The 144179-nt window shown below is 46.1% G+C and overlaps 1 protein-coding gene across 1 annotated transcript; it reads left to right on the top strand.

Annotated features, from left to right (window-relative positions):
- Window positions 1-44035: 44035 nt before the first annotated feature.
- On the top strand, window positions 44036-141974 carry EGFL8 (EGF like domain multiple 8). The gene is made up of 9 exons (XM_069237264.1): window positions 44036-45637; window positions 116838-117018; window positions 122454-122573; window positions 123522-123634; window positions 125018-125113; window positions 125477-125641; window positions 130155-130231; window positions 136544-136706; window positions 138020-141974. Exons 2-9 carry the CDS (start codon window positions 116945-116947, stop codon window positions 138070-138072), a joined length of 861 nt encoding a protein of 286 aa, XP_069093365.1. The 5' UTR covers window positions 44036-45637; window positions 116838-116944; the 3' UTR covers window positions 138073-141974.
- The last annotated feature ends 2205 nt before the right edge of the window (window positions 141975-144179 follow it).

Below are 144179 nucleotides of genomic sequence, written 5' to 3'. Positions count from 1 at the left end.
GATGAGCTTACACTGACTACAGAAACCCCCCCCCCAAGAAAAGCATAGAGTAGAATAGACGACTGGCTCCCCCTTGGACCGCCTCAGGCCTCTGTTAACCATCTAGTGACTGGCTCCCAAATCAGTTCATCCCGACAACGCCTCCTGACCCCCTATAGCCTAAAACCTAGAACTCCACATGGAGAAGACAGGGGGCTCTGCTTTAAGCCAGTCAGTGGCAATACATAGAGGTGCCACTGCCATTGCGATGAATATCAACTGGGCATCTGTGCTTCCTACCACCAGCCCTAAAAGTTGCATTTGGGCATCTAACTGTAATTGTTGCCTGAGCACATCACTCAGGAACTCTGCAATGGACCGCATAAAGGGGTCAAGCTTGAAACAGGCTGTAGGAAGTTGGCTCTGTATGCACTATTTCAAAGTAAGGAATAGTATGCACAGAGTCCAAGGGTTCCCCTTAGAGGTAAGATAGTGGCAAAAAGAGATAATACTAATGCTCTATTTTGTGGTAGTGTGGTCGAGCAGTAGGCTTATCCAAGGAGTAGTGTTAAGCATTTGTTGTACATACACATAGACAATAAATGAGGTACACACACTCAGAGACAAATCCAGCCAATAGGTTTTTATATAGAAAAATATATTTTCTTAGTTTATTTTAAGAACCACAGGTTCAAATTCTACATGTAATATCTCATTCGAAAGGTATTGCAGGTAAGTACTTTGGGAACTTCAAATCATCAAAATTGCATGTATACTTTTCAAGTTATTCACAAATAGCTGTTTTAAAAGTGGACACAGTGCAATTTTCACAGTTCCTAGGGGAGGTAAGTATTTGTTAGGTTAACCAGGTAAGTAAGACACTTACAGGGCTTAGTTCTTGGTCCAAGGTAGCCCACCGTTGGGGGTTCAGAGCAACCCCAAAGTCACCACACCAGCAGCTCAGGGCCGGTCAGGTGCAGAGTTCAAAGTGGTGCCCAAAACACATAGGCTAGAATGGAGAGAAGGGGGTGCCCCGGTTCCGGTCTGCTTGCAGGTAAGTACCCGCGTCTTCGGAGGGCAGACCAGGGGGGTTTTGTAGGGCACCGGGGGGGACACAAGCCCACACAGAAATTTCACCCTCAGCGGCGCGGGGGCGGCCGGGTGCAGTGTAGAAACAAGCGTTGGGTTCGCAATGTTAGTCTATGAGAGATCTCAGGATCTCTTCAGCGCTGCAGGCAGGCAAGGGGGGGATTGCTCGGGGAAACCTCCACTTGGGCAAGGGAGAGGGACTCCTGGGGGTCACTTCTCCAGTGAAAGTCCGGTCCTTCCGGTCCTGGGGGCTGCGGGTGCAGGGTCTCTCCCAGGTGTCGGGACTTAGGATTCAAAGAGTCGCGGTCAGGGGAAGCCTCGGGATTCCCTCTGCAGGCGGCGCTGTGGGGGCTCAGGGGGGACAGGTTTTTGTACTCACAGTCTTAGAGTAGTCCTGGGGTCCCTCCTGAGGTGTTGGATCGCCACCAGCCGAGTCGGGGTCGCCGGGTGCAGTGTTGCAGGTCTCACGCCTTTTGCGGGGAGCTTGCAGGGTTCTTTAAAGCTGCTGGAAACAAAGTTGCAGCTTTTCTTGGAGCAGGTCCGCTGTCCTCGGGAGTTTCTTGTCTTTTCGAAGCAGGGGCAGTCCTCAGAGGATGTCGAGGTCGCTGGTCCCTTTGGAAGGCGTCGCTGGAGCAGGATCTTTGGAAGGCAGGAGACAGGCCGGTGAGTTTCTGGAGCCAAGGCAGTTGTCGTCTTCTGGTCTTCCTCTGCAGGGGTTTTTCAGCTAGGCAGTCCTTCTTCTTGTAGTTGCAGGAATCTAGTTTTCTAGGGTTCAGGGTAGCCCTTAAATACTAAATTTAAGGGCGTGTTTAGGTCTGGGGGGTTAGTAGCCAATGGCTACTAGCCCTGAGGGTGGGTACACCCTCTTTGTGCCTCCTCCCAAGGGGAGGGGGACACAATCCTAACCCTATTGGGGGAATCCTCCATCTGCAAGATGGAGGATTTCTAAAAGTTAGAGTCACCTCAGCTCAGGACACCTTAGGGGCTGTCCTGACTGGCCAGTGACTCCTCCTTGTTGCTTTCTTTGTTCCCTCCAGCCTTGCCGCCAAAAGTGGGGGCCGTGGCCGGAGGGGGCGGGCAACTCCACTAAGCTGGAGTGCCCTGCTGGGCTGTGACAAAGGGGTGAGCCTTTGAGGCTCACCGCCAGGTGTCACAGCTCCTGCCTGGGGGAGGTGTTAGCATCTCCACCCAGTGCAGGCTTTGTTACTGGCCTCAGAGTGACAAAGGCACTCTCCCCATGGGGCCAGCAACATGTCTCTAGTGTGGCAGGCTGCTGGAACTAGTCAGCCTACACAGATAGTCGGTTAAGTTTTAGGGGGCACCTCTAAGGTGCCCTCTGTGGTGTATTTTACAATAAAATGTACACTGGCATCAGTGTGCATTTATTGTGCTGAGAAGTTTGATACCAAACTTCCCAGTTTTCAGTGTAGCCATTATGGTGCTGTGGAGTTCGTGTTTGACAGACTCCCAGACCATATACTCTTATGGCTACCCTGCACTTACAATGTCTAAGGTTTTGTTTAGACACTGTAGGGGTACCATGCTCATGCACTGGTACCCTCACCTATGGTATAGTGCACCCTGCCTTAGGGCTGTAAGGCCTGCTAGAGGGGTGTCTTACCTATACTGCATAGGCAGTGAGAGGCTGGCATGGCACCCTGAGGGGAGTGCCATGTCGACTTACTCGTTTTGTCCTCACTAGCACACACAAGCTGGCAAGCAGTGTGTCTGTGCTGAGTGAGAGGTCTCCAGGGTGGCATAAGACATGCTGCAGCCCTTAGAGACCTTCCTTGGCATCAGGGCCCTTGGTACTAGAAGTACCAGTTACAAGGGACTTATCTGGATGCCAGGGTCTGCCAATTGTGGATACAAAAGTACAGGTTAGGGAAAGAACACTGGTGCTGGGGCCTGGTTAGCAGGCCTCAGCACACTTTCAATTGTAAACATAGCATCAGCAAAGGCAAAAAGTCAGGGGGCAACCATGCCAAGGAGGCATTTCCTTACACAACCCCCCCCCAAACGAAAGAGGATGAGACTAACCTTTCCCAAGAGAGTCTTCATTTTCTAAGTGGAAGAACCTGGAAAGGCCATCTGCATTGGCATGGGCAGTCCCAGGTCTGTGTTCCACTATAAAGTCCATTCCCTGTAGGGAGATGGACCACCTCAACAGTTTAGGATTTTCACCTTTCATTTGCATCAGCCATTTGAGAGGTCTGTGGTCAGTTTGAACTAGAAAGTGAGTCCCAAAGAGGTATGGTCTCAGCTTCTTCAGGGACCAAACCACAGCAAAGGCCTCCCTCTCAATGGCACTCCAACGCTGCTCCCTGGGGAGTAACCTCCTGCTAATGAAAGCAACAGGCTGGTCAAGGCCATCATCATTTGTTTGGGACAAAACTGCCCCTATCCCATGTTCAGAGGCATCAGTCTGCACAATGAACTGCTTAGAATAATCTGGAGCTTTTAGAACTGGTGCTGAGCACATTGCTTGTTTCAGGGTGTCAAAGGCCTGTTGGCATTCCACAGTCCAGTTCACTTTCTTGGGCATTTTCTTGGAGGTGAGTTCAGTGAGGGCTGTCACAATGGATCCATATCCCTTCACAAACCTCCTGTAATACCCAGTCAAGCCAAGGAATGCCCTGACTTGAGTCTGGGTTTTTGGAGCTACCCAGTCCAGAATAGTCTGGATCTTGGGTTGGAGTGGCTGAACTTGGCCTCCACCTACAAGGTGGCCCAAGTAAACCACAGTCCCCTGCCCTATCTGGCATTTGGATGCCTTGATAGAGAGGCCTGCCGATTGCAGAGCCTTCAAAACCTTCTTCAGGTGGACCAGGTGATCCTGCCAGGTGGAGCTAAAGACAGCAATATCATCAGGATAAGCTGTGCTAAAGGACTCCAAGCCAGCAAGGACTTGATTCACCAACCTTTGGAAGGTGGCAGGGGCATTCTTTAAACCAAAGGGCATAACAGTAAACTGATAATGCCCATCAGGTGTGGAGAATGCTGTTTTCTCTTTTGCTCCAGGTGCCATTTTTATTTGCCAGTACCCTGCTGTCAAGTCAAAGGTACTTAAGAATTTGGCAGCACCTAATTTATCTATGAGCTCATCAGCTCTTGGAATTGGATGAGCATCTGTCTTGGTGACAGAATTGAGCCCTCTGTAGTCCACACAAAACCTCATCTCTTTCTTTCCATCTTTGGTGTGAGGTTTGGGGACTAAGACCACTGGGCTAGCCCAGGGGCTGTCAGAGCGCTCAATTACTCCCAATTCCAGCATCTTGTGGACTTCCACCTTGATGCTTTCCTTAACATGGTCAGACTGTCTAAAGATTTTGTTTTTGACAGGCATGCTGTCTCCTGTGTCCACATCATGGGTACACAGGTGTGTCTGACCAGGGGTTAGGGAGAAAAGCTCAGGAAACTGTTGTAGGACTCTCCTACAATCAGCCTGCTGTTGGCCAGAGAGGGTGTCTGAGTAGATCACTCCATCTACTGTGCCATCTTTTGGGTCTGATGACAGAAGATCAGGGAGAGGTTCACTCTCTGCCTCCTGATCCTCATCTGTTACCATCAACAGATTCACATCAGCCCTGTCATGGAAGAGCTTAAGGCGGTTCACATGGATCACCCTCTTGGGGCTCCTGCTTGTGCCCAGGTCCACCAGGTAGGTGACCTGACTCTTCCTCTCTAGCACTGGGTAAGGGCCACTCCATCTGTCCTGGAGTGCCCTGGGAGCCACAGGCTCCAGAACCCAGACTTTCTGCCCTGGTTGGAACTCAACCAGTGCAGCCTTTTGGTCATACCAAAACTTCTGGAGTTGTTGGCTGGCCTCAAGGTTTTTGGTTGCCTTTTCCATGTACTCTGCCATTCTAGAGCGAAGGCCAAGTACATAGTCCACTATGTCCTGTTTAGGCTCATGGAGAGGTCTCTCCCAGCCTTCTTTAACAAGGGCAAGTGGTCCCCTTACAGGATGACCAAACAGAAGTTCAAAGGGTGAGAATCCTACTCCCTTCTGTGGCACCTCTCTGTAAGCGAAAAGCAGACATGGCAAGAGGACATCCCATCTCCTTTTGAGTTTTTCTGGGAGCCCCATGATCATGCCTTTTAATGTCTTGTTGAATCTCTCAACTAAGCCATTAGTTTGTGGATGGTAGGGTGTAGTGAATTTATAAGTCACTCCACACTCATTCCACATGTGCTTTAGGTATGCTGACATGAAGTTGGTACCTCTGTCAGACACCACCTCCTTAGGGAAACCCACTCTGGTAAAAATACCAATGAGGGCCTTGGCTACTGCAGGGGCAGTAGTCGACCTAAGGGGAATAGCTTCAGGATACCTGGTAGCATGATCCACTACTACCAGGATATACAGATTTCCTGAGGCTGTGGGAGGTTCTAGTGGACCAACTATGTCCACACCCACTCTTTCAAAGGGAACCCCCACCACTGGAAGTGGAATGAGGGGGGCCTTTGGATGCCCACCTGTCTTACCACTGGCTTGACAGGTGGGGCAGGAGAGGCAAAACTCCTTAACCATGTTGGACATATTGGGCCAGTAGAAGTGGTTGACTAACCTCTCCCACGTCTTGGTTTGTCCCAAATGTCCAGCAAGGGGAATGTCATGGGCCAATGTTAGGATGAACTCTCTGAACAGCTGAGGCACTACCACTCTCCTAGTGGCACCAGGTTTGGGGTCTCTGGCCTCAGTGTACAGGAGTCCATCTTCCCAATAGACCCTATGCGTTCCATTTTTCTTGCCTTTGGACTCTTCAGCAGCTTGCTGCCTAAGGCCTTCAAGAGAGGGACAGGTTTCTTGTCCCTTACACAGCTCCTCCCTTGAGGGTCCCCCTGGGCCTAAGAGCTCAACCTGATAAGGTTCAAGCTCCAAAGGCTCAGTTCCCTCAGAGGGCAGAACTTCTTCCTGAGAAGAGAGGTTCCCTTTCTTTTGCTGTGTTGCAGTTGGTTTCCCAACTGACTTTCCTTTCCTCTTGGTAGGCTGGGCCATTCTTCCAGACTCCAGCTCTACTTGTTCACCCTGTGCCTTGCATTGTGCTCTTGTTTTCACACACACCAGTTCAGGGATACCCAGCATTGCTGCATGGGTTTTTAGTTCTACCCCAGCCCATGCTGAGGACTCCAGGTCATTTCCAAGCAGACAGTCCACTGGGATATTTGAGGAGACCACCACCTGTTTCAGGCCCTTGACCCCTCCCCATTCTAAAGTAACCATTGCCATGGGATGTACTTTTCTCTGATTGTCAGCGTTGGTGACTGTGTAAGTTTTTCCAGTCAGGTATTGGCCAGGGGAAACCAGTTTCTCTGTCACCATGGTGACACTGGCACCTGTATCCCTCAGGCCTTCTATTCTAGTCCCATTAATTAAGAGTTGCTGTCTGTATTTTTGCATGTTAGGCGGCCAGACAGCTAGTGTGGCTAAATCCACCCCACCCTCAGAAACTAGAGTAGCCTCAGTGTGGACCCTGATTTGCTCTGGGCACACTGTTGATCCCACTTGGAGACTAGCCATACCAGTGTTACCTGGATGGGAGTTTGGAGTGGAACCTTTCTTGGGACAGGCCTTGTCTCCAGTTTGGTGTCCATGCTGTTTACAGCTATGACACCAGGCCTTTTTGGGATCAAAGTTTTTACCCTTGTACCCATTGTTTTGTGAAGAGGCTCTGGGCCCACCCTCCTGTGCAGGTTTTTGGGGGCCTGTAGAAGACTCTTTACTATTTTTAGTTTTGGTTGTCTCATCACCCTTCCCCTGGGGAGTCTTTGTGACCCCTTTCTTTTGGTCACCCCCTGTTGAAGTCTTGGACACCCTTGTCTTGACCCAATGGTCCGCCTTCTTTCCCAATTCTTGGGGAGAAATTGGTCCTAGGTCTACCAGATGTTGATGCAGTTTATCATTGAAACAATTACTCAATAGGTGTTCTTTCACAAATAAATTGTACAGCCCATCATAATTACTTACACCACTGCCTTGAATCCAACCATCTAGTGTTTTCACTGAGTAGTCAACAAAGTCAACCCAGGTCTGGCTCGAGGATTTTTGAGCCCCCCTGAACCTAATCCTGTACTCCTCAGTGGAGAATCCAAAGCCCTCAATCAGGGTACCCTTCATGAGGTCATAAGATTCTGCATCTTTTCCAGAGAGTGTGAGGAGTCTATCCCTACACTTTCCAGTGAACATTTCCCAAAGGAGAGCACCCCAGTGAGATCTGTTCACTTTTCTGGTTACACAAGCCCTCTCAAAAGCTGTGAACCACTTGGTGATGTCATCACCATCTTCAAATTTTGTCACAATCCCTTTGGGGATTTTTAACATGTCAGGAGAATCTCTGACCCTATTTATATTGCTGCCACCATTGATGGGTCCTAGGCCCATCTCTTGTCTTTCCCTTTCTATGGCTAGGAGCTGTCTCTCTAAAGCCAATCTTTTGGCCATCCTGGCTAACAGGAGGTCATCTTCACTGAGAGCATCCTCAGTGATTTCAGAAATGTGGGACCCTCCTGTGAGGGACTCACTATTTCTGACTAACACAGTTGGAGACAGGACTTGAGGGGTCCTGTTCTCCCTATTTAGGACTGGAGGAGGGACATTGGCCTCCAAGTCACTAATTTCTTCCTCTGTGAGGTCATCATCAGAGGGGTTGGCTTTTTTAAACTCTGCCAACAGCTCCTGGAGCTGAATTTTGGTAGGTCTGGAGCCAATGGTTATTTTTTTGATATTACAGAGAGACCTTAGCTCCCTCATCTTAAGATGGAGGTAAGGTGTGGTGTCGAGTTCCACCACATTCATCTCTGTATCAGACATTATTTTGCTAAAAGTTGGAAGACTTTTTAAAGAATCTAAAACTGTTTCTAGAATCTAATTTCAAACTTTTAACAAACTTTTAAACTCTAAAAGACAATGCTAAACAGGGACTTAACACACAAGGCCCTAGCAGGACTTTTAAGAATTTAGAAAAATTTCAAATTGCAAAAATGAATTTCTAATGACAATTTTGGAATTTGTCGTGTGATCAGGTATTGGCTGAGTAGTCCAGCAAATGCAAAGTCTTGTACCCCACCGCTGATCCACCAATGTAGGAAGTTGGCTCTGTATGCACTATTTCAAAGTAAGGAATAGTATGCACAGAGTCCAAGGGTTCCCCTTAGAGGTAAGATAGTGGCAAAAAGAGATAATACTAATGCTCTATTTTGTGGTAGTGTGGTCGAGCAGTAGGCTTATCCAAGGAGTAGTGTTAAGCATTTGTTGTACATACACATAGACAATAAATGAGGTACACACACTCAGAGACAAATCCAGCCAATAGGTTTTTATATAGAAAAATATATTTTCTTAGTTTATTTTAAGAACCACAGGTTCAAATTCTACATGTAATATCTCATTCGAAAGGTATTGCAGGTAAGTACTTTAGGAACTTCAAATCATCAAAATTGCATGTATACTTTTCAAGTTATTCACAAATAGCTGTTTTAAAAGTGGACACTTAGTGCAATTTTCACAGTTCCTAGGGGAGGTAAGTATTTGTTAGGTTAACCAGGTAAGTAAGACACTTACAGGGCTTAGTTCTTGGTCCAAGGTAGCCCACCGTTGGGGGTTCAGAGCAACCCCAAAGTCACCACACCAGCAGCTCAGGGCCGGTCAGGTGCAGAGTTCAAAGTGGTGCCCAAAACACATAGGCTAGAATGGAGAGAAGGGGGTGCCCCGGTTCCGGTCTGCTTGCAGGTAAGTACCCGCGTCTTCGGAGGGCAGACCAGGGGGGTTTTGTAGGGCACCGGGGGGGACACAAGCCCACACAGAAATTTCACCCTCAGCGGCGCGGGGGCGGCCGGGTGCAGTGTAGAAACAAGCGTCGGGTTCGCAATGTTAGTCTATGAGAGATCTCGGGATCTCTTCAGCGCTGCAGGCAGGCAAGGGGGGGATTCCTCGGGGAAACCTCCACTTGGGCAAGGGAGAGGGACTCCTGGGGGTCACTTCTCCAGTGAAAGTCCGGTCCTTCCGGTCCTGGGGGCTGCGGGTGCAGGGTCTCTCCCAGGTGTCGGGACTTAGGATTCAAAGAGTCGCGGTCAGGGGAAGCCTCGGGATTCCCTCTGCAGGCGGTGCTGTGGGGGCTCAGGGGGGACAGGTTTTTGTACTCACAGTCTTAGAGTAGTCCTGGGGTCCCTCCTGAGGTGTTGGATCGCCACCAGCCGAGTCGGGGTCGCCGGGTGCAGTGTTGCAGGTCTCACGCCTTTTGCGGGGAGCTTGCAGGGTTCTTTAAAGCTGCTGGAAACAAAGTTGCAGCTTTTCTTGGAGCAGGTCCGCTGTCCTCGGGAGTTTCTTGTCTTTTCGAAGCAGGGGCAGTCCTCAGAGGATGTCGAGGTCGCTGGTCCCTTTGGAAGGCGTCGCTGGAGCAGGATCTTTGGAAGGCAGGAGACAGGCCGGTGAGTTTCTGGAGCCAAGGCAGTTGTCGTCTTCTGGTCTTCCTCTGCAGGGGTTTTTCAGCTAGGCAGTCCTTCTTCTTGTAGTTGCAGGAATCTAGTTTTCTAGGGTTCAGGGTAGCCCTTAAATACTAAATTTAAGGGCGTGTTTAGGTCTGGGGGGTTAGTAGCCAATGGCTACTAGCCCTGAGGGTGGGTACACCCTCTTTGTGCCTCCTCCCAAGGGGAGGGGGACACAATCCTAACCCTATTGGGGGAATCCTCCATCTGCAAGATGGAGGATTTCTAAAAGTTAGAGTCACCTCAGCTCAGGACACCTTAGGGGCTGTCCTGACTGGCCAGTGACTCCTCCTTGTTGCTTTCTTTGTTCCCTCCAGCCTTGCCGCCAAAAGTGGGGGCCGTGGCCGGAGGGGGCGGGCAACTCCACTAAGCTGGAGTGCCCTGCTGGGCTGTGACAAAGGGGTGAGCCTTTGAGGCTCACCGCCAGGTGTCACAGCTCCTGCCTGGGGGAGGTGTTAGCATCTCCACCCAGTGCAGGCTTTGTTACTGGCCTCAGAGTGACAAAGGCACTCTCCCCATGGGGCCAGCAACATGTCTCTAGTGTGGCAGGCTGCTGGAACTAGTCAGCCTACACAGATAGTCGGTTAAGTTTTAGGGGGCACCTCTAAGGTGCCCTCTGTGGTGTATTTTACAATAAAATGTACACTGGCATCAGTGTGCATTTATTGTGCTGAGAAGTTTGATACCAAACTTCCCAGTTTTCAGTGTAGCCATTATGGTGCTGTGGAGTTCGTGTTTGACAGACTCCCAGACCATATACTCTTATGGCTACCCTGCACTTACAATGTCTAAGGTTTTGTTTAGACACTGTAGGGGTACCATGCTCATGCACTGGTACCCTCACCTATGGTATAGTGCACCCTGCCTTAGGGCTGTAAGGCCTGCTAGAGGGGTGTCTTACCTATACTGCATAGGCAGTGAGAGGCTGGCATGGCACCCTGAGGGGAGTGCCATGTCGACTTACTCGTTTTGTCCTCACTAGCACACACAAGCTGGCAAGCAGTGTATCTGTGCTGAGTGAGAGGTCTCCAGGGTGGCATAAGACATGCTGCAGCCCTTAGAGACCTTCCTTGGCATCAGGGCCCTTGGTACTAGAAGTACCAGTTACAAGGGACTTATCTGGATGCCAGGGTCTGCCAATTGTGGATACAAAAGTACAGGTTAGGGAAAGAACACTGGTGCTGGGGCCTGGTTAGCAGGCCTCAGCACACTTTCAATTGTAAACATAGCATCAGCAAAGGCAAAAAGTCAGGGGGCAACCATGCCAAGGAGGCATTTCCTTACACAGGCAAAACTAATTTGGACAATATCAGCCATTCGCGCAGCACAATTTCTACATCTGCCCTCAGCGTCCCCTCCCCATTTGACCAGCTTATCATTGCCGAGTCTAGCACCCCGCTTAATATTCTGTGCTTCTAGATTGTCCTCCTGCAGCAACAACCATAAATACATCCAGTCTTCTGCTTAAGCCGAATCGACTCGATGAGCGGAATCTTGCGCATTTCCTTTAACATTCTGCTATTAGTCGAATTTGCAAGTATTTGAAAAAATCCTCTTTCGGGAGGTCATACAATTCCTGCATTTCTAACAAGGAATGGAGTTGAGCATCCTGATAAAGATCTTTCTGCTACACTTCATCATCAAAGAACCTTGAACGATACAGGGCAATACATTCGATGCAGAGGTAGGTGTATATTAGTTAACCTTCCAGAGAGCCAACTTCCGTCTCAGCTGACTCCGTACTTTATGCGCAGCCTTCAGAACCTTAAAATGTGTTTTTTTTTATAATAACTGGGTTCCAGGATCCTCAAAAAGCTTGCCCTTGATTCCTCTCCCAACAACATTTTGTAAATAGTTGGAGCCTCTGCCGTACTTAGCCCACCGGTGTCTCCTGTTACCAATATAGCCATGTGTTGCAGCATACAGGCCCAATAATACAAAGTAAAGTTTGGGACTGCCCATCCCCCACGCTCCCTTGGCAAGTTCATATATAACGACTCCAATTTGGTGAGCCACACCTTACCAATCTCTAGAGGGATGGCCCGAAATATATAAGGTACCTTTGGCAGTACAGACATCTTGATCACATTGGTCCTACCTACTAAAGAAAGATGTAGGTGATATATTCTATTAAGTTCCCACCTCACTTTATATAGTATAGGGGTCATGTTAACCTCTACTAGACTATCAATAGTGGCTGTGATTCTTATTCCCCAAATAGACTGCTTCAGGATTGACCCGCTGATCTCTAAATCCCACACTCTCTGTTCAAATGACCTGTGTCTTAGCTGCATTTAATTTATACCCTGAATACACCCCAAACTGTTTAGCAAGGCTCTCAATTTCAGTTACGGCCACCCCCGGATCAGTGGAGACCACCGCCACATCATCAGCATATGCAAATACTTTTTAACCTATAGAATGCTGGGTTACAGGCTTTATATCCGAGTTCTGTTCTAACTTAGCAATAAAAGGGTCAATATAGAGAGCAAAGAGCAGGGGTGAGCAGGGACACCCTTGTCTTGTTTCTCATACAATAAATATCTCTCCTGACTCCAAGCTTGTGATGCGTAGCCTGGCCACCATATTCTTATATAACATCCTAATGGCCCATATAAATCCTTCCCCAAAACCTTTATGTTCCATCACTGCCCATAGAAACTGCGATCAAATGCTTTCTCAGCATCCAATAAAATCAAGCCCAGGTGGTATCTTGAACTGTAGCAGTATCAAATAGTGTGATCACCCTCGTAATATGATCAACAGTCCCTCTACAGGGATGAACCCATGCTGCCTATCTGAAAGTAATGGTGGTATCACTCTGGCCAATCTAGATGCAAGAACCTTTGCATAGATCTTTCTGTCGACATTTAATAAGGATATAGGTCTATAGGACCCAGGCAGCAGAGGGGATTTATCTTCTTAATAATGACTATGGCCCTCATTTCAACCTTGGCGGGCGGCGGTTGCCGCCCACCAAGTTGAAACCGCCGGGCAGCTGCCAATGAAGCCACACTCCCGCGGGGTCTATTTGGAGATCCGCGCTGGGCCGGCGGGCGGAAACCTGATTTCCGCCCGCCGACCCAGCTGGGATCTCGGCCACAACACGGGAGCCGGCTCCAAATGGAGCCGGCAGAGTTGCAGCTGTGTGACGGGTGCAGTTGCAGGATGCAGACAGTGAAAAGTTGCATGCGCTACCCTGGGGGATTTAAACCGTCGGGACAAAAGTGGCGGGAAAACGCCGGTACCGCCGGTGAAGCGCTGCGGTCGTGATTCCCAGGGAAGCACCGCCAGCCTGTTGGCGGTGCTTCTGACAAAACAGCCCTAGCGGTCAAAGACCGCCAGGGTTGTAATGAGGGCCTATGTTTGCACACCTCAGGGAGGCCGGAGCCTCACCCTGCTGTGCTGATCGAAACAGTTGCAGCATATCTTGTTGTAGCTCCACAAGAAAGGTTTTATAAAATTCCAGTGGTAGGGAATCCAGCCGGCTGCTTTCCCCACCGCCAATGAATCTGTTGCCACCAAGATCTCTTCAGATGTGATGGTCGAGCCCAACCGCCTCGATCTTCCTCAGATACCCTATCCCTATCTGTCCCCTGGAGATACTCCCCAACTCTAGCCCCTAGTCGGTCTATTACCTCTGAATAGAGTGCTTGATAGTACTCTTGAAAGCACTAATAGTCCCTGGCAAATCTTCTACCACATTGCCTGGAGTCCTTTATTGCTTGTATCAGACCCCTTGCCTTCTTCTGCCTAATTTGTAATGTCAATAGCCTGCCGGGTGGATTCCCCATATTCATACATTGAGTCCTATATACTTGGTACTTTTGTGCAGTTCCACTTTAAAGCATTGATTAATTTTGGCCATACATTTCGCTATCTGTGACTGTGTTTCACAAGTAATACGCCTATCTGTCACCTCCTTCGTCAGCTCTTCCTTGGCTCGGGCCAGTTCCCTATAGAAACTCTGCAAAGCCCTTTGTTTTCTATTTGAATATACAGACCCAGGCTCAGAGTCTCTCCCCTTATCCCCGCCTTCAGGGCATCCCACATAACATTCAGAGAGGTTGTGCCCCTATTAATCATCAAGAACTCTCTCAGCCAAGAGCGCATGTGTTCAATATATAACTTATCCATCAAGAGTTTTTTGTCAAAAGTAAACAAGCCCTGTGGTCGACAAAGTCCTACTATTGGGATTTTAAGAACTAAGGGGTTATTGTCTGACAATAATTGGGGGAATTTTTCTATGTCAGTTCCCACCGACCCTGAAATGGATACCAACAAATAGTCCAGACGAACCAGATTGTTGCGTGGTACTGAATTCAAAATAAAACCCGGGTCCAGAGCCTTGTGCTTAGCCCAGATGTCCAAAAGTCCCTCATCAGCCACCAGTCGCTCTACAGCTTTAAACGTTTCTGGCTTATGCACCACATAGTCCTGACCTCCCGCAAGATCACCATTAACCTTCATATGAATTTTAAAATCCCCACATACCACCACCGATAAGGGCAATTGGTAGAGCAGTTAAGTGTGTCAAAAACCGTGAGTTTGTCAACATTGTAGGTGGTGTGTGGTGAGCACCTATGGTGTTATCACCTTATACCATGTCCAGGCATCCCCTATTAGTGTGGTGTAGGCAGTGTCTAGGAAACCAGGGCTCTCTAGAGGTAACTGTGGATGAGCAGCCAAGACATATCCAGGAGACATGTAGAGCTTATGCAATACCACTATAGTCACACAGCACTTACACACATGAAAGAACCACAGAGGTTTACAAAAATAAAGGTACTTTATTATGGTAACACAAATACTAAAATATTGTATAGGCAATACCCCAACTGGAGGTGAGTAAACACACTATTATATACATATTAGCAATCAGGAAATAGCATAGAAAGCAATAGGCACTTGTAAAAGCAATAGCAAATAGTGAGGGCCCTAGGGGAGGGCCAAACCATATACTAAAAAAATGGAATGTGAAAGGCAGTCCATCACCCAAGGAAGTTGAATCAGTAGAGGGGAGCTGGAGGAACTAGGAACACCAAAATGTGAGTACCAGGGTACCCCCCAGTGACCGGGAGAGAAGCAGGAAGTAGCTGGTTTTCCCCAAAAATAACAGGAAGACTTTGGAAAAGGACTGTGCAAGACCCAGACAAGACTGGAAGAAACCAAAGGTGGATCCTGACAGAAGTGGACTTGCAAAAGAAGGGGACCAAGTCCCCAAGTCCAGTTCGAGTTGGAGTGTCCGGCTGTTGCACCAGCCACTACCCACCTTTCTGTGGATGCAGGTCCAGATCGACAGTGGAATGAAGAAAGTTAGCAGTGCAGCACAGGAGCAGAAGAGGAGTTCCAGAAGTGATGCAAGTGATGTCCTACGTCGGCAGTCGCGGTGCAGTCCATCAGTGGTGCTGGAAATCACCAACAAGCCTTGGCAAATGCAAGAGTCAGTGAAGAAGGTTTTGCAAGGCTGAAGAAGACCAGCAAGGTCCAGGCACTCGATCCAAGGAGGGGAGTCCGAGGTGACTCTCAGCAACTGGGAGAATTACAAGACGAGGAGGCAGCCCCCACAGGCGGCCTACGGGCGGCAGCCACAGGACTCGCAGTGAAGCCCACTCAGCACACCTGAAGAGGAGTCCCACGTCGCTGGAGCAGCAGGCAGGAGACTGTGCTCTGCAGGAAGGAGTGCTGGGGGCCGGGCTACACAGAGTCTGAAGATCCCTTGAAGGGGGAAGAAACAAGCCTTGGTAGCTGCACAAGTCACAGTAAAAAAGGGTACTGTCCTGCAAGGAGAGGCGAGGGCTTACCAGCTCTCAAGTTGGAAAGCTGGCAGAGATGACCAAGGGGACCACTCCAGACCACCGTCTGTAGGCAGGATCCATGCAGTTCTGGAGGAGGGAGGATCCACGCAACACGTCGTCATTGTAGTTGGTGCCTGCAGCTGCAGGGGAGTGAATCCTTCACTCCGAGGGAGATGCCTTCTTACTTCTCGTGCTGGTTGAAGACTCGCCACCCTCAGAGGATGCACAGTCAGGGAAATGTTGCAGTTGCTGAAAGGAGCCGGAGAAACAATGTTGCAAAGCGGAATCGTCGCTGGAGTTGCAGATTGTCGGTTCATGGAGGGTTCATTTTCAGTCCCGGTAGCCAGAAGATGAAGTAAACGATGCAGAGGAGACCTGCTGGAATCTTGCACGTCAAATCTGAGGACCCACCCAAAAGGAAGACCCTAAATAGCCCAGAAAGAGGGATTGGTCACCTACCAGGGTGACCACCTATTAGGAGGAGGCTGTGACATCACCAGCCTAACCTGGCCACTCAGATGCTCCCAGGGGCCTCTGCCACCTCGGATAGGTAGTACCTGTAGGACCTGTATCCAGTACATGGGTAAAATGGCTTTCCTGCAATTACGAAGTCCAGGGTAATGGAGCTGGAGTTCGTAGGGGCACCTATGCTCATGCAGGGGTGCCCTCAATACAGGTACCTGCACCCTGCCCTCTGGGGTAGAAGGGCCTACCATAGAAGTGATTTACAGTTGCAGTGACCAGTAGTAAAGGGGTGCATGCACCTTTTCACGCAAGCTGCAGGCCTGCAGACTCATTTTGCAAGTGCTGCCATGGATGGCACAATACATGCTGCAGCCCATGGGGAACCCGTGGTGCCCCAATGCCCTGGGTACCTAAGTACCATATACTCAGGACTTATATGGGCCACCAGTATGCCAATTGTGGGGTGTGCTAAGTCCTAAGCAACCAAATTTAGAGGGAGAGAGCACAGTCGCAGGGGTCCTGGTTAGCAGAATCCTAGTGAATACAGCCAAAACATACTAACATCAGGCAAAAAGTGGGGGTAACCATGCCAAAAAGAGGGTACTTTCCTACAAACATTAGAGCTATAAACCGCATACAGCGTAAAGTGGGCTGAGCCCATTTTACACTCCACAATAGCCCCCCGACCCAACTTACCTGCTAATGAGCGTCCAGAAATACCAAGAGAGTTTTTGGCAAGAATTGCTACCCCTCTAGATGTAATCCCCTGCTCAGAACAGCCTCATACTGAGAAACCCAGATCCTTAAACACCTGATGCTTCCCCCAAGGAATATGTGTGTCCTGCATACAAACCATATGTGAGCGCATAACTTTAAGCCCTAGCCCAGTTCTCTGCCTTTTCTCTTTGTCATTGAGCCTGCAGATGTTGATGGAACTAATACGAAACTTACCCCCCCATCATTGTGTTCCTTAATGCATTCACTCATTATCATACCCTTGTAAGTTTGGAACATCAGTTTCTGACTGCCACAGGTGCTAAAAACCACCCTAAGTCTCCAAAAGGCGCTGACTTGTTTGAAAAATAATTCTGAGCTAGCATATTCACCCTACTTCACCCCCACATAAAACCTTTGCCCCAGAGTGATCCCGCTTCCCTCTCCCTCCAATCCCTGGTCCCAAGGCCCCCACCCTCCCTTCCCACCAAACCCAAAGGGCATATGGATCAAAAGGATCCATTTGTGATGGAATGGGGGCTCCCTAACCCAGTCCCCTATATAGCTATTAATAACTTCATTATTTAGTGTCATAAATTCACTCATTGTACCCCTCTTGACACTAGATGGACTCCTCCCCTCTTACAACCACAAACTGCAGCATTTAGTCAAGCTTGACACAACTCAGCCATACTCCCGGTTCAGCTTCAAGCTCTCCAAGAATTCCTTGGCCTTATTTTCAGAAGTAAAAAAGTAAGAAATATTTTTAACTATAACTTTAAGTTTGGCTGGATCCAGCAAGAATGCTTGGGTGCTCTTGTCCTGCAAAGGTGAGATCAGCTGCCGCAGACGCCACCTCTTCTCCAGCGTTAGTGGACAGTAATCAGGCCTAACAAAAATTTCCTGTCCCTTGACTGATCTCTTTCGATCTGGTCGAGCCAAATCATACAAGGATTGTCGCAGAAAGAAGTTGCACAAGTAAATAAGTATAGCTCTTGGTCTATTGTTTTCATGACCTCATCTAGACCTTTGAACGAACAGAAACCTGTGTGCTCTTTGGACTTCAACCTCCCAAGATCATTACAAGAGTTCCGGGAAGGCTTCTTTAAACAATTCCACCACAAGCCGCCGAATGTCAGATCCCTCAGTCCCTTCTGCAACATCTAGTGCATGAAGGTTATTGCATCTCAGTCTGTTTTCAAAATCTTCATGTTTTCATTCCATGTCTTCTATTTGAGCTTTTAATAGGCTAGAGGCTTCCTTCTGGGCTGTGAAATCATCCTCCACTGCAGAGATATGATTTTCAACCTCCCCAATCCGTTCTGCAAATTCAGAACTAGATTTGGCCATCCATCAGTACCTCCTTGCTGCTGATTTCACCCTTGAGCCCATTTTGCTGCTGCTCATCCCACAACCCAGCATGCGTCCGATCAGAATGTGATATTTGTAATGTCCAGTTCCCATCCTGCCCCACTAAGGCTCCCCCGAATGACCTGAAAATGTGTCCTGTACTGCCTCCTCCGCACTCACCTCTGCGCTCCGGGCAGCATTATTGTTGGCAGCAGTCTTGACATGCAAGCCCTTTGCAGAGTCTCTCCCCCAGGGGGCCCGCAAGCAATTTTGACATTATCGACTTTCTAGCCCCGCTCGTCATGCTTCTTGGTTCCTGGTGCTGAGACGGAGTACAGCATCCCAGCATTCTCCGAAGCCGCTGGGCCATGTGTCTTCGTTTCTATGTCAGGACCAGAGGCTTTTGATTATGCTTCTCTTTCTTTTACTGTAAACACAGAGCAGCCAATAATATTTCCCATGAGACGACAGCCTCAACATTTCCCCCAATCAGGGTCTGCCCTCTCATATATATGTCCTAATCCACTAAGTCCGTCCTCTTTCTTTGCTGCTTCATGCAAAGAGCTAAGTACTTCATTTCCCGATCGATCTGTTTTTGTTTATGCAAATATTGTTCGGATATTTCAGCACGGGCTCATGCCTTCATGCGCGGCATGCCGATTGCTTTAACCTATTTGCAGTGTGTTTCTACAACGTTTATTTTCAGTTAAAATAACATGCTCGCGTGCAACTATAATGCGATTTGCCCTGTCGGTGAGGAGGCCTGAAGGGCACGTCTTGGTCAGTCCGCTTTCACTCTCTGAACTGGCGCATGTGCACAAATTACTTCTCTAAGTGCGAGCGTGATTTACAGTGAGTGAGGATGGATTTTTCCCTTCTGTGCTGCCGACGGAGCACATTTTACAGTGTGCCTTCAGGAATACGCCCAGATGGCTGTAATAATACAATAGTGCAAGGCTCTAGGGAAAATCTTTGTTTCTGTGCCTCTCTCCTCTGGAAATTCTGTTTGAAAACTAATTTTATGTGCAGCACTTGGGTTTTTCCCCCCAGTACTAATACCTGTGCAGCTGGGACCTCCAATATATATTGTTGTGCAGAGAGTAATCATGGCCCAATATATGGATGATGAACAATATGGGGAGTATGATGCTGGTCATTATGACCAACACATGGAAGAGCGCCTTGTGGAGGCTTTAGACTTCTACGTGCAGGACTCAGTTAAAAAAAGCCTTGGTAAAGGCACTACGTCCTTTTGCACAGCCTATATTTAATTATGGTGTTAGGCGCTTTGCGTAGGCTCTGGAACCCCACCCCGGTAGAGGTCAATGTTACTGAGCCTGGCCGGTCATCTAATGACCTTATAGATCAGACTGTTAACACGGTCCTGAATGATCATGAGTATGGGGCTTTTCAAAATCGCGCTACTCCCCCGTCCAGACTAGTCAACACTCTTCTGACTCTGATACTTCAGATTCTGACGCGTCCCAGATACAGGATAAACCAAAGGGTAAGTACAAACGCAAGGCTCATCACGCCGAAGATCCCGTGATGCCATCACCTGGTAAAAATTTACAATTTGACTCTGACGCTATTATACATCCTAGATCCACTGAATGGATGCCATGTCAAGAAGTGGCAGATTAAGTGCAGTCTAGACTGCGAAAAGGCTTTGAAAAAGACGTTCGCAATTCTCTTCAGTCCGAGTGCCCTCGACCAGCTCTACCTTGTAAGGTTGCGAAAACTCTGGAGCTTGATCCACATATGGTGACTTTTCTCAAAAAAAGTACGCTCAAGAACCCAAGAAGGCTATCAATAGAGCCTGGAGAGGTTTTCAGGATAAATTGTTAGATATTCCTGGACCTTTTATGAAGATTTTAGACTTGGCTGTTCACGCTAAAGAGACTCAAAAAGCTATAGATCCTGAGAGTCTATTGGAATGGTCCCAAACTGCCGTTTGTCTATTAGGAAATGCCAACTGCTCCATTTCCACAGAACGTTGGAAATCTCTCCTACTTCACATAAATCCAAAATTGGCAGATTTGGCCCCTTCAGATGCAGGCCCTTCAGCGAATGGACTTTTTTTGGGGGACAGATTTGTTAAAGATTTGGCCAAATATGTGGCCACCTTCTCGGCCCTGGATGAAGCTCAAACCTCGATCAAAAAGGTGTTCAATAGTGGCCTTTTTCGCAGGGCTGGACATTTTGGAGGTCGAACGGGAGGCCGTTCCATTCCTCAGGCTTCCAGAGCATATTACATAGGCAGAGGCTCCTCAGGCTTCCAACCTAATCCCAACTTCTATCCTGCAAGAGGACGAGGATACAGAGGTTGCAACCCCAGAGGTCCCAACAGAGGAGGACAGTACAACCAAAGCCCCGCTCAAGCAGGTAACTCTTCTTCTTTCTGGGGAAGTCATTCTGGGGGGCAGAGTGAGTTTGTTTGTACACAATTGGTCTATAATCACACAAGATGTTTGGGTGTTAGAAACAATTCAAGGTTATCATCTGGTCTTCCATTCCCCCTCCTCTCTGTTTTTCCCAACAAGAGAGTTTCTTTATGGATCAGGAAATAGAAACTTTGCTTCAGAAAGGAGCAATAGTTCCTTCTCTCCTGCACCCCAGGGGGTTCATCAGCACAATCGTTTTGGTTCAAAAGAAGGATGGAGGTTCCCGGTTAGTGCTCAATCTTCGCCTCTTCAGCTCGTGGATTGTCTATTGACATTTCAAAATGGAGGGCATTCATCTCCTTCGAGACCTTTTGTTGGAAAGAGATTGGATGCTACGTCTAGATCTCAAAGACGTCTATTTGACCATTTCCATTTTTGCACCTCATTGTCGTTTTCTTCTGCTCTTCTGGAGAACAATTGTTACGAGTTCTCAGCTCTTCCCTTCGGCCTGTCCTCAGCTCCTTGGTGTTTCACCAAGATTATGCGCCCAGTTATGCAATGGCTCAGAGAAAAAAGTGTTCATCTTATAACTTATTTCGACGACTTTCCCATCATGGCGCAGGAGAAGGGTCTGGTTCTTCTCCATCTTTCATGGACAATTCAGCTACTCCAGGATCTGGGGTTTATCATAAACAAGGAAAAATCCAAATTGATTCCATCCCAACAGATAGACTACTTGGGGTTCAAGATAAACTCAATTTCAGCGCAATTGAAACTACCTTTGACCAAGAGATTAGCCATCAAGAAGGAATTGAAGAGAGCATTGTCTGTTCCTTCGATTTCCTTAAGGGTTCTTGCCCGATTGGTGGGCCTCCTTACCTCATCTATTTAGACCATTTTTTCAGGCCCCCTCCATTATTGAGCCCTTCAGAGAATGAAGATCTTGCATCTGCGCAAGGGTCTTTCCTATTTGGAGCAGGTCATCTTGTCTCAAGAAGCCCGCACAGCAATTCAGTGGTGGTTGACTCATATGGATGCCTGGAACGGCAGAGCAATCTTTGTCTCTGTTCCAGAGATTGTCATAGAGTCAGATGCCAGCAGATGGGGCTGGAGAGCCAGATGTGGACAGATGGAGACGGGTGGACGGTGGTCCCCGGAGGAACTTCAAATGCAGATCAACTGTCTAGAACTTCTAGCAGGCTCCTTTGCAGTGAAGACTCTGGCGGTCATTCCGACCCTGGCGGTCATTGACCGCCAGGGCCGGGGACCGCGGGAGCACCGCCAACAGGCTGGCAGTGCTCCCAAGGGCATTCTGACTGCGGCGGTACAGCCGCGGTCAGAAACGGAAAACCGGCGGTCTCCCGCCGGTTTTCCGCTGCCCTGAGGAATCCTCTGCGCCGCCATGGGGATTCCGACCCCCTCACCGCCACGACCGCCAGGAACAGGATGGCGGTGAGGGGTGTCCTGGGGCCCCTGGGGGCCCCTGCAGTGCCCATGCCAATGGCATGGGCACTGCAGGGGCCCCCGTAAGAGGGCCCCTAAATGATTTTCAGTGTCTGCATTGCAGACACTGAAAATCGCGACGGGTGCTACTGCACCCGTCGCACCCTTCCCACTCCGCCGGCTCCATTCGGAGCCGGCTTCCTCGTGGGAAGGGGTTTCCCGCTGGGCTGGCGGGCGGCCTTCTGGCGGTCGCCCGCCAGCCCAGCGGGAAACACAGAATAACCGCGGCGGTCTTCTGACCGCGTAGCAGTATTCTGTTGGGGGAACTTTGGCGGGCGGCCTCCGCCGCCCGCCAAAGTTAGAATCACCCCCTCTTCTGTCTCCAATCAAAGCACAATGTTGTATCCTCTTGAAAATTGACATTTCCGCCGTCAGATACATAAACAAACTGGGGGGAACCCATTCCAAGATGCTAGCAGAAATTGCGAAGGATTTTTGGCACTTCTGTCTAGCTCACCAGATATCTGTCACAGCGGATTATATTCCGGGCAAAACTAATGTGTTAGCAGATTGGAATTCCAGATATCTTCGGGATGTCAGTGACTGGAGGTTGAATCCCAGAGTGTTTAAATTTCTCAATCTTCTGTGGGGTCCTTTTTTGATAGACGTGTTTGCGACACGTCTGAATACGCAGCTTCCGTGTTTTTACAGTTGGAGGCCAGACCCACAAGCTCTCAGTTCGGACGCCTTCCTTCAGTCCTGGACGGAGGAGTTGGCATATGTGTTTCCCCCTTTTTCGATGATTCCTTGAGTTCTCTCCCAGGTCCTTCGACAAAAGGCGGAGGTGGTCTTAGTGACTCCTTGCTGGAACGCACAATCCTGGCTCCCAGTGGTGTTGGCCCTTTGTTACACACCTCCAGTGCGGATTTAGAGATCGGAGGATCTCTTTTGGATCCAAAAGGCCTTCCACATCCTCTCATTATGGAAGGGCAGTTATCGCTCATGGCATAGAGGATCTCAGGAGATCGGAGCAAATCTCTCAGGTTTCGGAGAGCACTAATTTCTTTCTCGCCCAATCCTTGGCCCCCAGCACACACAAACAATATGCTTCCGCTTGGAAGTGATGGTTGGATTGGTGCGGTCAGAGGGATGTGGATCCCGTGGGGGCCTCTGTGCAAATGATTAAAGATTTCTTGTCACATTTGGCTTCTCAATGCTTAGCCTATAGAAAGGTTAACAATTATAGATCAGCTATTTCTGCTAAACATCCTAGAATTGATTGTAAACCGGTTGGTGAACACCCGCTGATTTGTAAGCTCCTACGTGGTATTCGTTTAGTTCGTCCCCCTCAACCTAAATATTCGGTTTTGTGGGACGTTAATATAGTTTTCAAATTTTTGGTAGCATGGCCAGCTAATGAAGGTCTATCGTGAAAACAATTGTCAGCGAAATTAGCTATGTTATTGTGCCTTATTTCATGCAGGAGAGTGTCAGACGTTAATGCACTCGACATTGCAGGTAGAGTATTTACTCCTACGGGAGTTTCTTTTTGAATTTCAAAACATACAAAATCAAATTCTACATCTATTTCTTACCCAAGTTTTTAGAGATAATTCAAAATTATGTGTAGTTAAATGTCTAAAGGTGTATGAGGATGTCACTCATGAATTTCGTAGGAATCCAACTGGACAGTTATTGATCTCTCTGCAGAAACCTTTTGGCCCTGTTTCTTTGGTGACTCTGGCCAGATGGGTTAGATGGTTACTTCAAGAAGCAGGAATTGACAGTTCAATCTTTGGGGCCCATTCTGTTAGAGGGGCTATGGCATCGAAAGCTTTTAATTCAGGGTCCAGACTGGAAGATATTATGTTGTCAGCTGATTGGTCTTCCAATTCCACCTTTAAACTTTTTTATCATAAACCTATTGTGGATGTTGCTTCTGGGATTGTAGATCAACTTTAAACTAGCATAATCAGAAGCCTCCGGTCCTGACATAGAATAGAAAAGAATCTAGTTTACGCGACAAGACTTTTCAGTTCTATTAAGGACACGAAAGTGAGGATTATCCCACCCGTAACTTGAATGTTTAAGAATCTTTATACATGATGTATTAAGGTATAAAATGTCCCTCCCGATTTGTTATGGTATTATGACGTTCTCCTCAGACGTAGATATTATGGTGCTACTTTCCTTTTTTCAGATGACAAGACTACCTGAACGGTTTCCAGGGAGTGGTTCCTGAGGTTCTCGGACGTATGTTGCACCGGTTGTGCTGTTCCCTCAATCTGAAGAGGACATGGTTGGAGTTCATTCATTGGAGTTTGTTATCCTCTTGATGAGCAAAGAAAGAGGACGGACTTAGTGGATTAGGACATATATATGAGAGGGTAGACACTGATTGGGGGTGATGTTGAGGCTGTGGTCTCATGGGAAATGTAGTTCAAGTTTTTATTGGCTGCTGTGTGTTTACAGTAAAAGACAGAGAAGCATAATCCTCGCCTCCGTGTCCTTAATAGAATTGAAAATTCTTGTTGTGTAAGTTAGAAAATGTTTGATCCTCTCGTGAGTTTAGGAGGCATCGCGCTTGGCCGAGAAGTAGATCGCTGAGCCTCATTTCTAGTGAACCAACAGACGGCTCTCAAGCATAGCGTAAGGAGGGAAGCTCCATAAACGCCAGTAGCTCTCTGAACAAATCCTTACAGGTACCACTGACTTGGACTCAGAAACATGAACACCAGTGTCTCCATACTTCATCCATCACACTCCCATGTTGTATCACCTCAGGGTGGACCCTCCGTGCCACAACGAAGCAGGGGGTCGAGCTAGGGAGCCGCAACAGCCATGATCACATGGCTGCCATCTTGCCCTTACCAAACGATAGAGGGCCCTCAACTGCTGCCAAATTAGAAGCAAGCAAACAAGAGCGGCAACGGCGGCAATCAGTGGTAAGTAATGGGCGGCGTCTATGCCCACTGTAAGCTAACAATACGTCTTGAAGAGATAGCACATGCACCGTCTAGCCGAAACCTAAAAATATAGCAAAAACCCTGCTCTTGCAGGACTACATGCTCTTCCCTCTGAAAGCTCTTATATGACCGATATTTAGAAGTTCAAAACTATTATTTCAATTCACAAATTGTTACCACAAAAAAGTGTCCTTAAAAAGGTAAAGTTCTTCGAAGCATTTGCCAATTCGACATCAAACAGTTTCTCTCTCCACATCAAGAATGCTTTAAAGTTGTGGGTTTGTTTTCTGATTAAATCACCCAGATCAGATTATAATTACACCATCTCGTAATGTTTGTAGCAGTGCATTATACCTATCTTGAAAGAAGCATTGTCAAAGCCAATAGATCTTGTCTTTTGGACCTATCGGTTTTGATTTTTTTTTTTCTTCTGATGGTGAGCAGCATCGGCCAAAAAATAAATAATTACCTGTCCTTATGCTATGGTGGTCTAGCATGATCTAGTATGTGTGCGCATGCGTCGCCATACACGCACACACCTACGGCATGACGCGAGCGACATTTTAATTGTAATTATTTTTTATTTACCGATCCAAGCTGTAATGCTAAAGATAAAAAAAAAAATTTACAAGTGTGTGGAAGCACTTTTGAAAAATGGAGCGTCAATGACAGCTGCCAAGTCCTCGAAAAAAGTGAAAAAAAAAAAATATATATATATATATATATACATATATATATATATATATATGTTTTTTAAGACTGGAAAGGAGGGGTTTGGAGCAATTAAGGAGCTGGTGTGGGCAGCTTGGGGGCAGTGATGAATGCAGGAGAAGCAGTGGGGAGTGTGCAGAACAGCAAGGGAAGAGATTGAGGCAGGAAAATAAACAAGCGAAAAATAGGATGGTGACACAATGGAAAGAAAGCAATGAGCAAACTGGGCATGGGGAAAAGGGAGTAACAATTAGCACGTGGAGTGGCGTGTGGTATTTGAGGGGGAGCAGCATGCGAGAGAGACAGCAAGAAAACACATACATTCTCATGGTGTGCTAAAATAAAAAAATAAAAACGTTCCCTGAATATGAGCAGTGGAAGGATACATGGTCCTCTTTAGATCTCTATCCATCCAATCCTCTGGGCTTTTTAATATCTCCTCTGCTGCAGTTTTTCAGTAAACAAATAATCACCAAGGCAGAGCCAGCAAATGGCAAGTTGAAGCCAGCGAGCATCAATGTGGAGGGCAAGTGTCACGTGAAGTCAATTCTTCACCTCTAGATTCTTATATTCTGCTCCATATTCACAAAGTGGCACTAACATCAAAACCATAGCACTATGAATGGATCAGCTTATTGCACCCCTTATGGTTCATACATGGCAGCCACAAAGTTCGACCCAAAAAAGAGAAACATCAAACATGGTCCTGTTGCAGGGGAGTCAGGTAGGCAAATGTCACTTTGCCTATTGCATTAACATCCTTGCACTGGTCCTCCTAAGATGCAGCCAGCAATTGTCAACACGAAGCCAACAGTTCCTGGGATATAAGAACGACTAGAGCATATTCCAATGATCACAGCTTCCAATGACCATAGTCTAGTATCACCCAACTAAAGTCAACTTTTTCTAAATGGAGTCAGCAATCCCTTAGTTGACACCATGAATCACCGTGATGGGGCTAATATTCAGCAAGGTTGGCCCAGCAACCACAAAGATGGAGCCAAAAATCAACACAATGGAACCAACAAGAGCCAGGCTAGACACAACAATCAGCAAGATCGATCCAGTAACCACAAGGTAGGAACCAATCTTTCCACAACAGACAACAACGATCAAGATGGAGACAGCAATCACCATGACAGAACAAGCAATCACCAAACTTGAGGCAATAACTACAAGGAAAAAGGCAATATCACCAGGAATTGGTGAGTCAGTGAACTAATTCATCCACTTCAGAAATCTGTATTTGACCACATGGCCAGAAGTTTGAATCCTAGCTTTTCTGAGATTTATAAAATGAACACCATTGAGTAAGGTAACAGTACACATCTGGTATTCAGTGAAACGATACTGTTAGAAATGGGGTTTTTGGTTGGCAGTCAGGTTGCCCTCTGTCCAAGCAAGAACCCTCACTCTAGTCAGGGTAAGTACACACAATCCAAAATCAGCCTGTGCTCACCCTCCGGTAGCTTGGCACGAGCAGTCAGGCTTAACTTAGAGGGCAATGTGTAAAGCATTTGTGCAATAAATCATACAACACCATAGCATAACACCACAAAAATACACCACACAGTATTTAGAAAAATATATAATATTTATCTGGGTATCTTCAGGTCAAAACGATCAAAGTTGCAATATGAATTTGTAAAGATATCACTGAAAAGTGATATAAAGCGTCTTAAGTCTTTAGAAAGTAAACAGAGTCTCTTTCAAACACAAAGTACCTGGTTTCTGGTGGAAAATCTCCTCAGAGGGCCACAAAGGAAGAGGTGCGTGGAAAAAGGGTGTGTGCGTCGATTTCTCCCCAGCACACACGGACTTGCGTCGTTATTTTCCACGCGGGGAAGTCGGGCGTCGTTTTCCGGCGCGCGGACAGTCTCTTTCTGTGGGTCGCGGGGATTACCAGATGTCCCGGGTCTGTGCGTGGATTTTCCTGCTTGTTTTCCGGCTGCGCGTCGTTCTGCGGGGCTGCGCGTCGAAGTTTCGATCTCACGGCAGGCGTTGCGTCGATTTCTCCTGCGGAGTCGGGCGGCGTTGTCCTTGCGAGGCCGTGCGTCAAAGTTTTGATCTCACGGCAGGCGTCGCGTCGATTTCTCCTGCGGAGTCGGGCGGCGTTGTCCTTGTGAGGCCGTGCGTCAAAGTTTTGATCTCACGGCAGGCGTCGCGTCGATTTCTCCCGGGAAGTCGGGCGGCGTTGTCCTTGCGAGGCCGTGCGTCAAAGTTTCGGTCGTCCCGAAGGCGTTGCGTTGATCAGCGTCGGTGTGCGGCGTTTTTCTTGCCGCGGAACAAGCTGTGCGTCGAAAAGTTCGGCGCACGGAGCGTCCAAGAGGAAGAGTGAAGTCTTTTTGGTCCTGAGACTTCAGGGAACAGGAGGCAAGCTCTATCCAAGCCCTTGGAGAGCACTGTTACAGCCAGGCAAGAGTTCAGCAAGGCAGCAGGCCAACAGCAAGGCAGCAGTCCTTTGTAGAAAAGCAGACAGGTGAGTCCTTTGAGCAGCCAGGCAGTTCTTCTTGGCAGGATGTAGTTTCTGGTTCAGGTTTCTTCTCCAGCAAGTGTCTGATGAGGTAGGGCAGAGGCCCTGTTTTATACTAAGTTGTGCCTTTGAAGTGGGGGTGACTTCAAAGAGTCTCTAAGAAATGCACCAAGCCCCCTTTCAGTTCAATCCTGTCTGCCAGAGTCCCAGTAGGGGGTGTGGCAGTCCTTTGTGTGAGGGCAGGCCCTCCACCCTCCCAGCCCAGGAAGACCCACTCAAAATGCAGATGTATGCAAGTGAGGCTGAGTACCCTGTGTTTGGGGTGTGTCTGAGTGAATGCACAAGGAGCTGTCAACTAAACCTAGCCAGACGTGGATTGAAGGGCACAACAAGATTTTAGTGCAAAGAAATGCTCACTTTCTAAAAGTGGCATTTCTAGAATAGTAATATTAAATCCGACTTCACCAGTCAGCAGGATTTTGTATTACCATTCTGGCCATACTAAATATGACCTTCCGGCTCCTTTCAGATCAGCAGCTGCCACTTCAACAGTGTATGAGGGCAGCCCCAATGTTAGCCTATGAAAGGAGCAGGCCTCACAGTAGTGTAAAAACGAATTTAGGAGTTTTACACTACCAGGACATATAACTACACAGGTACATGTCCTGCCTTTTACCTACACAGCACACTGCTCTAGGGGTTACCTAGGGCACACATTAGGGATGACTTATATGTAGTAAAAGGGGAGTTCTAGGCTTAGCAAGTACTTTTAAATGCCAAGTCGAAGTGGCAGTGAAACTGCACACACAGGCCTTGCAATGGCAGGCCTGAGACAGGGTTAAGGGGCTACTGAGGTGGGTGGCACAACCAGTGCTGCAGGCCCACTAGTAGCATTTAATCTACCTGCCCTAGGCACATGTAGTGCACTCTACCAGGGACTTACAAGTAAATTAAATAGTCAATCATGGATAAACCAATCAGTAGTACAATTTACACAGAGAGCATATGCACTTTAGCACTGGTAAGCAGTGGTAAAGTGCCCAGAGGTCAAAAGCCAACAACAACAGGTCAGAAAAAATAGGAGGAAGGAGGCAAAAAGTTTGGGGATGTCCCTGTCAAAAAGCCAGGTCCAACATGACCCCTTACCAGCCTAAAGCCAGGGGAGAACAATCACTATCCTGATGTACTTCCCTGTTTGAGGCGACAGAACAAGGACCCAGGCCCACAACAGCAGGGGCATGCTCCAGTTCTTCGCCTTCCTGACTCCAATTGGATCCCTCTGTCCATACTCTCAGGGCCCACTAAGCCAACCCATGGGGAACCTTTCTCCTTACCTGCGGATCCCATCTGTGCAGCACCTAACTTTACTTTGCTCACAGATGTATCCCAGGAGCAGGATAGTACCACCATGACCAACACAGTGGTGTTGCCCACTCTACCCCCGGGGTGTGACACTTGTCCCCTCCCCAGGGATAACTCTGTCCACCCGGACAGCAAGCCACAGTGATTACTGACAGCTGCCAGGGATGAGAGCCAGGCACCAGGCCTCTCAAAGCTCTCCAACCACTGTGGCCGTGGAGAGTGGGGGGCGGTAGCCCCAGGTGCTGGGCACCCTTTAACCACTCTCCCTTCCACCAGGTCAGGGATGACAGCCTGAACCTGGTCCTCCCCTCTGGGGCTCTGTACCCTCCCTCCTGGAGTGGTACTCCCAGAGTCCACCATGGTCAGGGTGCTTACAGAAGTCGCCCTGTACCATTCCTCCACCAGTGCAGGGCTGTTAACCTGCAACTGGCCCTCCAACCTGGGGCCTGTACCTTCAGGTTGGACTAGGGCCCGGGGTGAGGCTTCCCTCCCCCTGCCCTCCCTTCTGGGGTCCAGCACCCTCCAACTAGGAGTGGCCTCCTCAGAAGACAACATGGTAGGGGCACTGTTATCAGTAGCCCCTCCCTCCAGGTCTGGGGGGACACCCTGAACCTGGTCTTCCCGCCCAGGGTCTGGACCCTCAGACTGGATCACTGCCTGGCAAACCAGGACTTCCTGGGAGGCACACCTACCCCCCACCAGGTCAGAGTTTAACCTCTGCACCTGACCATTCAACTCAGAGTCACCACCCTGAAGTTGAACAATTGCCTGGCACGCCAGGACTTCCTGGAGGGCACACTGACCCTCCACCAGGTCAGAGTTTAACCTCTGAACTTGGCCATTCAACTCAGAGTCACCACCCTGAAGTTGAACAATTGCCTGGCACGCCAGGACTTCCTGGAGGGCACACTGACCCTCCACCAGGTCAGAGTTTAACCTCTGAACTGGGCCATTCAACTCAGAGTCACCACCCTGAAGTTGAACAATTGCCTGGCGCACCAGGACTTTCTGGGAGGCACACCTACCTCCCACCAGGTCAGAGTTTAACCTCTGAGCCTGGTTCCCCAACCCAGAGTCAACACCCTGAGGTTGGACAATTGCCTGGCACAGCAGGACTTCTTGGGAGGCACACCTACCTCCCACCAGGTCAGAGTTTAACCTCTGAACCTGGGTATCCAACCCAGGGTCACCACCCTGAGGTTGAACAATTGCCTGGCACGCCAGGACTTTCTGGGGGCACACCTACCCCCACCAGGTCAGAGTTTAACCTCTGAACTCGGTTATCCAACCCAGAGTCAGCACTCTGAGGTTGGACCACTGCCTGGTACACCAGGACTTTCTGGGGGGCACACCTACCCCCCAACAGGTCAGAGTTTATCCCCTGAACCTGGTTAGCCATCCCAGAGTCACCACCCTGAGGTTGAACCATTGCCTGGCAGGCCAGGACTTCCAGGGAGGCACACCTACCTCCCACCAGGTCAGAGTTTAACCTCTGAGCCTGGTTCCCCAACCCAGAGTCACCACCCTGAGGTTGGGCAATTGCCTGGCACGCCAGGACTTTCTGGGGGGCACACCTACCCCCCACCAGGTCAGAGTTTAACCTCTGAACCTGGTCATCCAACCCAGAGTCAACACCCTGAGGTTGGACAATTGCCTGGCACAGCAGGACTTCTTGGGAGGCACATCTACCTCCCACCAGGTCAGAGTTTAACCTCTGAGCTTGGTTCCCCAACCCAGGGTCACCACCCTGAGGTTGAATCTTTGCCTGGCATGCCAGGACTTCCTGGGGGGCACTCTCACCCCCCACAAGGGACACACCGTCCCCAAGGGCCACACAAGAGTCTGGTTGGCGCAGGTCTCCCGACCTCTGCCCATCCGGCAGAGTCTGGGTTTCCCCCAAACCAGAAACGGTTTCACCTGGGTCATTCCTGGGGGGCTCTGCTCTCAGAGCTGTCCCCTGACTCTCAAGGTCCTCCACTGGGGTCTGCAACCCCCTCTCAACCCTATGTCTGGACTTCTGCACCCCCTCACTAGGAGGGGTACTGCCAGACACCAGAACTGTTGGGATGCTGGCTACAGTCACCCCCCCAAGTTCTTCTGACACTGCGGGGCTTCCCTCAAAAGGTGGCCCTACGGTACAGGCTAGGCTTCCCTCCTGGTGTTCCCTCATGGAACCCTCTAGGACCTGGGACCTACCTGGGACACTACAATCCTTTCCCACCACACTCGGTTGGGAACCACCTAGACCACTCCCTTCAGGAGCACCCCCAAATGCCTCTTCAGACTCTCTGGTACTCACCCAGAAGTCTGCCTCCATTGTAAGTTCCCTGGGGTCAGAGAACTCACACTCCACCTGGTGTTGGCGTAGCTCTGGAAAATAAGGACCAGACATATGCTCTCCAGCAATTACATCACTCTGCCCTTCACATGTATTAACCACAGTACCCTTCACCCAACCACCCAGTAACTCAACCTTGGAAAAGCACTCTACTTCACCCTCCTGAGACTGGTGAGACAGTATCTGTCTGTCCCTGACACTCAACCCATACTCTTCTGGGATGTCTCTACACTCTATATCCAGGACGTCCACCAGGGGGGAACCCTTTTCTCTGTCACACTCTGCTAGAGTCAGTAAAGTGTCCCTCCCCCCAGTAGGAATATGACTCCCTGTGCCAGTCCTCCAATCCTTCTCAGGGACCCTGTGCATAACGGGAACTACCTCATACCCTTGAACCGCCTGGGGTGTGTCAACTCCCTTCTTCAAGTTGGGCACCACATCTCTGGGCTTGTGCCCTCCTTCAGCAGTACTAGATGCAAGATTTTTGCTGCCGCCATCTGAACTGGACTCAGACCTTCCGGCCTCCAGTTTCAGCTCTTTACAGCTCAGCTCTTGAGCTGCAACCTTTTCTTCTTCCAGGGCTAAGAGTCTTTTTGCCTCAACCTCTGCAAGATACTCCTCTAATTGTTGCTCCTGTCGCCTTTGACCTCGGAGCCATTCATCTATTTCTGGGTCACTGTCCAACTCTGAGTAGTCTTCCTCCTCATGTGAGAAGTCTTCCTCCTCCTGTGCGTAGTCCTCCTCCTCATCTGAGGGGTACTTAGTCATTTGGTTTCTTGCTGCCTCTCTCTCTGCCCATCTTTCCTCCCCCCAGACTATGTAGTGATGGAGCATCTCCGCCTTAGTAGATCTCCTTGCTACAGGAAGGCCCCATTTTCTGCAAAGCTTCCTTAGGTCAGCCTTAGTGAGGTGGTCAGTACGAACAAAGAATGAGTAGGTACACAATCCCATTTTGATAAGATCTGATCAGCAAAAACCAAAATCCAAAGTCCAAAATATCAATAGTATATCCAGGAGGACATCAGAGAACCAAGAGCCAAAAAAGATGAAAAATCAAGTTGACCTTCAACTGTGGGTAGGTAGTGAAATACTTAGCTACTGTATGTCACTGCACAAACACAAGTCCTATCCTCACCGCTGATCACCAATGTTAGAAATGGGGTTTTTGGTTGGCAGTCAGGTTGCCCTCTGTCCAAGCAAGAACCCTCACTCTAGTCAGGGTAAGTCACACACAGTCCAAAATCCGCCTGTGCTCACCCTCCGGTAGCTTGGCACGAGCAGTCAGGCTTAACTTAGAAGGCAATGTGTAAAACATTTGTGCAATAAATCATACAACACCATAGCATAACACCACAAAAATACACCACACAGTGTTTAGAAAAATATATAATATTTATCTGGGTATCTTCAGGTCAAACCGATCAAAGTTGCAATATGAATTTGTAAAGATATCACTGAAAAGTGATATAAAACGTCTTAAGTCTTTAGAAAGTAAACAGAGGGGGTGATTCTGACCCCGGCGGTACTAGACCGCCGGGGACAGGGTCGGCGGGAGCACCGCCAACAGGCTGGCGGTGCCCCGCAGGGCATTCTGACCGCGGCGGTTCAGCCGCGGTCAGAAGAGGAAAACCGGCGGTCTCCCGCCGGTTTTCCGCTGCCCTTCTGAATCCTCGAGCTGCGCCGCCATGGGGATTCAGACACCCCATACCGCCATCCTGTTCCTGGCGGTATGGGGTGTCGCGGGGCCCCTGGGGGCCCCTGCAGTGCCCATGCCAATGGCATGGGCACTGCAGGGGCCCCCATAAGAGGGCCCCAAAAATAATTTCAGTGTCTGCTTTGCAGACACTGAAATTCGCGACGGGTGCAACTGCACCCGTCGCACCTTCTCACTCCGCCGGCTCAATTCTGAGCCGGCGTCCTCGTGGGAAGGGTTTTTTGCACTGGGCTGGCGGGCGGCCTTTTTGCGGTCGCCCGCCAGCCCAGTGCAAAACCCAGAATACCCTCAGCGGTCTTTCGACCGCGGAGCGGTATTTTGGAGGGGGGAAGTATGGCGGGCGGCCTCCGCCTCCCGCCAGACTCAGAATGACCCCCAGAGTCTCTTTCAAACACAAAGTACCTGGTTTCTGGTGGAAAATCTCCTCAGAGGGCCACAAAGGAAGAGGTGCGTGGAAAAAGGGTGTGTGCGTCGATTTCTCCCCAGCACACACGGACTTGCGTCGTTATTTTCCACGCGGGGAAGTCGGGCTTCGTTTTCCGGCGCGCAGACAGTCTCTTTCTGTGGGTCGCGGGGATTACCAGATGTCCCGGGTCTGTGCGTGGATTTTCCTGCTTGTTTTCCGGCTGCGCGTCGTTCTGCGGGGCTGCGCGTCGAAGTTTCGATCTCACGGCAGGCGTCGCGTCGATTTCTCCTGCGGAGTCGGGCGGCGTTGTCCTTGCGAGGCCGTGCGTCAAAGTTTTGATCTCACGGCAGGCGTCGCGTCGATTTCTCCTGCGGAGTCGGGCGGCGTTGTCCTTGCGAGGCCGTGCGTCAAAGTTTTGATCTCACAGCAGGCGTTGCGTCGATTTCTCCCGGGAAGTCGGGCGGCGTTGTCCTTGCGAGGCCGTGCGTCAAAGTTTCGGTTGTGCCGAAGGCGTCGCGTTGATCAGCGTCGGTGTGCGGCGTTTTTCTTGCCGCGGAACAAGCTGTGCGTCGAAAAGTTCGGCGAACGGAGCGTCCAAGAGAAAGAGTGAAGTCTTTTTGGTCCTGAGACTTCAGGGAACAGGAGGCAAGCTCTATCCAAGCCCTTGGAGAGCACTTTTACAGCCAGGAAAGAGTTCAGCAAGGCAGCAGGCCAACAGCAAGGCAGCAGTCCTTTGTAGAAAAGCAGACAGGTGAGTCCTTTGAGCAGCCAGGCAGTTCTTCTTGGCAGGATGTAGTTTCTGGTTCAGGTTTCTTCTCCAGCAAGTGTCTGATGAGGTAGGGCAGAGGCCCTGTTTTATACTAAGTTGTGCCTTTGAAGTGGGGGTGACTTCAAAGAGTCTCTAAGAAATGCACCAAGCCCCCTTTCAGTTCAATCCTGTCTGCCAGAGTCCCAGTAGGGGGTCTGGCAGTCCTTTGTGTGAGGGCAGGCCCTCCACCCTCCCAGCCCAGGAAGACCCATTCAAAATGCAGATGTATGCAAGTGAGGCTGAGTACCCTGTGTTTGGGGTGTGTCTGAGTGAATGCACAAGGAGCTGTCAACTAAACCTAGCCAGACGTGGATTGAAGGGCACAACAAGATTTTAGTGCAAAGAAATGCTCACTTTCTAAAAGTGGCATTTCTACAATAGTAATATTAAATCCAACTTCACCAGTCAGCAGGATTTTGTATTACCATTCTGGCCATACTAAATATGACCTTCCTGCTCCTTTCAGATCAGCAGCTGCCACTTCAACAGTGTATGAGGGCAGCCCCAATGTTAGCCTATGAAGGGAGCAGGCCTCACAGTAGTGTAAAAACGAATTTAGGAGTTTTACACTACCAGGACATATAACTACACAGGTACATGTCCTGCCTTTTACCTACACAGCACCCTGCTCTAGGGGTTACCTAGGGCACACATTAGGGGTGACATATGTAGTAAAAGGGGAGTTCTAGGCTTGGCAAGTACTTTTAAATGCCAAGTCGAAGTGGCAGTGAAACTGCACACACAGGCCTTCCAATGGCAGGCCTGAGACAGGGTTAAGGGGCTACTGAGGTGGGTGGCACAACCAGTGCTGCAGGCCCACTAGTAGCATTTAATCTACCTGCCCTAGGCACATGTAGTGCACTCTACCAGGGACTTACAAGTAAATTAAATAGTCAATCATGGATAAACCAATCAGTAGTACAATTTACACAGAGAGCATATGCACTTTAGCACTGGTTAGCAGTGGTAAAGTGCCCAGAGGTCAAAAGCCAACAACAACAGGTCAGAAAAAATAGGAGGAAGGAGGCAAAAAGTTTGGGGATGTCCCTGTCAAAAAGCCAGGTCCAACAGATACCCTATAAAGTTCATGTGTCCTTTGCAAATACACGGTATGTTTTATTGAATAGAGCTAATGATTTAAAATATGGACCCAAAATAGAGCCAACAAGTAAGACGGAGTGAATGGCCAACAAGATGAAGTTCACAATCATCAATGCGGAGACAATAATCAATGAGAAGGAGCCAACGATCACCAAGAAAGAGACAATATTCACTTTGGCAATGCTAACAATGGTCCCACTGGATATTTTTTGAAGGTAGAACAGTTAAACGGAATAAACCCAGTTTATAATAAACCATAATGGGGCATCGTCAAGTCGCCAGGAGAGCCCAGGTCCTGGCCAACACTTTGGAGCACACTGTGAAACGTTACCAATGTTATTGTGTTTCCCATATAGTTTAAGGAAATGGTTTTACTTAAGCTTGATAAGAATACTATAACTTCATCCATTCATTCATTCAACTTACAAGCATTTTCTATCAAGTTTGCTTTGCCGCTGAGGCCAAGCCTTCAAAGGGGAGCCAGGACTGCAGTTGTTGAAACGTGTTTGCCTCTGAGGGATCTCCTGTTTGAGCAGTGTGTGAGCAGCCACAGGACACATCAAGACTATAGCTCCTCTCTCACACAGCCTCAATGGCAGATGTGCTACACCGAACTGAGATGAGCAAAATTACAGAATGCCCACTAAGGCAAATCTGTCAGCAAAGCTGTTCACATTTCAGGACTGCAACTGGTGAAAGAATTGTCACGAAGAAGGAGTCTTTCACTAAATGCAGTGCCGAAACCATGATAGATATGCCATGACAGGCCTTTAAATATTACAAAACTGTCTTGACTCTCTGATTTGTGAAAATGCTGGTAGGGGCTACAATGTGAGAGTATGAATGCCCCAAACTGAATTTGCATGCATTGCACCACTTTGCGACCCCTTGCATACATTATGCCTGCGTCAGGCATAATGTATGCAAGGGGGCGTTAGGAGGCCGCAAAAATGGCACAATGAAATCTACAAGATTTCTTTGTGCCATTTTTTACGTCATTTTTAACACCTGCTCAAAGCAAGCATTTAAAGGAAACTCCCATTGAAGTCAATGGGCCTCCTTGCACTTTGCTGCACTAGCCTCAATTTTTGACGCTACTGCAGCAAAGCGCCACAAAAGCGTAAAAAAGGTTCACGCTATTGGCCTAATGTGCGCCATAGTGCACTGTATTGTAAATATTGTGCACCTATGGTGTCATTAGGTGGCGGTGGGAGGGCGCAAGAAGTTTTATATATATATATATATATATATATATACAGGGAGTGCAGAATTATTAGGCAAGTTGTATTTTTGAGGATTAATTTTATTATTGAACAACAACCATGTTCTCAATGAACCCAAAAAACTCATTAATATCAAAGCTGAATATTTTTGGAAGTAGTTTTTAGTTTGTTTTTAGTTTTAGCTATGTTAGGGGGATATCTGTGTGTGCAGGTGACTATTACTGTGCATAATTATTAGGCAACTTAACAAAAAACAAATATATACCCATTTCAATTATTTATTATTACCAGTGAAACCAATATAACATCTCAACATTCACAAATATACATTTCTGACATTCAAAAACAAAACAAAAACAAATCAGTGACCAATATAGCCACCTTTCTTTGCAAGGACACTCAAAAGCCTGCCATCCATGGATTCTGTCAGTGTTTTGATCTGTTCACCATCAACATTGCGTGCAGCAGCAACCACAGCCTCCCAGACACTGTTCAGAGAGGTGTACTGTTTTCCCTCCTTGTAAATCTCACATTTGATGATGGACCACAGGTTCTCAATGGGGTTCAGATCAGGTGAACAAGGAGGCCATGTCATTAGATTTCCTTCTTTTATACCCTTTCTTGCCAGCCACGCTGTGGAGTACTTGGACGCGTGTGATGGAGCATTGTCCTGCATGAAAATCATGTTTTTCTTGAAGGATGCAGACTTCTTCCTGTACCACTGCTTGAAGAAAGTGTCTACCAGGAACTGGCAGTAGGACTGGGAGTTGAGCTTGACTCCATCCTCAACCCGAAAAGGCCCCACAAGCTCATCTTTGATGATACCAGCCCAAACCAGTACTCCACCTCCACCTTGCTGGCGTCTGAGTCGGACTGGAGCTCTCTGCCCTTTACCAATCCAGCCACGGGCCCATCCATCTGGCCCATCAAGACTCACTCTCATTTCATCAGTCCATAAAACCTTAGAAAATCAGTCTTGAGATATTTCTTGGCCCAGTCTTGACGTTTCAGCCTGTGTGTCTTGTTCAGTGGTGGTCGTCTTTCAGCCTTTCTTACCTTGGCCATGTCTCTGAGTATTGCACACCTTGTGCTTTTGGGCACTCCAGTGATGTTGCAGCTCTGAAATATGGCCACACTGGTGGCAAGTGGCATCGTGGCAGCTGCACGCTTGACTTTTCTCAGTTCATGGGCAGTTATTTTGCGCCTTGGTTTTTCCACACGCTTCTTGCGACCCTGTTGACTATTTTGAATGAAACGCTTGATTGTTCGATGATCACGCTTCAGAAGCTTTGCAATTTTAAGAGTGCTGCATCCCTCTGCAAGATATCTCACTATTTTTGACTTTTCTGAGCCTGTCAAGTCCTTCTTTTGACCCATTTTGCCAAAGGAAAGGAAGTTGCCTAATAATTATGCACACCTGATATAGGGTGTTGATGTCATTAGACCACACCCCTTCTCATTACAGAGATGCACATCACCTAATATGCTTAATTGGTAGTAGGCTTTCGAGCCTATACAGCTTGGAGTAAGACAACATGCATAAAGAGGATGATGTGGTCAAAATACTCATTTGCCTAATAATTCTGCACTCCCTGTATATATATATATATATCTTGAAAAGCTCTTGCTGTTCTTCCTGTGCTTCTTCCTGTGCTCGCCTAGCGAGGTTGGTGCTCCATTATGGGCGTAGGACCCATTCCAATATTACACCAAACAAAGTTCAAAACGCTAGCACTCCAAACAACTGAAATGTTTATTTAGACCAAAAAATCCTTGTCAAATTTTACATTTTCAAATTTAACATGCAAAAGCAGGGCAACGCGTTTCAGCCATCACAGTCTTCTTCATTAGCCCACAAAGAAAAAAATCAAAATCACCATGGCTCCTCGTACCTTAGGTATATAACCCCTTACAAGACATAGACATGAAAGAAATGTTTTTTTTAGTTTTTTTTTCATTTTCTTTTCTTCTCCCTCAAGTAGATCCTACGATACATACAAAATATATATTGACACATAACCAATAATATAATAATCTAAGCTCTACTTTAGCAACATTTCCATTCAATTACCAAATTGAAAACAAACATCATGACAATTCTCCTATTACTTGTAGGATGGCTACATTTACAATAAAATTCATCATAACCAAGTTAAATACAGCCCTGAACGACTATTGACACCCATGAACCATTATCTCTCAAGTCTAGAAGATGTTGACTAACCAATATGTACAAAGAGTTCCTCTTCCTTATTTAAACCCCAAGGATGTCGACTATTAAGCCGAATAAAATACTCGGATTCCAACTTTCTCAGTTTCCTCTCTCTGTCACCACCCCTTGGGGTACCTAGCACCCTGTCTATTCCAAAAAATGTAATTTTGTTTATCGTTCCCGCATGCACCAAATTGCAGTGGCGAGCCACTGGTTAAGTTGCATTGTTATTTGTAATTGCTCCCCAGTGTTCCAGGATCCGTTTCTTTATGGGAAAGATAGTACTACCCACATATTGTAGCCCACATGGGCACACTATCACATAAATTGCAAAGTCTTAATTGCAACTAAGGAATTTTTTTATTCTCTCTTTTTTCCCTGTTGGTAACACATAGGGGGACATTCCGACCCGGGGACGGAGGAAGCACCGCCAACAGGCTGGCGGCGCTTCTGGGGCAATTCTGACCGCGGCGGTAAAGTCGCGGTCAGAAAAGGGGAACCGGCGGTTTCCCGCCGGTTTTCCCCTGCCCCAGGGAATCCTCCACGGCGGCGCTGCAAGCAGCGCCGCCATGGGGATTCCGACCCCCTTCCCGCCAGCCTGTTCCTGGCGGTTTACACCGCCAGGAAGAGGCTGGCGGGAACGGGTGTCGTGGGGCCCCTGGGGGCCCCTGCAGTGCCCATGCCTCTGGCATGGGCACTGCAGGGGCCCCCTAACAGGGCCCCATTCAGATTTTCAGTGTCTGCAAAGCAGACACTGAAAATCGCGACGGGTGCCACTGCACCCGTCGCACACCAGCAACTCCGCCGGCTCCATTCGGAGCCGGCTTCATCCTTGCTGGGGCTTTCCCGCTGGGCGGGCGGGCGGCCTTTTGGCTGTCACCCGCCCGCCCAGCAGGAAAGTCAGAATGACCGCTGCAGTCATTTGACCGCGGTGCGGTCTTCTGGCGGTCTCCCGCCGCCTGCCGGGGTCGGAATGACCCCCATAGTCTTTACGATTCACACTGTATCTACATGCTTTACATTTCGTACATTTATAGAAACCTTGTTGTTTGTCTAAGAAGGTCTCCCTCCTTTTAAATGAATAACTATGTACCAGCATGTCCCGTAAGGAACTGCTTTTTCTATAAGTTATCCTTCGATAAGGACTAACTAACTGACCAATCACCTTATCTGCATTAATCAAATGCCAGTATTTAATCAGATTTTTTCTCACTTGCGACGAATACGCATTACAGGTAGCTATACATAAAGTATTTGTATCAGTCACCTTATTTTTTGGAACCAATAAATCAACTCTCGGAACTCCCACTATCTTGCGACATGCATCCTTGATAAATTTATTCGGATACTCCCTAGATCTAAACCTGTGAATCATTGTTTCTTGCTCCCTTTCGAAACTCTGAGATGTACTACAGTTCCTTTTCGCTCTAAGTAGTTCCCCATAGGGTATACTCCATTTCAGACTTGGCGGATGGTGACTATGAGCACTGCTTCAACCCTCACTTCAACATCCAGATGTTGAGGTCAGGGTTGAAGCAGAAACCCTACATAGTAGACTATTCAGAACAAGTACGGCAGGAAACAGCATCTTACATGCTCATAGTCACCATCCGCCAAGTCTGAAATGGAGTATACCCTATCAGAGAGTTGATTTATTGGTTCCAAAAAATAAGGTGACTCATACGAATACTGACTGACAAAGGCCAGTGGGTAAGATAGATAAATACATATATATTCACTGAAAATAACAAAGGTTACAGGGATGTTATAGTTAGTAGTTAGGTTGACCTTTTACCTATGCAACACCATAGAAATTCAGCAGTTATAGTTGTACTTATAGCTATACCTATGTTAAGAAACTATGACTTGTGGCCTAAAGTTACTTTCTGGCACGAGTTATAGTTTTTTCAGATAAGTATAAGTATAACTATATCTGCTGAATTTATATGGTTTTGTATGGGTAAAACGTCAACCTAACTATAATATACCTGTAACCTTTTTTTTCAGTGAATTTCTGTTTTTTTAACACACACGTTACTATTTGTGTCACGTTACGGCAAGCTTTGCTTTTCACCAGGATCTGAGGAGGACCCTCGAATCCGCAGATTGGCCTAAAGAAAAGGGCAATTATTTGCCCATGAGGGGTCCCTAAGAGACCCTTCCATGTGTTCTCTGGACCCCTTATATGTTTTTATTTGCCCCTCCCCACAAGGCAATGAAAGAAACAACATGGTGGCCGCAACTTTTCTGTCAGGTTGCAGCCAGCCAATCAGGGCCTTGCTTTTCCTCAGAATCCACGGAGGATCCAAGGAGGATCCGCGTCCCTATATATACAATTTTGGATTTTCTTTAATTTCTCAAAAACTACTGAACAGATTTACACCAAATAACAACAAGCATTTGCAATGCAACGGGTCTCGCGTTTGCTCATGTTAGAGCTGATCGCGTTGTAAACTCCTAACCCGACTTTTCACCTATCGGGCAAAAGTGCATTTATATACGTAACCTGAAAAAGTGCAGTTAACTATGTAAAGCGCTCGACTTCTGCCAAGCGAGATCGCGCTCGTAAATTAGAGAAAAAGAAGTCCGCGATGGAAAACAGCAAGCCTCGCATGTTTTCTGTACTTGGTCGCTGCGCTCGAGGAGGGCTAGCCACCGGAAAAGGCATGACGTGTGCATGCCTTCGACTAATGAAAGCAAGCATATTTTATTAGGCAAGCCCACGAACCAATAAAAAACACTGACGTGACATTGACAGGGCTCCGAGCCCTTTTCTAAACACTAAAGCGTCTCGCTGCGATACGCATGCGCGAGCGCATGCAACGCAGGCTCGACCCTAAAAAGGACTCTTTCTGGACCAAGAGCTACCTTTCTGCTAAATTTGGTGTAATACCGTCCAGTTGTTTCGCAGCTATCGGGGAAAACACATTCCCCCCGTTTTCTCAGCCCTCGCTTGATGGATCACCCCGAAACTTTCTAGACAGCAGCTGACATGAGCGTGAAAGTTTTATGGAAAATTCCGTGAAGGTTCATCGAACGGCGCCAAGGTTATTAGCAAAACTAAAAACAATTTTTCTATCTGAAACTAGGTCCTAACTCTAACTACCTAGTGGCGGCCACCACTAGGTTTGATATATATATATATATATATATATATATATATATATATATATATATATGTGTGTGTGTGTGTGTGTGTGTGTGTCTCTATATATACATGAGAGAGAGAGAGAGAGAGAGAGAGAGAGAGAGAGAGAGAGAGAGAGAGAGAAGAGAGAGAGAGTGAGACAAAAACTGGTTACTTTTTGTGTGTTATAAATATGGGATGAACCCCAAAATCGTCACATTTAAAATAAAAAAATACAAGCACCTCTTTTTGTTTACTCAGAACGCGTGAGGCTGCAAGTGAGAAACATCTGTGGGTCTCAGTTCAGCCTTCAGCCTCCCCTTTGGAAAGAGACACTCTTACAGTGAAGCCTTGCGGCTGGGGTGAGCTGTTTCTTTGGATGAAAGGATTTTGTTCTCTCTTAGCTCCTGCCGCCCCAGGCAAGCTTCTAGGCGCGCTGGGTTATATGAGCAGACACCGGCCATTTCTGTGCAGGCACAACAGAAGCACAGGGTGTGTAGAAAAGGCAGACTGAGAAATTACAGAGGCAACAGACAGTTGCAAAGAGAGGGACAAATCAAGAGACCGGAAAAAAAAAAAAGAGGCAACAGACAGTCGCAAAGACAGGGAAGAATCAATAGAGACCGGAGAAGAAAACAGAGAAGAAAACAGACAGGTTCAAGAGAGGGAAGAATCAATAGAGACTGGGAAAAGACAAGGCAACAAACAGGTGCAAAGAGAGTGAAGAATCAATAGAGACGGAGAAAAGACTGCGGCAACAAACAGGTGCAAAGAGGGGAAAGAATCAGTAGAGAAGCTGGCACGAAACAGGCACTATCGAAACAGACAGAAGCACAGAGACAGCAGAGAGAGAGCTATTACAGACAGGAGCACAGAGAGAGAGCACACAGGGTCATCACAGACAGAGCAGGCACAGAAATGACAGACAGGAGCACAGACAGAGCTATCACAGACAGGAGTGCAGAGACAGCAGAGAGAGGTACTACAGACAGGGGCTCCGAGAGATAGTAGACAGAGCTACCACAGACAGTAGCACACAGAGAGCAGACAAAACCATCACAGACAGGGGCGTAGAAAGAGCAGACAGGGCTATTACAGACAGGAGCACAGAGGGAGCAGACAGGGCCATCACAGACAGGAGCGCAGAAAGAGCAGACAGAACCATCACAGACAGCAGCGCAGAAAGAGCAGACAGAGCCATCACAGACAGGAGCGCAGAGACAGCAGAGAGAGGTACTACCGACAGGGGCGCAGAAAGAGCAGACAGAGCTATGACAGACAGGAGTGCAGAGGCAGCAGAGCGACCTACAACAGACAGGGACACAGGGAGAGAGAGTAGATAGAGCCATCAGAGACAGGAGCGCCTAAAGAGCAGACAGAGCCATCAAAGACAGGAGGTGACAGAGACAGCAGACAGATCCATCACAGATAGGAGCAAGGAGAACAGGCACGGCTGACGCAGAGTCACACAGGTAGTAATAGGGAATGAATGAATGAATGAACGGATGAATGACTGACAATGAATAAATGAATAAAATCAGACAGATTCAGCAGAGACAGAAGCCGAGAGAGGGGTTGAAAGCGGTGCAGCAGGTGCACAGGGCGACAGACTTGCGTGGCAGCCCCCCCCCTCACCAGAACGACCCCACCCCTTCTATCCCACCCACACCCCCACCTCCCGCGCCACCATGCATGACCTCACTTTAATTTTTGTCACCACAGGATTTAGAACAATCCCAAAAAAAACAGGAAAAAATCAGCCCAGGCATTAACAGCCCTTCCTCATCCTCTCGGGGAGGGGAAGTGAGCCGGCGGGGCGGGGGCGGGGGCGGAGACCGGCCAAGTGCGGCGGGGGGGTCAGACAGGGCAAAGCGAAATAGTTGGGGCAGAGTCTGGGCAAGGCCAGGGCGGGGAGACTCAGAGAGGCCAAGGGCACAGGGGCTCGCGGGGGGCATGGAAGGAGGGCTGACCACAGGGGGTAAGAGGAGTCACGGTGGACCAGCCGACCCGCGAGACCTGCTGCCAGATTACCAGTCTGCAACCAGCTGCACGGACTGGCAACCAGACCTGCGCCCAGCTGGAGCCCTGTCACGGTTCACCAGGCCTGTAACCAGCTCCCCGGACCAGTGACCAGCTCACTAGACCTGTAACCAGCTCACCGGGCCTGTAACCAGCTCACTAGTCCTGTGACCAGCTCACCGGGTCTATAACCAGGTCACCGGGCCTATAACCAGCGCCCCGGACCTGTGACCAGCTCACTAGACCTGTAACCAGCTCACCGGGCCTGTAACCAGCTCACTAGTCCTGTGACCAGCTCACCGGGTCTATAACCAGCTCACCGGGCCTATAACCAGATCCCCGGACCTGTGACCAGCTCACCAGACCTGTAACCAGCTCACCAGGCCTGTAACCAGCTCACCGGGCCTTTAACCAGCTCACTAGTCCTGTGACCAGCTCACCGGCCTATAACCAGCTCACCAGACCTGTAACCAGCTCACCAGACTTGCAGCCAGCTCGATACCGGAACCAGCTCACCAGACCTGCAACGAGCTTGATACCTGTAACCAGTACACCAGACCTTCACCCAGCTGTATACCTATAACCAGCTCACCAGATCTGTAACCAGCACACCAGACCTGTAAGATGTGCACCAGACCTGCACCCAGCTAGATACCTGTAACCAGCTCACCAGACCTGCACCCAGCTGGCTACCTGTTAGCAGTACACCAGACTTGTTACCAGCTCACCGGATATGTAACCAGTTCACCAGACCTGCAGCCAGCCTGTAACCAGTACACACAGACCTGTACCCACCTGGATACCTGTAATAATCTCACCAGACCTGCAGACAGTTTACCTGCAACCATCTCATCAGACCTGTAACCAGCTCACCAGATCTGTAGCCAGCTTTATAACTGTAACCAGTACACACACACCTGTACCCAGCTGGATACCTGTAACCAGCTCACCAGACCGACCTGCAGCCAGCTTGATACCTGTAACCATCTCACCAGACCTGTAACTATCTCACCAGATTTATAACCATCTCACCAGACCTTCGTCTAGCTGGATACATGTAACCAGCTCACCAGACCTACAGCTTACTTGACACCTGTAACCAGCTCCCCAGACTTGCTGGCAGGCCTGCAGGCAGGGATAGTGTGCCCAGCTCTGCAGACCCGCAGCCAGGGATAGCGCGCCCAGCTCTGCAGACCCGCAGCCAGGGATAGCGCGCCCAGCTCTTTACCCAGCTTGAAGCCAGGAACCATCTCATCGGATCTACGCACTCCTGGATACCTCAGTGGCCTCACCGGGTCTGCTGCCCGTTAGAAACCTGTAACCAGTTTACTATTCCTGCAGCCATCTCACAGGCACGGCAGCCAGAGGACCAGGGATGTAAACGGCCCATCAAGCATCGGCCAGATCACCGGACCTCCAGGCAGCGCAGAGCGGCTGAAGCCAGGCCCGCAGCCACCTCCCCGGACAGGTAAGACCCCCTGCAGGTCACACTGGAAGCCTGGTGCCAGGGACTCGCCGAGCGACAGGTCCGCGGCGACTGAAATACCTCTATGTGAACCGGTGTAGGCGCGATGATGAACAGGCGGCTGTGGAACTGTAATGGATGAATGGGTGGATGGACGGATGGCTGCATGGATGGATTTGGTTAAATGGATCTATTGATGGATGAATGGGATTGTTTTGGTGAAATAATACCATGTAGCGCGTTGGTTTAGTGCAATAGATAGATGGATAGATGGACGGACGAGCAGATGCATGTATCGATAAATGAATGTATGGATGGGTTGGAGTGAGTTTAGTGAGATAGATGTAAAGAGTGAATGGGTGATGCATGGATGAATGTACGGCTGGATGGCTGGATGGAATGCTTTTGGTGACATAGGTGCACAGATCGAAATCAGTAATAGCTTTCGTGAGCTGGAGGGATTAATCGATGGATGGATGGATGAATGTGTGTTGTAGTATTGGCAAGATTAATCTATGGATGGATGCAGATTTGGTATGGTTATGGCTGGGTGGATGAATGGATGGGTGAAACGATGCGGTGTGTTTTGCGAGAAGCCTGTGCGGATGGATGGAGTTGGTTCAGTGAGATGAATTTAGGTATAGGGGAAAGAGTGGGGCTGGTTTGTGAAATAGATGCATAGGTGGATGCAGGGACGTGCATTAACTATATGAATGGATGGATGGGTTTGGTGAGATGGATGTAAGGAGTGGTGAGATACACGGGTGCTTCATGAGTGGTTGCATGGATCTGGTTTAGCACATAGATGGTTGGGTAGATGGTGTTGGCAGGTTCAGTGATGTGAAGATACTTGGGGTGGGTTCCGTGAGATGGATGTATAATGGATGTAGAGAGTGGCGAGATAGATGGGTGGTTCATGGGTGGATATGGTATATTTGGTGAGGCTGGTGCCTGGATCTGGTTTAGCACATAGATGGTTGGGTGGATGGTGTGGGTGGGTTCAGTGATGTGGAGATACTTGGGGTGGGTTCGGTGAGATGGATGTATAATGGATGTAGAGAGTGGCGAGATAGATGGGTGGTTCATGGGTGGATATGGTATAATTGGTGAGAATGGTGCCTGGATTTGGTCCAGCACATAGATGGTGTGGGTGGGTTCAGTGATGTGGAGATAGGTGGCTCATCACGGGTGGAGAGATTGGACATGTCCCTCTGGACTATCACTGATGCCATATACAGCATGTGTGATCGATATGTTTTGTTGTCTCTCATAAACAGGTTACTTGGGGGGAGGAGGTTTGCAGTAAAATGTGGATAGTTAAGGTGATTGGTTGGGTTTGATGAGATGGATTGGTGGCACGAGCAGAGGTGGTTTAGTGAAACGGGTCGATGGATCAGTCAATGGATGGATGTGGCTAACAGGAATGGATGCATAGGTTTGGGTGGGTGAGTTACTGATGAAACAATTTGTGATTGGTGGAAGGGTGAATACGTGGCTGGTGGGTGGTGTGACAGTTATGTGGGCTTTGGGAGATGGAAGTCGAGAGTTTGTTTACTCAAACAAATGCGAGATGGCGGGATGAATGGGTGGATGGACGATGGGTGGTTGAAAGGGGTGGAGTGTGGTTGGTGTGATGGATCAATCTAAGTATATGCTTATCTTGGGTTGATGGGCGGATTCATGTGTGTGAGTGTGGGTGTGGGTGGGTAGAGTGGGACTGGTGATGTGGACACAGGGAGGTAGTTTCAACGAGATGAATGGATGGGTAGGTGGGTGAGTAGATGAATGGACGGGTGTAGTTGGTGTGGTGAAATACGTGGCTGAATGGATTTAGTGGGTAGGTTTGGTGAGATGAATGGATAAGTGTTCCAGGAGGGGTGGATGGGTTGAGTGGGACGGACGAGTTGCTGGACCAGAAGGATATGAGGGGCTCTTTTAAACCACTTCAAACAGTGTGTGAGGTAAACACCAGCTGCATTTCCGCATTACCACGGCTCGCTTTCAGTGCTGTGAGTGCCTCTGTACTGTGACAGAGAACCGTTCAAAAATGTGGACAATCGTGCACTGTAAGAGCTCTGAGAAGGCCTCAGCACGGAGACACCAGCGTGTACTGCAGGCCAAATGCAGGTGCACTGCAGAGCATTAATGTTACAGTGCCTAGATACAAGTGCGCAGTGCCTTGAGATCTGGAGGTGCATTGTGTGACCTGTACGGTTGCTCCTGTACTGGGATACAAGTGGAAACTGAACCCAAGAGCAGAGGTGCATTGTGGGAGCTCCAACGCATCCCAATACTGGCGTATAGGTGCACACTGCAGGCGAGTGTGTGAGGCAGTTGTAAGGGTGACATCTGCCAGAAGGCTTCTTGGCGCTAAGACTACTCCAAATCAGCAAATAAAGAGGGGGGAGAGCGACCGTCAGCCGAAGAAGTGATCCTTATGAGCCCTGCCATGAGGTTTCACTGTTACTGATCTGGAAATATTAATAGGCAGGCTGGTCATGGCAGATATACATTGTGAGAGCTCTGTGGCTCTCAGGACAGTGTTACATTATTGTGATAGGCCCCGTGCCAGCCCCAGTACTGGGCACAAGTGTCAACTGCATGTCCTGGCTGAGGTGCATCGTGAGAGTTAGGTGGCTGTCAGGTTTGGGATACCAGGGCAACCTGTCAGGCATGGCAGAGATGCATCGTGAGAGTTAGGTGGCTCTGGCGGAGGTGCACTGTGAGAGTTAGGTGGTTCTGGCAGGATCCATCGTGAGAGGTAGGTGCCTCTGGCAGGTTTGGGATACCAGGGCAACCTGTCAGGCATGGCAGAGATGCATCGTGAGAGTTAGGTGGCTCTGGCGGAGGTGCATTGTGAGAGTTAGGTGGTTCTGGCAGGATCCATCGTGAGAGGTAGGTGCCTCTGGCAGGTTTGGGATACCAGTGCAAACTGCTTGTCTCAGCGGAGGTGCATTGTGAGAGGTATGTGGCTCTGGCAGGGTGCATCGTGAGAGTTAGGTGGCTCTGGCAGGTTTGGGATACCAGTGAAAACTGCTTGTCTCAGCGGAGGTGCATCGTGAGAGTTAGTTGGCTCTGGCGGAGGAGCATCGTGAGAGTTAGGTGGCTCTGGCAGGGTGCATCGTGAGAGTTAGGTGGCTCTGGCAGGCTTGGGATACCACTGCAAACTGCGTGACCTGGCGGAGGTGCATCGTGAGAGTTAGGTGGCTGTCAGGTTTGGGATACCAGTGCAAGCTGTCAGGCATGGCAGAGATGCATCGTGAGAGTTAGGTGGCTCTGGAAGAGGTACATTGTGAGAGTTAGGTGGCTCTGGCAAGCTTGGGATACCAGTGCAAACTGCTTGTTCTGGCGGAGGTGCATCGTGAGAGTTAGGTGGCTCTGGCGGAGGTGCATCGTGAGAGTTAGGTGGCTCTAGCGGAGGTGTATCGTGAGAGTTAGGTGGCTCTGGCAGGGTGCATTGTGAGAGTTAGGTGGCTCTGGCAGGGTGCATTATGAGAGGTGGCTCTGGCAGGGTGCATTGTGAGAGGTATGTGGCTCTGGCAGGGTGCATCGTGAGAGTTAGGTGGTTCTGGCAGGGTGCATCGTGAGAGTTAGGTGGCTCTGGCAGGGTGCATCGTGAGAGTAAGGTGGTTCTGGCAGGTTTAGGATACCAGTGCAAACTGCTTGTCCTGGCGGAGGTACATAGTAGGAGTTAGGTGGCTCCGGCAGGGTGCATTGTGAGAGGTATGTGGCTCTGGCAGGGTGTATCGTGAGAGTTAGGTGGTTCTGGCAGGGTCCATCGTGAGAGGTAGGTGGCTGTCAGGTTTGGGACACCAGTATAAACTGCAGGTCCTGGCAGAGGTGCATCGTGAGAGTTAGGTGGCTCTGGCAGGATCCATCGTGAGAGTTAGGTGGCTCTGGCAGGGTGTATCGTGAGAGTTAGGTGGCTGTCAGGTTTGGGACACCAGTATAAACTGCAGGTCCTGGCAGAGGTGCGCTGTAAGAGTTAGGTGGCTGTCTCAGTGTAAACTGCAGGTCATGGCGGAGGTGCATCGTGAGAGCTCTCTGGATGTTCCTCTGCTGGGATACCAGTAGATACTAAATGTCAGAACAGAGGAGCAGTGTTTGAGATCTGTCGAGGTCTCACTGCTGGGGTACAAGCAGTGCTTAATTTGTTAAAGAGTAAGTGCCGGAGCGCAATGCGTTTTGCTCAGAAGCACTCGAGTGGCGGCGCTATTTTAGATTCGCACGCTGCATACCAAGGCTGTGTAGTCTTCATTCCACCTCGTGTGGCTTTGATCCATCACCAGACACTCCCTGCCCCTTTATCTCACTCTTGCAAGTTCCTGCTTTCTCCCTTTTCTCACCTTTTTCCAACGTTCTCTTTCTTTCTCCCTTGTGTGTTTTTCACTCTCTTGCCCTGGGTGAAAATCTGATGGGGAAAAGAAGTGCTGGTCCCCCAAAACGAGTACCGGTGGAACCACCGGCTCAAATTAAGCTCTGGGCAGTGCTTTAAATGGACCAGCACTGTCCGGTACTGAGTACCGGCACTTTTTTATTTTGAGAGGGAGAGTACCTGCACTTCTTAAGAAAAAAGTAAAACTTTTAATTGGAGAGTACCGGCACTTCTATTTTTCCATTTCAAGCACTGGCTCTGGGTACAAGTACATACAACGGGCCGGGATAGAAGGCTCATTGTATGAGCTCCATGGGGGTCCCAGCACTGGGGTACAAGTACATACAACAGGCAGGGATAGAGAGGCATTGTATGAGCTTCACGGGGGTGCCAGCGCTGCGGTACAAGTACATACAACAGGCAGGGATAGAGAGGCATTGTATGAGCTCCATGGGGGTCCCAGCACTGGGGTACAAGTACATACAACAGGTCAAGATAGAGGGGCATTGTATGAGCTTCACGGGGGTCCCAGCGCTGCGGTACAAGTACATACAACAGGTCAAGATAGAGGGGCATTGTATGAGCTTCACGGGGGTGCCAGCGCTGCGGTACAAGTACATACAACAGGCAGGGATAGAAGGCTCATTGTATGAGCTCCATGGGGGTCCCAGCACTGGGGTACAAGTACATACAACAGGCCGGGATAGAGAGGCATTGTATGAGCTTCACGGGGGTGCCAGCGCTGCGGTACAAGTACATACAACAGGTCAAGATAGAGGGGCATTGTATGAGCTTCACGGGGGTGCCAGCGCTGCGGTACAAGTACATACAACAGGCAGGGATAGAAGGCTCATTGTATGAGCTCCATGGGGTTCCCAGCACTGGGGTACAAGTACATACAACAGGTCAAGATAGAGGGGCATTGTATGAGCTTCACGGGGGTCCCAGCGCTGGGGTACAAGTACATACAACAGGCCGGGATAGAGAGGCATCGTATGAGCTTCACGGGGGTCCCAGCGCTGCGGTACAAGTACATACAACAGGCCGGATAGAGAGGCATTGTATGAGCTTCACGGGGGTCCCAGCGCTGCGGTACAAGTACATACAACAGGCCGGATAGAGAGGCATTGTATGAGCTTCACGGGGGTCCCAGCGCTGCGGTACAAGTACATACAACAGGCCGGGATAGAGGGGCATTGTATGAGCTCTGCGGGGGTCCCAGAGCAAGGGCACAAGTATGTATAGCAGGTCAGGATAGAGGGGCATTGTATGAGCTCTGCGGGGGTCCCAGAGCAAGGGCACAAGGATGTATAGCAGGTCAGGATAGAGGGGCATTGTATGAGCTCTGCAGGGGTCCCAGTGCTGGGGTACAAGTACATACTAGAGATTAGACTAGAGGGGCATTGTATGAGCTCCGCGGAGGCCCTGCACTGGGGAACAAGTACGTACTACAGGCCAGAATAGAGGGGCATTGTATGAGCTCTGAGGAGGCCCCTGTACTGGGGTACGGATACAAGTACAGACCAGACTAGAGGGGCCTTGTATGAGCTCTGCAGAGGCCCCAGTACTGGGGTGCAAGTACGTACTACAGGCCAGGATAGAGGGGTATTGTAGGAGCTCTGGGGAGGCCCAGCACTGGGGAACAAGTACGTACTACAGGTCCGGATAGAGGGGTATTGTATGAGCTCCGCAGAGGCCCCAATACTGTGGTACGGATACATACTAGAGGTTGGTACAACAGTTCATAGTAAGAACTCTGCAGAGCTCCCAGTACTGGGATACAAGTACAGAGTAGAGGTTAGATAGAGGGGTATTTTGAGAGCACGGTACCTGTTTCCATACTGACATACAGATAGATACTAACGCAGTACAGAGATGCATTGTTAGAGGTGTGTGGATGTCTCAGTACTGGAATACACACAACTTTAGAAGGCAGAGGTGGTTTGTGAGAGGCCCGTGGATCACTCGGTACTGGGACGTAGTACAGGTCAGGGTATAGGTACACTGGGATAAAGTACACGCTACAGTTTTATAGCACTTCATTGGAGAACTGGGGGTATCCCAGTACTGGGGAACATGTGTACAGTACAGGTCATGGCACAGGTGCATTGTACATATCCTGTGAATAGCACAGTAGTGGGAAACACGTGAATAGGTCACGGTACGAGCTCCGCATGTCACAGGCAGTACTGGGAAACACAAGTACAGTACAGGTCACGGTAGAGGTGCATTGCATGGGTTCTGAGGTTGTCACAGACAGTACTGGGAACCTACAGTACAGGTCACAGTAGAGGTGCATTGCACGAGCTCTGTGGATGTCACAGACAGTACTGGGAAACACATGTACAGTACAGGTCACAGCACAGGTGCATTGTACGAGCTCTGTGGGTGTCACAGACAGTACTGGGAAATGTGTACAGTACAGGTCATGGTACAGGTGCATTGTACATGCTCTGTGAATATCACAGTAGTGGAAAACACGTGTACAGTACAGGTCACGGTAGAGGTGCTTTGTACAAGTTCTGAGGTTGTCACAGACAGTCTTGGGAAACGTGTACAGTGCAGGTCACGGTAGAGGTGCATTGTACGAGCTCTTTGGGTGTCACAGACAGTACTGGGAAACACATGTACAGTACAGGTCACGGTAGAGGTGCATTGTACATGCCCTGTGAATATTACAGTAGTGGGAAACGTGTACAGGTCACGGTAGAGGTGCATTGTACGAACTCTGTGGATGCCCTAGACAGTACTGAGAACCGTGTACAGTGCAGGTCACGGCACAGGTGCATTGTACGAGCTCCGCAGATGTCACGGGCAGTACTGGGAAACACGGGTACAGTACAGGTCACGGTAGAGGTGTATTGTACGAGCTCCGCAGATGTCACAGGCAGTACTGGGAAACACAAGTACAGTACAGGTCACGGTAGAGGTGCATTGTACGAGCTCCGCAGATGTCACAGGCAGTACTGGGAAACACAAGTACAGTACAGGTCACCGTAGAGGTGCATTGTACGAACTCTGTGGATGCCCTAGACAGTACGTAGAAACGTGTACAGTACAGGTCACGGCACATGTGCATTGTACGAGCTCTGCAGATGTCACAGGCAGTAGTGGGAAACACAAGTACAGTACAGGTCACGGTAGAGGTGCATTATACGAACTCTGTGGATGCCCTAGACAGTACGTAGAAACGTGTACAGTGCAGGTCACACGGCACATGTGCATTGCACGAACTCTGCATATGTCACAGGCAGTAGTGGGAAACACAAGTACAGTACAGGTCACGGTAGAGGTGCATTGTACGAACTCTGTGGATGCCCTAGACAGTACTGAGAAACGTGTACAGTGCAGGTCACGGCACAGGTGCATTGTACGACCTCCGCTGATGTCACAGGCAGTACTGGGAAACACAAGTACAGTACAGGTCACGTTAGAGGTGCATTGTACGAGCTCCGCAGATGTCACAGGCAGTACTAGAAACACAAGTACAGTACAGGTCACGGTAGAGGTGCATTGTACGAACTCTGTGGATGCCCTAGACAGTACAGAGAAACGTGTACAGTGCAGGTCACGGCACAGGTGCATTGTAGGAGCTTTGCAGATGTCACAGGCAGTACTGGGAAACACGGGTACAGTACAGGTCACGGTAGAGGTGCATTGTACGAGTTCTGAGGTTTTCACAGACAGTACTGGGAACCTAAAGTACAGGTCACGGTAGAGGTGCATTGCATGAGCTCTGTGGATGTCACAGACAGTGCTGGGAAACTCCAGTACAGCACAGGCCATGGCAGAGGTGCATTATAAGAGCTCTGTGAATTTCACAGTAGTGGGAAACACGTGTACAGTACAGGTCATGGCACAGGTGCATTGTACGAGCTCTGCGGATATCACAGAAAGTACTGGGAACCACGAGTACAGTACAGGTCAAGCCACAGGTGCATTGTACGAGCTCTGTGGATGTCACAGACAGTATTGGGATACATGTATACAGTACAGGTCACGGCACAGGTGCATTGTACGAGCTCTGTGGATATCACAGAAAGTACTGGGAACCACGAGTACAGTACAGGTCATGGCACAGGTGCATTGTACGAGCTCTGTGGGTGTCACAGACAGTACTGGGAAACGTGAACAGTACAGGTCACGGCACAGTTGCATTTTACGAGCTCTGAGGATGTCACAGACAGTACTGGGAATCAAGTGTACAGTACAGGTCACAGCAGAGGTGCATTGCTAGCTCTGTGAAAATCACAGTAGTGGGAAACACGTGTACAGTACAGGTCACGGTAGAGGTGTATTGTACGAGCTCCGCAGATGTCACAGGCAGTACTGGGAAACACAAGTACAGTACAGGTCACGGTAGAGGTGCATTGTACGAGCTCCGCAGATGTCACAGGCAGTACTGGGAAACACAAGTACAGTACAGGTCACCGTAGAGGTGCATTGTACGAACTCTGTGGATGCCCTAGACAGTACGTAGAAACGTGTACAGTACAGGTCACGGCACATGTGCATTGTACGAGCTCTGCAGATGTCACAGGCAGTAGTGGGAAACACAAGTACAGTACAGGTCACGGTAGAGGTGCATTATACGAACTCTGTGGATGCCCTAGACAGTACGTAGAAACGTGTACAGTGCAGGTCACACGGCACATGTGCATTGCACGAACTCTGCATATGTCACAGGCAGTAGTGGGAAACACAAGTACAGTACAGGTCACGGTAGAGGTGCATTGTACGAACTCTGTGGATGCCCTAGACAGTACTGAGAAACGTGTACAGTGCAGGTCACGGCACAGGTGCATTGTACGACCTCCGCTGATGTCACAGGCAGTACTGGGAAACACAAGTACAGTACAGGTCACGTTAGAGGTGCATTGTACGAGCTCCGCAGATGTCACAGGCAGTACTAGAAACACAAGTACAGTACAGGTCACGGTAGAGGTGCATTGTACGAACTCTGTGGATGCCCTAGACAGTACAGAGAAACGTGTACAGTGCAGGTCACGGCACAGGTGCATTGTAGGAGCTTCGCAGATGTCACAGGCAGTACTGGGAAACACGGGTACAGTACAGGTCACGGTAGAGGTGCATTGTACGAGTTCTGAGGTTTTCACAGACAGTACTGGGAACCTAAAGTACAGGTCACGGTAGAGGTGCATTGCATGAGCTCTGTGGATGTCACAGACAGTGCTGGGAAACTCCAGTACAGCACAGGCCATGGCAGAGGTGCATTATAAGAGCTCTGTGAATTTCACAGTAGTGGGAAACACGTGTACAGTACAGGTCATGGCACAGGTGCATTGTACGAGCTCTGCGGATATCACAGAAAGTACTGGGAACCACGAGTACAGTACAGGTCAAGCCACAGGTGCATTGTACGAGCTCTGTGGATGTCACAGACAGTATTGGGATACATGTATACAGTACAGGTCACGGCACAGGTGCATTGTACGAGCTCTGTGGATATCACAGAAAGTACTGGGAACCACGAGTACAGTACAGGTCATGGCACAGGTGCATTGTACGAGCTCTGTGGGTGTCACAGACAGTACTGGGAAACGTGAACAGTACAGGTCACGGCACAGTTGCATTTTACGAGCTCTGAGGATGTCACAGACAGTACTGGGAATCAAGTGTACAGTACAGGTCACAGCAGAGGTGCATTGCTAGCTCTGTGAAAATCACAGTAGTGGGAAACACGTGTACAGTACAGGTCACCGTGGCACAGGTGCATTGTACGAGCTCTGTGGATGTCACAGACAGTACTGGGACACGTGTACAGGTCACAAGGCAGGTGCATTGTATGAGCTCTGTGAATATCACAGTACTGGGACACGTGTCCAGTACAGGTCATGGGGCAGGTGCATTATACGAGCTCTGCGAATATCCCAGTACTGGGACAGGTGTACAGTACAGGTCACGGGGCAGGTGCATTGAACAAGTCCTGTGAATGTCACAGTACTGGGAAACACGTGGAAAGAGTTCTGCGGATGTCACAGACAGTACTGGGAAACAAGTCCATACTGCAGGTGAACTCTGTAGTATACCAGCACTGGGGTTCAAGTGCACACTACAGTTCAGGGCAGAGGGGCACTGAAGGAGCTTTGTGAAGGTCAGGCAGATGGAAAAAGTTGGGTATTTTAAATCGAGAATGTTAATATTTTCAACCTACACAGCTTGACATTTTTAAGTCCCTGCTGTACCAGGACAGGTTATTTTGGATTTTTATAGTGCCCAGTACTGCATTCCAGGAGTTGCTTCTAGGCACACAGTCTGTACCAGGGCCAAACAGCACAGTTCAGATTCACCTCCATTGTCTACCGAGGACGACTCCTGTACAGGAAAGTACCTTTTCGTGCGCCATCTGATATAAAAGTTTGGCAGTTTCTAAGCACTATGAGCAATAGGCGCTTCAATTATCAGGTTATCCACAGCGGCCTGTTAGGGTTCGAACCCGCGTGTTGCTGAGAGTGTGACTTGGAGTTTAAAGTCACTCTTGTTGTCCACTGGCAGCCAGTGTGGCATGGACAGTGCTGGCAGTGTGGGCTCTGGCCTCGTGCAACTCTATGAGCCCTTGGATAGTCCAGGCGGGCACCCCTGCCCATCACACCTAGACACTGAATCCTCTGTCATGCTCCGATGGACTGGCGACGAAGATGTAAACCCAGCATCTCCGTCTCAGAGTCACTTCCGGCTTTATCACTGCCGCGTGCATTCAACTCTGCCCCTAAGACAGGGGCGTATTAAGTCAGCCCCGGTATCACTCTGGCAGTCCTGCCATTTGGGAAACTGCACTTGCATGCTGGCATTTTTGACCTCAGACTTAAAGCAAAGATCCAGGTCAGGGCATGCCACTTTGGTTAAAAGCCAGGATTTAGTGATGAGGCTGACAGTGGTGAACGGTCCACGCTCCACCTCACGACACTTGGGCCCATATTTATACTTTTTTAGCGCCGCATTTGCGATGCTTTTTGACGCAAAAGCGGCGCAAACTTACAAAATACAGTTGGGCCATATTTATACTTTTTGACGCAAAACTGCGCTAACGCAGTTTTGCGTCAAAAAAATTAGCGCTGGCTAACGCCATTCTGAAGCGTCATGCGGGCGCCGTATTTAATCAATGACGTTAGCCGGCATTAGCCACCGGCGCTGCCTGGTGTGCGTGGAAAAAAACGACGTACACCAGGCAGCGCCGGCGTAGGGGGATATGGGGCTTGGGCGTCAAGAAATGGGGCAAGTCAGGTTGAGGCAATTTTTTCGCCTCAACCCGATTTGCGCCATTTTTTTTCACTCCCAACCCCCATAGAAATGACTCCTGTCTTAGCAAAGACAGGAGTCATGCCCCCTTGCCCAATGGCCATGCCCAGGGGACTTCTGTCCCCTGGGCATGGTCATTGGGCATAGTGGCATGTAGGGGGGCACAAATCAGGCCCCCTATGCCACAAAAAAAAAAAAAAAAAAAAAACACTTACCTGAACTTACCTTAATGTCCCTGGGATGGGTCCCTCCAGCCTTGGGTGTCCTCCTGGGGTGGGCAAGGGTGACAGGGGGTGTCCCTGGGGGCATGGGAGGGCACCTCTGGGCTCCTTCAGAGCCCACAGGTCCCTTAACGCCTGCCTTTTGCAGGCGCTAAAAAACGGTGCAAAAGCGGCCGTACGTCATTTTTTTTGACCCGCCCACTCCCGGGTGTGACTTTTGCCCGGGAGTATAAATCCGATGCACATGCCTCGGAGTCGATTTTTTAGACGTGAACGCCTACCTTGCATCTCATTAACGCAAAGTAGGTGTCCACGCTAAAAAATGACGCAAACTCCATGGACTTTGGCGCTAGACGCGTCTAACGCCAAAGTATAAATATGGAGTTAGTTTTGCGTCGAAATTGCGTCAATAAAAACGACGCAATTCCGGCGCAAACGGAGTATAAATATGCCCCAGTTGTATTTTGTAAGTCTGGGCCACTTTTGTGTCAAAAAATGACGCAAATGCAGCGCTAAAAAAGTATAAATATGGGCCTTGGATGCACGTAAATGTGTCTGCAGCAGGAGTTTTGCTTTGCAGCATTTCTGCAGTAGGTTATGTCAGAGGGTTGAGTGGTTCTGGATCACCAGGAAGTAGCTTTTGCACTACTGGGCACTACTTTAATTGGATACATAAAAGGACGGGTTTTCTTGACTTATTTGATGTTAAGGGAATTTTACTCTCGAAAACCAGTGAGCTTAATTTCAAGATTTGGACATAAAAGTGAATATATTAAAGCAATAAAAATAAGGCGACACTCATCATAATGCCTTCTTTCTCCATGATGTATACTTTGGGCAGTACAGTGGGGCACCAAAAGCATTATGAAATAGTCTTGAATTGCACAATATTGAAGACAAATTCAAATATTTAATAAGGCAGAGTACCAATGAAACTCTTCAACGAGTAAAAAAACTTTAGTCAGACTGCAGTCAGCAAAAAAAATTTAAATCTGATTCTAGTGAACAAAAAAATGCAAATCAGATTGCAGTGAGCACAAGAAGCTGGGCAGACTCCAGTGAATAAAATAATTTAGGCCAAAAGAACGTGGCCATACACCAGTGAGTAAAAGTAACAAGTAAAAAAGGCCAGACTTACTACTGTAAATGATTTCTGACTACCCTTACTCCCCCCACCTAGCTCATTATGATCTAAGCTATGTTCAGAGTTTGGTTGGGCCCCAGCTAAACTAGCATAATAGAAAACCCAACACCTGCAAGTGCATATGGTACTGAGTGATAAGATTGTTTGTCTTATGCCCAAAACCAGCTGAAGCCAAACATAATTCACGCCCCACCCACCCATTTTGCCTTTCCTGTCCATTGGCAGGAATCCCAGTTTTGAGTTTAGTTTTGCATGGCCTCGGGGAACACACTAGCGCAAATAAATAAAATAACCTTTCCTTGTTTCTGATCTCACATCCTGGCTGTGATCTCATTTCCTGCCCTGATATCATTTCCTGCCTGTGTCATATGGTCATTTATTTGTTTATTTCATACATTGTGTGTGTTTGTGGCGCCCTGCATCACAAGATTGTATCTCGTTATGCACTGGGAGGTTGGATTGATGAGGTATTAAGTAGCCAGTTTTGGTCTCAGGCTCCAGGAGCCTCAGAATTTAATAAACCAGGGTCTCATCTATAAAAGCTATTGGCTTTGGCAATATTTTGTAGCGATGCTGTACAGAGGCACACAGCTTCTATACAGCCTGGCGACAAAACAGCTTTGCACTGTGGCTAAAACTAATTTAAGAAAGCGCTATGACGCAGCCTGGGGTAATGTGCTTTTTTTCAAAGTGCATTACCACTGGATGCATCATATTTGTAGCCGTGTTGTACAGCAGCCACACTGCTATACAGCAAGGCTGCAAATCATTGCCAAAGTCAGCAGTGCCTATGCTGTGTATTATGAACAAAAGGCAATGGCAGAGCCAATAGTCTCAAATGTGAGACCTATTGGCTTTGCCAATGCTTGATAAGTCTCGTCACAACACCCCTGTGATTCTGAGAAAATCAAGTAATAACCTGATGAGTAAAAAAGAAACAAAACATGACATTTGGCAAAAAATCTTTTCACATAAAGAAAGGAATTGCATCCATCTCCAAGTCTTATTAAAGATACATCTGGAAGCAAATAACTTCTGTTGTCACAATAAAAACAGCTGATAACATTGGTTGTTACAGTAAAAGCAGCTGATAACATCCATTGTTACAATAAACATCCATTTCAAAGGAGAAACAGGTCTTTTTTGAAGTTTGTACGCATAGCAAAACAGCTACAAATGGCAAAAGGTTCAACAGGGACAATAGGGAAGAAAAAATTAAAGTAGCACCTCAATCACAGCACGATCAGCGGAAGGACAGCAGTCAAGCTGAAACAATCAGTACTTGGTCCATGCTCCAGCCGAAAGAAGAGGAAGTGAAGTCAGCACGCGCTGGTCAATTATAAGGCAGTAAATAAGAATGACAACAAAGTCAACAAATGGTAAGCAATAGGTGAGCTGCAAGCCTCTTGTTGCATACAATATGTCCTGCAAGAGCACATGCGCTGTTGCAGGCGAGATCTAAAAAGTACGGGAACTGTGATTCTGAGCACCATGGTGCTAATGTGGCGTTAAGGAGGCCATTCTCCTTCACCATATTTACAAAGTGGAGCAATACTAGCACTGCGCCACTGTGTAACCCCTTGTGCCACATTATACCTGCACCAGGTATAATGTATGCAAGGGGGGGCGTTCCCACGCAGGGAGGCTGCAAAAAAGGGTGCAGTGAAATCTACAAGATTTCACTGCACCATTGTTTCCGTCATTTTTAACGCCTACACCGGGCATGCGTTAAAGTGACGGGCCCATAGTAGTCTATGGGCCTCCCTAGTGCTTTGCTACAGTAGCGCCATGATTTATGGCACTAATCCAGCAAAGCGCTACAATAGTGTCAGAAATTATGATGCTATTGTGGAAACGAGCACCATGGTGCAACCATAGTGTCGTTAGGTGGGGCAGGGGCGGCTCAAGAAAAGTGGTGCATGTGACCGATGAGTCACTTTCTTGTAGATCTTTCTTTCTTGTTCATCTGTTCATCCCTGCCTCGGATTCACAGCATAGAAGACTTCCTCCCTTTTAGTTTAGCTGAGGCATCTCAACTTTCAGAATGAACCAGCCCTGGACAGGTGTATTTTAACAAAAAAGTAGGAGAATTGTTTTTGTATGGTACGTCGTGCCCCACAGACCCCGCCCACTTCGACCTCTGGTTTCAGGCTCCTGTCACTGGTCTAATCTGAGGACGAACGAGTCCAAGGATCCCAAACCTTCCTGGAATGTTGCCCACAATGCATCTCGGCCATGAAGCTTTGACCTTTCTCGAATTCTTCTTGGTGGCGTCTGTGGTACACATCTGAAGCACTGTGTCCAGTTGGCAGTACGTGCCCTGCAGTACAGTGTCGTGTTCTGCACGCCTCACACAGGGTACCGTGGGTGAGTTAGGCCAGGAGATGTGTGACCAGGTTCGTGTGAAGCTCTGTGTCCACTTCTGACAAACACACTGGAGTGCTCGTCAGCTGCTGGTGGCCCATATCCGGTACACTGTACCCATGCCTGCAGGCTGTACAGGAAGTATCATGTCTGGCTCTCGGGGCCACAGTTTCAGCGTTATGTCTAGTTCTCAGGACCGTATCTGGAGTATTGTGTTCAGTTCTGCCTGCCATGCCAGCACTGTTGACTCAAGTTCAGGAGGTTGTACCAAGCCTTGATCCCCTCTGGAGTATTGTGCAGTGACGTAGCCAGCGTGTCATGGGCCCTAGTGAAAGGAAATGGGCCCCATGGCTGCTGTTTGAACTGAGAAATACAGCAACAATCAGGGTTCAGTGGACCCCTTAGGCCCCGGTGCTTCTGCACCTGCCGCACCAATACAAGCTACGCCCCTGGCGTTGTGTCCTCTCCTGAAAGACCAAGCTTCAAAGCATAACATAGGCCGGTGGCAGTCCAGAACATGCTGTGAGAAGACTCTGAACAGGTCACACTGGAGGGAGGGGGGGGAAAAGAGAGGCCCTCCCACCAGTGCCTAATTTGTAAAGACAAAGGTGCCGGTGCCCGAAGCCCTCCTCTTAAACATGCGGCTGCTGTAATTAAACGTGTGAACATGGAATACTGGTCTTCAATCCATATAAAGGCACTCGCTGCCCCTTCAGCTCACTCTAGCGGCTTTTTACTTTCTCCCTTTGTGACGCTTTTTCGTTTTTCCCTTCATCCGTCTTTCATATATGTGTCTTTTGCTCGCAGTAAATGCTTGAGGCAGAAGAATAAGCCCCGGCCCTCAAAAATAAGTGCCGGTGCTCAGCACCGGAAACAACAAGCACAAATTAAGCACTGCCTCCCACCATCTATAAAGGGAATAACCACACAGATGAGGGCGCATCTGCGAGTGGAAGACGACTCCTTGAGTAAGAGGAACACAAGACTGGGGCCGTGCATAGCAATGACAACCTGCACCGGTTCACAGAAGGGGTGGAGTTAGGAGGGGCCCTGCTTAGGACTTCTCTTCCTCTTCAGGCACATCCGCTGCGGTGCCCCTGCCAGCAGCAAGCCCCCCCTCCCCGCTGGTAAAGGGAAGTAAGCGCAGGCCCTCTCTAAAAATAACAGGAGGCTGTCACTTCTGCCACCGCCACCAGGACCACCCCTGCGACCCTCGCTTCCGCTCCTTCACAGGAGCCTCGACCAGGAGCTCCCTGCAACTCACCCAAGATCAGGCCATTTTAGCAGCTCACACAAGACCAGACATCCCTGCAACTCAGACCAAATCAGATCATTCCTGCAACTCAGAGCACTGCAGCCCACACAAGACCGGACATTCCTGCAACTCAGACCAGATCAGATAGTCCTGCAACTCAGAGCAGAGTAGGACATCCCTGCAGCCCACACAAGATCAGTCATTTCTGCAACTCAGACCAAATCAGATCCCCCCTGCAACTCAGACCAGGGTAGGACATCCCTGCAGCCCACACAAGATCAGTCATTTCTGCACCTCCGACCAGATCAGATCCCTCGTGCAACTCACACCAGGGTAGGACATCCATGCAGCCCACACAAGATCAGTCATTTCTGCACCTCATACCAGATTAGGACATTCCAGCAGCTTTTAATCAGATCCCGACATTCTGGCAACTTACCACAGATCAGCTCATTCCTGCAGCTTGCACCAAAGTAGGGCATTCCTGCAGATCACACCAAATCAGGTTGTCCCTGCAGCTAGCACAAGATTAGGACATCTCTGCAACCCATGACAAGTTAAGACAGGACATTCCTGCAGTTCACACCAGATCCAGCCATTCCAGCAGCGCACTCCAGATTAGAACGCCCCTGCAGCTCACATCAAGTGATGACATTTATGCAGCTCACAGATGATCGGGGCATTCCTGCTGCTACTACCAGGGCAATACTGATCCTACCCGTCTACTGTAGCCCAGATTAGACCATTCTTGCTGCTGGGACCATGGGAGGACATAATAGCAGCTCACCCCAGATCAGGACATTCGTGTAGCTCTTACCAGACCAGGACATTCCTGCAGCTCACACCAGGTCAGACTGTTCCTGCAGCTCACAGCAGATTAGAACGTCAGTGCAGCTCTCATCAGAGGACGGCTTTCATGCAGCTCACGCCTGATCAGGGCATTCCTGCTGCTACCGCCAGGGCAGTATTAATCCTACCCCTCTACTGTAACCCAGACCAGACGGGTCCATTTTTGCAGTTCACACCATAGGGGGGGGGGGGGGGGTATTCCTGCAGCTTGCACCAGATCATGGCATCCCTGCAGCTCACACAAGATTCTGACATTCCCAAAGTTATCACTGGGGCAGCACAACGGCTAGCGCAATAGAAGTCCAAGCTGGGACAACACTGCAGCTTGTATCAGATCCAGACATTCCTGCAGCTCCTACCAAACAGGGCATTCTTTGTAACTCACACAAGTGCACACAGGGATATTCCTGCAGCTCACATTAGATCCGGACATTCCTCTAACATTAACCAGTCCAGTGATAAAGCTGCTTGTAGAGAAATGCCCTTCTCCGGATATGACTCTCATGAGGGCAGTGTCAAAGCTGCATCCTCTTCAGCCCAGATCAGGACATGCCTTGATGGAGAAGATGGTGTAGATGCCATTGAAACTCTCCACAAGCCATAATGCCAAGTTGGTGAATAACCACACATGCTGTGTGTACTGCCTGTGTCACACAGTCCATGTTAAAGTAGGGCTTTATCTTTTCCTGGGAGTTTGTCCGGTATGTTTTTGTGCAGACTGGGTTGTCAACCATAGAACTTAACAACACTTAATCAGTGAAGTATTTTCTAGAACAGTGGTTCCCAACCTTTTGATTTCTGTGGACCCCCATTTTATCAATACTAGAGCCCGGGGACCCCCACTGAATCATTATTGGAACACGGGGACCCCCACTGAGTCATTACTGATAGCTGGGACCTAATATTATGACATTTTTTAAGCAGTCGCGGACCCCCTGAGGAGGCTTCGCAGACCCCCAGGGGTCCCCGGCCCACAGGTTGGGAACCACTGTTCTAGAACACTCCCAGATTGCTCTGAATCTAAGGGCAAGCTCTCCAGTCCCACTTCTTAGGTACTCACAGCAGTGGCCCTTTCTGGTTCTAGTTGCTATAAGGTACCCGTAGTTCGAAATTGTCAGGTATTTAATTTCATGTTGGACGCTTAGTTTTCACAGGCAGCTCCAGATGGCATCCTTTGCCAGCCTTGTTGAGGTCGAGCAGCCCTTAATGCCTTCTTTTGCTTGCACGTTAAAGGGGGAGAACCCTGTGAAGTTCTGCTCAGCAAACACAAAATGCAGTGAAAACCATCCCACAGTCTACTGTCACACCGGGTGATGATTTTCAGAATTCAATTCAGGTTTTTGTTGAAGCATTCATCCAACCCATTTGTCTGTGGATTATAGGAAAAACCAAGCAAATAGGCAACATTGCCTGTGTAAAAAAGCATATGCACTTGTAACCTTATCAATTTTTGTTCCCCATCTGAAGCTATCTCTACAGAATACAGGGCAGGATCAAAGACAAACTGCCTCTGGGTAATGAACAGAGCAGGACATAGTTACAGGGTTGATTCCTTATGACTGGTTTGATTGTGGCACACAGTCACTGTCCTGCTCCTCCAGACGTGCCACATAGTTGTCACTCTCTATATTCCTTTGTTCGATAGTCAGTGAAAAAGGATTCTTCCTCTGATTCCGTTTTCACCACCTAGTGGAATCATGTGTGCTAAGCACAGGAGTTAGAAGTAAGAAATATATTGGCACTGGTAGGGTTTGAAATAGGGTATTTTTTTCAAAAGCACAGGTGAACTCAGAAAAATACAACTACTTATGCCAAAACACTCTAATGCCCTCTTTCCAACTTCCTTCGTAATATTTACTGCACACAAGTGTTCTCATGTGCTGGTATTCCTTAAACTCTGCCCAAGGGGCTAAACTTAATGCCCAGCGTTTGGAAACGCATTTCCTCTATATATTTTAAGCGCAGTTTTGCTACCCTGTCAAAGTAAACTTCACTATAATGTCAACGTGTATTGTGTTCTAGAGCGCATGTCTAATGATTCCAGGGCAAATGGATGCTCACCCTGGGCTTATCTCTCTTGCTGAAATATTCACCTCTTCCTCCAGCTCCTCCGCTGCCTCTGTCTGGAGTCTTTGCTCTGTGCATGTGTGAGCGAGTGGGATTCACCCGCTCTAACTCCCCTGGATTTTTATTTTATTTTGGACCACCTTGTTTTGGATCTCTGCTGCAAGTGAGTCTTATTAATTGAGTTTCACTCACTGTAAGCTTCTGTAAATTGGATTGAGTGCTAATCACCAGTTACCACCTATTAAAATAAGTTTGATGCAGTACAGCAGTGGTAAGTGGGTCTGTGTTAGTTGCACACAAACATGTCGCAAGTGCAGAGCTATGTGGCCTTTGTGAGTAGGACTATCTGTGCACAAGCAGCTTGCAGCAGATGAGACCTTAGCTAAATTGTTGTTATATGTGCAGGCCTTATAATTCAATCAGACTTCCAAAGGAAACATTCCCATTTCTTTTTAGTGTATTATGAGTCTTTGGTGCCTTAATGTGAGCTCAGAGTGCTTCGCTGTAAGTCTGTATTGTTTTACAGTATCACACTTCAGGTAAAAGGTGCACCAAAAGATGAATGCTCATATTTATACTTTTTTAGCGCCGCATTTGGGTCATTTTTTGATGCAAAAGTGGTGCAAACTTACAAAATACAATTGTATTTTGTAATTTTGCACCCCATTTGCGTCAAAAAGCGGTGCAAATGAGGTGGTAAAAAAGTATAAATATGGGCCTAAGTTTGCACTATCAGGTTAAGAATGTCCAGAGTACAAATACAATTTCAGTTTGAAGTTATTTGCCCTGTTTCTTTTACTCTGGATTTCACAGTTTTTCCAGAGTCGGTGCTTAATGAGATTCACATTTTGAACTACCCTGCTGGGCCAGGTTAATTACTGTCGTGGCCTACCGGTAGATCAAACGTGGGAAAACATGAGCGGAGACATTCGGGAGAACAAAAAGCAGCTGGCTTCCCCACTAGCACAAAAAGTGCACCAGCCAGGGGGCAAAGCTGGCTTGGCGGAGCAAGGTTGGGCTCCCACGTGTCTTCACGTGTGATACACATGTGCCCCACACCGGGAGGCAGGTACACCAACTTCAAGAAGGCAAAAGCAAAACACAGACCCTGGCTGTGTCAAAGAATTGCTGCGGCCATTTACAGGTGGAGGGATCGCCCCAGAAGGCCCACGTCCAAATACAAATTTGCACATTCTTCCCATGGCACCCTCAGAGGGCCGGGGCACTTCCGAGTGAATAGATTTGCTTTGGGGACCACTCAGGTGCAGAAATGCCCACCTAATTCCCCCAACATCTACCTAAAGCGCCCTTTAATTTCGTGCAGGTTTCTAGGTCTCCTGGGTCCCAGGATCAGTGAACATGGGATAGTTTCGCTGCATTTTCATACATTTTTATAGCTGAGGTTTTTGCACAAAACACTTTGGGGTTCATGGCCTTTTGTTGGTTGGTCCTTTGGCTTCCTTGTAGTTGTGCTAAAATAGAAGAAAGACTCTGACATTGTACTATTTTGAATATGGAAATGTTATTGACATGTATATTGGTGACAGTAGATCACCGCTTGTATGTGTTGGGCACGTGGGGGAGGCGGAGTTACTGTGTTTTTAGAGCTCAGTTTTTATTGGTGTGCAGACTTTTAAAGGTACCAGGTTACCTGGGCCCTTTCTTTAGTGGGCACTCTTTGTTGGCTATGAGGCCGTTTTAGAGACCGGCACCACAGGCAGCTGCACCTGCCATTCTGCATATTTTTGTTAATGTGTAGGTTGTATTGAGTTGTGACTGCAATAAAATACTTTTCCTATTCCTATAAATGCACTGACTGGACACTGAATTATTGAGTATTGCCTTGCTGAGTTCTGAGCCGCTAGCCCCAGCGCCTCTCCTCACCTAGGTCTGCTGTACCTAGCTTCCTTTAGAGTCAAGTGCTAAAAGGGATAGTTGGTTCCCAGTTGAGGGGTCTGTATTAGGAGGGGTACAGAGCACCATTAGCAAAAGACGCCAGTTGTTATAACTGGGGTCCATACCTCAATCCCACCTCAGAGCAGCGGCCCTGTCGCAAATCTCAAGGGTAACGTCGGGGGATAAATAAAAAAAATATAATAATTTTAAAAAAGTACCTTTTTCCCTTCGTTGCTGCCCCCTACCATGTTGCTCCTCTAGTCTTCTTCTGATGTCCCAGCATTCCCTGGGACACCAGCACAGGCTCCCCAGCACTCCTGGTGCTGCTTATATGCTAAACATAGCATGTAAGCAGCCTCAGGATTGGTCTGAGTTGCTCAGAGTTCCGCTCAGACTCAAGCCTGGGGGTCTGTGCTGTTTCTCCAGCCTGGCTGTGTACAGCCGGGCTTGAGAAACCTAAGTGCGCATGTGTGTTTAGCCGGCCTCAGACAGCCAGCCAAACACACATGTGCACTTAGTGCACTATCCCCTCCTCCCACCTCCCACAGTCCCATAGGCGAGTCCCTGAGGTCACATAACTCCCTTATTCCTGACAACACATGACTGTTCCAAAGAGTCTGTTTGTTTCTTTCGATTGTCCACTGATTGGCTCCAGCAAGGTGTTTCCTATGCATGCATTACAATTCTGTTGGTGTCTTACGTTGCTATGTTGTTTGCACGTTGGTGTGTAAAGTTCATGCTGGATTTATCTGCCTTTTCGCTGTGGTGTATTTGGGTGTAGTCTATGACAGGACATTGCTTCGGCAAGGCGTTGCCAACTATATGGTTTTGCAGTGCTGTTGTTCCCACGATTGTGAGAGGATTCTGTCTAGAATGTCCTATATGACTATGACCAACCATATGTGAGAGTGGAACAATGTTGGGCAGTGGCATTGTTGGGTGTAGCATGCTGTTGAATGCCCAAGTGATGTCCAATTGTAGTACCTCGGAAGGATGTTGGAGGCCTTTTGGATGGACTGTCGATAATGGCTGACTGAGGGGGGGTGTAGGGAGGCTTGTGTTGGGTGGTATGTGCATCCAGATATAGGTTCTCTCTAAACCGGAAATGCTGCTTTTATGTGTGTGGCGTTAAGTAAAACCTCCTTGAATACCTTACACTCAGGCTCACTAAAGCCCTGGTGCCTGCCTTCTTTACTGAGCACTTGACAAGAAAGGACTTGGGCCTATTGCTTGGTGTAAAGGTCCCTCAGAGATCTAGGGTCTAGTGTCCTCACAGTTTGCCACCAGTGTCATGCAAGTCTTCCAGGACCCCTGTCACTCAAAGCCAGTTAGGCTGTCTAGGAACATGCATGCCGCTGTCCTAGGAGACACAGGAACCAGATACTACCGAGAGCGTTTTTTTTAGGTCATGACTTTCAGAGGGTAGATAGGTTGTGCAGTCATGGCTTACTTTTTGAGGATAGCATGGGACAGAAAGACTAGTTCAGACAGCACATGAATTACTAATAATGTCCTAGCAGTGTTATTATTATCACAAAAACAAAAAATGTAAAAGTCCCAGCACTGGGAATGTGAATGGTACAATGAAAAACTCCCAAAAGACCCATAAAAGTCTCACGCATACTTACACTCTTCTCAGTTGTGCCCCTCTACATTACACACACATTCTCAGTTATACATACACACAGACACTTGAACTTTCTCTCAGCCCAGGGACACTTTTTCATATTCTATCCTCTCTCTCGGTTTCGACCCTATCAGAACGTCAGCTTCAGTTCCCTGGAAACTGAACAAGGACACAGCACATGGACACAAGACAAGGGACCCCCCTTCCCAGGTTGCATAGGCGCCCTGAGTGGACAGTTCACCATGAAAACTGGTCCAAGGTGTGGAAACAAGAAGTGGCGACCCAACACAGTTTTATCTGTGGACAATGACAGTTTAACACCGAATAGACCATAGTCTTGGGTGACATCATAATTCAATGTTATGGCCTCAGCCTCTGCCCCCTGATCGCCTGTGTTCTTAATTCCCATCAAAAGGACTTCCAGACTCTTAACTTTGGGTGATTGGCATGGGTCAGGGTGGCTCTTTTTACCTGTGCCCTCACGCCAGGGCACCCGCCTCTGCACCAGGCTGGCTCATACAACTCCAGCCTGTAGAACATGCATGGGTACTGGGGCTCCTGAGTAAGGAGCTGCCTTTCGCCACCCCTAAGGCGAGGTATTGCTGGGGTCTGAGCTAGGATGGATGAGAGGGGCCTGCTTCTCACCCTTCCTGTTGAAACCCAGCTGTCTCTCCCTGCTCAGCTACCATAGATTTGCAGCACTATAATAATACTTCTCAATATATATTTATAGTTATGACTGCACACATTGTTTAAATGGAACACCACCTTCAGACCCTCAAATTATTTGACCCTTTTACCTGCCCCCATATTTCCAGGTAGCAGTGCTGGAACTGGCAGCTACTTGCTGCCACCCCCAACACCCACCCACCCCCAAAAATCCTCTCTTTTTCTCTCTCCCTCTCTCTCTCTCTCTCTCTCTCGTTTGTAAATTTGCACCTATTTGGGTGCATGATTTGAAACCATATCACAACCTGAGCCAATGAAAAGGGGAATCAGAGATGTTCTCTGACTGTGTGGGACACCCCTGTTTCTTATACGCAGTCCCAAAACAGTCAGAACATACGGGGCACTTTCTTCTACTTAAGGTAAGGTTCTTATTTTGCCTCAAACTGGGTGTAGTCTAGCTGCCATTCCCCTGCCTGGTTCTCACTGCCAAGATGAGTGAGGGTAGCTCAACACTTCAGGTCTTCATGCCCTGGCCTCCCTTGGACTGGAAAGAGCATCTAGACGCTAGGTCAGGCATTAACACCTGAGTGGGACCTGGGCCTACTCCTGCTGAGCGTGGTACTGTATTGCTCAGAGGCGTAGCTTGGGGGGGGGGCAGTGTTTAGGGTGTTACACCCCCCCAATAAATGTGTTCACTGATAAATAGTTGGGCACAGTGCTTCCAGATGTCAGTCGGATTTCATCAGGAATGGTTGCATACACACAGTTGCTAGATTGCAGGGAGGGAAGCTTAGCCCCAGGGCTGACTTTAGGGGGTGTGTGACTGGTGCAACCGCACTGGGCACTGACCTGAAGGGGGGCCACTGACTTGAGGCTGGGGTGAGAGGGCGCTGTGTTTAGCAACCAACTACGATTTAAAAAGCACCTGCTGCAGAGTTCCTTGTTCATCCAGCTTTCAGGAAGAACTAAAATGTCAAGATAAGGCTTGTGATTAATGTTCCTGAAAAAGAGAGAGGGAGTTTTGTCTATATTGACTCACCATAAAGTAGTGCAGAGAGTTAATATGCCGGCTGCAAAGAACAGATCAGTATTTCTTGTGGATAGCTGAGTGGATTAGTAAAGCCAGCCCTTATCAGCTCTTTAAAACAATTTAAAATATGTGAGAGAGGGCTATGGAGAGATGAGGAGCACTTTTGCCGGGTGGTGTTGAAGGAATCCAAGGAGGTGGTAACTGGGGGACAGTGGGGTGCCAAAAAAGACTGTTGCGCTGGGCACCACGAGCGCTAAAGCCGGCCCGGCTTAGCCCACACCTTTTAACCTAGGCAGCCACCCTTCAGCACTGTTCCTAATCTCTGTATGATGGTCATTTATGCTGAGATAAATTGAGAAACAGAAACGGGCTAGCTACTGATGACGCAGAAAAAGAGGGTTCGATATATATTCATGTACACTGTGTAACCGACATATATAGTGTGATTTTAAGTAAAAGAAATAGTGTACGAGGGAAATTGTGCCCTCGGGGCAGTTCGCCATCATTATAAACGAGCTTTATTAATCATGAAGTATTAAAAATGTATTAATCCGTCATAATCGCAAACGTATGCCATGATTTCTTGTTTGAAAACTGTTTTGCTTAGCTTAAATTTAGTACAGGCTTTGGCCTAGTTGCTTGGTTTCAAATTCTAACTGCGTGATTCTTTTTTTCCTTGAATTAATGAAATATATTCTTGCTTGAAGTTGTATTTTTCCAGTAGAAACTGGCTGGTACACTTATCTCCAAGGTTTCGTGCTAGGCCGGTTACATCCCCTTTGATACAAGGTCAGTCTCTGCAGGTGCGGACAATGAAGGTACAGATAGTAAAATAATTGGCAAACCATGATACAATTTGTGTTCCAAGGCGCCAAGGACAGTGTATGCATAAATGGGCGCTAGTAAAAGACAATTTTTGATTGGACAATTTGAAGCCAACCTATGAACCCTCCAATGGAAGACCCTACAGAATTTGGAATGTTTCTTACTTAAACCCACCGGACAAAGAGAAGTCAGCCATTTTTCCTCGATGCCAGTTTGAAGCCTGATGCCAGACTCCATTTTGGATGACACCCTGATGCCCTTTTCTCTATCTGAGAGAAAGAGACTTTAAGAATTCTCACCCTAGAGACTTTAACTTTGATTTGCCCCGTCTTGCCCATGCAGTAACTTTGCCCCATTCTCCTTGCCGTTGCAAGGAAGCTTGCCCTTAACTTTGCCCCTTTGAAATTTGCCCCATGCTGATCAACCGGTACCTGAAGGACGAAGACTTTTCTTGAATGCTGATTGTATTTGGTAAATATGAAAGGATAAATGTATTATGCATTGTGTTTTTTTTTCCTTTTAGGTACCAACTGCTATTTTGATAGGATCCTAGCTAGAACTTTTCCAAATTTGTGTTGACTAAATTCGTTTTGCATGAAGTCCCACATGCCAATGCTAATTAGAGGTTAGTCGAGGTATTCATTCAATGTATCATGAAGAATTGAAATCTTGTTATGCTGACCGAATGTATGCAATTAGTCAAATACAGTTAGTCACATTGGTGATTTGCATTGCTATAACAGAGTGTATCATTATTCAGATTTTACGTAGATTGCGTTTCTTCCGCCGTTATGGACAGCTAGTAATGTTCATATACATATATCAATTGGTTTTGAGACACATATATATCATGCTAGCTTTGTTAATATAGGGAAATAAATTCACTAACTTTTAATAAACTGGTGTGGTTATTCATGACTGAAAGGTCATGGTGCGCCGAAATACCAACTGTTATTGATTTCTGATGTGTTATATTGATCTATTAAGTGAGTGCTGATAACCGATTACAACAGTTATTGATTATTGATCTGAGTGACTCGACTATTGAGGATGAGGAGAGCCCGACTCGGTTAAAAGATTCACCGACCTCCAACGTGTCCAGGTACAGGTAATTTATAAGGGCTGGACGCGTTATCAGTAGATGGTAGCAGAGATTGATGGTTTAGCCCTTTGGGACCCCATCCGAACAATAGACAGAGTCAGGTTAGAATTTTCTTTGATAAAACAAGTTGGAGAGATGATGATGCCCTAAGTCCCCGATGACTTTCCCGGGATCTCGGAGCTTGCGAATGAGGAACATGCAGGTATGAGAACGGTCTCAGCGTTTCTAGTGACGGTATGAGTGAAGTTAGGGTTTCGCGCTTGCACAGCTTATCGCCGCAGATTAATTGAGAAGTTTGTGAGGATTTTAAGGGGGGTTAAAAGATATTAGAGGAGTGTTACTCCAAAAGGTGTGAGAGTAGGGAAGTCGTCGAACTTCACATGTGTGTGGCGCTTTGAGCAGAAAAATTGTCCACGTGGTTGTTGATGTTGAGACGGGCCCTGCGAGGTCAAGAGACTCCGGAGTATGTTGAAAAGTGTATGTGACACTTGTTTGATGTTGTGATCTGGTCGGTTTAATAGGTTGATCGGGCGTGGTCAACAAGTCGGTATGAATGTTGCAGAGTGAAAGAAAACTTCGACTTTGAGATTTGACGAATTCTAAAGTGCACTAGAATAGTTCATTGATCAGTTGAGAGTAAAGTTTGCGGGTCAAATTTTGCTTGCGAAAGTGGGAAACCGAGAAAGATGGAATAACTGCCGAGGCTAGTGAAAAATCCCTAAGGTTTCTGAAGCGGTTGTGTTACCCTTCCTGTAGTAAACCAACAGATCTGTTTTATTCTTTTGGTTAAGTGCTCACGTTATATTGCAGAAATTAGTTTATGAGTGAAGCCGAATGAAAAGAGGACAAGCCGCAGGACTTTGTCAGCCGCAGTGTGTGAGTGTGACGTCACTAGGAGCCGCGCTGGGATAGGTCGGTTGGTGAGAAGGGTCACGCACGGATTGGACGCAGTCCGTGAAGCGCAATTGGAAGGGGAAAGGCAAGCGAAGAGTATTCCGGGAATTAAAGTCACTTATTGATTACATATTGTCAGAAAAACAAAAGACGGAAGGATGAAATTTTTCAAAGCATTTAAGAGTGCTATGAGGGGAGATGTTTATATTAAAGCAAATGTAGGAGAAGAAACACCGCCTGAGGGTACACCAGCTTACATCGTCATTGAAGAAAAGGGTGTAGCGCCATGTCTTTGGCTAAAGCAATGGTGCAAATTAACAGAAAAACATGGAAGTGTAGCGTTCCCTATCCACGGGTCGTTTAACCTAAGGGTTTTAGAAAATCTGAGGTTTGCGCTATACGACATGAAAGTACCCCCAAGGCCAGCACAGTTTGAGGCATTGGCAAGTTGGGAGCTAATAGCTAGAAATCAACAACAGAAGAAATTTGAGACAAGAATAAGGAAAGTAGAAAAGACCCTAGCGGATGCTAGATGGGACAGCACACAAAAGGTTTGGAGATCAGACGTATTGCAGGGAATTAAATTGTTTCCAGCGATTGCCGAGGAAGAGGAGACGGAAGGAAGGAAAGCCACCTGTAAGACAAACAGGAGTCAGTCCAGGGAAGGAGAGAGCAATAGAAACTCGAAAAGGGGAGACGAGTCAGATGATGAGGAGTTCATTATACAATTACTGAATGATCGCCCACCACCATATGTGGAAAGCGAAAAAGGCTCAAGCATTAGTACTGCCCCTCCAGAACCAATACAGGGTAATGTGACGCCAAATTTGAGAAGATCTCAGAGGCCGAGCAGTTCTGACATGCCTTTCTCACCACGAATACCACGGGTTCAGAGGATGTACCCAGACGTGCCAACATTGAAACCTGCTGATAACTATCAGCCACAGGTCCAAAGGCACTATTGCGATGAGCATAATGTGGGAATGACTTCCGATTCAATGGCGCAGGGAGGACAAAACTATCAGAGACCGACATTGATTCAAGCTGAATCAACACAGTTCTCGATGCCCCAAAAGCAGACACCAGAAGTGCGAGTGGTAGAAAGCCAGTTAGGTATGCCAGCAATGATGAACCACAATGTGGGGATTAACATGCCACAGAATTCGGGGAACAGACAGAATCCAGATGCAATATCTCTACCTATCACTGTAGGTCCACCAGTACCACTGTACATACAGGCAAATTCAAGCACCAGCGACCAAGGGTAATGATACAGAATGGGACAGGGAGAAGATGCATAGAAACCACTCCAGAGACAACTCCGATAGTGGCACTGCCAAATGGATCTGGGTCCTTGTCGGAGTTTAGTCCAATTCCAATTTGTGCTCCGTCAACCGTGGTAAGGTCATATCCACCACTATTAGTACCGTTAACCTCACAGACTGAAACATTACAGAAACCGTTGATGGCAGTTGATGTAACTGCTACATTGATGGGACTGAACGCGCAACAGTTGACACAATGGTTCAACAGCCTGAACTCCCCACAGAGTACATCAAGCGGGAAGGGAGAAGAATACCTGAATAAAATAAGGTTGGGTATGGAGGCAGACGAACTGGTAGAGGGAACAATGGGTTTGAACAGATTAGAATCATACACAGAGGAAGAACTAAGATACATGTGCCCTAGGATTACAAGAGAAGTGAGCAACATACATAAGAAGTTACAAGAAATTGCAGACAGAAACGAGATCGATATAGGTAAGACCAAACACCTGAGCAGAAGTTACAGGTTAGACTTTGAGATAAAAGATTTTGAACACATGAGATCCGCAGGGATGAAAACACACCTTAAAGAGATACTGCAGGGTGCACAGGTTTGGAGATGTTTAGACAAGTGGGAAAGCAGGTGGGTCAAGAAAAAGGATAAAAAGAAGGAAAACACTTCAGAACGAAGTTAGAAAAAACGACAGAATGACGATCTGATAACCATGTTACCAATGAGAGAGACAGCAGGGGGAAAACTTGTGCATGTACCATGGCACAGGTGCGATATTCAATCCTTTATGGATGACTTTCCCAAATTGAGAGAGAAGCCGATAGAGTGGTATCAACAAACGGATAGATTTGTGAAACTCGCGAAGTGTCTCTGGGAAGACCTGAATACCTTATTTGAAATTGTGGTTCCGGCTGATTTGTGGGAAGATTGTAAAAGGGCTGTAGGTTGGCCGACGAGTGAACCAGAGAGAGATAGGGACACAGGTGCGCCATCACCTATGGTAATGAGTTTGTACCACAAGGTGATCGAGCACTTGAAAACCAAGGTTGCGTCGAAAAATGTGGATTGGCAAAGGATTGACAGGACCGCTCAAGAGGTTAAAGAATCTATACACGCGTATTATGAGAGGTTGTTGAAAGCGTTTAAAAATTACAGTGGCACGGAAACGATTGAACCAAAAGACATGCTCCATTTTGTGTTCAGGTTTGTGGAAGGGCTGAGACCCGAAATTAGCCAGATGATTAAATCGCATTTGATTTGTTGGCAGTCAAAGTCGATCGATGAAGTGTTGAATTATGCAAAATACTGCAGTGATGAGATTGAGACAAAGCAGAAAAGATTGAAGGAAAAGGTGATGGTGATGCAGCTCAGAGCAGCTCAGACAGGTTTACAAGGTTTGCAAGGGTTTCAACAACAGATGCCGCAGCAGCAGCAACAGGGAAATGTTATGTTTCAGCCACAGATGAGAGGCAGAGGTCGAGGAGGCTTTGTGAATAATGGTCCAGATTTGAATACCGTTATGATTCCAAATGGTATACAGGCAATGAAGAAGGTGATGCCATGTCACACGTGCGGAATTGTCGGGCATTGGAAACGGGAGTGCCCAATGATGGTGCAGGAAGGTGTAGGTCAGCAAAACAATGATGTCAATGCATTTCAGACTATGAAAGGACCGAAACTGAGAGGTCCGAACCCAAATTTTCAAAACAATATGAACCAGATGCAGGGTCTACAACCCATGCAACCGCAACAGGTGCAAATGCCTCATGTGCAAATGACACAATTGCAGCCAATGCAACAGCAGTTTCCTATGGTACCTAATCAGCAAATGCAAATACCCTTAGCACCAATGAATCAGCAGCAAGCAATGCTTCCTCAACAGGTCACAGGTCAAGGAATGAATCAAAATGACACAGTACATCAGTTCCCATTACACAGTGAGAATGGAATAAACGATGCATGGGAGAGTGAAAGTTCAGATGAGGAGGGAAATTGTGTGCTTGCAGCATCCTTGGAAGTTGATCAAAAGGGCCCGTATGTGGAGGGAAGAGTTATGGGCCATCGTGTTTCATTCTTGGTTGACACAGGAGCTACACGTTCCACTGTTAGGAGCATTGAAGTACCAAATTTGCCACTTTCAGGGAGAACAGTTCAAGTAGTGGGAGTAGCAAATAGGTACCTGACGAACCCAATCACAGATCCAGTACAAGTCAGAATTGGTAACTATCAAGGGTCACATAATTTTGTGGTATGTGACTCAAGCCCGATATCACTGTTAGGGAGAGACCTATTGTGCAAATTGGGATGTTCGATTATGTGTTCGAACGATGGAATTAGAATTCAGACGAGCAGTGATGGGGAAGAAGAGGACAGTGTAGAAGGGGATGAGATGGAAACTGTCGATGAAGAATATCCTCTGATTACCCTTTTTCCGATGATCACTGAAGCAGATATTCCAGCTGAGTTACGGGAAACAGTCGGAAAAGAAGTGTGGGATATGACAGGAAAAGAGGTGGGATTGGTGAAAGGAGTGGAACCAGTGAAAGTGACCGTAAAACCCAATGTAACCTTTCCCCAGACCCCACAGTACCATATGGCACAAGACACCCTCATGAAAGTCGCCCAACTCATTGACGAGTTTGTAAAACAGGGAGTACTGAAAGAAGTGTTAAGCAGTCCATGTAATTCACCAATAATGGGACTAATAAAGCCAAGTGGAAAGGTCCGAATTGTGCAGGACTTGAGGAAAATAAATGACATCATAATTAAATGCTGCCATGTAGTACCAAATCCAGCTGTGATAATGTTTCAAGTCCCTTGCGATGCCGAGTGGTTCTCAGTCATCGACTTGTCACAAGCATTCTTTTCGGTGCCTCTTCATGAGGACAGCCAATTTCTCTTTTGTTTCAAATTCTTAGACAGAGTTTACAGTTGGTGTCGAATTCCTCAAGGGTTTTCGGAGTCACCGTCAATTTTCAATCAGATTCTAAAGAAAGACTTGGAAGCGTTAGAATTGCCATTCGAGTCAACCCTAGTACAGTACATTGATGACTTACTGATTGCATCCAAGACAGAAAGTGACTGCACAGCCGACACCGTTGCCCTATTGAACCATTTGGGAAGGAATGGACACAAGGTGTCTCCTTCAAAATTGCAGTTCTGTCAGAAGAAAGTGAAATATTTGGGTCATCAAATAGAGAAAGGGTCACGGAGAATAATGAAGGAAAGAATAACAAGTGTACTTCAAATGAGTCCACCAAAGACGAGGAGGGAGGTGAGGAAGTTTTTGGGGATGGTGAGCTACTGTCGCCAATGGATTCCCAACTTCTCAACTCTAGCAAAACCTTTACTGAAACTGACCCAGAAGGATGCATTGGATGAAATTGAGCTGAAAGGAGATGAGATGGATGCTTTTATTGAATTGAAAGAATGCATGTGCAGGGCTCCAGCTTTAGGTATGCCTGATTACACAAAGCCTTTCACATTGTTTTGTCATGAACGTGATGCATGTTCCTTGTCTGTCTTGACCCAAGCCCATGGTGGCATAAACAGACCAGTAGGGTATTTTTCAGCTACTTTGGATCCGGTCGCAGCAGCACTGCCAGGGTGTTTGCGCGCCGTAGCAGCAGTTGGTATCAGCCTCACTCAGAGTGAAGAAATAGTGATGGGACACCCATTAACAGTCATGGTCCCTCACTCAGTCGAGATACTTTTGACACGTTCCCGAACACAGCACATGACTGGTGCTAGACTCACAAGGTACGAAACAATAATTCTGGGATCACCTAATGTGCAGCTGAAAAGGTGCACTACGTTGAATCCAGCAACCTTGTTTCCCAGTGAAAATGCTGAAATTGAGAACGCTGAAGACATCGAGCACGACTGTCTTCAGGTGACTGAATTTTGCACCAAACCAAGGCCTGATATCAAAGATACCAAATTAGAAGAAAATGATCAAATCATTTTTGTTGATGGTTCATGTTTAAGAGATGCACTGGGTGTATTGAAAGCAGGGTATGCTGTATGTACTGTAACAGGTGTTCTGGAAGCCTCTTGGCTTCAAGGGGTTTATTCTGCACAAGTAGCAGAATTGGTAGCTCTTACTAGAGCATGCCAACTTTCTGCACTAATGAAAGTTACCATTTACACTGACAGCCAATACGGGTTTGGAATAGTGCATGATTTTGGACAATTGTGGTCACAGAGAGGCTTCATGACCTCTTCAGGATCACCAGTGAAAAATGGTGAAAGAATAAGAGAATTGTTACATGCCATTCAGTTACCAGGGGAAGTAGCAGTGGTGAAGTGCAGTGCACACTCGAAGGGACAAGACTATGGGGGTCATTCTAAGTCTGGCGGGCGGCGGAGGCCGCCCGCCAGACTTCCCCCTCCGAAATACCGCTCCGCGGTCGAAAGACCGCAGAGGGTATTCTAAGTTTTTCCCTGGGCTGGCGGGCGGTCGCCAAAAGACCGCCCGCCAGCCCAGGGAAAAACTCCCTTCCCACGAGGATGCCGGCTCGTAATCGAGCCGGCGGAGTGGGAAGGTGCGACGGGTGCTGTTGCACCCGTCGCGTATTTCACTGTCTGCCAAGCAGACAGTGAAATACTTGTAGGGGCCCTCTTACGGGGGCCCCTGCAGTGCCCATGCCAGTGCAGGGGCCCCCAGGGGCCCCACGACCCCCCCTACCGCCATCCGGTTCCCGGCGGGCGGACCGCCGGGAACTGGATGGCGGTAGGGGGGGTCGGAATCCCCTCGGCGGCGCAGCTAGCTGCGCCGCCTTGGAGGATTGAAAAGGGCGGCGGTACACTGGCGGGAGACCGCCAGTGTTGCCGGTCCGACCGCGGCTTTACCGCCGCGGTCGGAATGCCCTTGGGAGCACCGCCGGCCTGTCGGCGGTGCTCCCGCGGTCCTCCAACCCGGCGGTCATTGACCGCCAGGGTTGGAATGACCACCTATGTTTCCCTAGGAAATGGATATGCGGATCAAGTCGCAAGGTTTTGCGCATTGAACTGTATATTGCTCAGGGATGAATGGAATTTGATAAGTGAACCAGAACTTTAACAAATCGAAATATTTGCTCTAAAAGTTATAGATACAATGGACGAATTGAAATCCCTACAGAATGGTGTCAGTGAGGATGAAAAACTCTCGTGGACTAAATCACAATGTGTAAAGAGACTAGATGAATTATGGGTTTCAAGTGAAGGGAAATTCGTTCTTCCAAATAGCCTTTTGACACAGATAGCCAGATTTTACCATGGACAAGCTCATCTTGGGAGGGATGCCATGATTAGGTTATTTAAAACTGATTGGTTTAACCCCAAATTCCGTCAAGTTGCTGAAGCAGTTTGCCACCGCTGCGTCATTTGCCAACAGATGAACGCAGCGAAGGGAACAGTAGTAAATTTGAGCCACATTGGAAGAGCAGGGGTTCCATTCAGCAGGATGCAAATGGACTTCATTGAGATGCCTGTGCATGGAGGCTTGAAGTATGTGTTGGTGATTGTGTGCATTTTTAGTCACTGGATTGAAGCATACCCTACACGCAGAAATGACAGTCTCACAGTTGCAAAACTACTCTTGAGAGAGTTAATACCACGTTTCGGATTCCCGATCTCTTTAGAATCAGATAGGGGAAGTCACTTCAATAATGAAGTAATAAAATTGCTTTGTGCAGCACTGAACATTGAGCAAAAGCTGCATTGTAGCTACCGCCCTGAAGCATCAGGTCTAGTGGAGCAAATGAATGGCACATTGAAATCAAGAATGGCGAAAATATGTGCATCGACAAATTTCAAATGGCCTGACGCATTGCCTTTGGTACTAATGTCAATGAGAAACACCCCTGACAGAAAGACTGGATTGTCCCCACACGAGATTCTCATGGGCAGAGCTATGAGACTTCCAGCAGTTCCTGCAAATGCGCTTTTGAATATTACAGATGATATGGTGTTAGACTACTGCAAAGGTCTAGCTGATGTGGTTCGATCTTTCTCTCACCAGGTGGAGGCAACCACCTTGCCACCGATCCAAGGTCCAGGACACACCCTGAAAGCAGGTGACTGGGTCGTGATAAAGAAGCACGTGAGGAAGTCGTGTTTGGAACCCCATTGGAAAGGACCTTTCCAAGTGATTTTGACTACTACCACCGCTGTGAAGTGTGCGGGAGTTCCCAACTGGATTCACGCCAGTCACACAAAGAGGGTGTTGTGTCCCACAGATGAGGAAGTTGAAGCGCTGAAACTGCCAGTACCTGATAACAAAGTGCCGAGCGCTGAGGCAGAGCAAAACAGAACTAGAAGCGAACAGGCAGAAATAGAGGAGGGAGAAATATTCTCTGAGGACGAAGCAACCGATTCACTTGGGGAAGACCAAGGAGGAGCCTCAGACAGCGACGAAGCAGCTGAAGGTAACAAAGAGCCTGAAGCAGCTGAAAGTGACAAAGAGCCTGAAGAAAGCAACAGTGACAAAGGGCTCGAAAGAGGTGAAGAAGCAGGAGAGCCTGATCAGAGGAGGGCTTTCCCAGAAGCAGACGGTACAGAAAAAGAAAAGAAAAACCTGACTGACTCCCAGAAGGAGAGGACAAGGCAGAACAGAACGAAACTGCTCAAACTTCTTCAGAAGAGATCGCAGGCCCATCAAGTGGACCTAGTGCAAAAAGAAGACCAAGTATATCACCAGTGAAACTGAGAACTAGAGAAACGTTGAACGACAGTGAAGGGCCAAGAGTGAAAGAGAAAAGAAAGGAAGTGTCTGTCGTGGTACCAACATCAAGTGAAGAAAAGGACTTGGCCAAAGAGGAAAGTACCAGTGAGACAGAATCAAAGAGAGATGCAAAACTGAAAAGAAAAAGGATACCGAGCAGGAGGTATTCCGGTCCGGAGTGGGCATACGTAGCCAATAACGATTGGTCAGACGAATTCGTATCCCTCAGCCTTGAGAACGAAGAGGCAGAACTTCATTTTGGAAATAAAAACTTTATGGACTCTGTTGATTGAAACCATTGATCACTTGATTGATTTTCTTTTACCGGCTAAGACATTGCTAACTTGACATTGCTAACCTGATTGACTTTTCAACCGGCTAAGACATTGCTAACTTGATTGACTTTGAAACCGATTTTGAGACAACGCTGCTAACCAATAAGAGACTAAGCTGCTAAAGAAACTGTGTGAACATTGAACTCGTTCAGCTTTGTAAATACCGGCAACTTAGAGAGAAAAAAAAAAAAAAAAACCCTGCAAATACGCTTTGATAAAGTGTCTTCAGCTTTCTGATTCTATACAGATCATGACTAGCTTCACTACACAGGGGCGTAAAATGAAGTGTTGTAAATACATGTGTATAGGCTTACTGATCGCATGCGTACTAATAATTGTAGCAATAGTTCTTGGAATGCATGGTAAAGGCGAGAGTGAGACGAATGATGCTTCTACTTCTAAACCTGTTATCGTTACTGAACTAACAGCTCTGAAGAGACTCGAGCAAGACGAGAGACACTTGCATGATAAGAAGGAACTTTCATCTAACGTTTTCTATCGCTTACTGAGTGAGTATGTTGAGACCATGGATGCGAAAGATTGTTATGTGTGTACACAAATACCTACCTCAGTAGTGGAGGGGGTAACGTATCACAGCATGCCTCTTACGTATGGAATTACATGTAGTATAGTAGCTTCCAGATTCTATGCTCAAAAAGACATTCATTATTTCTATACTAATTACGATGTTACATTTGCATATGTCCCCATAATAGGGCACCTAAGTAAGATAGCTAGAGATTGGTCTGCCAAATTAATGAGGGAATTTTTCGAACCAATGTCCCCTTTCCACACAGCTCACGCACATAGGGAGAACCTTACATGCTTGCTTTCACCAATAGAAATAGAATTTTTAGACCGCACTGACGACAGAAAGAACGAAATGAAGGAGAAATTTGAGAAGGAGTTGCACGAAAGGACGTCTGTAGATAATTATGCTTTTGCCGCAATAAAGACACAAGGGAAAATAGCCTTAGATACATTGCATGTGGGAAGATTTTGTATACATAGATTTCCATCATATTATGACACAGTTTTTGTGGGAACGAGTGAATGTAAACACACATACGCATTTCAACAAAAGTGGACCTTCATGCTGAATGGACAAGACCCAGTTATTCCTGGAGTATATTATATTTGTGGACTCAACGCCTATTATCGTCTTCCTAAAGGATGGTATGGGAGGTGTTATTTGGGAATATTGTTCCCAAAGGTTTACCAGTTAGATGACTTAAAGAAATTTCCAAGGCTGTCTGAATCACATCATGTTCAGAAAAGGGAGACAGCTGCTGGTGTGGTAGGAGATATATTTGGAGCTATGATTCCTTCAGTAGGAGTCATATTGAATTCAATCAAAATACAAAAGTTGTCTACTATTGTGGATAACATGTTGACAAAGTTTTCGGGAGCTATAATCCTGATGGATGCTGAACTCGCTGCAGAAAGAGCTATGACTCTTCAAAATCGGCTTGCCTTAGACATTCTTTTAGCAAAGGATGGCGGCGTTTGCAAAATGCTTGGTACGCGTCACTGTTGTACCTATATACCCGACAACAGTGAAAAAATTAGAACAATGCTTACAAATTTAACTAGAGAAAGTGTAGATTTAAAGGGAATATTAATAATATTAATTTGTCTATTAGGTTCTTGGGGAATATGGAAAGCTTTCAAAATGTTAAAAGCAAGGAACAAAAGAAAAAGAGAAGAGAAAATAGAGAACAAAATGGTGGAAATTTATAGGGAGAAGTCAAAAGGGACTAAAAGAAAAAGGGAATTGACTGAAGTGCCAAATTACTATACAGAATTTTAATGGAATAAAATTTGTGGGTAGATTTGATGTGATGACATAATTAGTCATCAGAGGAGGGATTGATGACGCAGAAAAAGAGGGTTCGATATATATTCATGTACACTGTGTAACCGACATATATATTGAAGTGTGATTTTAAGTAAAAGAAATAGTGTACGAGGGAAATTGTGCCCTCGGGGCAGTTCGCCATCATTATAAACGAGCTTTATTAATCATGAAGTATTAAAAATGTATTAATCCGTCATAATCGCAAATGTATGCCATGATTTCTTGTTTGAAAACTGTTTTGCTTAGCTTAAATTTAGTACAGGCTTTGGCCTAGTTGCTTGGTTTCAAATTCTAACTGCGTGATTCTTTTTTTCCTTGAATTAATGAAATATATTCTTGCTTGAAGTTGTATTTTTCCAGTAGAAACTGGCTGGTACACTTATCTCCAAGGTTTCGTGCTAGGCCGGTTACATCCCCTTTGATACAAGGTCAGTCTCTGCAGGTGCGGACAATGAAGGTACAGATAGTAAAATAATTGGCAAACCATGATACAATTTGTGTTCCAAGGCGCCAAGGACAGTGTATGCATAAATGGGCGCTAGTAAAAGACAATTTTTGATTGGACAATTTGAAGCCAACCTATGAACCCTCCAATGGAAGACCCTACAGAATTTGGAATGTTTCTTACTTAAACCCACCGGACAAAGAGAAGTCAGCCATTTTTCCTCAATGCCAGTTTGAAGCCTGATGCCAGACTCCATTTTGGACGACACCCTGATGCCCTTTTCTCTATCTGAAAGAAAGAGACTTTAAGAATTCTCACCCTAGAGACTTTAACTTTGATTTGCCCCGTCTTGCCCATGCAGTAACTTTGCCCTATTCTCCTTGCCGTTGCAAGGAAGCTTGCCCTTAACTTTGCCCCTTTGAAATTTGCCCCATGCTGATCAACCGGTACCTGAAGGACGAAGACTTTTCTTGAATGCTGATTGTATTTGGTAAATATGAAAGGATAAATGTATTATGCATTGTGTTTTTTTTTCCTTTTAGGTACCAACTGCTATTTTGATAGGATCCTAGCTAGAACTTTTCCAAATTTGTGTTGACTAAATTCGTTTTGCATGAAGTCCCACATGCCAATGCTAATTAGAGGTTAGTCGAGGTATTCATTCAATGTATCATGAAGAATTGAAATCTTGTTATGCTGACCGAATGTATGCAATTAGTCAAATACAGTTAGTCACATTGGTGATTTGCATTGCTATAACAGAGTGTATCATTATTCAGATTTTACGTAGATTGCGTTTCTTCCGCCGTTATGGACAGCTAGTAATGTTCATATACATATATCAATTGGTTTTGAGACACATATATATCGTGCTAGCTTTGTTAATATAGGGAAATAAATTCACTAACTTTTAATAAACTGGTGTGGTTATTCATGACTGAAAGGTCATGGTGCGCCGAAATACCAACTGTTACTGATTTCTGATGTGTTATATTGATCTATTAAGTGAGTGCTGATAACCGATTACAACAGTTATTGATTATTGATCTGAGTGACTCGACTATTGAGGATGAGGAGAGCCCGACTCGGTTAAAAGATTCACCGACCTCCAACGTGTCCAGGTACAGGTAATTTATAAGGGCTGGACGCGTTATCACTACCATCCCAAGAGAATGGATAGAAGCATTCTTTATCAATGATTCAAAGAAGGTGAAACTTTTCCCATGGAACGTTGAATAATAATGTCTACAACAAATTAAGGCAGGGGAGTATATCCAGGGGAACTAGAATTAGGTGATTGTACAGATGTGGTGTTTCTAGCATAATTATGGTTTTACTACACGTGCCACATAATCCATCATCTGTTGAATAATTTGCAGATTTTAACAAACAAAAACTATTTCTAGCCAAAACATGCTGCCGCATAGTGGAAGGCCCTTTACAAAGGGTAACTAGTTGGCTTTCAGTTGCCTTTGCCCAGATAGTGTTAACATGTGTAGAAGTGACATAATAATGAGGTAATATTGCCAAAAATGAGCCACATTATGCCACATAACTTGTCATTTCTTGCTACATAATTTAGTTGACCATGCCAGATAATTTGGTGCTCCTCGTCACATAAATCTAGTGGCCCTGAGTATATCTCAGCAGCATGAGGAGAATAATTAAGCTATATGTTATTATTAAAGGATCTTTAAAAGTGTACTGTTACCGGAAAGGGCATCATGGCGCTGAGAGTGAGAACAAGGCATTAATGATCAAAATTGGAAAATGCATGTTTTATGCTTTTTGCCTGAAAAGGGACACGTAGGGGGTTTGGTAGATAGGGGCAGATAAAAAGGAGAACTACCCCCCAATCCAAACTTCCTGATGCGCGGGGGCAGAGCAGATTGGCTTTGGTTGATCGAAGAGCGCAAGAAAGGTGGTGCAGTGATCTTCTGTCCCTTAGGTAGATAGATTCAGTCTTGTTAATGCTCCCTGCACCATACACAGTGCCTTGAAGATAGACCTCCTTCTGATGGGCAGCCAGTACAAATTCTTTATCTGAGAGGACACTGGTGGATAAGGGGCCATTTTACGGATAATCCATGCTGCTGCATCTAGAATCACCTGTAAGTGTTTAGTGAGGCAAATGGGGAGTCCTAAATAAAGGAAGTTACCATAATCAAGATGCGAGATGATAGGGGATTGTGTAACAGATTTGCAGGCTGATTCGGATAAAAGAGAGATGATTTTTCTTAACCTTCTGAGTAGCATAGAACAATTCTATTTTTATTTTATTTTATTTCACGATTTGGAGCTCCAAAGAGGTCCACATGTACATTCATCATCTAATCAAAAAGTAAAAATAAAAATCTATAGCAACACTGTCCAGCTATTTGATAGGTCGGGGTATGAATAAGTGGTCATTGAAGACTCTTGGCCTAGCTACTAGGGGCGGGGGTGCTAGTGGTGCCCAACTGCAGTGGCCATCATGCTAGGGACCAAACAGAACAACCTCAGTTTTATCACCATTCAGTTTCAGGCAGGTGGCTTTCATCCAACAAGCGACCACAGCCATAAAGGACCTAATAGGTTCTTGTGTGGGAGCCAGGTCATCTGAAAGCAACCCACGATTTGGGTGTCATCTGCAAAAGACATTCCTTCAAAATTGAAAGACATGGCATTGAGTTTCTTTTAATTTACTGTTTTTAAAACATTAATTTGACCCAATGACGTGGCAGAACACCAGATATGAAGAGAAATGCAGCTGGGTGGAAAGTCATTTGAGACTAAACATTTGGAGATAAAATGGATCTCCTATTGTTTGCAGAAAAAACTGATGGTAGCTTCTCAATGAAGAGCCAAGTAAAGGGAGTACCATTGAGAGGAGCTTTGATGGTGCACAGACCTGTGCCCAACAATGGCTGGGCTTGATTCACAAACTGCACTTTGCAGTATGTTTTGTAGTCCTACACAATGTACTGCAAAGTGCTATTCATAAACTGTGTGTGGAATTCACACCTCCACAGTTACCTATACTTATGTGTGCAGAGTTTTCCTTCCTGACTGAGGAGTCTCGGTACAAGCAAGTATACCATCTAGTAGTAAATGTGGGAGGAGTGCACATAAAGGAATGGCTTTAAAAATGGACAGAGAGGGATTTAGGGAGGGACGTTACCCACTCACAAACATAAACCAATTACTATCCTTCAGGGGTGGAGATACTTTAATTTACACTAATTAGTAAATTTACACTCAGAGTTTGTGAATCGGAAAAGTAGTAAATTTACTCCAAAGTGTAAATTATTCAAAAGTGTAAGTTACCTTTGTAAATCAGGCACACTGTGTTTTTGTGGTAGAGTTGAGAGATGCTGTTGGGGCTGACTTTAGGCATCTGGTTGGCCGATACTTTAGGAACATTTAGGAAAATTAAACAAGAGCAGTGCTTGCAAGGCCATGCAAACTAGGCAAAGGGTTTTGAGTTTGAAACTTTGATAGGAAACCACTGGAATGCTGTGATCAGTCTTTCAAGTCAATGATGAGTTGGGCACCAAAGCTTTCTACTCTTTGTTGTTTGTGTATGGTTTTTGTAAGGAGGCCTCCATAGCTTCTATTGTAGTATTCAGTGTGTAACAGAGCCACTGCCCAGATGAGTGTGATTTTGTCATGAGTTTGCAGGAGGGGGAGGATATTACAGAGGCCAACAATCGCTCTGAAATTTGTCAAGACATTTGGGGTAGCTGTAGGTGTCTCACTTTCAGAGTTGAGTGTGGTCAGTGTTTTTTGTGGAAGATGAATACAGCCTTTCCGAGATGAAGGAGTAAGCCCACGGACTAAGGCCAAGGTTCCTCTAAACCAATGTGTAGTACCTTAGTTGTATCATTGTTCAGGCAAAGGCAGTTTTCAGTCATCTATTTTTGCACATGTTGGAGACAGTCATGTTCTACCCTTCTGTTTTCCATTTTTTTCACATCCTAGTATGTATTTGGGTATTCTCTACAAATGTGGCGGCTGATGTTGTGTTTATGAAGGATTGCTGCTTGGGAGTGGTTAGATGTTGAAGAAGGCCAGGAAGAAGGAGGAATTTTGAGGTACTGCTGTTAAAGAGAAAAGAACAGAGTTATATGTAGTGAGTGTAGTACAAGAGCAGTGATCTGAGCCATTGTGAGGCACAGCTCCCTCCAGTCCAAACAAGGGTCATCATTTATGGTTTGGTAGGTGGCCCACCGACTGTCAGGGTGGTGAAGGATATTATGTCCACCATTGTGACGGTCTACCAAGTGCCACATTTAGAGATCACCACTGGCCAAGCGATCATCTGTGTGCCTTTTGTGGGGTTCAGATAATGGCACTACAAGTTTGATAGATGGCCCTGGTCTGTTAGGTAGCGTTCACTAAAGCAGGAGCTTGTTTCTGAAAAACAATAATAATGCCACTGTAGTGTGTTACATGCAAGCTTTCATTATAGACCTCCATACACAGAGTTTTATCCCGCGGATAAATTATTTTTACATCGGACCATCCGCTCTAACTAAAAGTCTTACTTCAAAGGACCCTACTCTGTTGGGCAATCAGGGTAAGCCAATGGCAGAGTCAGCAGGGGCATCTTTGTCAGAAACCCGCCTGTCTGCTCAAATCAAAGTTGAGCGGGCAAACTGAGAGATTGGCAGACACGGCACTCCATCACATTTGTGACGGGCTACCCTGTTTGTTAAAATCAAAATCCGGGTCAAAGTCTTCAGCCAAGATTACAAAAATGTTCTGTGGGCAGTAGTATATGTGGCTCCTGACTGACCCAGAATAATCAAGGGATGTTCTCTGCTGTTCATTAAGGGTCAGTGCCTTTTGCGTCTAAACCTGACTGAAACAAACAACAGCTTCAAGGATTTTTTTTAAATAGAAAGGAGGCAAATGTTCAGTCTGAAGTTTTCTAGGTCATTTGGGTCAGCTGTGGGTCTATTTAAAAGAGGTGTGTTAATGGCATGTTTGTTTGTGGGGAACCCCTTGACAGTACTAGTTTATTTAGGTAATACAAAAGGTGCCTACTTAAAGCACATATGTGTAGTGTAAACTGAATACGCCACAAATGGAGCTTGGTCTTACACGTCTTTATTCTTCTGCATGCAAGCACAAACAACATGCTAAACAGGAAATATAATCACCACACCCAAATACTTACATCACAGTTCTGCAGAATCTATCAGGAGCCAAAAGGGTCCTGTCATCGCCAACTCACACAACATTACAATATGTGTGTTGAGTTTTATTTTGAATGTTGTTGTTGGAGTACTGCAAGGCCATTCATCGTATGTGAGAATGGCACTGCTTTGCTTGCAAGGAGGGAGGCACTTTGCATGTGCTGTTTAGGGTAGTGGTGTGAGCTGTGTGTTTGGGTACACAGTACATGTCCTGGGGAGTAACCCCAGTGAGCTATATTACCAGAGTATGGATGGCATGCACCTAAGAGAATACGTGTGTTGTAATTCTGCCTTCTTACCCGTCACCTGCAACCTCACAAAGCCTATGTTCCACTATTTCTTTAACACTTCAACCACTGGTTTGCAGTGTTAAATAGTGCAGAGTCTGTGCTGTGTACTGGATGATTCATGTTGAACATCAGCTAATCAACAGGTCATCTAGGTAGACAGGGGCGGCCCCTCCACTATGGCGGAGGAGCTTTGCCCCACTGCAGAAAGGCAAGAAAAAGCGAAAAATAAAATGATAATACAAGAATTTTATTATCATTTTATTTTTCCGCTTAGCCAGCCTGCCGACTAGTGTAGGGCGGGGCCGGGTATTCACTGTGTCAGCAGGGGGAGGAGCAGCACTAGGGGCACTCTAAGTGTGCATGTCTGTTTGGCCGGCCGTCTTAGGCTGTCCACTCAGAACTCCCCACCCGAGCTGTGTTTCACAGCCGGGTGGAGACCAAGCACAGACTCCCACTCCCTAACTGAGCGGCATTTTGGCACACTCAGGCCAGTCTCGGCGCTTCTCTCATGCTAGGTAACAACATGAAAGAAGCATCTGGATTGGGTGAGGAGGGAACCAACAAGAGGAAAACTGAGGCGGCAGGAGCAGAGGAAAACTGAGGTCTGGCGACAGCAGGTAAGTCTTTGTTTTTATTTTATTACTACCCCCCCTCGCTCTGCGCACTGCCCCCTCCCACTCCATGTGCTGTCACTCCAACCTTTCCTGGCAGCAGCCGCCACTGCCGCTAGATAGTTGTTTCTAGCATTGGAGCATTCGTATAGTGCTTCACTCACTACACAGAGTTGATAAGCACTCCAATTGGCATTGGGTGTTAGGTCCCCTACAGAGTGAGTGGTTGAAAAGTGTATTAGTTGAAGTTGGGCCTATATGTAAGGCAATGTGTGTGAGTTATGGATATGCACAGGGTGGGACTGAGACAGAAAGTAGTCTAGAGTATCATTATTAAAAGTGGCCCCTATTAGTCAATCAGATAGCTAAAAAGTGTCCCATGATTTCAAATTGGTGTAGTTTTCAACTTGTAAAGACACTCTGTATAAGTGTTTTGCAAAGTATGGCAGACTGTATGCATTCCTGCGTGCTGCAGGCAATGTTTGTTTTAATATCAAGGAAACCAACAGTAAAAACCGGCCCAGCAGGCCATAAAACAGGCCCACAAACAGCCAAAGAAACAGCCCACACACTGACCTGTCAAACCAGCCTATCCGGCACTGCCTGACTGCCCTAAATTATGTGTTGAAAACATGGCGCGATAGCATCGCCTCACATAAGCCTATGGTGCTGCGGTGTAGCGTGAAAAAAAGCTGCAGTCCCGCATGCTGATGCCTGCCCTTTTATCAAGTACCTAACTTCTATAGTTAGTGCCTGGGAAAAGCGAAGTTTTTAATGGTGTCTGGAATTTAAGATGGTTGTAAATATTTCTTACTCTTTCTAACCGTACCTAGAAAGTTATTCAATAAACACCAAGTCAACACCCAAATGTATACAGACAACACACAAATTCACTTCCTGCTAGTTAACCACTCAGATAGTCCCATTAACATGAGCTCCTGCTTGAACCATGTACTCCACTGGCTGAAGAAAGGGAACAAAAAAGGTGCCCTAGTAGTGGGACAAACTGAGCCCCTTCAGCTGACCTTACGGGGTGGAACCCCTTCATCAACAGCCCAAACGCCCAGAAATGTGGGCTATATTTTGAGCGAGTCTGAACTCTCATTTCCCTCATGTCAAGGCAGCAGTTAAAAATATCAATCTCCAGTTGCAATTTACAGTGGGATTCCATCAGTTCTTCAGACTGACCAACAGAGGGAGTGTGCATGGCCCGCATGGACTACCACATCATCATTTAGGCTGACTGTGCCAAAAAAACAAGCTGCTAGTCTGCAAATGCTGCAAAATCAGGCTGCAAGACAGTGCCTAAACCTCTGCAGACATGCCCCAGTTAGGCCCACACCAAAGGTTCTCCGTGGACGTCCAGCAGAATCTGGGATCAAATTAAATGCTTCAAAATCGATAGCACGCTTTGACGTTTGTGTACTGAGTGAAGTGCCCTGGGGGCACTGCATGGAATCTGCAGAGAGAGGCACGGGATGGTATCTTGACCTATCCACTTGAAGAAGACAAGCTTATGACTCCAATGTACAGATGCTACCAGGACTGTGATTAGTTGCCCACAAGGAATGGGCCCGTTTATAGTCATCCTTGAGTAAACTGAAGCGCTAGAGTCATTCACTTCCATTTTTCCTGATATTCTGTAAAGTAAACTACTGACATAGAGCCTGATTTAGATATTGGTGAACGGGTCACTCTGTCACAACAGTGACGGATATCCCATCCGCAGAAATCTGAATCCCATTATATTCTAATGGATTTAGATTTCGGCAGACGGGATATCTGTCACCGGTGAGACAGAGTAACCCGTCCGCTGAGTTCTAAATCATGCCCATAGTGTCCAAAAAGGAATCACAGACAGGGAGATACTTTGGTTTAGAAAGATCTACCTCCCTTAAGCTTCCTTTTGAGCTCTGGAATGTCTTCACTCTCTGGAGGAATGCTGTCCAACCACCTGGAATTCTTGGCTGTTATTCCATCTTATATGAGCTCACATCCCTTTCTACAGCATCAAGATGCCTGCCTAACAGTGGGCAGCTGGTGACTCAACAGTGGGCAGCTTGTCGACTCCACCGCCTAGAGACTCAACATCTGCCAACAAAGCACTAATTCTGCCATCTTAGCTTGCAATCCATCCACAGCCTAGATCTCTGGTGGAGAACGTTTGTGCCTACTTCTGAACTATCAGTCTTACGTCCTTCTGCATCGCTAACATGCCCAGGCACAATGTGCCATACTTATACCAACAAGACCACAGCTCCCCTCTGCCCACCACACCTGCCATCCAACATTTCCCACTCAGGACACCCATAGCCTGCATTATCTCCAGACAAAGCGGTTCGAGGCTACATCAATGATGTAACAAATGTTGAGCACATTACAATACGATGCAATACAATGCAGGAGGTGATCAGTTGATTAGGACGTGAACAAACGCTCCTGTTCTCCCAAAGTTTAGAACATTGAAGAAGATTTTCAGTATTTTAAACCGTGCAGTCCGTTACAGTTTTCTTTGTGATGTCAATTGCGACAGATTTGCAATGGCGTTTTAATAATATTACAAAAAAAATTGAAGTTAAGAAGAAATTCGGTATTCGTTATCTGTTTTATTAAAGCAATATGCCCTTCTGCTGATCTAAACAGCAACTCAGAATAATAAAGAAACTGAATCTTGGAAACAGTGTGAAGTGAGCTCGAAATGTTATCAATCCAGTCACATTTTTATGCGGAAACAAAAGCATTCACGTGCTGAGTGATTCAGCTTGTTTCAATTACAGTTTATTTAAAGTTTATACAAACCACCAGTGCTTTAAGTGGGCCGGTGCTGTCCGGTACTGAGTACCGACACTTTTTTATCTTGAGGGAGAGTACCTGCACTTCTCAAGAAAAACGTAATACTTTTCATTGTAGAGTACCGGCACTTCTCAGAAACCAGCAGGTACTGTGATACAGAGTACCTGCACTTCTATTTTTTCCATTTCAAGCACTGCAAACCACACAAACGTCATTTATACAACCAGCTAATTTTCCATGAGCGCAAGAAGAATTCATGAACATTATGATGTATAAATCTACACGGATCAAGAAATCGCTACTTGTGAGAAACATCATAAAATCCACAATTACTGACTAAAATATTAAAAGTGCTCATGGGAAAGTGCCTACCGCACCCCTTCGGGTTCCAAACTTGTAGGGTTCAGCTTTCTCACAATCCCTTAAAATTTGTAGGAAGTCGTGGCAAAATCCACAAACATAGAAAAAAATCTTTCGCTTGGATCTTGACTACTTTCAGTTCTAGAATGTTCTAGAACTTTTCAAACTTCACCTTCAAAGGAACGGCTAGCCCCAGGCCCTCAGGTAACCTGTTGTGTAACCCTACCACGCAATTCTACAATTTGTCTTCGGTGGCAGGTTTCCCTAGCTGCAACAGCTAGCAGAATGCCCCGTTTGTATTCTAAATGTCATGTAATAGATTTTACAAGGCACTCTGAGGCCACTCCTTCCCAGTACGAGGTCCAGGTTCAAAGTATTTGCCCGAACCGAAGTACTTGGCGAAGGTTCAAAGCCTCGAGTAACAAAGCCGCTCCATTCTTGCAAAGAGCCCTTCATCATGCATGAGCACAGGCTCAACATTTAGGACACATCCCTTAATAAGCGGCACATAAATTGACCTCCCTAAAACAGACTACATCTGTTCAACCCATTCATAAGGTATGTTTCACATGTCTCCATGCCCTTAACTTGAGGGTCCCGTTTCAGCTTTCTACTCAGCAAGAAGCCCAAAGAGCAATATTCGTTACTAACTCCATTGGCTCAGATTTCAATATGGCGGCCATGTTGTACGACCAAAACAATTGTATCTTTCATTGCGTCACTGAAAGCCCTTTTATTTGAGAACCAGCATGCCTGTAACTCCAGATATGTGTAGCCTAAAATGGCAGAGTAGTTAAGTGCGAGAACGTGCGCTCCTCCTAATTTAAGAGGAATAGTTCTGCCTCCCATTGAGAACTTGCCCAAGTCTCACCTTTGTTGGAGTGTAGTTATTATAATCAAAATTAACATGAAATGTTTGCAAATTAATGCCTAATGATGCCGCATAGAAATTGTATTGCTGTGTTTTACTAAACGTGTGTTTGAAATGTGCCCACGGGGAGTGGCCACCAATGTATACGATGGTAAATGAAATTGACTAACGATGAATTATTAATGTACTAATGTATGATTTTGTACTAGCATTAAGAGTTATATGTTAAGATGTCGCTAAAAATTAATAACTAGGCCTTAGTTAGCATGAGTCGGGGCCTAGCTGCCGGTCTCATATTAAATGTGTTTCTCTAACATGCGATGTGCTGACTTGCTGAAGGACATGTAGCCGTACTTTTCCAGAAACTAGTAGATGTGTGTAACCATAGTAAATTCTTTCTCCTGAGACTCGACTTGCTCAAGGAGACATTCTTGCTGAATGCAACAGTGTAAACTTGCAACAGGTACAAGGTCGCCTGAACTGGTAAAGACAATGGAACTACTGACTGAGCCTGAGAGAATAAAGTTCGTACCTAACATTGTACCCGTTGGAGACGTCAATTACAGGAGCCAATAAACTACGTGAGAACTGTTCTAAAGTGACAATTCTAATGAGGTGACTACCTGATTATTGGACGGAGATAATGATGCACCAAATATTACCCAATTGGAAATTAGGGGACTGTACAACAAGATTGATATAATCCTGTGACACGAGGAGAAATCAGCCATTGCGTGCCTTTTTGCAATCACCTAGCCACTTTGTCACTGACTTTGCTGTTTGATTCTTCAACCCATCCTTACCCTTGCCTTGCCCGTTCTATACTTTTCCTCCTTACGAGGGAAGTATCCCGTGTTGCCTGTCTTGCTGAACTTTGCTGTGTTTCCTGGCTGATGGCGAATCAACTGATGTCCTGAAGACGAAGACTGACTCTGTATGCTGACCCATTACGGAAGGTAACTATATGATAATGAAATTGTAATTGTCTGTTTGCCTTTCCTTTTTAGGTACCAACTGCTACCTTTGATAGAGACCATAGTTAGATGTTTTCTAAATTTGTGTTGGTAAATCGTTTTGCATGAAGCCCAACATGCTAATGCTAATTCGAGGTTAGTTAAGGAGTTCACTAAAGCGGACGCAAATAGACTGATGACTGAATCAATGCTTTGTTGAATAATGTGCTAATTATACTCTGATAAGATTAATCCATGTTGACGTCGTGCTTTGTTCTAATGTTCATGATCTTTGCTTTGATGAAATCTTATTCGAGTTGCCATATCGTGACAGTGCTAATGTGTTTTGAGACTAATAAACTTGCTAGTAGAGTGTAACCAATAGGGAATAAAATAACTTAAATCTTAATAATTTTTGTGTGGTTATTCATGGTTGAAAGGTCATGGTGTGATCAAACTTTATTAATGCATTTATCTAGTTTGGTTTACTTTGACATATTGGATAAGGAGAAAATTATTGACCTAGTGATTTATATGCTGATTTGTTGTCTCGTCCTAAGGTGTCTTCAATCAGGGTCAAAAGATTCATTGGCCTAAAACGAGTCCCAGACAAGTAAATTATCTAAGACGGGACGCGTTAGCACCTTACACCACACTTTCCCTGTATTCTGCCCTCTGTTGTCTAGCATGACATCTTCCCATGTTTTAAAATGTGAGGTGATAACTAATGAATGCAAAGTTTGTGGAAACGCCATCTATACAACTTGAACAAAAATTGTTTCAAGTTGTCCTGCGCAGGTGCCATAGAAAGACCGACAAGTGCACAGTGTGACAACATAGCCTTCTAGGCAAGAGAGCTATTGTCAATTGTAAGAGCCACGACTTTGTGCATTGTGAACATCCAGCTTCTAAAGCCCATCCGCATCTTTATAACCAAGATCGGGGCCCATGGCCAGTCTTTGGCAGGTTGCAAGATGCATGCAGGAAAGACCTTCTTCCTCAGGAGAATGGCTATGAGATCAAGTTCCATGCTTCTGACTCTGGGCTTTGTTTATGAATTGTTACTATGAATGAGCCTTTCCAAGCTTCCAAAGGAATAACACAAGGACACATCTCTATGTAAGGGAACAAGTGGAGACGGACACCCTCTCAGCTATAAGAGCCAAGCACTGCAGCCCATCATAGCTGATGGCTCTCAACTTGTTATTATTCTCAATTATTTACAACCCAATATGGTCCCATGCCTTAGGATACTACCTCATTCTCCCAAAGGAGTCAACAACAGACTTACCAGGGCCACCAGAGTGCAGACATAAGTTCACCATTTTTAGCATTCATTGTTTGGCTGTGTTTGGGCTTCCCTTCCTCCATCCCTTGGCCATCAAACCCTGTAGTATTTCTAACATCTCACATAGAATACTCAGTCCCAAATGTGGATGGTAAAGGTGCAGTTCTTGACCCTCATGCAGTTTCTCTGCTTCTGTTTTACCTCTTCCATCACCCTACACTTCCTGTTTCTTTATCTTGTGAACACCATGGCTGTCTAAGCTTGAGTCTACCTCATGCCACCACCCTAAACTTCCTGACGCTCTATCTTGTGAATACCCAGGCTGCCTGGTCTTGTTTCCATCTCATGACTCTTTCTTCCACCACCCAACACTTCCTGTCTCTTTAAGTCACTCCTGCAGGTTCTTTATCTTCCATGCTTCCTGCCTTTGTCACTGTTTTAATATTTTTATTCTCCTCCTTGTTCCTTTACTGCCTTTTTCTCTCTCGTCCCGGGACAAAGTGTGATGATAAAAAATAACTCCCGGTCTCCAAATAATGAGCGCAGGTGCCCCCACGAACTAAGCACCGAGTACCAGTGGATGAGGGGTACTCTTTGTTTCTGCAGCCGTCTCAGAGCCCTGAGCACCTCACGTCACTTGGATTGAAGCTCTGCATCAAACCAATTAAAATGATCCTTACAGTGGGAACATTCAGTCGAACCGGATTAATGCTCATTTATGTGCCTGCCCTGGGACCTGTACCTAACACTTCACTACACACTCCTCAGGCAGCAGAAAACTGCATAAACACCTGCCATGCAGCCCCTCTGTCTCAAGAGCCCTCTGTCCCCTAATCCACTGTACACAAAAGAGAGAGGTTTCAGCCAGAGCTCGTTTATGCATGTAGCATCCAACAGGGCAAGAGAAAAGAGACATGATAGAGTAAAAGAATTAAAAAAATACAAACATCACCCCACTGTACCCTGTTCTTGTCTTTTAAAATATATCCATGTGAGAATAGCTGACTCTACGTCTGTATATACATTTAAATGAACACAGTGCAAGTCTTGAGCCCTTGTCTTATAATCAGATATTAAAATCCAGGGGCTGAAACAGCAGACTTGAAGGGTGGGTTCAGAATGCTGTAAGTTTTTTGAGGGAGTTTAAAAACTGAACCAAGATTTCAAATTTTTTATGCAATCCAGTACTGCATCAAACTATGCTGCGCGGTGTGGAACGTTTACTACGTGGACTCTACTAAGCAGGACCTTACTACGTAAGTCTTTACCACACAGTTAAGTACCACAAAGGCCCTTTTCGGCTATTTTACAACACATGACTTTTTTAACAACATACTTTTTATATCACTTAAAAAGAGGGGTTTAATTGTCAAAGGGAGGGGTATTAGTGGTAGAGGGAGGTGAGGACTTTTTAGTGTTCGGGGCGGGTAGTGCTAAAGGCAGACAAGGTGTTTTCAGGGCGTGGGGTGGGTAGTGGTAAGGGGCTTTTATAGTTCAAGCATGGGTAGTGGTAAAGAGAGGTGAGGGATTTTTAGGGTTCAGGAACCAGTAGTGGTAAAGGGAAGTAAGTGGTTAAATAAAAAAGAGGATTTGGGGTGTAATTCCCCTAAAACAGACAAAGAAAAAATATAATAAAAAGGTGGTGTTTGGTGAGGTAACGCCCTCAAAACACACACATATATGTCTGCGGGCAGGCAACCCTCCGCCACACACGACTTTCTGCCAGATGTAGTGTGGTATTGGCCGCAGGGTCTGGCCTGTGGCCAGGCCCTGCACCCAACCTCACATGGGCTGCCAACTCCTGTCATACACAGCCTTTGGTTGTGGGTAGCGGGGATGTGCCCCAGGGTCTGGCTTGTGGCTAGCGCCTACGCCCAGCTCCCTAGGGGTGGGCAAGACCCGATTGCTGGCTTACCCCAATGGTCTTTGAGCACCCAAGACCCTGCCTTCTTTTTAGGTCTGGCGTGAGCCAAGACCTTTTGATTTTTTAAAAAACATATATGTATAATACACATTTTTAAAGGGCTCTCAGCCAGTTGTATTCATCCATTGGTCTGTTGATGTGTCATTCACACTCTGTTTCCACCCACTACAGCATTCAGCATGAAGCAGGAGGTCAGCCCACCTCAGCCACTGGATAACTTTACTTTGAGTGACTACATTTGCCTTTCACAAGGAGCATATCTACACACAAGGCAGTTATGTTTAGTGCCAGTGTTTTTACTTTTTTGCTTTGATGTTTCCTTTGTGTTTAAGTTCGGGTGTGATAGCATACGCTTTCTACCAGGTCTTCCATATTGAGTACAGGGCCCATTCCAGCTTTATCGTTTCCTGTCTCCTGCTAATGATGTTGTAGATTCCTTTTGGACTAGCATTTGGTTTATCTGATTGCTGCTATTTCACAGCACAGCAAATTGAGCCCATTTAAAACTGTTCTTCATGAAGTAGTCGTTTTGTTTTAATATGCCCGCAATAAAGTAGACATTTATAACTGTACTCCGATATGTCTTGAGATCTACAGTTATATCTGTAAACTGATACAGACTCTATGTCCTGATTTATGGTTTTCTAGTTTGGTTTCAGTGCTCTTGTATGTTGGTATAGATCTATAAACCAATTTTATAAGTATGCCCTGCTGAGTGATTTCACTTATAATTACAGTATGTTGCCCGTTCACAATGAGCACAACCACACACAAAGTAGTCCCTTCACTGTCAGGTAAGGGAATACTATTGTAATCTGTGCTTTTTTAAACCAACGAAAAATATTTTTGATTTAGCTAATGGTGTTTTTTTGGTTGTTGATGACCCAGCTACCTCTTGAATAATAAGGTTTTGCACAAAACATGACAGAACAAACAAGAATTGCCAAAACCAAAAGACTGGTGGACATCACCAGACCTATTGGATTTGCCAAAGCCTGTTTTTTTATGGCACTGCAGTACCGCAGTGCTACAGCGAAATTACATGGGTGCTGCACTGAGCATCATGGTAGTAGTGCGGTAGTGTGGCGCCGCAAAAAAAAATCTTTTTAATGTGATCCACCACTCCACAAGGGCCAGTGTGTCAGTGTATCCCTTACATGCTCCCTTATTCTTTATTCTTATTAGGGTTTCTTTTATGACAAAAGGGTAGCCAACCAGAGTAATAAAATGGTAGCTACAACTTTCTCTTCATGTTGCAGCTGGCCAATCAGATCACGTGTTTGGGCCTGATGGTACCACAGTAGTACTGAAGGAGTACCGCGCCAGCCAATTAGATCGCATTTTGAGCTTGCAGTAATGTGCTATTCCCCTGCAGTACCGCAAAGGTATCGCGTCACTATATATGCATACATTTTCGGCCTTAATTTCTCAAAAATGGCTGAACAGATTTACACCAAATCACAAAAAGCACACTTTCTGGATCAGGATCTAGCTCAAATTTGGTGTAATTCTGGTTAGCTGTTTGTGTTGTACAGCGATTTAATTTTCCTCTGGAAAATTGCATAGAAAAAAATGTGTTTTGGGGCCACCATTTTTCTCGGCTCCCACTTGATGGACCACCCAAAACTTTCCATGAAGGAGCTGAATTGGTGTAACCTTTTTTGTGGAAAAACTTGTGAAAATTTGTTAAAGGGTGCCAAAGTTATTAGTAAAAAATCTATTCCCAAAACCCAGTTCTAACGATAACTACACAGTGGCAAACGCCACTGTGTAGGATAGATAGATAGACAAACTGATAAATAGATAGATAGATAGATAGATAGATAGATAGATAGATAGATAGATAGATAGATAGATAGATAGATAGATAGATAGCAAAGCTATAATCTTTCAAGCTTAGAGTGCTGCATAATTTATGCAAAAAAGGAAGTTGGGAACCATGAGTATTTCCCAAGTTTTAGGTGAAGAGCTTCTCTTTTATATGGTACACTCTGCAACACCACCAACACTCAAACTTCTCCCCTCAAATGTCTGTTTTTCTAGCAGAATTTTTCAGCATAGGACTAGCATAGTGCCATCCATGCCGAGCTGAAAAATGAAAAAAGCTTTCTGCTGTGTCAGTATTTCAATAACCACCTTATGGCAGAGGATCCTTTACCCGTACTTAGTGACCCACATGTACATTTCTTGCTGTGCTTTGCTTTGCTTTGCTTTCTGCCACAAATCCCACAAACGTCCACTGAGTTTTTTTTTTATTCACCTGTAATAGAGGATTAAGTACTTATTTATTTATTTTGTTATTTTATTTAGCTATTGGGTATCACATTTCTTCTTTGTAGGGTTGATATGCCTTTATCTTGTGCTTATGTACATAACATTCTTTAGAATATTCAGCTGATTCTAAGAACTAGTGAATCTTGTATTCTCCAGTCCTCCGACCTGCTAGGTGGTTCCTACTGTTGTGGGTTCCTGATTTGTGGAATAAATTATATTGGATGTTCAAATTTTCATCATTTGTGCTTTGGATATATCTTGCTCACTGGCCATGCCCACCACATCACCTCTCTCCCAAATCCATGTAGGGCACAATTTTGACAACACCTTCCTCTTATACCCTCAAATGGAGATATCCCATTGGCACTGTGTGGGGCTGTTCTATGCACAAACTAAAAATGTCTTTAACCACTTTGGATATATCCAGCCTATTGCTCACAGCTCACTGAATACATTGTATCATTCTCTTACAGCTCTCAACCAACCCATTGTTTTTGAAATGGTACACCAACTTTCCTACATGCTTATATCTCTTGAGTAACTTGTAATCGAAGATTACGTGAATTGTGCACCATTGTCAGTTTAGATCTTACCTCAAAAGCAACTGTTCAAAGAAATGAAACAACACACTCGACTTAGAATTTCTATGAAACTCGAGTTCTAACCATCTTGTCAGGTAATTCACCACCACTACATACCTGTGCTTTTCAGGCAAGATATTGTTCCTTCTACCCCTTTGACAGGTTGGAGACGAGGACAGCTGGTCGACAAGTTCTTCTCACTCATTGTATAAATGTTCCACTGGCCTACGTAGCCCTCCACCTCTGTAGCAATCTTCAGCTACCAAATCACTTCTGTCAAAGCTCTTCATCAAAGTCAATTCTATATGCCCTTTGTGTGCTTCTACTAACAACTTTCTCCATAAAATCATCATAGCGAACAACATAGCGAACAACCCATCTTCCACAAGTAATTCATACGCTATCATCCAACAGCATTGTTACTTTGATTCCAAAGTCCTTTCTCTGGGCCTCTCACACATAGCCATGTCCATCATAGAACATAATAGAGGATCAGTGCAACTAGCCTAAAATTAATGTGTCTTTTTCAGCGCACTCTACAGTTACACATATCAACAAATACTATTAAAGAGGATTCCAGCTCTTAGTTTCACAATGCTCATTATCCATCTCAGCTGGATTCCTAGACAAGAAATCATTGGTACAATTGCTCCCCTCTGGAGCATAGTCCAACAAATGACTATTTTCCAGTCACATACACGCCAGTCTGGATGTCGACCTCACAGTAAACTCACTTTCCCCTTATCTCTCTATGTGGTAACTGTGCCTAAGCTGTTGACCTTTAAAAGTGGCGGGCGTAATCCTTGGCTCGAATTCCAATGAGATGTTTCTTAAAAAGGTCTCTCACACTTTTTACTGGCTCACTTTGACTCACACAGTCTCACTCAGACTCACTAATTCATGCAGTCTCACTCATTCTACTCCGACTCATTCTGTCTCACTCAGTCCCACTCATTATCACTCATTCTGAATTACTCATACACATCAACGCTCAGTTACTCTCACTGTCCCTCTCCCTCACTCGCTCACATTCATTGTCACACATACTCGTCCTTACTGTCACTAATTCTCACACACTCTCACTCACTCCTTCACTTACTGTCTCTCACTTTAACTCACACAGTCACACAGACATGCTTACAGTGCTGGAATGGCGTAGACACCTTCATGCACCTGTGTCACCAATCAACCAATGTCACTAGCTACCTCAGTTTGGTGCTGGACTCAGAACGGGTCTGCATTTTATTTTTATTACACCAAGAGTAAATAATTATTCACTCTTGATGAAATACAAATGGGCCACAAAACAAGGAGTGTGTTGTGTAGCTGTTGTAGCTGTTGAGCCCATAAAGGAAAGGCACCCCTGGTCTAGGGACATCCATCCAACAAACCAATCCATCCACTCAATCATCCATCCTTTCACTTATCCACCCTCCTTTCATCCATCCATTCACCCATCCTTTCAATCATCCATCCATCCTTCCGCTCATCCATGCACCCTTTCGCTACATTTATCCATCCTTTAACTTCATCCATCTATCATCCTCCCTTTGGCTCATCCATTTATCCACTCTTTTACTCAGCCATCCATCCTTACACCCATCCATCCACTCATCATCCCATCCATCCATCCATCCACTCATAAATCCCTCCATGTACCCTTTCACCCAACTATCCGTCCTTTCACTCATTCGTCCATCTATCTATTCATTCACCCATCAATTCAACCTTTCACTCATCCATCCATTATCCTCCCTTTCACTCTTTCTTCCACCCGTCCTTTCTCTCATCATCCATTCATCGATCCATTCATCCTCCCTTCAACTCATACACTCTCTCTCCCTTTCACTGTTCCATTCTTACATCCATCCTTTCACTCATTAATTCATGCATCCATCCATCCATCCATCTACCCACCCTTCCCTTTGACTCACCCTCCCAAGTTAATTATAAACCTTTGTCTGCCCTGCTGCCAAGAGGCCCATCAAGAACCCTGCCCCACCACAGCTGCTAAAGCAGGGTGCGGGGTGGGGTGGGGGAGAGGGTGATGATGCCCCTGATGCAGAATCTTAACTACACACTTACCCCTTAGTCTGCTAGTGCATTTGTTGTCGGCAGCTGGTTCCTTCCCTCCGTTGGGCCTCTACAGTTGAGATAAGGAGCAACCCCTGTGCTCAGCTCCATAATGTTTTTTCCAAGTGGAAGAAAATGCAGTACTAAACATGTGTTACTGCAAAGCGAGCAGCCTCCTGCACCCCTCTATGATGATCAACAAATTGTTGTCGTCATCGGCCTGCCGCAGGCATTGAAGTGGATGGAGTTTTGTAGCCCCTTCCATGGCCACTCTTTCCTCGCCCCAGAAGCAACCGCATCAATGGCATTCTAATTCAGCACTCCCTCTGACATCATGTCACTGCTGTAACTTGTGCCTGCAGGTCGAAGAACACCTGGCTGGGCTGGCACTTGTGCAGTAGGACATCTGCAAAGATTATTCCAGTTCACCCAGGAGATTCAGCACTGTGTCTCAGAACAGTCATTTCTTTTCAGCTGCTCTGTGTTTATGTTCTCTCTTCTTGCCCCTCCCCCAGGGTAGCAGGGCAATGCTGCTTCTGCCCAGGAACACCAGACGCCCCTGAGCAATATACACAGGCATCCAATTAGGCTTTTATCACATGAAATGATTTTTGGGAATCTCCTGACCAAGTCCCCATTCTTTTTCTACAACTCAAAATATTCTGTCAAGCCAACTAAAATCTTAATGAAACAAGAGTAAAATTCATACATTCCCAAGAATGATGCAGCTGTTAATTGCTTTGTTTGAAGTCTGATTGCTCCTTGCATACCTGCAGTCATGTTCGGCTTAGGCATAACACCATCCAAAATTGTCTTAAACACTCCATTAATTACTTTCCATACACACATTTGTCCTTTCGCAGTATCGGCCCAACTTCAGTTAGCCGTGGCAAGACCATTTTAACAATATTGTTGTGCTCTTGCCAATTCCTTTGCTACCCAAGAATGTCATCTTGAAACATTGCTAAATTATACATTCCCTTGAACAGGTGAGACATACATTGGAAACCAAGTGCTGCAGAGGCAAGACTGAATAGTATCCTCTTAAATTTAAATGTACAATCAGGTGTGAAAATGTTGTTTAATGCCTTGATTCCTCGTTAAGCACCACACAAAGGTACATGGTGGGTGGATATCAAGTCAACGTTGGAAAATATTCTCGTCCCTGAAGGTATCCCAACTTGGTCCTCAACCCAGGGTAAAGGATATGACTTCTACCCAAGTAGCTTTGCTAGGTCTCATAAATCCATCCACCCACAGGTGTATTTTTCCTGTAGCATTTCTGGACCTTACCTGGTCACTATAGGTGTATTCTCTACCAGTTTGATGATGCCCTCAGCACACATTCGTTTGAGGATGGCAATTGATTCTCTTTGTATACTGTACAGAATATCTGTATTCTACGTTTGATGGAAATGGCTCTATCCTTAATGTGATCCTTTGTCCCAACCTGTCTTCAAACAATGTACCACGTTCCTCTATCCATGTCATTTCTACCCTGCAGATGACACATTCATTTCCTGCCGTGGAGCTATGACTATCTTAAACTCGGCTTGGTGATTGAGAACTAGAATGTTCAGACATTTCTATGCTGCACTTTCCATTCTATTTCTGTTTCTCTAAATTTTAGGTTTGATACAAAGAATCATATTGATTCAGTAGCATTGCTCATATAGCATATGTTGCTATAGCTGGCAACCGTAACTTTCTTTTACCCCATTGTTTCGTCATTAGCTCTTCCGAATACACTGGCTCCCTATACACAGTTGTGCTCATTTCAAACTCCTCACATGCACATTCAAAGCACTACACAACGTAGACCTTACCTACCTAAACAGTCGCATCTCCTTCGACCAACCACCCAGACAACTCCGCTCTGCAGAACTCCCACTTGCATACATCTCATGAATGCACAGAACCAGATTAGGAGGACGGGCGTTCTTTTAAGCCACTCCTAAAACATGGGAAAGCCAACCCACTCCTTCTTCTCTTCCTAATCCCTCAAGAAACTGAAGACCTGGCTTTTCAATTAACCAACCTACCAAAGGCAGGGCTAGAAACACGCACCTGCTCAGCGGCCGGACACCCTCGCGGGTGATAGTGCGCTTTACAAATCCATCATGATAGTCATTCTGACTCCAGGATCCACCATCAACTGAATCATCCTTCTTTACATACTCACCGTCACATAAATATCCTTTACTAGACTTGCCTCCCTTATCCGCAAATTCTGTCTATGCTTTATATTCATCATATGGACTAGATTCTCCATTCTCATTTCCATAAATCATTCCTCCCCTCCTTAACCTTCCCTTTTAGTTGTCTCACCATTGTTCTCCTCCTTCTACATTCTAAACTAAAATGCCCCAGTCTGCCACACTTTTAACAATCCTTCCCAATCTAGATGCAGTTCTTTGAAGCGTAAATTGGATGCCACAATCCACATTTGTTGCACAAATCTCTGAGTTTAACCTCCCCTCGCCTCAATATCACCGTTCACTTGATCAGACTTTTTCTCCTTGACAATTTTTAAGCTATCCATGTTAGTTACAATTGTGACTACCCTAGTATCCATAATTTCAAAACATGCTATCCAAATCCATTGCAATCCAGTGACTGCGCTAGGGAGCTGCTCATCTCCACCTGTCCATAACGCTGGAACCCGCTTGCTCCAGAATCACAATCCCACCTGCCATACAGAGAATCGCAGGAGCACAAGAGACAGAATCTAGAACGCCACTACCTACATTTTAATGAAATTGTCCTGTTCCAAGATGGCCGTCACATCCACACAGTGGGCACTTTATATCCTTTCATTTACATTGGTCTGTGCCACCCGTGCATCTCGAGGGATAGTTCTTCTGTCTCGAGAGTCTTGCTGAATGATCTGTGCAACCTGGATCTGATGTATTTGACTTAGGTGGGAGGCTTTGAGTTTTTCTAGCCTAAAAGTTGCTATTTTACGTTCACGTAAATGCAAGTTAGCAGGCATAAGCCAGGTCTCCTGTTTTATTCTTCAAATCGCCATCTTAGTTGTTGGCATGCATGCCAGTGCCAGGTCTGGTGCATGAGATCTGTGCTGGTAAGTTTTTTATGAATAAAGGGACAGCTCTGCTTGCTAAGCAGTACAGATCGAATATTTATGCACCCTGAGTGATAGCACTGCTGTCTGTCAAATTAGACTGTACCATCTGTACACAATGAAGGACAGCACTGCAATCAAAAGTGCCATGTCGTTTCATCTGTGCAATCCGAAATACAGCGCTGAGATGCACACTTTTAGCATTGCATCTGACATGCCGCATGCTAATATCTCTGTATCATGAGAGTTAGCTCTGCTGCCTGAGAACTACCTTTGGTTCCTTAAGTGTAGGTCTGTAACATCCGGGTAACCTGAAGGATAGTTGTGCTCCATGAGTCTTACACCTCCAAAGTCTCTTTACCCTGTGGGGCAGCCTTGGAGACTGGGGCGCCTGCTTGTAACAATACTGATGTCTGAGGGACTGTCCCATTGTCTACTGTGCTCATCTGTAACATTTGTCTAACCTGTGAAGAGGGCACCTTTCAAGCGCACAATACCTTTTCTGTTGTAAAGTAAATACCAATGTGTTCCTTTGTGTTGTTTTGTGTCACTTTGAGACAGTGCAAAGGTACATTAAATCTAGGCCTGAGAATTTGTTGTGTGGGGACGACAGGGAAGATCACACAGGGGGAGATACTCTGTTGCACTAGTCCTGTCCACCCGTAAAGTCATTGACTGGCGACCACCGTTGTCTAAGGCTAATATTAAGACCTTCTGATGTCTGCTGAAGCTTTCTGAGCCCAAAGACAAAGGATGATGTTGTGCTTAGACCCCACTGTTAAACCACCATAGCATCATCGTATCTGGGAGTAATAAAACTATGTAGGATAGCAAACATTGAGCTCTAGTATGCAAGAATTGAAGCAGATGTCTTGCAGGACACACACAACTGTTTTCAGCTGGTGCACAAGATACTGAGGACTGCCCATAGAATGTGGATGTGGTTGATGCTCTATGGGGTCTGCCAAGTGTTGGAGGACCTGCCTCCTTCACCCTGTCAGAGGACTGCATGATCCCTACTGAGTCAGAGGGAATTGTTTTGCTGAAAGTGCTTCTGCCAACTTGGTAAATTGTAAATCTTATCCTTAGTGTGGGGGAGGGGCAGTCAATGGCTCAAAGAGTAGGCAGGACTAGTGCAACAATGTATCTCCTCTGTCTGACTTTACCCTTCATTTACACATATAGCCAGACCATAGCAACAAATGGCGAGACACGATAAGGCGCACTGCACCACGTGTGCCACTGTGGTTTAATACTTTACTGTACCCAAGACTATGGTACCATCTACCTGACGTCTGCTGTAAAGGTTGTCCATCATCTTCAATTTGGGCACAGTGCTTCTGCCCAGGCCTCAGGTCTTTTAAGGGAGGAGGACAATCTCTGTTGTGCACAGATCCCTCCAGCAGCAGCTTATGCACTGTAGGGGCCAGATCAGGGCTATAATAATTGTGGGTAAAGCATTCCTGAATGTTGGATGTCCGAATCCTGGGTCATGCACCATAGCGGCATTGTTCTCCTGTAACTCATTTCCTTCTCCTGGGCCCAAGGGCCAGATCAATGATGATCTGTACAGACCAAGCTTTCTGAGTTACAGCTGCTAGAGACCAGAACTCTATGCTTTACACTCAAAGGACCAAATCACAATAGTTGATCTTCAGAAAATGTTTGAAATCTTATCTTTTTTAATCAGTAGGGCCATCTCCCTCATATCTTATCTTTCCAAATGGCTTGCAACTTATTTATTGTCACTTTTCTATAGCGCCAATAACCTTGAATTGAAGCAATCTATAAAATAAAGTAACTTAAGAAAACATAACAGTTTAGTCACAAAGGCTTGACAATGGCAGAATCTCTGGAACATAACTCAATCCCTGATGCAGGTCTCAATCATGGTTGTAGTAACACTGGGGTACATTGTTATTGTGACTTGTGGCATTTTATGTAGACTTAGCTAAAGTTTAAGATGATTCATGTATCCTAAGTACAAATTGTTGCAGCTGCTGATCTGAAGTTGCCCCCACCACACAGCCACAGGAAAATGAGGCATCTTGGCCAGCCATAAAACAAAAGGCGTGCACCCTGTCAAATGCTTTTTTATACAGTTGATCTAAATAGTGATGTTCTGGCTCCACTGTTCCTATTGGATTGAGTGCATGCTCCCTGGAGCTCCTTAATGTAACCAGTATAGTTTAATTGATTGATTTGCTCTAGCAGAGCAAAACTAAAACTGCATCCCTCCCTCAATGTATCTGGACTTAAAGTCCAGATTTGACGCATGCAGGGAATCCGTAATGTTCAAAGTATTTTTCCCATGAGACCTTGCTGATAGTAATTTTTTGATATTTTGTTGGATACTTTTATACATGCTATGTGGTGGGTGATCAGTGATTAACATTGTTTTTGTTATTTTCACCCTGTTAGGCTCACGAGATAGGGGATAGATATGCAAAAAGACTAATGGCTATGAAATTCCACATGCGACCCAGAGGTGGTTCCACATTGACAGGCGCCTATTTGTATTATACAGATGGAACATGTCTAGCAGCACGTTTATACTTTTGTGGGTAAAGTGAGGATAGTAAACCCATCATTGTGGAACGCAGAACCATTATGATCTTCAACTATCACCTTGCTTACTCAGTATTATTGCCCTGCCACTTTATTTTAGTTTTCATTTTTGTCTTCTGATAACTGCTTGCTAATAAAAGCTTGTCCTTTACTAAGAAACTCTTAACTCCTTCCACTGTCAGATGTGGTTTAACTGTTTCTGGTAGCCAGCAAGCAAGGGATCAGGCCTAACTCCACATAGCTCATTGCATTTTATTGCAGTAGGTGCTTAGGCACAAAATTTCTTTGTGATGATAATACATAAGTATCATCAGGGCAAAACTACTAAAAATAAATAGGTGGTTGATAAGCTTAGGCAAAGCATAATCTTGTCACAAGAAGTGACATCACAGTCTCTGATGTCACAACTCTGTAATTAACATAACTTTAATGGGAATGAGTCTACATACCAGTGAAAATGGAAGTGGGATTTCTCCATGTAAATCTATACAAAAGGCACATGTTCATGTGACTGTAAATCAGTAAATGCATGAGGCAGCATTTAAAGAACAATGAATGTATGACGAATGATTTACATAAAATAATATAATGCATGCATAAACACTTTCCTCCTGAATGCTGGAATGTGTGGGGCTGCATTTAATGAATAAAGCATGTATAAAGAATCAATTACATAGAATAAAATAGTGAATACATGCACACTTCTCTCCTGAATGTTTAAATACTATATAAATACAACAGAAAAATACATCTTACCACACATTAAAATGTGAAATAATATTTTAAACACATTTGTACTTGTAGCTCACATGTCAATTTCCCAAATGTGAAGTAGCAGTAAGGCTTCAAAATGACTTAAAGTAAAAACATTATAAAACAAATGGGAAGCTATTTTAGCTAGCACATTTAAACCATGCACTTTCCACTGAGTAAGAAAAGTTGGTGGGTGTTTTTTGTAAAACTTGTTACAATGTCGTTTCTGTGTTTGTCTAGCTTTTAATTTGGAATAAGGAATGTATGGAGTTGGAAGTGCTTGGTTCTATATTGGACAATTAATCTCTATTAATCAGTTCGTTCTAGGCTTTCTGTGAAGGAATAACCAATGGGTGGTGGCTCTATTTTATTTTGACATGAAGGTTTTAACACTAGATTTCATTGGCAATGAGGATAGAATTTGGATATAGCCCCAATTGATAATGCATCAAAGACAAATTGATGCACTGAAAACACTCACCTCCTTATGGAACTCATTATTTCAGCAATTTTAGGAGATGCTGCTCCACCCAGATAGTGAGGTTCAAATTCCTGAGATCCACGCACATATTGAGGCATCCCCTCACCTTGGTTGCCATAACAGTTAGTGCCAACTACTCTGAAGAATGAATAATCTCAATGAGTCCACTCTTCAGTAACATATCCATCTCTTCTGTGAGCCGAAAAGTGAGTGGCTAAATTGCATGGTTAATGTTTGTCTGCAATTGGCAATCTAAAGTGGATGCCTAGGAATAAACTCATAAATGACATAATATGGGGTTAACATGTGGTTCCCAATGCTTTAGGGGAGGGTTGTCACATGTTTCCTTATGAGGTCGAAAAGCTGCAACCAAATGTCCACTTGTGTGGTTGAGTGGGCGAAAGGTGATGAATGTTGACTGGGATAAAGCTATGGAACAAATGAGTAAAAATTGAGATCAGTATAATGAGAGTTATTATCAGTGTCTTAGCGCGAAAGAGGGTGTGGAACATCTGGTACTTGTGTGCCATCCTAGTCATGTATAAAATTATTTTTAATTGATTGGACCTCATTGTATTCCAATTTGAAGAAAAATTGCATGCTTTATGGAAATGGTCACACCTCAAGCATGGGCAGACCGTGCAAACTATAATAAACACTGAATGCGCAAAGGATTGTAGCAGCCAAACAGGAAACACAATTAGACTCTTTGCAGAGATGATGTAAACCACCAGGCTCGCTGAGTGACTACACCAAATGATTTCTATTATTTTCTTGTTTCGGTTTGTTTTGGGTAGGAGATACGTTATAATGAGGTTCCTGAGTATGGATAGCTTTTGGAAGTGGAATATGAGATGTGGGAGAGTTCTGTCTTTACAGAGCAAAAGCAAATTGATGGTGTTCGTCTGTTATTTTAAAATAAAGCTCTCTCTTATGTCCAGTTTCACCCTATACTTCACGTTTTCTTGGAAAAAGATCATTGTTTGGGGTTAATGCTCAGATGGATGTGAGAGATAGTTAACAATCACAGCCCTAACTCTGGCTGAGTAGCAGCCTGTAGCTGTGCTATTCACCTCACTTAACACATTGACAGATTTGTCAAGAGTTAGGTTCCCTGCCAATAGCTTGAACTTCATTTACAGGGTCACTAGAGGTTGCAACTGTTACCACTTTGGTTTGCTGACCCAGGAATATTGTTTGTGACCCCTGACCTGCAGTACTCAATAAATGAGTACATGCACTTGGCTGTTTTTTCTATGTTTTTATACAATTTTGCTGATTTCCTGCAGAGAGTGTCACTTAATGCCCTGCTGGATGCTTGGATGAGTGAAGGGATTGATTAATGTATGCACTTTTCATTACTTTTGGAATAATAAATGGCTTGAACAAAATGTCCACACATCCTGTTCAGTCCACCATTCCCTGTTTCAGATTATGTCATTGGAGAGGGCCCCATCAGACCCATGCCTCACCACATCTAAAACCTGGGAACATCACCAATCAGCACCAACCTGACTCACATCATCAACACCTCCATCACGTCTGACACTTTCACAGATGAATGTAAAGTTGCAGATATCAACGTCCTTCTCAAGAAACCCAGAGCTGACCCGAATCAACTGAGCAACTTCCAACCCATCTCCCTTTTCCCCTATCCAGCCAAAGTGAATGAGAAGGCTAATAATAATCAACTCACAACCCACCATGAACTTCACCATCATCTAGACAACTCGCAATCTGGATTCTGAAAGAACAACAGCACCAAGACAGCACTCATTGCAGCCACCAACAACATTAGAAATAACCTAGACTGAGTAGCAACAGCACCCCTCGTACTGCTCAACCTCTCCGCGACCTTCAACACTGTCTCTCACAACACCTTCATCAGAAGATTCCACATGATTGGCATACAAGGATCTGCTTTCAAATGGATCTGTTCCTTCCTCAAAGGGTCAGGCTGCCACCCTTCACATCAGAGACCAAGAAACTGATATGTAGTGGTCCACCGGTATCATGCCTCAGCCCCACTCTTTTCAACATATACATGACACTCCTCACCAACGGGATTGGCATGCAAGGATCTGCTCTCAAATGGATCTGTTCCTTCCTAAAGGGAATAACCCAAAGGATGAGGCTGCTACCTTTCACATCAGAGATCAAGTCCCACAGGGATCATGCCTCAGCCCCACTCTTTTTAACATATATATGACACTGCTTGCCAACCACATCTGATCACAAGACATCATCGTCATCTCCTACGCCGATGACACCAAACTCATCCTCTTCCTGACAGACAAGATAAACACCACCAGAAGCAACTTCACCAACTGCATGACCATGGTAGCAGTTAGTTTAGTTTAGTTTTAAGGATTTGTAGAGCGCTTGGCTACCCGAAGGCCTCCCAACGCTGAGGAAGATCACTAGGTAAGAGGAACAGACCTAAACAGGGAACAATACAGTTTTCAATTTTCTACAAAAAGAAGATTCTGACATGTCATGACGGAGTTCCAAGGGGAGGGAGTTCCAGATCTTAGCTGCTCTACAGGCGAAGGATCTACACCCCCCCATCTAACTTTCTTAGCACAAAAGGAGTTAATTAAAAAAGCTGAAGAAGATCTGAGTATTCTTCGAGGGGTATAGGGTGGTAATCATTCGTCTGAGGAAGACTGGACCCTTGTTTCGAAGGGCTCGGTGAATAAAACACATAGCTTTAAAAATAATGGTTGTTCAATCGGAAGCCAATGGAGGGAAGCTAAGGCTGGAGTGGCAGATGAATGTCTGGGGGTGTTTGTGAGTAGGTGAGCAGGAGCGTTCTGCATCACCTGAAGTCTCTTTAGAACATGCGAAGGAGAGCTCAGGAGCAGTACGTTCCCATAATCGAGACGTAAAAGTATCAGAGCCTGAGAAAGAAGTCTTTTGGCTAAAAATTTAAGTAATTTAAAATTTTCCTAAGGGTTCTTAGAAAACCGAAACAGGTAGCTGCCAGTTTCTTAGAATGGCATGCCATTGTAAGGTGCGGGTCTAGCCAAAAGCCCAAGCTTTTTATGGATTCTTTAGGCAGAGGTAGATCCTTAGGCAAGTTCACTGCTAAGGATGGGGACCTAAGTAAGGAAGGATTCCCGACGATCATAACTTCTGTTTTCCCATGGTTGAGCTTAAGCTTGCTCTCTATCATCCATCTGGCGATATCTGAGAGACAGGAAGATAAGGTAGCCTGTTCTTGGATATTCTTAGCAGAGAAGGAGTAGACCAACTGAGCATCATCCGCATAAGATACTAGAGAGCAGACTGGATGGAAGCCAACTGCCTGAAACTCAACTCCGACAAGACGGAAGTACTGGTCTTCGGAAACAAGACCTCCCCAAGGGATTCCACCGGGTGGCTGTTAGAGCTAGGGCGAACACCCACACCCAGAGACAATGCAAGAAATGTAGGGATCATCCTAGAATGAAGTGTGCACCTGCTGCTTCCACATCCTACTCATCCTGCAAAAGATTTTCAAATGCTTGCTTCAAAACACTAGATGGGCCATCGCGCAAGCATTAATTACCAGCAGGCTGGACTGTAGCAACACTATCTGTGTCAGAATCTCCAAACAACTCCTACACAGGCTCCAGACCATGCAGAATGCATCCATAGGACTCATACTCGACCTCCTATACCGCACTCACATCACATGGCACCTCAGGAAGCTTCACGGGCTCCACGTTCACAAGCTAAGTGAATTCAAACTACTCACGTACACATACAAAGCCCTACACAACACAGGGCCAGAATACCTGAACATATAAGCACCTTGGAACCACACACCTTGCCCAAGTGCCTGGATACCCTCTTGGGTGATTAGTGCGCTATGCAAATCAACATAAAGTAACATTTCTTGTTTTTCGTTTTCTGCAGATGTTTCAAAGTTAGTACCTGGGAATTTTTGGAGTAGGTCTGGGCTAATGGGATCCCTGAAAGCCTAGCTTGAGGAAGAGTCACACATAGATGGCTGCAGTAACCTATAACGCAGAGTCTTTATCACCTCATAACTATCAACATTTCCTTCTCAGGCACGAGCAGTTTATCTAGGTCCTGCAGGTAATGTTTGCATTCTGCTGTTTGCAGCCTTGCTGTTCCACGTTAAACGCAAGACTACAATTCCCAGAATGCATAGACTGCTTGAGATGTGCACGCCTGGTCCGGTACAACTCGACCTGTTAACTTTTCATGAAAGTGCATCTAGGAAGGTGGCTTCTTTCTGAAGATGATGAGGGATTAGGTGGAAAATGTGGAGAAAGGAAGCCTTAACATTCTGGAAAACCAGAGTAAAGTCTGATTACATCCCCTCCTTTGTGTCCACTATCTCCTAGTTGGCAGGAGCGCCCAGAGACTGACGTGAAGTATTCTTCAACCACGTACTTAACCATAGTTGAAGGTAAAGTTGCCTCCTGTCAGATAAAAGTAGACCATACGGTCATGTTTTTTCTTTAAACCACTTGCAACTAAAATACCTGTAAAGGTAAAGTCCATGCCACCCTAGTCACAATGTCTATTGTAAAACAATGTCTGTGTATCCATAATCCGGTTATATTTAAGGAAGCTGGTAGCTCGTATTGTAGCTCAGGGTATACCATGCACGCACAGGTTTCATTAAGAAAGAGTCTGTTTTTTATTTCTATAAAATGATGTAAACATAAAACTTGTTTGCAGAGTTCCCAACTCCTCTCAAACTGCTACTTTTTAGTGCAGCTTTTCTGTCCAGCTGGGTTAAAGGGCGCTTTCCCACCGTAAAGGGAAGTGACTGCCCCATCCCTACTCAAGAGATAGTATATGTAAGCTACAAACTGCTTTGTCAGCCCTGGGTAGAGCAGTCTGTGCCACCTACTCACTTCCACCTGTCCACTGACACCTGTTTGCATTGAATGAGGGATGGTACTCAAAGCACACACTGCTGTTGGAGTGAGGACACTCATTAGGGCCCTATTGGTCCTTACATGTGTGAAAGCTAAATTAATTACTAATAAATTTGTATTGATTAACTGTTAAGAATTTACATGAATTAGGATAATGTAGAGAAAATTTTGTGTCAGGGAAAATGTGCCCACTGATGTGGCCACCATAAGTACAATGAACTTACGTTTATAGTCTAAATGATGTGTACATGTAGAATAAAATGTATTAGTGGGTCGCATTAACATATTGGTACTATGTATTTGCTTAAATAATATCAGGCATTGATCATTTACAAAGGTTTGGGACTGGTCGACAGAGCCTCATGATAAGTTGCTTGGCAGAATTAATTAAATGTTCATAAATGTCTTGTGAAAGCCGAGAATTAATACTGTCTATTGTTCAAATGGAGTTGACCAAGCGATTTGTAAATGTCTTAAACTTTCTCATGAGAACTGCCTGTCGAAATGTCTTGCACTAGAAATGGATACATTGTAGGTTTGATGCGTGAGAAGAGGCTGTTCCCAGGACTGAACAACTGAACAATGGCCTCACTGACTACAGCTAGGATTGCAACAAAACCGTTACCTGACAAACCTGACGATGGGAACAGGAGAAAAGGAACCAATCATTGACATGTGAAAGACTGTTTAGTTATATTTTAGATTCATAGTTTATAGTCTATTGGTCTTACTGTAAATGTACGATTTTCTGACCAATGACGGGATGAGAAGATACTTTATGCAAGTTTAACTTAGTCTGCTTGCACTTAGGAAGTCTAGTCTGTTTTCAGATCCCGTTCGACCAACTCTTTCTACCCTTGCTAAGAGTCCTGATTGTGGAGCACCACAGTTCCATGTATTTTGTTAATTTGTGTTAATGCTGATTCCTTAGCTTAAAAGTCCCCTAAATTGGTTCAGTCATTGTAGAGCCCAATTGTGGCTGAGCCATCCCCTTTCATTGCCCTTTCCTGACGCTGACCAGACGGATGTCCACCTGAGGAAGGGACAACTTCTTGCTGACTGATTGAGGCGAGGTATAACAAAATGTTATTCTTTCTATGCTGTATTTGTGCTTTATTTAAGGTACCAACCGCTTTTGTGGTAGAACCTTAGTTAGATGTTTTTCCAAATTAACTTTTACAAAAATTGTTTTGCGTGAAGCCCAAACATGCTATTCTAATTGAGTTAGTTAGTATGTCCAAAACGTTGTTGATAAATGTTATTATCAAAGAATTGATTCTGTTCACCTGTTGAGTCCAGATGTATACTATCTCTGTTTTCCAGTTATTACTGTTATTGATTTGTACTGTAACCCTTGAGTGTTTAATTATTAATGCTTTAGCCAAATTTAGATTCTTTGGTCAGCCTGTGTTGTTTGTATATGTTTATCATTTGGTATTGAGGCTAATCTACGTAATATTAGCATTGTTGATCTAGGGAAATAAACATTTTAACTTTACTAAAAGGTGTGGTTATTCATGGCCACATGGGTCATGTTGCGAATAGATTATTGACTTCAATAAAGATAAATGGTGTTTATTGATATTTCTTTTCATATCGTTGTTGAGATTAGGAGCTATAGTGGAATCACTCTAAGCATAATCAAAAGGTCCATCGAACCTCTAACACGTCCCCTTATCAATTCAATTGTAAAAGACCACATAAGGCCACACGTGCTCACACATGCTTTTTTTTTAATTACACTTCTTGACTCACTGCTTCACGCCACAGCGCGGGTGACTGAGTATTGTGCATAACGATATTGGAATCAGAATAATTTACATAGCGCATGCCACAAACTGAAGTGCCTTTAGGAGCTTAGTTTATTAGGTATTGCTATTTCTGAACTAAATGGTACTCATAGTATAAACCTCGAAAGGATGGCTCGGACCTGTTGCACAAACCTAGGACCTCTGTAGTATTTTCATGAACCCGTTGAACCAATGCGCCAGCTCCAGTAAATGCTTTGTTTCTCTCTGTGTAGGTGATTGACTCGGAGAAAAGATCCACTTGCCGCTTCTGAGCCACAACCTCTCTCCCCCAAAGGCGAGGGATCTGGAGGACCGAGCCAGGATCTCCACCATCCCAAGGATGGGGCTGACACTACTGCTGTGTGTGCTGAGCCTGGGTCTGGGGGTCCCAGGACAGATCATCAAAGAAGGGCGGTAAGTTACCCCTCACCCCCCAAGCTCGTCTTTGCCATCACCGTGCACTCTGGTTGGGATCTTTGTTGGTAACCGGGGGCTGAAGGTAACTTCAGGGGAGGGATCCTTCCAATTGTCCATCTAAACCACGGACTACAGTGTGGAAGTGGAGCTGTTCAGAGGAAAGGGAAACTGAATGGGACGTGTAGAAAAGGGACAAAGAACCTGTCCCCTCTAGGGCTGGATGAGCAGAAATATAATGAGTCTATCTTCTCCAGGACTGGCTAGACATTAGATTCATGGTCAGACTGACCTATAGGGCAGATGGCAGTGCCAGATGTGCCAGTCTGACAGGTCAGTGCCTGGGCTGTTTTTTTTGGTGTGGTGGACAGCTTTGTGACACTGTGTTGGTGGGTCTGTGGCTGTGTGTATGCTGCTTTTGCAGTGTGGTAGGTGGTTATGTAGCTGCGTATAGGCTGGTTTTGTGGCTACGTGTGGATGGTTTTAAGGCTTTGTGTGGGCCAGTTTTAAAGCTGTGTGTGGGTTAGTTTTGTGGCAGTGTGTGGGTAGTTTTGTGGCTGTGTATGGGTTGGTTTTGTGGCTTTTTGGGCTGGGTTTGTGGCTGTGCGTGGACTGGTTTTGTGGCTGTGAGGGTGGTTTTGTGGCTGTGTGTGGGCTGGTTTTGTGGCTGTGTGTGGGCTGGTTTTGTGTCTGTGTGTGGGTGGTTTTGTGGCTGCGTTTGGACTTTTTTGTAGCTGTGTGTGGGCTGGTGTTGTAAACATCTTTGAATAAGGGCTTGGCAGGAGTAGCAGGCAGCACTGTAAAGGCTGTGGATGCTGCTATATCACTTCTTGCAGCTAATGATGGACTATTCGCCCTTTTCGGTAGAAGAGCAGAGAGGTGTGAATGTTTCTATCTTTTTGATAGGGAAGATAAGTTGTGAATTTCACTGCAGCATTTCCCTAATAATATCACACACATTGCCCGCAACAAACATAAATACCTGTTATTCCTGAGAACATGTCTTCAAACGTCCAGAGTTATTCGATTTTCAAATGTGGGCCAGATATTTACTACACAGTTCATAAATGTGGGCCTTTTTTCATTTTGGTTTCTAGGCCTATTTGTGGCCCCCAATCTGACCCTGCTGGGATTAGCAGGCTAAACACCCACTCACCTCTAGGGATAGACAGACCTTGGACTAGACGAAAACACACTCTCTCACCTCTAGGGTTAGATAGGTGGAAGGGTAAAAAGTATTCCACTTACAGGGATGGATTAGCAGGATACTGCAGGATACAGGCCCTCTCATCTCTAGGCCTGGATGGGCAGAACACTGATAGTCTTTCACCTCCAGGTTTAGATGGACCAGGGATTAGCAGGATACAGGCTTATCGCCTCTACTTTGCTGGCTAACTCTAATTTCCTCTAACACCTGGAGGATCAAGAGATTATGGCATATTGTGCCCAAAGCAACCAAGGGTTTGGAGAGGAAACTCTTCATCAGTACATTTCTGTATGTTTTCCACAATGTACCTAAAGGCAGGTTCTGTGCCATTGTTAGGTCTAAAACCCTGAATAAATAATAAGGTAAAAAATACAGGGTCATATTTATACTTTTTGACGCAAAACTGCGCTAACGCAGTTTTGCGTAAAAAAAATTAGCGCCGGCTAACGCCATTCTGAAGCGCCATGCGGGCGCCGTATTTAATCAATGACGTTAGCCGCCGTTAGCCGCCAGCGCTGCCTGGTGTGCGTGGAAAAAAACGACGTACACCAGGCAGCGCCGGCGTAGGGGGATATGGAGCTTGGGCGCCAAAAAATGGGGCAAGTCAGGCTGAGGCAAATTTTTCGCCTCAACTCGATTTGCGCCATTTTTTTCGACTCCCAACCCCCATAGAAATGACTCCTGTCTTAGCAAAGACAGGAGTCAGGCCCCCTTCCGTCCCCTGGGCATGGTCATTGGGCATAGTGGCATGTAGGGGGGCACAAATCAGGCCCCCCTATGCCACAAAACAAAATTTAAAAAAAACTTACCGGAACTTACCTTAATGTCCCTGGGATGGGTCCCTCCAGCCTTGGGTGTCCTCCTGGGGTGGGCAAGGGTGACAGGGGGTGTCCCTGGGGGCATGGGAGGGCACCTCTGGGCTCCTTTCGAGCCCACAGGTCCCTTAACGCCTGCCTTGTCCAGGTGCTAAAAAACGGCGCAAAAGCGGCCGTACGTCATTTTTTTTGACCCGCCCACTCCCGGGTGTGAATTTTGCCCGGGAGTGTAAATACGGCGCACATGCCTCGGAGTCAATTTTTTAGACGGGAACGCCTACCTTGCATATCATTAACGCAAAGTAGGTGTCCACGCTAAAAAATGACGCAAACTCCATGGACTTTGGCGCTAGACGTGTCTAACGCCAAAGTATAAATATGGAGTTAGTTTTACGTCGGAATTGCGTAAAAAAAAACGACGCAATTCTGGCGCAAACAGAGTATAAATATGCCCCACAGTGTTCTGTTTGGATGAAAATGTTTCAATGAATGGTTCAAACCTATTTCTAGCCACATCTGACAGCTTTCCTCAAAAGGATTATCCATCTGGTCCCACCGCCCTTGCCTATCTGGCTGATAGGTGCCTTCGCCAACTCATAGTTGGACTAGGGCAGTACTCTGCAAACGATACCAAAGCAGCACTGCCTCACTTCAAGAAGTCCAAAATGCAGAGGTGGAGCCGACGAAGACAATTTAAGGAAAGGTCTCATAAGTGAGACCAGGAGAGGGGTTTAGAAGATCCACATGAAGCGTCTCAGCCTCGTATATAAATGTAGGTGAATTTTGGCATCATCCACCTTCAACAAAAAACATTATACCCTACATGCTCATTAGAGCACCAAGCTAGGCGGACAATTCTCCTTGCATTTGAGGCCGGAGATTATAATGCTGGAGAGTGAGACTTTGGAACTCACTGCCGCAATTCCTCAGAAACAGACTGTGCATCTGGATGTGCTGGGGACACAGGCCGGCCTATTGGTAGTCTCAGCCAATCTTCACGTGATCAGACTGATGTCTATCAGAGGATGCCCGGTGGCCAGGCACTGACCTCACACATCGCAGTGATGATCCCTCTTCCTCTATTATAATGAATCCTGTACATCTTCCAAGGGATCGACCTCTTGCGTTCTTCTACCCATGTGCGTATCAAGAGCTCCCAGGGCCTTGGTACCATCTGGTTTTTGCACTATACCCAATATGGAAATTGTTGGTTAAAACGAAAATCAATAAAATGTTTTTCTTATAAAAAACACTACCAGAATCTAGTTCAAAACCTTTTTAATGTGAGTAGTTGCAGTTTACTCTAGGTCTCATGCAAATTTCCTGTAGTAAGACACACTTGTAGAAAAATGTACCTATAGAAAAGGCTTTCAGATGCATCAATTACGCCTTTTCATTGTTGCCTGAGAGAACAAACCTTATGAAGATGCCCATCTTCACAGGATCTTCACACTACAAGTGGTGTTCTTCCTGTGGTCAGGATTTGTGCAGTATACGTGTATTGCTTCTTGAATCCAGTGTGTCAAACACTAAGTTTGAAAGTCCAGTTCTCCTGTCCTGGTGAATGCCCAGTTCTTTTTGGTGGGCAATCCTAGGGGTATGGACCAGTTTGCCCCAAAGCAAGTATAAAGTTCTGAATAATAGATACCCCACTCAAGGAATCAGTGTTGTCAGAGTTCCATCAAATTGGAATCAAATGTGAAGTCATTCAAACATTATTTTCGACAAGATTTCATTTATTGGTAGTGTCAAAACTTAAATGTCTAAGCGTTCCACATGAAAAATCTTGAAGCATAAGATGAGGAGAACAAACGTAGAAATCTTGGACATATGGTGAAGAACAGCCGACACGTGTTTCACCCCCTTTATTTGGTTGGTTTACCCGGGGCTTTTTCAAGGCAAAAAGTACATTCTCGGTAGGCCTTCCATTTTTCGGCTAATGCAGTCAATCGATATGGTAAATTACGGGATAAAGGCCATTATATGCGGTACGGCGTTTTAGTCCAGCGCCATTTTCAAAAGAAAGTTTGTTTTTTCTTTTCAAAATGGTGCCGGACTAAAACGCCGCAGCGCATGTAATATAACCAACCAAATAAAGGGGGCGAAACGTGTATTGCTTCTTGTAGTTCCAACGAAGAGAGCTGCAGTACCAGCAGAACATTGACTCTTGTCGACAAGTTGTTCTGTGCTCTACTGTTAGCATACAGCATTAGCTCAAGCACCAGAGATGGCTCAGTGTATTCAGTAAATACTGTGTAGATGTGAGGAGTTGTATTGCCTGAGGCAGAGCACTTCAGATCCCCAGTAGTTATTGCTTTCTTCATTAAATGCGTAGAGATTTTCAAAACTTCAGTTCATGCAGTCTTGCACAGAGATTACTAAAGTCACATTTTGTTGAGTTCATCATGCCATGTTACACAACAACAACAACTATATCTCAAATCAGATAAAGGGAAAGTACATATATTTTTTTTTTACACCTGAACTTGCTCTTCTCAAAGAACTGCTTCCAGACTGTGGAAAAAAAATCAGCCCTGGTGAAAAATGTTCAAGTCAGCCCACACACGGAAGAACGAATTAATTAGAATGCGAGCATGGGCCATGCTTCGGTCATAGCAGCCCTCCCTGCTGAAAGAGCAGCCACCATCCTGCAGCTTACTGGGGAGATGTCCTAGTAGCAGAATGGCCATTCCAGCTGGGACCACCTCGGCCTCCCAAGAAAGTGGAGCATTTTAGAGCCACAACTGGATTCAATTTATAGTAAACTGAAATATTTACGTCTTCACGCTTATATTTATTGTTAAAATCAGGATACCTTGGAATAAGGTCTGAGGCCATCATTCTCTATCATTTCATAATTAAATTTATTTTCATCCTACATGCCTGTGGGTCTCTGGATTGTATGCGTTTAAAATAAACATCGCTTTTGTTTCAATATGCCACTGTCTGCTCTAGTGCCTGTATGTTGACTTGTCGCAATCCATGCTAGGAGGCACCTAACGCTTGACACAGATCTCCTAGTTCTAAAGTAGCTTGATGAATGGAATAGGAACCAAGTCACTACTCAGACAGACAACATCTTTAAAATCCGATAATCCAGAACTTCACAGCTTGCTGTCTACTATTTACATGTGTTTTGTCACTTTGCAAAAGGCAATTTATTTGGCCAACATTTTCTAGAAGTCAGAAACCAAGCCTTCCTGACACATCACATGCTGGAAGCTTTGTGGGGAGGAGTGCTGTGCAGATCACTCTCCACCCACAGACCATCACTGGGCTCCTCTGAGAGCTATCTGCATTGCCCAGCTGCTGTCCTGTCTTGCAGTTGCATTCTCTACCAAAACATGTTGGTTGTGGTTGAATGTACCTTGTGCGAGTAACTGAATCTTCTGTACTGTTCTTTGTTCCAATAGAGGAGTGTGTTACAAGCAGACACACAAAGTGCCGCTGATCTACAATGAATCCTTCATCCAGCACGTGTACCACCCCTACCTCGCCACCTGCGAAGGGCACCGGATCTGCAGCATGTACAGGTAGAGTGAGGTTTGGGAACCAGAGGGGGCCAGGGAAGAGATCACCGGGTCCCGCTGAGGCCCTGACGAATGAAGAGAGGGAGCCGTATGAGACTTCAGGTCACGAACAGTGTAGCCTTACATCATGCAAACAATGAAAACATGATTGAATATATTGGGAATTTGTATGGAACCACATGCTTCAGTTTTGTGGACTTATCGGTGTTGGTAATTATTAGAAGAGGCTGGTTGAGATGGCCAAGTGTATTGGATTTGGAGTTTTTAACCCAATGTATGATGCAATCTTCGGGTTTGGGAAAATACCCCAAATATTTGAATATGTGTATTTTTTTAGATGTGTTTTGGAGCATTTTGCGTGGTTGGGACTTAAGTTGGACCTGCTCTAATTTCCTTCTTGCTCAATGCCCTACATTTATATCATTCAAAATGGCCTCCACCACCATACTACAAGTCCCCTGGTGGACAATTTTCAAGCGTGCCTGAAGAGAGTTCTTATATTCTCGCTCTACCCTCTCCACATCCACCACCTCTACTCTTATCACAACCACCACCCCTATCCACCCATATTCTAGGACTTGTATATTGAAGAATACCTTTGCTCATTGATTATTTTGGGAAATAGTGCAGAACTGGAGAAAAGCCATGGAAAAGTGGGAAGGTGTTTATTTTTGGCGGTTGGTGCCCGCTGGGGCCACAGATTTTTCCAGATCTCCAGATGTTATCTAGTGATTCTAAACCGGTCCCATTTCTAACCCCCAAAGCTGAAAGATATTCAGCAAATTAATCAATTTGATTAGCAAATAGTCAGTTTGATATTTGAGTCAGACAGGTGTAGCAGGCATTGTCTTTTGATTCTTTACTAGTTGTGAGGGATATGCATTATTTATTTTGCCCGAACCAAGCCTTTTCATTAAGGGACACCCAACATTCAACATTTCTTGTTCCCAGGACAACCTACAAAGTTTCTTTCCGCCAGGTGAAGAAGGAAGTGCTGCAGACCAGCTACATCTGCTGCCCGGGGTGGCAGAAAAAGCACCCCAGTGCCACCAGCTGTGATGAAGGTGGGTTCTCAGGAGGGCGCTGAAGATGGAGGGTTGAAGTACGAAGAGCGTGAGATGAGTGAGGGGGATAAGGAGAGCAGGAGGAGGTAGTGGCTAGAAGAGGTGGTGGTGACAGGAAGTAGAAAAAGGACAACAGAAGTGGCATGACAAACAATATGCAAAGATAAGGGAAGCTGAGGCAGAAGGGCTGTATGAAAATTGGGTGATTTCACTGTATGCCAGTGCCTCAGAAAGAATACTGCGGCTGGAGTAGAGCCAGTCTTGTGAGGCAATACCATATCCGACAAAGATCACCTTGGTCCACTCAAAGGGTTCCTACGTGCTCCAGCCACATTGTGACCAGTCGCAAAAAATGTGGCCAATTCACTCCTATCCTGCTAACCCTCCAGTGGCTTTCCATAGAGGAGAGAGAGCACCCAATTTAAAACTGTCTGCACCACCCACAAAGCATTGCACTCATCTCCGCCCAGGTACCCAACTGTGAAACTGAAAATTTTGGGTCCAAAATGGGGTCAAAAAATGCACAATGGCTTCTCCTTGAGCCTCCTACCTTCAATCGAGATCTATTCATGACTTTCTCCAGAAGTGCCACAAGAATTAGGAACTCACTCCCATTGACCGTCCACTTCACCACGTGCCATGCTCCCTTCGAAACAGATCCCAACGCTCTTCTCTTCTAAAGACACTAGGTTTGAAAATCCTCCTGATTACAGTTGCTCTCCAATGTATGATTTCATTTGCCTGATGTTGCATCTCAAAGTTATCCACACACCACCTGTCAGGGAGGTTGCATCTCTAATGTATTCTTGATGCAATAGTTTTGGAAGGGTTATAAGCGCTCTGATGCCCCTGGGTCAAGTAAAGGCAATATAAAACCACAAACATAAATGAATAATGAAAAATGTGGGTGTCCTTGTCTCAATACTAGTCCATCACTAATTCTTGTTGGGTTCTGGAGTAGCGTGCTACTCACCAAAAAGCGTTTCAACTCCTCGTCAGGGGTAGTAAGCGCTATATAAATACTATTACAATTCAATACAATATAATACACAGACACAGTTGACGGGCAGCTTCGTAGCACTACATTCCACGTGCCTCCTGTGTTTTCCCAACTGAGGAGGAGTCTAGGAGGTGGGGTTTGAGCAATTGGGAATTGCACCAATAGATCCCCTCTCTATCCCTAATTAACCTCCATTTCCGGGGTAATTTCTCTCTCCCATAATGCAATGCCTAATTCCTAGCCCTACAAGCATTTCTTAAACCATCTGCATAAGCAGCTGCTCAGCACTTAATTATTCCTGCCCTAACATTAATATATGTCTCCTGATTTGCATTGTTTGGAGAAGCAATGTAATGTGTGTGTCTATTGGTTTTCTCATGCAGCGGTGTGCCGCAAACCGTGCCAAAATGGAGGAACCTGTACCAGACCCAACGTGTGCGAGTGCCGCCCAGGCTGGGGAGGGAAGTACTGCCATGTTGGTGAGTAGAACCAAAATATTACCAACACAATTTGCAATCACCCATGTTTACTATACTTCCACCTAACCTACCGCCTTCTACTCATATCCTCTGTGCACCAGGCGCTTCTTGTGCCACCCACTGGAAAAACTGTGTGAGCTGCCTGATCATGAATTGACAGACCAGGCCTGTTTTTTTTTTTTTCATTATTCATTATGGAAATACATTTTGAGTCAGAAGTGCAGGACCCTTAAGAGCGTTGGATCCGGGGCAAAGATCCCCACCTGTTCATTCCTTGTGACAGCCCTGCTTTCCTTCTCTTCTCTCCATCTCCTCCCTCTCACTTTGTGTGTGTTTCTGATGCTCTCTATTCTGGTCCTCCAGATGTGGATGAGTGCCGAACACGTGTGCCGTTCTGCGCGCATCATTGCGTGAACACTGTAGGCAGCTATAAGTGCGAGTGCCAAGCCGGCTTCTCACTTGGATCAGATGGCAAATCCTGTGACAAACTGCCTCCCACGACATTCCCCCTGCTGCTGCCTGCTTCAGGTAAGCTCTGGTTGTATAAATCTGTGTGTGTTTGTGTGTGTGTGTGTGTGTGTGGTGTAGGCTGAGGTGTGTGCGTGTGGGGTAATCTTAGAGTATGTGTGTGGTGTAAGCAGAAGTGTGTGTGAGTGTATGTAAGTGTGTGTGTGTGTGTGTGTGTGTGTAGTGTAAGCTGAGGATGTGTATGTGTGTGGTGTAAGCTGAGGGTCTGTGTGTGTTTTAAGCTGAGGAGAGTGTGTGTGTGTGTGTGTGTGTGTGTGTGTGTGTGTGTGCGTGTAAACTGAAGGGTGTGTGGTATAAGCTCAGATTGTATATGTATATGTGTGTGTGTGTGTGTGTGTGTGTAGAGTCACTGTATATTATGTGGTTTAAGCTCAGGGTAAGTGTAAACTGGTACCTATATATACATATATTCCTTTAGATTAAAATGAGCTAAGCCTGGCTAGTATATTGAAAGAAGTTTCGTCATAAAAAGTAAATAAATTCTGAAGTTAAAATGCTACTGTCACCTTGTACCCCAACACAAGTCATCTTTCACTCACACCCATTATTACTTGAGAACACTGTCCATAAAATATATTTTAGATACTAATTATTGGTGTTTATGGTGGTCTTAAAGATTGTGTGATGGTGTGGTCCATTTATTGAAGAGCTGTCCTAGAGCACTGTTAAATAGTGGTTGGGTGGGAGCATGATTTCTGTTGTACTGGTATTTAAAAGTGGAACATGAGAAACTATGATGATAGATATGTGCATGTACAATGGTGGGTGTTTAGATGCATGATGGTTTGCTAGTTGTTGGTGTATAAATGTGGCTGTTTCTGTAGATTATCCTCAAGTAGCAACCACAGTTCCTGTCAGGGTGAAGTCACAAGCAAACCCCCCTTTGACCCGTTTAACTCTCTGGTAGCTTGACACAAAGCAGTGAGGCTCAAGTTAAAAGTTAATTTGTAAACTAGTTATGCAGCATTAAAAAAGGATTAAACTGAAAACACAACACATGAAAAATCACTCACCAATTTAGAAAAATAGAGTCAACTTTAACAAATTGAGATCAAAACGACAAAAGGAAAATGAGTAGAACCAGAGATATACAATTTTAAAGATTTACGTTATAATCGTGCCTAAAGGCACCAAGCACCAACTGTGGTTATCTGGTTGCACTGGCAAGAGATGAAGTCACAAGTTCAGGCCTACCGCAATGGAGCACGGAGTGGGTACAGTGACCAATGTAGGCCCACTGAACAAAGTATCTTAAATCCTGGTAGCGGAGCATTGCAAGATCCCTCATTGATGATGTGTTGTGCAGCAGCAGTTCTGAGGAGCTGTGGGTGATGATGCGAGGTCCTTCATCAAGGATACGTTTCGCAGCAGTGGTGCATGATGGAGCTGTCACTGAAGCTTGTGATGTGAGGCACCGGGTCGTCGTCGAGGATACTGTCGATGGAGGCTTGCGACTGCATCGATGATGCATCATGCAGCAGCATTTCAGATAAGCTGCAGACTGTGATGCAAAGTCCTGCATCGGGGATGCATTCAGGAGCGGCGGTTCCAATGTGAGGCTGCTAGAAGATGTGTGTACAAAATGCATCTCACTGTATCGGCTGTGTCCAAGAGACAACAGCGGGCCTGGCAGAACATTCAGGCCCACTTCCAAGGGTCCAGGATAGGGTGGCACCAATTGAGGGACAAGCCTCACAGCAGGTACTGGGTTCAAGATAGGTGGAGGCTTTCCTGTCCCTGTGACTATGATCAGGAGGTCAGCCAGATAGCCTTCAGAGTCACTCTGGTGATCCTGGGATCAAGGTGCAGGTTCAGTCCTTTTCAGACAGGCAGCCAGGCTACAGAGTAGCAGTTCTTCTTGCAGCAGAGCAGCACAGCAGTCCTTCTCAGTCTTCCACAGGTCTAAAGGTGTTCTGAAAAGTTGGGTCTGAGGGTCCGATATTTATACTTGGTGCCAGCTTTGAACTAGGACAAGGTACTCGAGTTTTCCACCCCTAAAAGTTTTTTAAGTTTCCTGCCTCCCTGCCCTGGCCCCAGCTTGTCTAGTGCCACAAAAGACGGATGTCAAACCTTTTTTCATATGTTCAGGCAGAGCCTTTGTGATTTGCAAGTGTGGTAGGTAACAGCTTGCCCCCCAATCAAGTCAGATATGGCCCATCCTGCCAAGACATATTTCCCATTTGTCTCACTGTCTGGGAGCAATACACAATGACCAACTGTCAACTACACCTAGTCACGTGACCCAGGATACAGACTGCAGGCACCAAATGGTTAAAACAAGAAAATGCCTAAAAGTGGCATTTTCATAATTGTGACTTAAAAAGAGGGTTTTAAATTGAAATTCTTTAGACACCAAACTCAAAATTCCTATCTGCTCCCAATTACTTATTACATGTAATAAGGTAACCTGACATTATCCTACAGGAGAGGTAGGCATTGATGTAGTAAAAAACGAATTGAAAGAGTTTTTCACTACCAGTACATGTAAAACTTAATAATACGTGTCCACCTTTTTAATACACTGCACTCCGCCCTCTGAGCTGACTAGGGCCTACCCTAGGGGTGATTTCTAAGTATTGAGAAGGAAGGTTCAGGCCTGGCAAAAGGTTTACTTTGCCAGGTCGAAATCACAGTTTAAAGCTATGCACAAAGGCTGCAATGGCAGGTCTGAGGAATCTTTAAAGGACTATGTAAATGTGTGGCACCATCAGTGCTGCAGGCCCTCTAGTAGCATTTAACTTACAGGCCCTGAGTACATGTAGTACCATTTTACTAGGCACTTACAAGTAAATTAAATGTGCTGATTGGGTGTAAGCCAATTTCACCATGTTTAAAGGAGAGTGTACAAGCACTTTAGCACTGGTTAGTAGTGGTAAAGTGTGCAGAGTCCTAAAAGCCAACAAAAAAGTGTCCAAAAAAAAGGATGGTGAAGGCAAAAGGTTTGGAGATGAGCCTGCAGAAAGGGCTAAGACCAACATGAAGCAACAGAACACTGTACATTACATGGAGGGTACAGGAGCAATTTACAAGATTTTGATCATTAAGTGGGGATTACACAAATATATTTTACACACATTTAAGGAGATTAAGTGATTTGCCCAGAATCACACAATGTTGAGTCTAGCTGCTAAGGCTGGGATTCGAAGCTGAGTCTCCAGTTCCAGAAGCAGGAGTTCAAGCAGCTAGGCCACATTCCCTCGCCATATACTGATTCATATGTCACTCTGTATTGCCTTAAGTAAGGTTTAAATCTGATGTATTTGAAAACGTTACTCATTATGTTTATATGTTTGCAAAAGGATGCACCATTGTGTGACTATATTTTTTGTAGAGATAGTGTTTAGCCTTGTTAAATGATGGTTGTGTAAGGGTGTAACTGTTATTATATTAACAGAATGCTGCATCAAAAACACAAAAGGTGATGGGAGGAATGCTTGCAATCAATATAACCACTGGGAATGGTTTAGGGTACCATTCTAAACCATTGTTCTTTTGCCCACCATGCCACCTCAGTTTGGATCCAGCTATATGCAAATCACTCTTGACCCAGCTCTAATAGGAACAGTCCAGCCACAACTGCCGAACCAAAACACAACCAACCCTAGACTGGTTTTATATACTACTATGAGTTCCTCCTCTATACCAACACTGAAAACTCAAGTGAGATCATCCTCTTTACCCACTTCGAATCCTAGTGGGAGTTCATCCTTTCTACCCACATGGAATATTGGTGTGAGTTTATCCTTACTGTCAACACTGAATATGTAAATTAATCCTTGCTTCCCGCATGGAATACCGTTGTGATTACATCCTCTCTACCAACAATGAATACTCATGTGAGTTCATTCTCTCTATCCACTTTGAATCCTAGTGTTAGTTCATCGTTTCTATCCATATCAAATATTGGTGTGAACAACCACGGCTCCTCCGGTCTGCCTGGGAGTGCAAAGCCAGGGCGCTGCGGCCAATCCTAACACTGCTTTCATGCTGCCAGCAGCATGAGAGCAGCGTTAGGATTGGCCACAGGGCAGGCTGGGAGCCTGTGTCTGCAAGTGGAGCCTGAAGAGCAGTGCGGCGGGGAGTCAGGCACTTTTTAAAAATGTTATGTTTTCCTTTGTTTTGTCCCACCCCCGCCACATGCCACCCCACCCCTTTACCACGCTGCGAGCCGCGAATGGGTGTGAGTTTATCCTTACTGCCAACACTGAATACAGATGTGAATTAGTCTTCGCTACCGGCATCGAATCCTGGTGGGAGTTAATCCTCTCTGTCAACACTAACTCATGTGAGTTCATCATCTCTACCAATGTCCTCTACTCACATATATTCACCCTCTCCAGCTGTACCCATTAGCTTTCAGTCTGGCACTCCTGTGTGGGAATGAGAGCACTCAAAGAGTTCATTGTAAGCCATACTCCTCTGTGTCTGCTCATCTCAGAAGCGCCTGATCTGGAGCTTCCTACCCGGATCCCTCACATCCCACCCCGCTAACCTCCTCTTCGTTCTGTTTCAGAGGCCTGGGACGCAACCTCTGAACGACTCTCAAACGAGGTGCAAGAGCTAAGGAGCAAAGTGAAAACCCTGGAGGAGGTGAGTTCCAGATTGGGACATTTGGAAACTACCCCTTGAATTGGATCTAGAACAAGCACTGCTAATGTAATAAGTTCTATAACATATAGTATTTGCAGTAGATTCTGTATGAAGACTTGAAGTTGTATCAGGTTCTAGAGCAGAGCAGAAGATCACTGGAGCAGGTTTTAAATCAGTGACTTTCGTTAGAGCAAGTGCTAGAACATGCTTTCCCGGCAAAGAGTTCCATGAGAAAGACCGTCCTTGGAGAGGCTTCTAGACAATACTGTCTATGAAGCAGGTTCTGCAGCATAAACTATTGGCTGAGCAGGTTCCATAGAATAAAGTGTCCACTCTGTGGATTTTAGAGTAAAATTCTTTGACTTTGGGGAAGGTTCTAGAGCAGAGACTGATTTCTGAGTAGGCTGTCCGTGGAGCAGGTTGTATAGTATTGTCCACTCAGAGAAGGATCTTGATTATACTATTCATTGAACAGGTTCTACAGCAGACTGCTTGTGATTTCACTTTAACCGCAAACGTCCCATGGAAGTGTTCTAGAGTATATGGTTCCTGTAATAACTTATAGATGAATCATCCCTTGAGTAAGGCACTAGTACAATTTAAGGGATTTGGATTTTGCATGGGGTAGATGTAGGACCAGAGCTGTTTTGGAAAAAGCCTCTAAAGTTGTAGTATGCCTGAAGCGGGTGCCAGAGTGAGGTTATCCTTTAGATGCATTCAAGAGCAGGCACATCCTTAATGAAGGTCCTAGAGCATGAGCTGCCCCCTACACTCGATATTCTATGTAGCATGCTCTATAGCATTGTGCCTTCCTGCAGCAGTTTCTAAAGTAGATACAGTTCCGGAGAGCCGTCAAAGTAGGAACTATAGTTGAAGCAAGTTTGTTGAAGCACTAAATCCTGGAGAAGATCCCAGAGGGTGATACCTTAAACAGGACTTGTGCAGGCTCCCTATTGTAGGTTTTAAAGAAAGAACATCCTCAGTGGATGCTCTGCCAGGATATTGTTTCAGGGCAAGAGTCTGTTGATGAGTGTTAGCCGCAGAACGGGTTGTGGAGTGAACACTGCTGTAGCTTGTGGAGTAAAGAATGCTACTGGTACAGGCTCTGAAGTGGGCAGTGCTCTTTGGACATGCTTTAGGCAGATACATTGGCACAGCATGTAAGGCAGACATCTTTCCTGGACCAGGTGCTAAAGTCAACACTGTCTCTATTGATGATTCTAGACTCATATGTCTCTTTCTGGAGGTTTTAAAGAATATGATACCCAGATCCTGGTAGATATAGATGGGTCTGACTAGACGATTGAGCAAAAACAGTCCTGCCTCATAGCCGGGCGAGTACCTTTCACAACGTAACAGCAAAAACACAGACATTCTGGTCCTGGGTGCTCCAAACCATCTGGCACTTCACAGAAGACACCTCCATTAGCTCCACTTGTGTAACACATCATTACTTCTGTTAGTTAAATGCCCATAAATCTTGGTTTCAAGATGGATTCCAACTTGAGGATAAAAACCCAATTTGAGTCTATTATCAGCAATATATTGTCTCTTCGTTCCACTTTTAAGAAGGTTATACATTTTTTTTTTTCACCTAGTTGTCGAGTGGATAGTAAGGTCCAGAATGACTGGTTAAAGCGCTGTTTCTTTCTCCCAACAGGGTGTAATAATCCAGTAACAAGTGTACCCTGGGATCCACAGCCTTCCGCTTGGCCACCATTGGTGGTTGCAAACTCTTCAGTCTAGGAGTTATCTATAGGACTCCTTCCCATTGGACCTACAGCTAAAATCATCTTTTCTACAGTGTAAGACTGCAATTAAATGCCACATCCTTATTTAACTCTCCACCCTGCCAGCACAGTCAATTCTGATTTCAGCAGCACCGAGGAATTTGTTCTAAAGAAATATCTTCAACTCTGTTCTGCCAGTGAAGTTCTTAGGTGGAGTAGGGGCCTGAACACCAGCCGTACAGTCTGCCATTGCTTGGTGATGCACTGGTGTCATATAGTTTGTTTGACTCGGGGCTGCTCAGGGTCAAGCAAATGGCACCATTTTAGATCAGGGTCTACAGCACGCACTGTCCTGAACATAAGGATTTCAGTGTGGAAATCAGTAGCTCTGCAAATGAGGGTATGCCCTCTTGGGATTGCACGTGCACAAAATGTGTGCTTGCACAATCCATATTACAAAAGATGGCGCTTGTTATACAAAAGGACCTGCATAAGCACCTGTTGCGCCCAATGGACATTTTCTATAATATGTCCCTTTAAGCACAACCATCAAAATCTGCAATTTAAAAAAAACTCCCTTGTGCCTGGGGTGTGATGCATTTTATGTGTTGGCATTTCTTTATCCTTGTGTAGCGCCTGGTAAAGCTGGCAACTTTAAGGCGCTGATCACACTATAAACAGACTGCGGGAGCCCACTCAATTTTGGAAGGTGGTTGATCATCCATATTTCTCAGGGCAGGTAAATAGGGAGGATGACTGTCTGATACCAGAGGGGGTCTGGATAGAACATTTCTCAACTGTATTTAAGTCCGTAAACAATCCTAATTATGGTGTGGTGGCATGTGCCCTCCCACGTCTGGCCACTCCCATTCCAATCAAGAGTGGTATTTTACTTGAGGCATATGAGATCAGTGCAGCAATAAATAAAATGAAAATAAGGAAAGCCCCCGGCCCCGATGGGGTTCCAGTGGACTTTTTTAAATCTCTACCTGATTTGTGGGTCCCACTGATCACAAATGTGTCATTGCAAAAAGGGAATCTATCCACTTAGCCTTTATAGATCTGTCCAGTGCATTTGATATGGTGAACAGAGCAAAATTGTGGGAAATAATGGATACAACGGGGATCGAGCAAGATTTGTTGGATTTGATTAAACGCTTATACTCTGACCTTACTATTATAATTCAGTTTGGACAGCATGGCGAAAGATCCCATCCCCTTGTATCCAATCGTGGTGTTAGACAGGGCTGCACTCTGGCACCTTTTTTATTTTTGTTATACATAAATGGCTTGTATAGCTATTTAGCCCAAAATGGTAAGGATTTCCCAAGGATGAGTTTTAGACAATTGCCGATTTTATTATATGCCGACGACGCCGTTTTAATTGCTCGCACGGCCAATGGCCTACAGACCCTTTTGGATCTCTTTCTAACGCATACACAAGAGTTTGATTTGAAATTTAATTTTAAAAAGTCACATGTTATGGTTTGCGGCCCTAAAAACACACGTACTAAATGTTTTATAATGGGGGGAAACGCTTTAACAAAGGTAAAAGATTTTTGTTATCTAGGTCTGTACTTAAGTACTACTCTGTCATGGAAATTTCATTTGAATTTTAAGCTCCAACAACTGGAAAGAAATGTTGAAGCAATCTTCTGCTTTGCCCGTAGAGTAGCAGATCATCACGCTCTATAAATCCAAATGTGTTTCGGCGGCATTTTATGGGAGTGGCCTCTGGGGATATACCAGTTCAAGTGTATTACAAATGGCAGAGAATAAATTTCTCCATCGGCTACTTATGGTGCCCAAGAACGTACCAAATATTATATGCCATGAGGAGTTGTGAATCCGTTACATTACAGACTTGATAGATATTGCCCCACTTCTGTTATGGATAAATGTATGGTTAAATCCGGCGGCTATTCTAACACATGATTGTATAAAAGACTGTATTTCATTAGCAAATTTTAACAAAATCCCATGGTTAAATTCTGTTCACAATGGCTTTCGAAACTTGGATTTGGAATTTATGTATTTTAAACCAGAGCTCTTGCCCGCCAATGCGAAAGAAATTGTTAAACTCCGATACAAAGAGCATGTTATGAACCTTAGATATCAAGTGGCAGAGAAATTGAGTTATTTTAATTCATATGTACAAATTTCATCTTCAGATTCATTAGAACCTTATTTTGTTTGGTTCCCGATCCCTTCTCTATACTTCTTCTTTACTTGCACTTTTTAGATTTAACTTGATCCATTTTAGAGTGGCGTTTCCGACAAAATGCGTGTGGGAAAAAATAATACCGCCATGCCCTTGCGATAATTTTTCAAAACAAAGTACTTGTCATTTTATTTTATTTTGTACACTCTACTCAGCTCCTAGGGAAACTTTTCTATTACCTATTTTGCGTAATTTGCACACCCTTTCTTGTAAAGAAGGATTGATTGGCATTCAAAGCCTTTCATCCAAACAAATGTGAAGCTCTATTTTAAGTTTTATCAAATCCGCTATCACCATTAGGAACTGATATGAATTAGTAACGTGATTATTTATTAAGGGAATTTAGATATCGTTTTACTGTTGTATACGATCTTATAAGTATTTATTATTTTATATTGATAAGTAGGCTTAAGTGGTAAACTTAGATTTTATAGACTTGCAAATCAAAGAGACTTGTCCTTGAATTATGTAATAAGTACTGTATGATGATTTATATGTATGTATGTGTACTTTTATGGCAATATGCCGAATAAAGTTATTTTGACTGACTGACAAGCACAGAACTGGTCAGACTAATATGCACCATAATTATACAAACGGATTAAATAAACAGAAACATCAATACATTATTGACTGTTTCATGAGAAGTCTGTTGTATTCTGCAGTTTTTGAGGGATGTTCCACATTTTAGGCTACAAAGTTCTCCCAAGGTTTGTCTACCCGTTCCGTCCTCATCATACAGTGTCTCTTTGAGACCAGTATTCATAAATGATCTCCAGGAGAAGCTAAGGGGCCTCGTAAATGACCAACTAAGGCCTCAAAGACTTTCCTGGTGCACTTAGCTAGACAGTTTTCCAGACAAGTAACAGTCTCTCTGGCTAGAGGCATCATTAAAAATCCAAGTTTTAAGCTTGAGCAGATTCTGACGCAAGACACAAAGGCCTATTTGAACTTGGAGGCAAGATGAAACAACCCTGGTTCTTCTGATGTTAGGTAAGAGCCAGGTTGACAGGTCATAACATGCAAGAAGGACAGTGTTCCTTAAATCTGGGGTTGGAGAACAAGGAGCCACAAATGGTTTGAATAGCTCTAAGACTGTCCCTTCTCTCACTGCCTGTTAATTCGTGTCGGAGATGGAAGGGGATTGGAGCACAGGTCTTCCAAATGCATTATGGTAAATGCAATACAAAATTAGTTCTTACTTCAAAAATAACGGTACCTTTTTACCAATGTTGGTGCAGATAGTGATGTATATCTCTAGACACATGTATGTGTTTCTGGATTTCGTCCTTTATCAGCAGAGAGCAGCAAACGTTCATCTGGGGTTGATGGAAATGCTTCCAAAGCGTTCACAGGTCACAGCACCACGCAGTGGCACACAGGTGCATCTCCAAAGCTCATCATCTTGTTAGCTCCAGGGAGCCTTTTAAACAGAAGAGGGGTGGGAGCACACTGCCTCAGATCCCAGCACAGTATGTCCCTATGCATTATGGTAAATGTGATACAAAATTAGCGCTAACCTCAAAAATAACTATAGTTTTTCACGAGTGTTGGTGCAGATAGTGCTGTATATCTCTAGACACATGTATGTGCAGATAGTGCTGCATCTCTCTAGACACATGTATGTGTTTCTGGATTTCATCCTTCATCAGTAGAGTGCAGCAATCGTTCATCTTGGGTTGATGGAAATGCTACCAAAGACTTCACAGGTCACGGTAACACCCAAGGGTACACAGGTGCATCTCCAAAGCTCGTCAGCTTGTTAGCTCAAGGGAGCTTTTTAAACAGAAGGTGGATGGAAGCACACTGCCTCTCATGTGCTCTCGTTCACCTCCAGGCACACCTTCTGAGTGAGGGTCTGATTGACACTCAGTACCTAAGGCTGAGCTCCTTGCACTTCTCCAAGTGCTTTTTGCCGACTCCATGACCCCATCTTCTCCCCCCATTTTTCTTGCGCACATCCTGAATTTTAACAGAGGAGTGAGTGAGCGGTCAGCACTTAAGAGTGACTTCGAAACAACCCCATTGTGACGCCTGGTGATCTCTATACCGTCTCCCACTGCTCCTTTTACACTGGATTGTTGGACACTCAGAGCCTAAGATTGGCTCTTGACATCCGCCAATGACCCTTACTTATCCCTAAGTCTCTTCCTTCTGATGGAGGATCGATAGGTCACTCAGCACCTATGGGTGACCTCGTAGTGTTGCTTCTTGGGGCATCTTGCTCACATCTTAACAGTTCCCACTTTCATTCGCTGACGGAGGATTGAGGAGATGTTCAGCACCTATGGGTGACTTCTTAACATCTGCCCTCTGACCCTTCCTGCCCTTTTGATAGTTTTCTGCCTTTTCTTCTGCCAGAGGATCGAGTGGACAGTCAGCACGTTTCAGAAACTGGTGCCCATGAAGCTGGAAGACCTCAAGGTGGAGCACGTGGTGGAGCTGTGGGCGCGGCTGCAGCAGCTGGACCAGGTGGAGTCCCTCAGCGACCAGCTCATGTACATGGAGGAGAAGATGGGCACCTGTAAGTATGAGGGGCTCTGCTGCGGGTCAGGGGTAGAGGCAAGAAGCTACTGGGGCTTCAACATGCACCAGGGGAAGAGGGGCCTGAAGAGAAGAGAATGAGGGGAGGGTAAGGAGATGAGGGGGTGAAGAGAGAATCAGGAGTAGGAAGGGCGTGAAGAAGACAGCACAGAGAGGAAAAGAAGGGAATTTGGTGAATGAGGAAGAGTAAGGGGAGGTGAGAGAAGGAAGGTGAGAGTGAGGAAGAGGGGAGAAGAAGTTAAAAAGTCTGAGAGAGTGTGAAGTAAAGAAGAAATTTAAGAGAGGGGACGGGGTGAAGAAGAAAGTCAAGACTAGAAGAAATGGGTGAAGAGGGTGGAGTGAGGTAGTGTCAGGGGTTGTAGGAAGGGGTGTGAGTTAGAGGTGGACAGAGGACAGGGTACAGAGGAGAGGACTATAGGGGAGTCTGGAAAGGAACAAGGTGATGGAAGATGGAGCGAGAAGGTAGTGCTAAAGTGTGGGAGGGGAGAGATTGAAAGACGGGGTGTGGAGACGGCAGGTGAAGGGCAGGGAGATCCTGTAATGTTTGCCCACATGCAGCTTATCACATGTAAATCTGCTGTGCACACTTGCTGTGTGTTGAATGCATGTACCTCCATTAACACAGAGTACTAAGATATGGAACAAGCCTCCACCGTTGACCGGCGCTAGACAGTTGCAGTTCGGAGTGCAATAAAAGGGCAGAGTGGCATGGCGCGTGGTGGGGTGGGCAAAACAAAGGAAAACATAACATTTTTTAAAAAATTACCTGACTCCCCACCGCCGCACCGTTCTTCTGGCTCCCAGCCTGCCCTGCGGCCAATCCTAACGCTGCTCTCATGCTGCTGGCAGCATGAAAGCAGCATTAGGATTGGCCGGAGTGCCCTCGCTTTGCGCTCCCAGGCAGAATGGGAGTCTGGGCCTGCTGACTTCAACACGGCAACACAGTGCGGGGTTGAAGAGAGCTCAGTGCGCCTGTGTGTTTGGCCAGCCCGAGACGGCGGCCAAACACACATGCTCACTGAGGGGGTGCTTACCACTCCACCTCCGTCCCTGTCATCCCCCATGGCCCCACCCCTTTAAAAATAAAACGATAATAAACATTGTTTATTATCGTTTTATTTTTAAAGTTTTGTAGCTGCTGGTGGTGGGGGAGGGGGGGTAATGCTCCTCCGCAATAGCGGAGGAGCCGCCTCTGACTCTAGATCTAAAGTTTAAACGGCCGCTCCTCCTCCTCCTTAAATGTTGAGTCCTCACTATCCTCTCTCCACTTTTTTGTGTCTATCCCTTACGTAGGCGCCTGTAAAGACAATGAGACTGGACTCAAAGTGGACCTGAACAATCGGTGAAGACTCCCTTGGACCACCCGCCAGCGCCCCTCATCGAGTCCTAGAAGAAGAACTGCATTCTTTCTAGACATTCACCATATCCCTATAATTTCTTGTACCCTCCCTCTCCAAGACTCAGTGCATATCCCCACTCTCTCATTTCTCTGCCTCCTGCTCCATCCAGTACCCTTTGTACATCCCTCCCCATGACGTCCTGTGCGTCCCTTCTCTCCACAGCGGCCCTGCTGCTCACCACCCTTTCCTGTCCACACCTCCTCTCTTCCCAGCGGGCCTGGGCTCTTTCCAAGACTCCCTGTACATCTCTCCTTCCTCTCCAGCGACTCTGATCTCCCCCCTCGACTTCCAGTACATCCCTTCTCTCTCCCCAGTGGCTCTGTTCTCTCCCCAGCGGCCTTGCCCGCTCCCTATGACGCCCTGCACACCCCTTCTCTCTCCCCAGTGGCTCTGTTCTCTCCCCAGCGGCCTTGCTCGCTCCCTATGACGCCCTGCACATCCCTTCTCTCTCCCCAGTGGCTCTGTTCTCTCCCCAGCGGCCTTGCTCGCTCCCTATGACGCCCTGCACACCCCTTCTCTCTCCCCAGTGGCTCTGATCTCTCCCCAGCGGCCTTGCTCGCTCCCTATGACGCCTTGCACATCCCTTCTCTCTCCCCAGTGGCTCTGATCTCTCCCCAGCGGCCTTGCTCGCTCCCTATGACGCCCTGTACATCCCTTCTCTCCCCCAAGTGGCTTTGATCTCTCCCCTTGACTTCCTGTCCATCCCTCCTCTCTCCCCAGTGCCCTGCTCCCTCCCCATGACTCCCTGTACCCATTCATGCCAACGTTTTAAAAGTGGAAAGTGGGAGGTTTTGAAATAAAAATCAGGGGAACTATTTTTCCTATAGACTTATATTGAGGCATAAGCAATTTTAGGCAGGAGACAGCTAAAATAAAGCCGATTTTGGCTGAAAAAATCGAGTCTCCTGACTGAATCGGGTCTGTTTTTTTCTCTTTCTCGCCCCTCTCTATCTCTCTCCCCTCCCCCCCAAGCAGCCCAACTGTCTCTGCAGGAGTCCCTGTTCATCCCTCCTGTGGTCCAGTTCCCTCCCAAAGACCCCTTGTACACACTTCCTCTGGCTCCAGTGGCCCTGCCCCCTATAATTCCCAGTACGTCTCTCTTTTCATTCACATCTATGTGGCTCCTTCAAGGTCTTTCATCAAGAGTCGTGCATCCCAGCCGCGCTCCACCCAAGAGACTCTGCTCCTCAAAGACTCTCTCTGCATCTATTCAATCTACACGTCTGACTCCTTCCGTCTCTCACGCTCCTTCCATCTACGTGCAGCCCACCTCAGCACCCTGATCCCTCAGCCGAAACTTCATGAACTATCATCTAGGGACAGATGTATCATCATCCCAGTTTGCATTTCCTAAATAGCGATTTTTAAGATATCGCTATTCAAGAAATGCAAAATGGGATGTATAAAAATTGTGATTCGGTAACAGCGATTTCTTAAAAATCGCAATTGCTATTACCAAATCGCAATTAGGGAATAGGTCTCCATTCATCCCCATAGGTGCAAATGGTTTTGCATTACCTAATTTGCGAATTCCTGTTAGGAATTTGCAAATTACGTAATGAAAACCCCAGGGTGCTGGGGCCTAAGGCCCCCTTTGATGCATTAATGCACCCCAAAAAAATATTTGTGGACATATAAAGCGCACACATGCCCAAGGGGCATGTGTACACTACATGTCATTTTTAATAATGCATTTGTAATGCATTTTTAAAAACTGCACACGCTTACCACCAAACTTGAGTTTGTGGTAATTGCATTTCCTAAATGCCAAATATGCATTACGTAATGCATGATACATTTGAATAGGTAATCGCAAATAGGTATTCCCTATTTGCAATTCCCTATTCAGGGAATCGCAAATTGCGATTCCTTAATCGGAGTCGCAATTTTATGGAATCGCTATTTTTGCGGTTCCTTAAAATTGCACTGCAAATTCCTTTCATAAATCATGAAAGGTGATTTTCCATTCGCAAACGGTGGAATTTTGCGATTCGCACTGTTTGCAAATGCAAAATCCTCTGATACATCTGGCCCCTACTCCCTCCACTGTTCTCTCCATAGCTCCTCCATCATGTACTACAGTCAATCACAAAGACGCGCCAGTTCACACGCTTTACATTCCCGCAGCCCCTCCTTCTCCCTCTTTTGTGGGCCCTACTACCTCCCAAAGACTCCTGCACCCTACTCTGCACGTCACTACCAAGCCACGCAGAGCTTTCCCAAACCTCTCCACAAGGCTTTCTTTTTCCTTTCTCCCTGTAACGTTCCAGATCAATTTACACACCTGGGCTCCCTCCACAAGAGGGTGGAGGGCTTTAAGGGTGGCAGCTCAATTTTTCTTGTCTTTTTGTCAAACTTCCTTCAACTAGTAAAATAATTCCCTCCCTCGTAAGTAGAAGCTTCATGCTGGGCATGTCCTCATTAATGAACCCCTGAGATCTGGTGTGTAATCTAAGACATTTTAAGGTGCTAGTCATGTGTGACAGTGATTTCACAGTAATTGGTTTCACTTGGTGGAGCACACTGTTCTCACAAATTATGTGTTAGGGAAGTAAGTGGGCATGGACTGGGTTCTAGAAATATGACCAATTTGGCCACAAAAGAACCTGGACCGAGCTGAGCTTCGGTCCCAAGCTCCTCTGCACGCCTGCCCAGCGACACACTTCCTGTTATGGTCAAATCTCATGCTTAGCTCATTTGCAGGCCTCACAATTAGCAAATTACTAGGCTAGCTGCTGCAGCTAACCTGCAACCATACACAGAAGCTTCTCCAGGGGCCCGGGAGCCTTTCTCCCCTCTACCCCTTCCCATGCCTTAAGAACCCCGCTCCTTCACCAAAGCCCCTGCGCCCTGAAACACCACGCATTCTTATGGCCCCTTTGATCCTCAGCCCTCTTTCACGCACCTTGGTTCACTTCCATATTCATTATATGTTTGTCCATGCCGACTGACTCTCCCCCTTTCGTCAGGACCCCCTCCTGTGCTCCCTGACATCCATGCTCCATAACTCCCCCACAGGGCCGGCTTTAGGGCGGCGTGACTGGTGCGGCCACACTGGGCGCTGGCCTGGAGGAGGGGCGCTGACCTCAGGGGGCGCTGTGTTTAGCAATAACTTACTATTTAAAAGCACCTGAAGCATAGTTCCATGTGTGCCTGCCTGCCAGACAACAATAACTGTGTCAAGGTAACTCCTGTGATTCATGTTCCTGACAGAGAGAGAAAGAGATGAGTTTTGTCCAGTGGCAGTTTTGATTCTCCATAAAGTAGCACAGAGGGTTAATAGTCCTGCTGCAAAGAACAGATCTGTATTTTATGTTGATAGCTGAGTGGATTAGTAAAGCCAGCCTTTACCAGAGCTTTAAAACAAATAAAATGCATTATCTTAGAAGGGCTGTGGAGAGATGATGGGTACTTTTGCTGGGTGGTTTTGCAGGAATCCATGGAGGAGGTCCTCTGGTACAGGGGGACAAAAAAGATTGTCGCACAGGGCACCACCAGCACTAAAGCCGGCCCTGCTCCCCCATGTTGTCTAGCATTATTCAGTGCTTCCATGTACCCCTCCACACTCGTCTGTGTCATTGCTTACATCCAGAGGACCCGAAGAGCATCTGGGAGTTTTCTCTGTCTCCTGTTCATATAATGTCTGTTGGAGTGACAACATCAGATCGCTCAGTGCATATAACCTTGTCTCGTCAACATTCAATGGGTGCTCTACACAGACCTACAGTCCAGTGCAAGGCTACTGAAATTATATTTTTTTGCATTTTTAATATATGATCTAATTTATATTTTGTAGCATAGCTATTAATTATGAATAAATACATTCCTGTTTTTTATGGTTCCCTAAAGTGTTGTGATTGTCTTGTCGTGAGCATTTTTAAGTGCACTCTCTTCTCCTTGGGCAGTGCCAATGGGCACATTTCTGCTGCCGGAGCACAAGTGACATTTTGCAAATCATTCCCAGGTAACAGGCGCCATGTTTGATGCTCATGGGGATAAACTAGCATCTCCTCGGTGGCGACAGCCTCAGCATCTGCTTAGTGTATTTGACGTATAACAGACTCGCTCCTTAGTAAAAGCCACTTTTTAGGTATATAACACTAAGGGGGGGTCTGAGTGAGAAGCCTGATAAGGTGGTTGTTGGGTACAACTTACTCTGTAAAAGACAACCACTGTAGACTTCATTTTTTATTGTTTTTATTCATTTTGACAGAGTAACACACAAAATCTGTAAAAGTAGCCTTGCTGCAGGACCCTGTATGCAAGGAAGCATAAGGCAGAGGTGCAAGGAATCAGGAAACATGGGTATTACAACTTATATTAAAGATATCAATATGGTCTGTAGATTTATACCAGGGATAATCCACGACGTTTCAGAACACATTTCCTACAGAGTTTATGACGTTCACATCTCAAGTTCTCAATGTGTCAGTTTCAGAAGGTGCCAGACATGGCAGAGTAAGACATTTAGGGAAATCTCAAATTTAAGTTACTCAATATAAAAGGATAAATCATTAGAAATGTCCCAAACCTTCGAAATTACTGTAGTTACTTACAGAGGTTAACCTGAGAAGTTGCCATTTCAACAACACAAGCCATATCGGACGCGTCCCTTTGTTTTCACTAAATTCAGAATTGGCTATTTCAAAACAAAAAAAATTCTGTGCGACATTTTGAAGCGCTTGCATCCATCCACAGGGTTCAGAACCCTTACTTTCACAGCACCTAGAAGCAAAGCACTCTTTCATTTTACAGTTAAATTATTCTACAACATTTTCCTGGGCTACACTTTGATCCAACTTTTGTATTTTGACACTTAATTTGCACTATACTTTTCAAACCATTTTCAACATTTTAAATGGGTTTTATTCGTACTTCCCCGTCACAAGATTCTAGTGGCAGCCCCAGAGTGTCAAATTAGTCGACATGTTTCAGTGCTCAAATTGCTGCCTGTTCTGTCTGGTATAGGTCAGATTCATTAGGACTTTTGGTTTAAGGTCATTTGAAAGTTAAAAAAATAAAATAAAAACATGGGGGGAGGTGCAAAGAAGACTATGGGGGTCATTCTGACCCCGGCGGTCTTAGACCGCCGGGGCCAGGGTCGGCGGGAGCACCGCCGACAGGCCGGCGGTGCCCCGCAGGGCATTCTGACCGCGGCGGTAAAGCCGCGGTCAGACCGGCAACACTGGCGGTCTCCCGCCAGTGTCCCGCCGCCCTATTGAATCCTCCAAGGCGGCGCAGCTAGCTGCGCCGCCGAGGGGATTCCGACCCCCCCTACCGCCATCCAGTTCCCGGCGGTCCGCCCGCCGGGAACCGGATGGCGGTAGGGGGGGTCGCGGGGCCCCTGGGGGCCCCTGCAGTGCCCATGCCACTGGCATGGGCACTGCAGGGGCCCCCATAAGAGGGCCCCTACAAGTATTTCACTGTCTGCTTGGCAGACAGTGAAATACGCGACGGGTGCAACAGCACCCGTCGCACCTTCCCACTCCGCCGGCTCGATTACGAGCCGGCATCCTCGTGGGAAGGGAGTTTTTCCCTGGGCTGGCGGGCGGTCTTTTGGCGACCGCCCGCCAGCCCAGGGAAAAACTTAGAATACCCTCCGCGGTCTTTCGACCGCGGAGCGGTATTTCGGAGGGGGAAGTCTGGCGGGCGGCCTCCGCCGCCCGCCAGACTTAGAATGACCCCCTATATGTGCTTTTTGCAGGAGTGGCCAAAAGGACGGTGGTTATCCATCAGTCAACTAACTCTGGATTTTATGATTCCTGAGTTATCCTAATTGCTCACTTTGACCAGATCTCCCGAATGATCCCCTGGAGGCACAGCTGGGATACTGCCTGTCCTATTCCAATTCTAACCTCGTCTTTGGACTCTTAGACAGTGACCCCCTTTCATCCTCGCCCTCGGGAAATAATTCAGTGACAGCTGATTTAGTGTAAAAGGTCATTTATTAGGACAGGATTGCATAAGTAACATAACCATTAACTTTTAAACGTAACCGTAACTTTAATAAAGCCCTCCCATTAACATCTCCTCGCTCATCCTTCCCCTTCAAA

The sequence above is a fragment of the Pleurodeles waltl genome, chromosome 6 (genome assembly GCF_031143425.1).
Source record: "Pleurodeles waltl isolate 20211129_DDA chromosome 6, aPleWal1.hap1.20221129, whole genome shotgun sequence".
NCBI lineage: Eukaryota > Metazoa > Chordata > Amphibia > Caudata > Salamandridae > Pleurodeles > Pleurodeles waltl.
The sequence above is the reverse complement of the archived record's forward strand: the minus strand, read 5'-3'. Positions and strand labels throughout refer to the sequence as shown.

Excerpts from the sequence above, each read along its gene's own strand:
- EGFL8 (XM_069237264.1), top strand. The coding sequence starts at position 116,945 with ATGGGGCTGACACTACTGCTGTGTGTGCTGAGCCTGGGTCTGGGGGTC. Across the intron at positions 117,019-122,453 it reads CAGATCATCAAAGAAGGGCG|AGGAGTGTGTTACAAGCAGA; the intron begins GTAAGTTACCCC and ends TTGTTCCAATAG. Across the intron at positions 123,635-125,017 it reads TGCCACCAGCTGTGATGAAG|CGGTGTGCCGCAAACCGTGC; the intron begins GTGGGTTCTCAG and ends TTTCTCATGCAG.